General features: G+C 44.6%; 3 protein-coding genes, 1 long non-coding RNA gene and 1 pseudogene across 13 annotated transcripts in view; 2 read left to right on the plus strand and 3 right to left on the minus strand.

Annotated features, from left to right (window-relative positions):
* Positions 1-3,405: 3,405 nt before the first annotated feature.
* Positions 3,406-113,259, plus strand: HERC3 (HECT and RLD domain containing E3 ubiquitin protein ligase 3). Of its 7 annotated transcripts, none has more exons than XM_060187796.1 (26): positions 3,406-3,528; positions 6,473-6,581; positions 15,781-16,035; positions 37,254-37,413; positions 42,113-42,189; positions 42,915-43,136; positions 43,838-43,929; positions 46,034-46,164; positions 46,872-47,032; positions 49,264-49,340; positions 51,996-52,120; positions 54,538-54,597; positions 57,282-57,393; positions 57,940-58,129; positions 60,078-60,241; positions 60,374-60,487; positions 67,585-67,608; positions 67,707-67,796; positions 70,229-70,399; positions 73,552-73,695; positions 75,481-75,647; positions 82,569-82,635; positions 83,127-83,209; positions 99,369-99,552; positions 100,301-100,403; positions 111,524-113,259. In XM_060187796.1, exons 3-26 carry the CDS (start codon positions 15,810-15,812, stop codon positions 111,730-111,732), a joined length of 3,153 nt encoding a protein of 1,050 aa, XP_060043779.1. In that variant the 5' UTR covers positions 3,406-3,528; positions 6,473-6,581; positions 15,781-15,809; the 3' UTR covers positions 111,733-113,259. The 7 variants fall into 7 exon arrangements, with proteins under 7 accessions (XP_060043779.1, XP_060043782.1, XP_060043781.1 ...); XM_060187799.1 differs by having other exon boundaries at positions 6,473-6,533; XM_060187798.1 differs by having other exon boundaries at positions 3,408-3,528; positions 6,470-6,581.
* LOC132537526 (uncharacterized) lies at positions 30,195-57,393 on the minus strand. The gene is made up of 3 exons (XR_009548993.1): positions 57,270-57,393; positions 54,510-54,586; positions 30,195-30,461 (listed from the first exon to the last, which is right to left on the minus strand). It is a non-coding gene; the product is annotated as an uncharacterized LOC132537526 (long non-coding RNA).
* Positions 67,839-69,244, plus strand: LOC132537524 (small ribosomal subunit protein uS8-like; annotated as a pseudogene).
* NAP1L5 (nucleosome assembly protein 1 like 5) lies at positions 91,334-92,786 on the minus strand. 4 transcript variants are annotated; one of them, XM_060187806.1, is made up of 2 exons: positions 92,025-92,786; positions 91,334-91,631 (listed from the first exon to the last, which is right to left on the minus strand). In XM_060187806.1, exons 1-2 carry the CDS (start codon positions 92,594-92,596, stop codon positions 91,577-91,579), a joined length of 627 nt encoding a protein of 208 aa, XP_060043789.1. In that variant the 5' UTR covers positions 92,597-92,786; the 3' UTR covers positions 91,334-91,576. The 4 variants fall into 4 exon arrangements, with proteins under 4 accessions (XP_060043789.1, XP_060043788.1, XP_060043791.1 ...); XM_060187805.1 differs by having other exon boundaries at positions 91,334-91,654; XM_060187808.1 differs by having other exon boundaries at positions 92,020-92,786.
* A 22,556-nt stretch (positions 113,260-135,815) lies between the features above and the next one.
* The window catches only part of FAM13A (family with sequence similarity 13 member A), a 229,145-nt gene continuing 222,007 nt past the window's right edge, over positions 135,816-142,953 (minus strand). Inside the window, exons 22-23 of the mRNA XM_060188451.1 lie at positions 141,032-141,133; positions 135,816-138,089 (exon numbers count right to left, since the gene is read on the minus strand). Coding sequence (XP_060044434.1) covers positions 137,963-138,089; positions 141,032-141,133 — 229 coding nt within the window. The 3' untranslated portion in view covers positions 135,816-137,962. The remainder of the gene's footprint in view (positions 138,090-141,031; positions 141,134-142,953) is intronic.

The following is a 142,953-nucleotide window of genomic DNA, read 5'->3' on the forward strand; positions in this document are numbered from 1 at the left end:
GTAGCTATTGTTGTTATTGATGTCGTCGTTGTTGGATAGGACAGAGAGAAATGGAGAGTGGAGAGGAAGACAGGAGGAGAGAAAGAGAGACACCTGCAGACCTGCTTCACTGCCTGTGAAGTGACTCCCCTGCAGGTGGGGAGCCGGGGGCTCAAACTGGGATCCTTACATGGGTCCTTCTGCCCTTGTTTCTTTCTTTTTATTTATTTTATTTATTTATTCCCTTTTGTTGCCCTTGTTGTTTTATTGTTGTAGTTATTATTGTTGTTGTCGTTGTTGGATAGGACAGAGAGAAATGGAGAGAGGAGGGGAAGACAGAGAGGAGGAGAGAAAGATAGACACCTGCAGACCTGCTTCACTGCCTGTGAAGCGACTCCCCTGCAGGTGGGGAGCCGGGGTTCGAACCGGGATCCTTATGCCGGTCCTTGTGCTTTGCGCCACCTGCGCTTAACCCGCTGCGCTACAGCCCGACTCCCCTGCCCTTGTTTCTTATGTTTATTTTATGCTTTTCTATAGACTTATTGTTAGCAAATCATTATGACATTGTATTAGATACCAATTTCACAGATGAAATCCCCTTGATTGTTTATTTCTTTTTGTGTAAGCTAACAGAGCAGGTAAGGAAGCTTAACAGTACCTTAATTTAGACTTTACTCCTATTCCATCTCCAGGTTGAGCCTTTGTTAATCAATCTTTGCCTCAAGATGAAATCTCATATAAAGAGCATTTGAGTTATGGCCAGGTAGATGGGCCTAAACACTGATGCCTGACAGAACACAGAATCTCAAATATTCTTTCTCAAGGGTCCTGTATACCACCTTCCTATCAATACTCCTCTCTACTCTGTGACAATGTGACAATCTCCTTCAGTTCCTCTTGGTGATAATATCATCTCTGAATTGGGATGTATTGTGGCTAGGGCAGCGGTTCAGTGGTTAGAGCGCATGCACGCATGAGAACCTGGGTTCTGTTCCTAGCACTGCACATGAGCAAGCAAGTGGTGATCTGGTCTGCTGTCACTATCTCACACAATAAACTAATAAACCTTTAAAAAATAATGAAAACATTTAAAAAATAAGTGGTATGAATTTGAAAGGACATATGTTCATAGCTACATTACTCATAATAGCCACAGGGCAGAAGCAGCCTAAATGTCCATCAGCAGATGACTGGCTAAAGAAATTATGGGAGGGACTGGGTGGTGGCACACCTGGTTGAGCACACGTTACAATGCAAAAGGATCTGGGTTCGAGCCCCCCCTTACCTGCAGGGGTAAAGCTTTGCAAGTGGTGAAGTTGTGTTCCAAGTGTCTGTCTCTCTCCCTCTTTATCTCCTTCTGTCCTCGCAATTTCTAGCTGTCTCAATTCACTAAATAAATTAAATAACAAAAATTTTAGACATTATGAGATACATAAAGATCTTTGGTTCATATTCCTAGAGGAATAAAAAACAGGGAAACTTCCAGTGGTAGGGAGGGGATATGAAATTCTGGTATTCTGGTGGTGGGAATTATATGGAATTGTACTCCTTTAATTCCACAATCTTGTCAATCATTATTAAATCACTTGAAAAAAAAGAAAGAATTTATAGGCCTGGGTGGTGCCACACCCAGTTAAATGTTCATGGCAAGGACGCCTGTTCCCCACCTGTAGGTGAAACAGTGAAGCAGCAAGGCAGTTCTGGGGGTGTTTATCTTTTTTCCCTCTCTATCTCCTTTTGCCTCTCAATTTCTGTGTTCTAGCCAATTAAAATAGAAAGGAAATAAAAAAGGTCACTGGGCAGGTGGATTAATAGTCCTGGCATCAAACCCCAGTGATAACCGTGGTGGCAATTAAAAAAAAAAGTTATGGTATACATATTCCATGGAATACTACTCAACAATCAAAGAAGATGATATCGACCTTTTGGGACAAAATAAATAGAACTAGAGGAGATTATGCTTCGTAAAATAAGTAAAGAGATGAAAGACAGATGATTTCACTTACATGTTGAATCTCAAGAACTGATATACATGAACTTGAAAAAAAAAAGAAGTAAGCTATTTCTAAGACTTGTGAGAAATATGGTGGCTATGTTTGGGAGGTGGAAAGGTGGGGACAGAGAACTTTGGTGGTGGGTGTGGTGTGGGACATTACACTGTAAATCATACCATCTTGTAACCTGCTATTAATCACAAATACAAAATGGAAAAAAAAAAAGGTATATCTGCAAAACCGCCAGTCTGCAGCACACTTATTTATCCTTATTTTCATGAGAGATAGATAGATTGATTAAGGCATTGCTCCCCTATCCATTCAACTCTCCATTCATCTTGTCATCTCAGTTCCCTTGCAGAGTCCTCCGGAGGAACCTTCTCTGAGAGACCCACCCTGCCCCCTCCCCTTGTTTGTACCCGCGTCCAGTTTGACTCAACTTCAGAGGCTACGGTTTTTTTGTTTAGGTGACCTGGTCACCTGATAGCTGAGATTCCGTCTTATCTTACTTGTCCCAAGGGCTTCTGACAACTCTTCTTATGCCACTGAGAGTCCACAAGCCATTCACCATGGCCCCATCTCCCGGCGCTCACCCACTCCCCCACCACACCCACCACACCCGCTGCTGGGTCGACCACAGAGCGAGAGCGGAGGGCCAGCGGTTAATGCGAATGTTTCTGAAAAGACACTTTTCTTAAAGGACCTTCCTTTAGGAAGGCTCGGACGCCAGGTCACAGGGATCCCACTCGAAGGGAGTCTTTCATTCCTTTAGATGAAAGCGGTCCTTCCCACCTTTACCCAGCGCTGGAGCTAGGCCACCGGGTAGCTTGCAGACAATGCTGTTTAAGATCTCCTGCCCGGTGACTTTTGTTCTTGTCTCTCTAGGCACCGCCCTCGCGTCTGCCCGGAGCTCCTGCACCGTGGCTCTGCTCCCACCGCCCACTCCCTCCGGCTGCGACGCCCCCCTCCCTCCTTTGCAGCGCAGCTCCGCGGCCCGGGGTCCCCGCACTCCCGGCAGTGCCTCCGAGGAGACCACTGCCGTGCAATCAAACGCGTCAAAACTCCGGCTCAGAGGTCACCCTGCTGTCCCCGCCTGCAAGCCTGGGGGTCACCTCTGCAGAAGTAAGACTCCCAGAGTGTGGACCACCCAGGGCTCGCCAGTCCCGCCCACTTCCCGCCTGGAAGCCGGGAGCCTGGAGCCTGGAGCCGGGAGCAGGAAGGCGCGCCGGTACGAGCGCACCGAGCCTGGCGGGGCCGCCACACCCGCGCAGCTGCCGCCCCGGCCCCGCAGCCCAACCTGTCACCGTACCGCCCCCGCCGGCCTCTCCCCGCCTCCCGCCTGCTGCGAGCCCCCGCCTTCCCCTCGCCGCCATTGGCGCGCGCCGGCGCTGGAGGGCGCCTATTGGCCGGGCGCGCCGTCGCTCACGCGGTGCATTCCGCCGCCCGCAGGCTTGCGGGGAAACTTCCTTATTATTGTGACGCCGAGGACAGAGAGCCCAAGACGGCGGGCGGCTGCGACTGGAGTCCCCGCGGCGCCCCGGGGGCGGCTGTCAAGGTGTGGGGAACGGGCCGGGGTTCGGGGACCGTGTGTGTGTGTGTGGGGGGGGGCATCCACAACCGCGTGGCGCCGCCTTCCCGGGCGCGGCGGGCGGGGGGCTGCGGGTGGCGCGAGGAAGTCGGGGCGCGGCGCGGGGGCTCCGGGGGTGGCCCGCGCCCCACGAGCTTTGCAGAAAGGCGGGCGCCCCTCCCCGCTCCATGTCCTAGGCAGCGTGCTTCCCAGTCCCCGCCGGCTTTGCAGGGACACCTCCGCGCTCAGGGCCGTGGACGCTCCCCTGAGGGGCGGCGGTGACAGTGCGGCCCAGTAGCTTCTCTCGGGGGCCGGGCTCCCGAGTCCGCCTCGGGGCGGGGCCGGTGGGCGCGCGGCGCACGTGCGCGCGTGTGTGCAGGCACGTAGGTTGCAGTCCCGGGCCGACGGCCGCGGGCAGGGGGCGGGAAGGGGTAGGGAAGGGGGCGCGCGCAGCCCGACTCCTCCCGCCCCGCCGCCTGCAGAGACCCCGCGGCTGCCGCTCGGGAGGCGGGGGGGGGGGCGGGGGGGCGGGGAGGACTCCACGGGACCCCCGCGGTCACTGTGACCTAGCAGATGCCGCTGCACCGCTCTTCGGAAGGCACCTTCTGGTCAGAGTTAAGCAGGCGGACCGCTTTAGGAAGGACGATCTGAGACGACTTCTCCTCCTCCTCTTCCTCGTCTCTTCTGGCTTTGTTTTTGTACAATAAGCAGTTTCTAGAACCTTTTGTTGGTGCCTTGACACCAAGTGAGTTGATTTTTAAAAAATGTTTTATTATTACTGTTGGTTTACAACATTATAAAATTTTAGGAGTACAGTTTTTTAAGAAAGTGTGCACAAGTCAGCACCAAAGTTAATGTGCCATCACACCAGATCGAGCCTCCTGCCCCCATTTCCTCTGAAAGCCACTCTGGTTTCCAGAGTCTAAAAGTAAGTTTGGTTATTGTTATTTTCTTTGCAAATTTAATTATCTGTATTTTTTTTTTAAGTACACACTGAAGAGGAGAAAGTGAGATAAGGATGAATAATGGCTTTTTCCTTTTAAGTGGAATGAAGGCGGGGGGAAGATATCTTCTTGTTTCAATAGGCAGGTTACTATCTTTTCGTGCTAACCTTTACCTTGGAGGTACAGAGGGGTTAGCCTTAGAATTCAGGAAAGGGGACCAATATGTGGTACCCCATCTTAAAAGCAAAAGTAGGTCATTGTCTTACCCATGGACATCTGGAATCTTCTGAGCAAAGTATAATACAGGAATCAGGGAGGAAGGCTTGCAGCCTCTTTGGCAAAGCTCCTCTCTTGGCACCGATAAGCAGCCCAGTCAACTAACATGCAGCTTTATTGGTTCAGTATGTCGCTGGGTTTTTGTTTTCAAAACGAAAGAGACAGATAAAATGGCTGGAACGGTGTTGGGGCCCCTGGCTATAGCATTTCATTTTGGGGAGCAAGTTTGAATATCTGAGGATGTGCATAGCAAAACACTTTCTGCACTGCGACTGGAGACACTAGATAGTTTTGCTTTCAGGAATGGAAGTAGCATGCTCCAAATTGAATGAGATTTTCTAGACTCAGATGGGATGATAATATAGGATGATAGATAGGACGATTACATCATGATAGTGCACAGTACTTTTTCTCCCATCCAAGTACTAACCAGGCCCAACCCTGCTTAGCTTCCGAGATCAGACGAGATCGGGCGTGTTCAGGGTGGTATAGCCTTAGACCACAGTACTTTTTCTTTCTTTCTTTTTTTTTTTTCCCTCCAGGGTTATTGCTGGACTCAGTGCCTGCACCATGAATCCACCGCTCCTGGAGGCCATTTTTTTTCCTTTTTGTTGCCCTAGTTGTTGCAGCCTCGTTGCGGTTATTATTGCCATTGTTGACGTTGCTTTGTTGTTGGATAGGACAGAGAGAAATGGAGAGAGGAGGGGAAGACAGAGAGAGAGGGGAGAGAAAGATAGACACCTGCAGACCTGCTTCACCGCCCGTGAAGCGACTCCCCTGCAGGTGGGGAGCCGGGGGCTCGAACCGGCACAGTACTTTTTCTTTTGAGACACTTGGCATGATGCCTCTCTGAGAGTCTTGTTCTTAGTGGAGGAGGATATGAGAAGTAAGAGAAAGTTTTCATGACAGTTGTGGCAAAAGAAGCTCTTTGGTGGTACCGCACGTGGAGAACTGAAGGACAATGGACACTGGATTTCTCTTCAAAAGTCTCTCTTTAACTGAAAACATTAGATTGAAAATACATTTATTTTTGCTTTTATAGCCGCAGATGTCAGGACCTTTTTTTTTTTTTCCCCTTTGAAGACCACGTCTCTAGTTCAGTCTTAAATGTGACTAAGTGAGACTTAAATAGGACCTAATTCATAGTCATTTAGAGTTTATTGTACTGCTATTTAATCAAACTCCTGTCTAGATACAAGGCTTGGGAAATACTCACATTTGTATAATTCAATGGTATCTTTATCCATAGGCACATCACTCTTTCTGTGTCTGTCTTTTTTTGGGACTCTGTGCTTGCATGATTCTAGATTTTACCATCCCTGAGGCTAATATTACTTCTACTTCTTCTTCCTATCCTCTTCCTCTTCCTCCTCTTTATTGAGTGGTTAATGGCTTATCGTGCAGTTGTTGGCACAGGGATACAATCTCTCATCTCCCTGTGATAGGCATCTGTAAAACACTTTCACCCCCAACTTAGTTCCCTTTCCTCCATCATCATCATTAGCAGCTTTTTTCACTCTTTATATTTTAGAAAAGGAGGGAGGGAGAGGGACACCACAGCACTGCTCCATTGTTTCCGGAGCTTTTTTCCTTACTGTGGTTCTCACATGTGGTGTAGAGGTTCAAACCCCGGGCCTCCTTTTTGTTTTCAATAACCTGAAGGTGCATTCTGGAGTCTTGTGCTAATGTCTGTCTTTATCTCTACCCAGCAGATCTCAAGGTGAGGAGGGACCATTCTGCCTTCTGGTCCAGAAGCCGAGTGTGTGGCCTGTTGTAAGTGGCTTCTCTCCCCAGCCTCAGCTTCCCCATCTTGTCCAGGAGGTAATGGCTGACCCCCTGGCCTGGTGATCTGTCTGGGACTCAGGCCTGCTTAAGTGCTGGAGGGCACCTTCACAAATGCCTGAGGGACTCCTTCTGCTGCCTGGAGAGAGGAGAGCCAGGTGTACCCTGGGGTGGGAGACCTCATTTCTGGTCAGCTTCAGCTACTTCTGGGAGGGCCAGCTTCTTGGCCTCGAATGGCTTCTGTTGCCACTGCAATGAGGTGAGGAATGAGAGTCAAACTCTGGCCTTGAGGTTGGAGCAAAAGGCTTTTTAAAGGCCTCTTTAGTAAGATAACCTCCATGCTGGCTGGTGGCAGGGGCCTGCATTTCTCCAGGTGAACTTGCCAGTGAACCCACTTTATAATATGTTCAGGGGAAGAAGGTCTGATTCATTGCTGAGACCACCTCATACTCCCCCCTAGGGCCAGGCAGAGGTGTGCACTGCCTGCCAGTACTCCAGTCTCATTTGGCTGCAAAAGAAACAGCTTTGTGCAACACCTTCTTAAACTTCTGTTTTGAGAAAAATGGAGAAGGGGCGTGGCCTGGCTTCCTTTGTTTGCAAGCTGGTAAAGCGTCATGGTTCTGAGATAGGATCTGAAGTCTACCTGCCTTTGCCACTTAGCTTCCTTTTGTGTTACTTGCCCATCTGTCAGTGAGTGACTTGATCTTGCTAAACTCCAAAGCTACTGGAAAGGATAAATTAAATCACCTATGGAAAGTTTTTAGTCCAGACCCCAAAACAAAGGCAGTTGGCTTGCAGTAATAGTAATGAGGTAGGATAAAAAGGTCTTCTGTAGGGCCAGGGAGATAGTGCCAGGGAGTACAACAGACTTTCATACCTGAGGCTCTTAGGTCCCAGGTTCAGTGCCAGGTACCACTAATAGTAAGCCAGTGCCTGTCACATCAGTCTTTTGCTAGACAGGACTAGCTGCTGAGTCACACAGACTGAGATTGGACCTCTTTCTTTCTTTCTTTCTTGGCTGTTGTGAATAGCACTGCAGTGAACACAAGTATGCGTTGATCTCATTGGATAAGAGTTTTGTGTTCTCTGGATACTTTTTAAAAAAATTTTATTAATATTTTATTTATTAATTGGATGGAGACAAACTGAGATGGAAGGGGGAGATTAGGAGAGAGAATGAGAGACACCTGCAGTACTGCTTCACCACTTATGAAGCTTCACCACTGCAGGTGGGGCTTGAACCTGAGTCCTTGCTCATGGTAACATGTGTACTCAACCAGATACACCACCACTCTACCCCATGGATACTTTTTCTCTGTTCAACAGTTATTTACTGAGCCACTCCTAGTTATTGAGCCTGATAAGATTCTAGTCTCCAGTGTCAGAGAAGGGAACAAATGAAACCCAGGCCTGGGGCCGGGTGGTAGTGCAGCGTGTTAAGCACACATGGTACAAAGTGCAAGGACCAGAGTAAGGATCCTGGTTCGAGGCCCTGGCTCTCCACCTGCAGGGAGGTTGCTTCACAGGTGGTAAAGCAGGTCTGCAGTGTCTATCTTTCCTCCTCTATGTCTTCTCTTCCCCTCTCGATTTCTCTCTGTCCTATGCAGCAGCAACAACAACAGCAATGGCAACAATAAAAATAATAACAAGGGCAACAAAAGGGAAAAAATAGTTTCCAGGAGGAGTGGATTTCTAGTGCAGGCATGGAGACCCAACGAAAGAAAAAGAAACACAAGCCTTCCCTAGTGGTGCCTACACCCCTTGAGTCTAGTGTGCTGATGAGATTGCTGGCAGACTTGAGTACAAAAAGGTTCTCTGTAGTTGGGATATGACAGAAATGATACTACAGCCCTTCACAGACTAGGCAGATAATAAGCCTGAGGCAGCTGGATAAGAGAAATCACTGAAGAGAAATATTTTTCCCCTTCTCATATATATACATATATAATCATATATATATGGATCAAGAGAAATTTATAGGGAAGGTGGAGATAGGGAGCTAGATAGGTACAGAACTTTGGTGATAGGAGTGATGGGAAAATATATAAATACAAATAAAATATAAAAGAGAGGGAGAGAGATAGACACCTGCAGCACTGCCCTGTCACTTGTGAAGCTTCTCCTCTGCAGGTGGGGACTAGGGTCATGACCCCAGGACCTTGAGCATTGTAACACATATACTCTATGAGGTGTGCCACTGCTTGGCTCCATGAGGATTATTTTAATATGCATACCTCCTGTTCACTTGGACAAGACCCTGGAATTCTTAGTAAGTCATCACTTGCTTTTCTTAGACATTTTCGTTACATAGCTTAGCTAATAGGACTTTGGGGAGAAGGAAGGGGAGGGCTGGTTGCCTCTCTTCCTCTCTCACTCTCTCTCCTTCATAATGAATAGTTCTTTGACAAAAGATTGAGCTAGTTTCCATAGTGTAGTGGTTATCACATTTGCCTCACAAAAGATTGAGCTACATTGATTCATGCAGATGGAGTTCATTTACTTTTCCTTGCGCCCACACTTTTCTGTTTTGTGCATGTGCTACAGTTTTTTCTTCTTCTCATTGGCAGAAATTGCATTTTTATTTTATCAATTTTAAGCAGTGCTGCAGTGAACATTCCAGAGCACATCCTGGGAAGACATTCACTCCGAGATTCCTGTTGCACCGTGCAGTGAGACAGTCACTAGCCATATGTGCCTACATGGATTCAAATGAAGACAAATTAGCCTTCAATGAAATGAAGCTGTCACCTCTCCCATAGCATTGCCACCCGGGGCCTGCAGGTTGCACAGTGCAGATACTGGACACTTTGCTTGTGGCTGACGCTGCTTTGTGTCCAGTTGTCACGCAGCTGTGCCTCTTCCGTCCTTAGTATAGTACAGGGGCCCATAGATGCTCAGTGTCCTGAACAGCTGGCCAGAGGCCGGGGAGTGCAGTCTGCTGTGCAGCCTTCATCCTATATGTCTTCATTTTCTCTGGATCTAGTCTACTCACTTTCCCAAGCAGACCCGCCAGTCTGTGCTGCTCTCAGCTGTGTGTACAGCCCTGCTCACTCATGCTAGCCTGTCAGACTCTACAGTCAGCTGCAGTATTTTGTCTTGGGTGGGGAGAAGTCATTCTTCCAGTCATTCTATCAATAGATGCCTAGCAGTGGGTAGGGAAGCAGGCACCACCTGCTGGGCTGCCATGGGGGAGGAATAAGAATGCTTCAAAGGGTCAGAGGACCCAACTCTGGCTGACTGGAAGGAGCCAGTGACTAGAGCCCAGGTGGAGCTGCACTGCCAATAGTTGGCTGCCTTCTGCGCAATTTCTGCCCTCGGGAGTGGGAACTTCGACTGTAGGACACACCAGGCGAGTGAACAGTCTGTCAGCACAGTGAACGCTGCATGTAGAGTTTTGGCTCCAAGTTGATGCCAGGATTTGGGGAGTGCCTGCAGAGCTTGGGGGCAGCCTTTCCCTCCTCCTGTGAAAGAACCCCTGCACCGCCCTGCCCACCATGTAGGTAATGTCTCCTAAGCTGCTTTGAAAGAAAGCTGATTAACTGAGATTATAAGACCTGCTGCCTGGACAGTTAATTTGGGTTTCTGTGACTTTCAAACAAAGGACCAAGAGCCACTTCTTAGTCCACTGTGTGCACTGTCTGAGGATTTGCAGGTTGTCTTTTTAAAATTAACTTTTTTTTTTTTTTTACATCAGTCCTTCCATCTCCAGCTCGCTTCATAGTCCCCATGATGGAATGATAGGATGATAGGCATTCCCCGCCCCCTTTTTTTTTCTCTTTTGCCACCAGGCTTATTGCTGGGTCTGGTGCCACTCCACTGCTCCCAATAGAGGGTGAGAGACAATTTTACTTTAAAAAAAAAAAAGATTTATTTATGGAGCCGGGAGGTAGTGCACCCCTTAGAGTACTCATGCTATAATGCACAGGAACCCAGGTTCAAACCCCCAGCCCCAACCTGTAGGGGAAGTGGTAAAACAGTGCTGCTTCAGGTGTTTCTGTTTCTCCCTCTCCAACTCCCCCTAACTCCCCCCATCCTCTTGATTTGTCTCTTTCTCTATCCAGTTAATAAATACAAATATTTTAACATTTATTGAGAATGAGATTCGAGAGGTAACCAGAGCCACTCTGGCACATGTGATGCCAGGGCTCAAACTCAGACCTCATGCTTAAGAGTCTAAATGCTTTATCCACTGCACCAAGTCCTGGGTTACAATTGCCCTTTTCTCATAGAAGGCCCAAGGTCCCACCAGTATTGCCCTTGGTCAGCACCCAGAGTCCAGCTGACTCACAAGGCCTGACTCACACTGTACCAACTCAGAGGCAGCTGAGTGATCAGGAAGGCAGCTCATCATGAGCAGTGGCTGGGCCACTCTGCTAGACACAGTGTGAGTGATGTTACGGAGTTGATCTGCCTCTCTTTGCTGTCCTAAGCAGCTCACAGTCAGGCCAACTGATGGTGGGGTCTTGTTCTGGTAGCAGCACAGCAGGCGCTAGGCAGGTCTGACTTTGTGGCGGTCCTTTTTTCGGGCCCCTTGGCCACAGTACACTGGTCAGGGACACAGCTCCATCAGGATCCTCTGCCGCCTGGCTGTGGGATGCCGCCAAGCCATTCCACTGGTCTCACCTTCTTTTCCCTGTTCTTCCTCCTTTTGTCCCACTTTCTTCATCTGGGAATTAGAGCTGCTTACAGTGACCTGCCTCTCAGAAGATTAAAGGAGCTAATATCTGAAAAGCACACAGAAAAGCGACAGCCACCATGTCTCACCTGCTCTAGGTCGTCATGAATGATATAATTAGGGATTCTGTCTGTTGGTGTCTTATTTCAGGTGACAAGACTCAGTTCAGACAGTCTTACAGAGGCAAGAAAAATGAAAGTTGCTAGACTGTTCTCACAATTCACAGTAGATATGTTCTATCAAGTCTCTCTGAGTGATCAGTTAATTCTGAGCCACTGCTTCTGGGGAAATACAGGGCTGATTGAGTCTCCACTAAGTCTCTGATCAACCCATTGATGCATCACTTTATTTGGGTGTGTTTCTTTGTTTCTGTTTAAACAACTTGTTTATTTTTCATTAAGCCATTTTTAAATTTGTGATGAATAGTGGTCTACAAGACTGTGAGATGACAGGGTATAGTTCCACACCACAGCCACCACCAAAGTTCTGTCCTCACCCTCAACAATAACTATGATAATGGCTGACAAAGTTGTCAAGACAGTTTTTTTTAAAATTTTTAAAATATTATTTATCTATTTATTTATTCCCTTTTGTTGCCCTTGTTGTTTTATTGTTGTAGTTATTATTGCTGTCATTGTTGTTGGATAGGACAGAGAGAAATGGAGAGGGGAGGAGGGGAAGACAGAGGGGGAGAGAAAGATAGACACCTGCAGACCTGTTTCACCACCTGTGAAGCGACTCCCCTGCAGGTGGGGAGCTGGGGGCTTGAACCGGGATCCTTACACCAGTCGTTGGTGCTTTGCACTTAACCTGCTGCGCTACTGCCTGACTCCCCGAGGCAGTTTGTTTACTTCTGTTAATTAATTTATTTTTTCAAGTTCATGTGTTTCAGTTCTTGAGATTCTATGTATGAGTGAAACTATGCCTTTCACCTCTTATTTCACTAAGCTTAATTACCTCCACTTCCACCCATTTTGTCCCAAAGGACACAGTATCATCTGTTTTGATTGCAGGAGTATTCCAGGGAGTAGAGATCCCATAACTACTTCCTCCTCTTCTTTTTTTTTTTTTGCATCCAGGGTTATTGCTGGGGCTCAGTGCCTGCACCATGAATCCACTGCTCCTAGAGGCCATTTTGCCCATTTTGTTGCCCTTGTTATTATTGTTGCCATTGCTATTGTTGTTGTTGTTGGATAGGGCAGAGAGAAATCAAGAGAGGAGGGGAAGACATAAAGGGGGAGAGAAAGAAAGACAGACACCTGCAGGCCTGCTTCACCGCTTGTGAAGCAACCCCCCTACAGGTGGGGAACCAGGAGTTTGAACAGGGATCCTTACACCAGTCTTTGCACTTAGCACCATTTGTGCTTAACCTGCTGTGCTACCACCCAGCTCCTAAGATCCCATGACTTTTTTATCCAGTTGCCGATGGGCATTTAGACTGCTGCTCTTTGGCAATTATGAATAGCTGCTACGAGCAAAGGTGTGCTTATTAGACAGCTTACTTAATAAGTACTTTTTTTTTTTTTTTGACCACCAGGACTTGTGCTTGGGTGGCTCCAACACTGTTGGTGGTCTGGCTGTCTTTCCTTAGATATCAGATGAGAAATGTCCCATGCCCATCTCCCAAAGATAACTACTATAGTTTTCACAGTTTTAGAGAGTTTACTTGCTTTGAGTCCCCCCCCCCCCCAATGTGTATCAGTTCTCTAGATTCTGCATGAGTAAAACTATCCAGTAGTTGTCTTTCATCTCTTATTTTGCTAAGCACAATCACCTCCAGTTCCATCCACTTTGTCCCAAAGGACACAATATCTTTTTTGATTGCACAGTAGTATTCCATGGGCTCTATGTCCTGTAGCTTCTTTAGTCACTGGCATACTGTTCAGTGCCTTGTCATGAAGAGGGAATAGCAATGGTGTATTTGATGTGTTGCTAGAATGCTTCCTGGCACACTGATTGTGGTGCCATGGGTATCATGGTGCTCCTGTGGTTGTTAGCACGAGAGAAGCTACATGCTGATGCCACATAAAGATGGAGAGAGAACATTTCTATGGGTCTCGCAACTGAGTATGGGGAGAAAGATCAAATTACAAGATGATTCTATATTACTGGTCTTTCTAAATACACGGCCATCTCCCCCTTTGCATTTTCTCTCTCCTCCCACTTCCCAAGGCTGCAGTGAACTGAAAAATAACATGGAAACTTGATTTTTTTTTTTCTTCTTCTTGTTCTAGAGTCCAGACAAAGAGTGGAAATCTTGGGAAGAAGAAGACTTTCTGGTTGAGGCAGTCAATTAAGATTTTTTAAAAAAAAATTTTATTGTGGACCTTCTCATGCCTTTCCCGAAAACCTCAACCTCAAGAGTTCAAAGAGTAAGTCTCTTTATCAGGAATAGTGCGCTGTAAGGACACACCTCCCCCCCTTTGTTCATTCTTTCACCCACCGATGAACATTTGGTTTTTTTCCCACCTGTTGCTATTATGAATAAGAGTGCTCTCAGCATTTGGGTAAAGTCTCATGGGCATATGTTTGCAACTCTCATGAATACAGAGCTGGGAACAGAGCTGCTGGGTCATTACAGTAACATTTGTTCGTGTTCAGCCATCTGAGCAGCTTCCTGACTGTTCCCCCAGACACCTGCACCATTTCCCATTTCCAGTGGCCATGGAAGAGGCTCCAGTTTCTCCTCCTCCTCACCAATGCTTGTCCTTCTTGATTGCTGCCATCCCTCTGGGGTACAACTGGTAGGCAGGAAGATTTAAGTTTTGGGTGAAAGGCGTGTCTTTTTGAAAGGTAGTAAAACTCTGGGCCAAAGAGCCAAAAATTGGTTGATCAGAGAGGCAGAAGTTATGCTGTTGTCTCTATTTAAGCTGACTAAAATCAGACTGGGTGGTTAAAGGAGAGAGAAAGTCCCCAATCTCAGGCCTGTAGTCACTAGGCAGCACAGTGATGAATTACTCTTTGTTTCAAGTGATGAATTACTAACATATGGGCCAGCTGAGGGGGACTGAGAGAAGCTAACAGCTCCACGATTTAAACTTAAGTCAGCTGAAAACTCACTAGGAGGGCGTGGCAATGAAGGGCCCACCAGTGAAGACTTGAGCATAGTTTCTTTTTTTGTTTTGTTTTGTTTTGTTATTTTATTGCTGCTGTTACTGTTTTACTCTACACTTCACAAAGGAAAAGTGTAAATATGGGACTTTAGTGATAGCAAGTTTGTCCTGCTTTTAGAAATCCTGCCAAGATCCTTTATCCTATTTTTTTTTGAAATTATTTCTTTACTTTATTTATTATTTTTATTTATTTATTTTTACCAGAGCACTGCTTAACTCTGGCTAGTGGTAGTGGGGAGCATTGAACCTGGGACTTTAGAGCCTCAGCCATGAATCTTTTTGAGCATAGTTTCAGGTCTTGTTGCTGTTGCGCTTTGCAAGTCTGCACTCGGGCCTCTCATCAGTTGCTGGCAAACCACCTTCTGACTGTTTGCTGCATTTACAGAAATCACCTTTTTGTAGAAATAGTTCTTTAAAGCTCTTCCCAGGGAGTCATACAGTAGTGCAGCGGCTTAAGTGCAGGTGGCGCAAAGCACAAGGACCGGCTCAAGGATACGGTTCGAGCCCCTGGCTCCCCACCTACAGGGGAGTCTCTTCACAGGTAGTGAAGCAGGTCTGCAGGTATCTGTCTTTCCCCCTCTTTCTTCCCTTCCTCTCTCCATTTCTTTCTGTCCTATCCAACAATGACAACATTAATAACAACAATAACTACAACAACAATAAAAAACAAGGGCAACAAAAGGGAAAATAAATATTTTTTTAAAAAGCTCTTCCTGAAACAAATAGCATCATAAATGTAACACAACAGCTTTCAACACTGCTCAATTATATTACAGGTAGTCTTCATCTAGTGACTGGGTTGAGTTCCCGAAACCCAGCTGATAAATAAATTAGTCACCTGGTAGAGCATACACATTATCAAGGACCTGGGTTTGAGACCCTGGTTGCAACACAGGAGCACCTAAAGTGAAGAAGCCATTAATGTGATTGCTGTTCTCTCTCTGTTGCTCCCTTCCTATGCATCACCCTCTACCAGGAAGAAAAGGAAAATGGCCAGAAGAAGTGGTGGAGTCATGCAGGAACTCAACCCCATTGATAGCTCTGGAGGCTAAAATATAAATGAATGAGTTGCCACTCCTTATTCGTATTTTGGGCCAAATTTACTGTACTGGGTGTGGCTTCCCCAGTCATCTTTTGTGAGTTGAATGACACTTTTGCATCATTCTCACATTGATAGTATACCTTTTTAATATTTATTGTTTTGTAATTTGGTAGGACACAGAGAAATTGAGAGAGCAGGGGGGAGGTAGAGAGGGAGCAAAAGAGACACCTGCAGACCTGCCTCACACATGAAGCTTGCCCCCCCCCCCTTGCGGGTGGGGAGCAGAGGCTTGAACCCAGGTCCTCGCTTACTGTAGAGTGTGTGTTCAACTGGGTGTGTCACTGCCTGGCCCACCTTATGATATGCTATTTTGTTTGTTTATTTATTTCACTTTGACCTTTCTTCCAGGCTGCATGACTCCCTGAAGGCTGGGAACAATGCTATGCTGGGGGTATTGGTCCCTGGGCCAGCCTGGCATCAGCTCCAGCCTGCAGGGTGTCGTGGCTGAGCCGCAGGTGTGTGGCTTCATCTCGGACGGCAGCGTGAAGGAGGTGGCCTGCGGTGGCAACCACTCAGTGTTCCTGCTGGAGGGCGGGGAGGTATACACCTGCGGCCTTAACACCCAGGGCCAGCTGGGCCATGAGAGGGAAGGCAACAAACCAGGTGAGGTGGTGGGGGCGGCCGCTGGGGCCTCTGGGATAGGGTAAGGCTGGCCAGCGTCTATGTCCTCAGTCCTCCCTGTCTCTCCAGGGGACCTTTTGGTTGGAACCTTTATGTCTAATCCCAGCCCTTTCATGGAACCAGACTTCTGTTTGTCACCTGAGGTGATAACGTATGTGCCGTGTTTCCTGGGGAGGGACCTGGGCAGTGGGGTTCAGAGCTCAAGAGTGTCATCCATCTGGTCTGTGACTAGGTTATCCACCCTCACACATTTCCCCTGGTGTCCTCTCTGAACTAACCACTGTTTATATGCTTATTTCCAACACACACACACACACACACACACACACACACAGTTTTATTAGGGAGATAATTGTTTACAGGATAGTTGTTGACACATGGGTACAGTTTCTCATGCCATAATAATAGGTGTCTATAGAATACACTCACCCCCAACTTAGGTCCTTTTCTACCATCATGCCCCAGGACCCCAAAGTCGTCCTACCCCCTTTTGTCCCCCCCCCTCATAATCTTTTGCTTTGGTGCAGTATCTACCCCCACCTCCCTGTCCAAGTTTTACTTTGCATTTTCCCTTTCTGTTCTTGTTTCTTAAGTTCCCTCTGTGAGTGGGATAATCCCATATTCACCTTTCTCTTTCTGGCTCATCTCACTAACAGGACTCCTTCAAGTTCCATCCAAGATGAGGTGTAGGAGATGACCTCATCATTTAAAAACAGCTGAGTAGTATGCCACTGTGTGTATAGACCACAACTTCTACAGTATGTATTTGTTCAGGAATTGGGGCTGTGCTTGTCGTATGAGTGGAAAGGGCAGAGATGCTTAGGCTTCAGCTTGAGGGAGCCCTGTGGAAGGAAGTGAGAGGCAAGTTGCAGAGTGGGGTGGGAATCATTCTGCCTGTGGGTGTCGGGGTGTGAGTAAGACTTCAGTGCGTGTGGGCGTGTGTATGCACAAGCATGTGTCATACCAAGCTGATGGCACACCTGTGTGTACACCCAGGGATAATTGAGGGCGTCACATGGAGGTGCAGTACTCGATTTGGCGGGGGGGGGGGTGCAGCCTGGTGGGAGAGGGTCACGAGAAAGGACTGGACAGAAAGCTAGTAGACGAATTTGACTTCCCCAGGTCTACTGTCTTTTACTCATGACAGGTGCTGTGCATATTTAAAGGGTATTGGCTTTGGCCCTGGAGGTGGGCTCAGTGGACAGAGTTCATACCTTCCATTGTGTGGCCTTGGGTTCAACCTTCAGCACCACCTGGGAGCACCAGGTGAGAGCTCCAGGGATGCTGGATCAGAGCTCAGATGTCTCACTTCTCTTTCTTCTCTCTCTAAAAAAAAATTAATGATAGGGCCAGGTGGTGGGGGTGCACTTGGTTGACCACATGTGTTACCGTGCACAAGGACCCAGTTCAAGCCCCGACCCCCCCCACCTACAGGAGGAAGTTTCGTGAGTGATGAAGCAGTGTTGCAGGTGTGAAAGACACATCTCTTTCTCTCTCCTTATCTCTCCCTTCCATCTCAATTTCTGTCTGTACCCAATAAATGAAAAATAAAATAAATACTGACAAATAAATGTTTTAAAAATAAATGATAAAAATTGTACCAGGGACCAGCTCGGTAGGATTGTGCAAGCCCGAGACCCAAGGTTCATTCATGGACATCCCATTAAATAGAGATAGAAAAGTAAAATGCATTGACTTGATTTGCTTTTCTCCTTCCCCCTTATTCTGTCTGAAGAATCTCTGTGTGACCACCAGCATTCATGCTGTTTACATCTCGGTGTTGGTTTCTTAGGCTTGGACTTCAGCTCCATTTGTGGAAGGTAGAGATTAAGTCTTTGGTGAGCAGGGAGAGAAGGTTGGGTTTTCAGTTGTGATTCTGCTGTGTCTGCAGCACTAGTGTGACCGTGCTCTGCTTTTTCTTTCGCTTGGTCTTTTTTCTCTTCAATCCAGGTCACGCCAAGCTCCCACGGCCTCATTAGAGAGTAGCCTCGCTGGTTTTTCTAGACGCTCTTCCTCACTGGCAGCCATTTAGACTAGTCAGCTTGATGGCATGAGCTCCTTATTTTCTGGGACAGCGTCTCCCTCACTGTTTCTGTTTATTCCTCTGCATAGCAAGTGGCTGTGCTCCTTTGTCTGCAGCACTGATTTATAATAATCGATTATGATGTCATCTGTTGACAGAAGGGCTAGTTGTAAGCAGATGTGCGAGTGTGTGCTATGGGGTCCACTAGAGCTTGTCCTAGGGCACACCCCCCACCCCTCACCAGGAGCAGCCCAGTGGTCTAGCCTGGGCTCGCCTGGCCTCTGGGCCCTGAGCTTCTGAGGCCTCAAGGGAGGCTCCACAGAGTGTGTGGGGGAACCTGCATTTTCCAGTGTTAGTAGGTTCTGTTAACGCAAGTAAACGTCCCATTCAAAGTGTCCCTAAATCCTGACTTGTCAGCCACTTCCATTCATAATGCCCTTTACTAGTAATATAGCACAAACGTTTTATATATGACAATTAGAGAAGTAATAAGAAGGTTTTTTTTTTTTGACATATTTTGGGGGGAGGGTGGCATCAGGGCTCCATGTGCATGATTCCGTGGCATTCAGTAAGCTTCTCCTCCCCAGGAGAGAGACAGCACAGCACTGCAACACTGCTTTCCAGTCATGGAGCTTCTCTCCTGGTGCTGTGTATGGTGCTCCTGTGTGGTTCTGGGGGCTTAAACCCAGGGGAAGTGTACATTTTACTGGGTGAGCCATCTTCTAGCCCCAATTTTTGGCTTTTAAAAATAGTTTTTATGGGGAGTTGGGTGGTAGTGCAGCGGGTTAAGCCCGAGCAGCGGGTTAAGCGCACATAGCGTGAAGTGCAACGACCAGAGTAAGGATCCCGGTTAGAACCCCCGGCTCCCCACTTGCAGGGGAGTTGCTTCACAGGTGGTGAAGCAGGTCTGCAGGTATCTGTTTTTCTTTCTTCCTCTGTCTTCTCCTCCTCTCTCCACTTTTCTCTGTCCTATCTAACAATGACGACATCAATTACTACAACAATAATAAAAAACAAGGGCAACAAAAGGGGAAATAAATAAAAATTTAAAAAAATTTTTTAAAAATGGTTTTTATGTTTGAAAAGATTAAAAAAAAAAGACTTCTGTCCCCTGTTGAAACTCACTTGTGTTCTTCCTGAAGCTACTACTTTCGCTGCTTCCCTGGGTGAGAGCCAGTACCAACACCAGCGCCAAGGTCAGGGCAAGCTTCATGGGCAGCGGAGCAGTGTTCCTTTGCTGTGGCTTTCTTTTCTATTTTGCTTCTTTTTACATATATATATTATAATTATAATAATTATTATTATTTCCACCAGGGTTATTATTAGGGCTGAGTGCCTGGATGACAAGCCACTACTCCAGGTGGTTATTAGTATTTTTTCTTTTTGGTAGAGACAGAGATTGAGAGGAACATGGGAAATTGGGAGAAAGATAGAGATAGGGAGATACCTGCAGCACTGCTTTACCACTCATATAGCTTTTCTCCTGTGGGTGGTGACCAGAGGCTTGAACCCGGGTCCTCACACATGGTACTGTGTACTCTCTACCAGGTATACCCCCCCATTTTGTTTCTTCTGCTCATGAAGAATCTCGATGAGGAAGATGGGAAATGGGGTGGCTCCCAAAGTTCCTAAAGAACTGGGTACAGGTCAGCCCATTCTACTTTCTATGTCTGGGGAGGGGTCTCCAAGACACGGGTGCACAGGTGCACCCACAAAATCTGGCCCCTGCTCGCTGTCTACATTTGGAAGAAGACAGACTCTGGTGTACATTACAAGAGCTTCCAGATGGGCTGAGCGGTGACATACTCGATTGAGCATGCACATTACCAAGCTCAAGGACACAGGTTGTACTCCCACTCCCCACATTCAGGGAGGAAGCTTCATGAGCAGTGAAGCAGGTCTACAGGTGTCTCTTTTCTCTCTCTCTCTCTTTCAGCCTCCGCTATCAGTTACTCTTCTTCCTATCAAATTCCGTAGAAAAAATGGTCACTGGGAGCAGTGGATTAATAGTGGAGGCACCAAGTCCCAGTGATAACCCTAATGGCAAAGTACATAAATAAATAAATAAATAAATACATACATACATACATACATACATACATACATACATAAAACAAGAGGTTTCAGAGGCCTGTGTTGTAAGTTCACTTGCCTGTTGATTATAAACTGTAGCTGTTGCTGAACTAACCTCTTGAATGAGAGGCCTGGGGGTGGGCCACGCCCTCTCTCCATTGAACTTTCCCAGTGGCTGTGTTCTAAATCTGGGTGCCATGTGGGCTGGGCTGATTTCTAATGAATGGGCGGAGGAGAAGGAATTTCTTTCCTCTGTGCGTTCATCTAAAGCTGCACACTGGGGAAGCAGCAGGACCTGGAGGGGAGGCTGTTACCGAGAGACCCTGTGCTGTACAGTGGAGCTGACCTGGCCAGAGAGCAGGACCCCTTCCCACAGAGGATGTTCCCACGTCTGGTGGACAGGTTTACAGTGTGGACCCAAGGCCTTTGCTATGGGCAATGGCAGTGTGAGGGAGCAGGATGAGTGAGGGGATGGGAAAGGTGTGAAGGGTGGGCCTCTTTGATAGCCTTGCATCTGATCTGCCAACCACAGATTCCATGGCTTCGCCTTGTCTCTGAAAGGCCTGGCTGCCATGTGAGTTCATTTGGAGCTGCATCCTAGATTTGCCATAAAGCAACTCAGCACTCAGTTCTGGCGTTTAGTGGGCCAGGGACTAGAGCTGGGACTTAGACAATACAAGTCTCATGAGGTACTGCTGTGCTATCTCCCTTCAAGGACACATCAGCTACTGCAATGAAGCTGAGGCCCACAGCTTTTCCTGATGCAGCCGGCAGCCTAGGGTGCTGGCTTCAGTGTGTCTGTTGCAATCAGTTGTGACAAGAGGTCTGTGATTCCTGGAAATATATTTCTGTTCTTTCTTTTTTTGCCACCAGGTTTATTGATGGACCTCGGTGCTGGCACTATGAATCTACCACTCCCAGTGGCCGTTTCCCCCCTTTTCCTTTCCTTTCTTTTTTTATTTGATAGAACAGATATAAATTGAAGGGGTATATTATAGAGAGGGAGAGACAAAGAGAGACACCTGCAGACCTGCTTCACTGCTCGAGAAGCGTCCTTCCTACAGGTGGCGAGTAGAGACTTGAACCTGGGTCCTTGTACATGGTATTGTAAGTGTTCAACTGGGTGTACCACTGCCTGGCCCTCACTCAGAAATATTTTTCTTAGGCAGGTTATTAAAGACCCATCTAAAACCAGCACCTGGTTAACCCCCCCCCCCCCGCCCCACTAGGACTTTACTTCACCAGGCAAACTTACTTACTAGATAGATAGATAGACAGACAGACAGACAGAGAGATCGACTGATCACAGCACTCAAGTTTCCTTTAGTTTGGTGGGGGCCCAGGCTTGAGCCTGGGCCACACACGAGGCAAAGCAGCACACTATCCGAGTAAGCTGTTTTCCAGTCTGTGTTTAGCTTTCTTGATGAAAATGTCGGATTTTGGTGTTCTATACTCTCCTGTGTGATTTCTTTCTTCTTTCCCTCACATTTTAGGGCAACTTCATCTCCTCAAGCCCCAAGTTAGGGCTGTTTCAGCAGTGAGGACAGTACCGGGTTTCTTAATCCCTTCTTTTTGATGTTGCCTGTGATTCATTTCTCAGACGTTCAGTCAGTCAGCTGCGTGACAGGAAAACTCTGTCTCTCCTTTGCAAAAATAAAGCAAGCAAACAGCCAGATAGTTTTTCTAGATGATTTTTTTTAAGGAAGTGATTAACCTAGAACTGAATATTAATCAAATTTGGAAATGTAACAAACTAAAATAGAAATGGGTTCTTCAGGAAAAAGAATCAACATCAAGACTATGCTTATCTTCTCCCACTCAGCCACACTGTCAGCAGCACTCAGCGCTGACTGGTATACACCACTCCACTGCTGCACTGCTGGCGGCCACTGAGCCATCCTGTATGGGGGCGGGATGTCATATATATATATATATATATATGCGCCTCCAGGGTTATTGCTGGGGCTCCAGTGCCTGCATTACAAATTCACTGCTCCTGGAGGCCATTTTTTCCCCATTTTTGTTGCCCTTGTTGCATTGCTGCCATTGTTGTTGGATAGGACAGAGAGAAATTGAGAGAGGAAGACAAAAAAGTCCTAAAGACCTGCTTCAATGCTTGTGAAGCAACCCCCCTACAAATGGGGAGCCGGGGGCTTAAACTGTGATACTTAAGCCAGTTGTTATGCTTTGTGCCATGTGCGCTTAACCCACTGCATTACTGCCTGGCCCCTGGGATGTCTCATATTCTGACCTGGAAACCTGCCTACTATCTTGAGTGGCCAAAAAGTGGGCTTAGAGCATTTATTCAGTTTAATCTAATATGATGGTGTTAAAATTTTAAAATTCTGCTTTAGACATACCAGAGTATACTTTCATAATAGATTCATGGGTAAAAATACCTTTTTAAAATTTATTTTATGGGGGGGCCAGGCCCCAGAGTGCTGCTCAGCTCTGGCTTGTGGTGGTGCTGGAGACTGAACCTGGGATCTCAGAGCTTCACGCATGAAAACCTTTTTCAGAACCTTTATGCTGTCTCCCCAACCCACAGGTAAATATTTCTAAGTTGACAATTTTGAACAACCCTGTTTGATTGCTATGACTGGTTTCTCTCACTCCTTCCTGAGTTAGTTTCTCTTTTTCAGGAGGGTAATCTAATCAAAGTCACTTTACATTTTGTATTCAAACTAAGCATTCCACAGTGCCCATCACCACATGTAACAGCTCTCCTGCTGGCTGATAAATGAGGTCTTTAAGGCAAAGCATCTTCAAGCTCAGTTCCCAGAGACCAGGCAACCCTGGTGGAAGCAGCAATTTCAACTAGCTTATCAGGCTACTCTTGGGCATCTGCAGGACACAGTAACTCTGTCACATTAATCACCTTTTGCCAACAAATGCAAACCCTGGGTCAAAAGGAAACCCATGAATTCCTGTTATGAAGTGCATTTTGCTATGTCTAGACTCTGATGAAAGACAGAAGGTGTCACAGGAAACGTTTAGACCATATTATTGCACTTGTAGGTGCCCTGTCTCTTCCTGATTTGGAAAGGTGGAGCTGGAGGACTCTTTCTGGTAATGAAGGAAGGTTGGAAGTCAAAGCCATAGGACAGAATATAAGGGGACCCATCAGACTTTGGTGGAAGGATATTGTTGTTTTGGTGGGGGCTAGATGTGGTACCACATCTTGAGGAGGTAGAAATTTGTACTTCTGGAACATTGGTAATTTTGTAATCTACGATTACATCAAAAGCAAGTAAACTCATTACAAAAAGTTGTAGTTTTGCTTTCAGGTAATTAACACAGCCATTTCCCTGCAGATAGGGAGACTTGGCTCATTTGTCAGTGTATAATTGGTTAGCGGTACTGTCTAATAAACTCAGCATCTCTGACATGTTTAGTTGACTAGTCCTCATGAAAATCCTATAAAGTATGTTAGTATTATTTTCGTTACTTGTGACAAAGTGTACATGCTACGGGGTGAACTATCTCCCACCCCCTGTTGGCAATACATTTTATTTTATTAATGTTATTATGTTGTATCTGGGACTTCACCGTCCCAAGGCAGCTCTTTTAGATAAGAAAAAAGAGACAGGGAGAGAGAAAGACACCACCTTGCCAAAGCTTCCTCTTCCATGGTGGGGTCCACATATGGCAAAGCAGGAGCATTGTTCTGGTGAGCTATCTTGCCAGCACAGCAAACAGAATTTAAAGAGTCTTATCTGCTACTCACCAGGTACAGGATAACGGAATGTGTGCTGCGGGAGTCTGTATGAGCTGCCACACTCTCTTTGTAAATCAGCTTACTGTAGTGCATTTCAGAGCAGTTATACTTTTTGAATTGGCATTTCCATTCGTACGAAATTTCCTTATGCAAATAAAAGGGTAATAGACAGCATAAGAAAGTATTTCTAAGGATATTTATTGCAGCAGTTTTTTTTTTCCCCCCTAGTAGCAAAATAGCAGAGACTACTTACTCTTCTTTAGGAAGTAGCTTGAATAAATTAAGTGGTTCATCCCAAGATAAAGCTTAAAAGTACCATTTTTGTACTGGTGACACAGCAAATTATTTCCAGTTTCCACTTCACTGGATGCCAAACTTGATGTCCAGTCACAGTCTCCACTCAGTTGTGTAATTGGCATCTTAAATTTAACATATCTTAAGCCTAACTGATTTTCTGCCTAAAACCTCATCCTTTGTTTGAACAAGGTTAAAAAAAAAAATAAAACCTTGACTTTGTCTCTGAGCTTTCTCTTTCTCTTCTCCTCCCTTCACTGGTTTATATATCTTTTCTATTTCCTACCCTGCTTAGTTTTACTTCATATTTGACCCTGACTTGACACCTTTATTCTTTTTTTTTTTTTCCCTCCAGGGTTATTGCTGGGCTCGGTGCCTGCACCATGAATCCACCGCTCCTGGAGGCCATTTTTCCCCCTTTTTGTTGCCCTAGTTGCAGCCTTGGTGCGGTTATTATTGCCATTGTTGACGTTGCTTTGTTGTTGGATAGGACAGAGAGAAATGGAGAGAGGAGGGGAAGACAGAGAGAGAGGGGAGAGAAAGATAGACACCTGCAGACCTACTTCACCGCCTGTGAAGCGACTCCCCTGCAGGTGGGGAGCTGGGGGCTCGAACCGGGATCCTTAGGCCGGTCCCTGCGCTTTGCGCCACGTGCGCTTAACCCACTGCGCCACCGCCCGACTCCCAACACCTTTATTCTTTACCTTCCCTCCTCCCTCTTCTTCTCTCTCCCATGTTAGTTTAAGATCAGTGAGGATCAGGGCTTTGCCTTGTATCCCCAACACCTGGAATAGAGCTTGGCACATGTAAATACAGTCTTTGGTATTATGATTTTTTAAAATATTTTAAAATTTTGCTTTATTGCTTAGAGACAGAGAAATCAAGAAGGAAAGCAGAAATAGAGAGGGAGAGAGAAAGTAAGATACCTGCAGCCCTGCTTCAGCACTTGTGAAGCCTCCCCCCACCCCCAGGTGAGGACTGGAGACTTGACTCCGGATTATTGTACAAGGTACTGTGTGCACTTACTCTGGGGCATCACCGTCCAGCCTCAGTATTATGTGTGTGTGTGTGTTTAATAAATGGAAATTTCTGTTGTAAAAAGAATCAAGAATATTAACTAAAGAAGGAATATGGAGTCTCTCTTATTTTGTACAAAGCAGACACTTTTATTTAAAAAAAAATTCATAGCATGTTTGGTCTTTTTCTGCTTGTGGTGTTTAAGGGGACTCAATCCTTGAGGGGCGTTAGCTGGCAGGACCTTTGGTGACCTGTGATGATCTGCATGGCTTGAGGTGTGAAGCTGCCTGTAAGGCCTGGGTGCTCCTCTTGCAGCAGATTTCCTGGTTTACTTTGGAGAAGCACTTTTCAGTCAGTTGGGACCCATTACACAATTGATGCTTGAACTACATGGGTTGGAACTGTGTGAATCCACTTAGATGTGGATTTTTTTTTTATTTCTTTTTTTTAGCAGATATAGTTGGCTGTCCATACTAATGGAGCCTGTGTTTATTGAATATTCATTCATTCAACTCAGGTGTCATATGTGGAGGGCCCACTCTAGTGGACTTGAGTTTCTGAAGATACTGATATCCACAAGTATGTGATGGTAGGATGTCATGAAATAAATTCTCTGGAGATAGCAAAGGATGGCTTTACATAAGTCTTTGGGAAGAAGAACAGGCAGGAACTTTGTATTCCATCTAGTTGGTGTCTCTAACAAACCCTAATTGTCTGAGGTTCTTTACAATTTTTGGCATTTTTATTTTTGGCTATTCTGCATATTTGGCTTTTACATAACTTTTGCCTAAAATTGAAAGTTCAGGTTTTCAGTTCTTACTCTGTGATTCTCACTAGGATTGCATTGAATCTGCAGGTTAATTTGGGGAGAATGATACTTTAACAACCTTGAATGTTTTGATTCATGAATATGGTATGTGCCTATCCTGGGGATCTTTTAATTTTTTTAAAGCAATATTTTCCCAACTTGGTATGCAGTTTTTACACATATTTTACAAATATTTTGTTATTAAATAAGTGCTATTTTAGGGAGTCGGGCTGTAGCTTAGCGGGTTAAGTGTAGGTGGCGCAAAGCGCAAGGACCACAGAAGGATCCAAGTTGGAGCCCCTGGCTCCCCAGCAAGCTGGGGAGTCGCTTCACAGGCAGTGAAGCAATGACAATATCAATAACAACAACAATAATAACTACAAGGACAACAAAAGAAAAAAAAATATTAAAAAAAATTCAGATCTTAATTGAGGGATTTTAAACAAGCAAAAACTTGAAACAAAACAATGTGAAAATAAAAAATAATAGTAATTGCTATTTAATATTTATTTTCCCTTTTTGTTGTTGTAGTTATTGTTGTTGTTATTGATGTCGTTGTTAGATAGGACAGAGAGAAATGGAGACAGATGGGGAAGACAGAGGGGGAAAGAAAGACAGACACCTGCAGACCTGTTTCACCGCCTGTGAAGCAACTCCCCTGGGGCTCGAACTGGGCATCCTTACGCTGGTCCTTGTGCTTTGTGCCACGTGCGCTTAACCCTCTGGGCTACCGCCCAACTCCCATTAATTACTATTTTAAGGGTACTTTAAGAGCAGTTTAGTTGACTATACAGAAATATGGCTAATATTTTGCATATTGATTTTGAATCCCCTCACTAAATTCTCTTTAATAGTTCTAGCTTTTTTTATAGCCCTCATGGGAAATGATACATAGTCATTGTCTTTTAATCAAGTTGGTTTTAGTTCTTCCTAATCTGTATGCCTTTTTCTTGCTTTATTCCACTGAAGAAACTCCAGTCTGATAATGAATAAACGTGGCCAAATGGACATCATTGCCTTGTTCCTGACCATAGAAAGGAAAAAATCTTCCTTTTCTTTTTTCTTTTCTCGTGTTTTCTCTTTTAGCATGATATTACAGTTTTTCTTGGATTTTCTTTATCAATTTCAGGAATTTTTATAATATTTACTGATTTTATTTTTAAACCATAAGCATTGAATTTTGTTAAATTCTGCTCTGAACCTATTAAAAGGAAATGGCTACTTATCATAATCTGTTGCGGTAGTGAGTTGTGTTGATGGTGATGGTTTTCATTATAGCACTGCTCAGGTCTGGCTCATGCTGGTGGCAGGGATTGAATATATTTACTTACTTTCTTAATTAAACCAGCCTTGCACTCCTGAAATAAATCCCACTTAGTGATTTTTTTATATATTGTTTTTTGAAAAAACTTAAGTAGGGCTTGTTATGAGGGTTATTAGTCTACTTTTCTAGTTTTGTTATATGAGTAATGCTGCCCTCAGGAAATTAGTTGAGTATTATTTTCACAAGGTTTGTTGACATTCTACTAGACTCATTATAGGATTTTATTTCTTCCTTGTATGACTTATAGAATCAACAATAGATTTGAGTCTAACTCTTTCTTAGTGGGTTACATTTAGTTGTCATTTTACTATTTTAAGTAGGTGTAATCATCTGATTAATTTTAGGTGTTTGCATAGCTTGTTTCTTCTAAGTCACCAAATTTATTGATATAAAATTGTTCATGATATTATATTCTTCACATTTGTAAGTTTTTAAAAATATTTATTCTCTTTTGTTGCCCTTGTTGTTTTGTTGTTGTTGTTGGATAGGACAGAGAGAAAAGGAGAGAGGAGGGGGAGAGAAAGATAGACACCTGCAGACCTGCTTCACTGCTTGTGAATTGACTCCCCTGCAGGTGGGGAGCCAGGGGCTCAAACCAGGATTCTTGAGTTGGTCCTTACGCTTTGTGCCACGTGCATTTAACCCACTGCACTACCACCTGACTCCCCCCCCCCCGCCCCTTTTTTTTATCAGAGCACTGCTTAGCTCTGGCTTATGATGGTGCAGGGGACTGATCCTGGGACTTAGGAGCCTCAGGCCTGAGAGTCTCTTGTCATGACCATTATTCTTTCTTTTCTTTTTATTTTTTTTATTATATTTATTTATTTATTTATTGGATAGAGACAGCCAGAAATTGAGATCAGGAAAAGAGATAGAGAGGGAGAAAGACGGAGAGACACCTGCAGACCTGCTTCACCACTTACAAAGCTTTCCCCACTGCAGGTGGGGATCAGGGGCTCTAACCTGGGTCCTTGGGCACTGTAACATGTGAGCTCAACTAGATGCACTACCACTCGGCCCCACCAGTATGCTTTCTACCCCTGCCCAACACTGTTTTTTGTTTTTTGTTTTTTTTTTGTAGGTAATTTGTGCCCCTTTTGTTTCTTGATTAGACTTATTAGAGGTTAATTGGTTTTACCAGTATTTTCAAAGTAGAGGTTTTGGTTTCAGTTATTTTCCTTGCCTTTTTTTTTTTTTTTTTGTCTTTTCTGCTTCATTGATTTGTGCTCTTGTGTCCTTCTGTTTATTCTGTGCTTAGTTTACTGTATTTTTTCAAGTTTCTTAATGTGAAAATTTAAGTCTTCTAACAAGTATTACTTTTTTTTAATTGTTGTAATTATTGTTTTTATTGATGTCGTCATTGTTGGATAGGACAGAGAGAAATGGAGAGAGGAGGGGAAGACAGAGAGGGGGAGAGAAAGATAGACACCTGCAGACCTGCTTCACTGCCTGTGAAGTGACTCCCCTACAGGTGGGGAGCCGGAGGCTCGAACCAGATCTTTACATGGTCCTTGCACTTTGCACCACCTGCACTTAACCCGCTGCACTACCGCCTGACTCCCAACAATTATTTTTTTAACATTTTTTTCCTTTATTGGGGGATTAATGTTTTATGGTCTCCAGTAAATACAATAGTTTGTACATGTATAACATTTCTCAGTTTTCCACATAACAATACAACCCCCACTAGATCCTCTGTCATCCTTTTCCAGGACCTGTACTCTCCCCCCAGACCCCTGAGTCTTTTACTTTGGTGCAATATACCAATTCTAACAAGTTTTTAATGCTAAAGTTTTTCTTTAAGCATCACTTCTACTGTTTTATGACAGTTATAATTGGACATATTTTTGTTATTCAGTTCACAATAATATGTAATAATTTCAATTATAGCTTTTTTTTCACCCATGAATTCCTGGGGGAGTATATAGTTTCAAATCTGAGTACATCAGCAATTTACTGATATTTTTCAGTTAATGATTTCTAGTTGAGTTAATGATTTCTAGTTCTGTTGTCAGAAGACATAGTTTATATGATTTCTGACCTTTTACATTTGTTCATATTTGTTGTATGGCCTTGCATATGCTCTGTTTTGCTGACTAATCCACAAGGAACTGAGAAGAAAGTGTATTTTGTTGGTGGCAGGCTAGGGTGTTTTATAAATATCAGCTAGGTCAGCATTGTTCATACCTTCTGTATACCTTTGATTTCATGTCTACTTGTACTGTAATTACTGAGAGAATAGTTTTGAAGTCTTTGACTACCATTGTTGATTGGCTGCTTTCTTCTCTTGGCTCTATAATTTTTGCTGTGTGCACTTCGAAACTCCTTCATTATACATACACTTACAATTGCTACTTTTAACATCATGAAATGCCATTCTATCCCTAGTAACATTTACTTCTTTGAAAATTACCTTGCCTGATATGAATATAGTAAACTTAGCATCCCTCTGATTAGAGTTAGCATAGCATATACATTTTTGCTACCCATTTCTTCTTCATTTTCAGGTATCTCTACTTTTTTTTTTTAAGGTTGCATATACAACTGGTTGCACATTAGTCCCATCTAACTGGAGTTTTTGTGTGTATGTGCATTTTAGGAGAAAATGGACAGAGAGCTCTAATTCCAAAAGCAAAGCATATGAATTTCAATACAAGGATGTTTTTCCTGAGATGATACAAATTTTATCCAAATCTATGAAATTGAGTGAGGTTAACTACTTGTAGGAGTCATCCCTCTCTAGAAACATCTCATTTTACACTGTGGTCATATAGTGACATTTTATAAAATTTTTATTTATTTATTTATAAAATGGAAACTGACAAGACCATAGGATAAGAGGACTACAATCACACCACCAGAGCTCTGTATCCCATCCCCTCCCCTGATAGCTTTCCTATTCTTTATCCTTCTGGGAGTATGGACCCAGGGTCATTATGGGGTGCAGAAGGTGGAAGGTCTGGCTTCTGTTAATGCTTCCCCGCTGAACATGAGTGTTGACAGGTTGATCCATACTCCCAGCCAGTCTCTCTCTTTCCCTAGTAGGGCAGTGCTCTGAGGAAGCAGAGCTCCAGGACACATTGGTGGACTGGTGGGGTCATCTGCCTAGGGAAGTCTGGTTGGCATCATGGTAGCATCTGGAACCTAGTGGCTGAAAAAGAGTTAACATATAAAGCCATACAGATTGTTGATTAATCATGAACCTAAAGGCTGGAATATTGCAGATGAAGATTTGGGGTCTCTGTTTTGGAAATAGCTAGTAGGTCTATTTTAGGTATATTCCAAAGAGCCCATGACTTTATTAGTTTTTACCTGAGCCTGAAATCTGATATGCAGGTGGACCCAAGTTATTGTCTAGGGAGATGATGTCATGGCTGGAAAGAGGGCTAGAAAGCTGGTACAGGGAAGAGAGTAGCCCCAAATATGGGAAAAGTGTATAAATATTGTTGACCGTAAACCATATCGATTTGATATGGGGGCCATATTCAGCTTAGGAGCCTATGTAACCTCTACATCCCTGTGGGTCCGAACTCACATTCTGTGGTCATGAGTAAGAACATTCTGAGTTGCTCCAATTTCAGGACCCATCTTCTTCAGGTGGTAGATAGAGTATATTATCCAACCCCCCTTCAGAGGATCAAACATTCTCTGCCATTCTTGATCCACACTGAGGGCAAGGTCCTTGGGGGCCCCCAAAGGGGCCCACTGTTTTTAGGGTAACATACTTTCATATATACAACTTATTTATTAGACAGAGAAACTGAGAGTGGAGGGTGAGATAGGGAGAGAGGAGAGACACCTGTAGACCGCTTGTGAAGTTTTTTTTCCTGCAGGTGGGAACTGAGGACTTGAACCTGGGTCCTTGTGCTTTGTAACATGTGCATTCAACCAGGTGCACTACCACCTGGCCCTGGTAGTATACATTCTAAAAGAGTAAAAAACAATGGTCTTCTGTTGTTAAATCACATTGAATGAAAAGGTGTGTGGGTTGTTAAATAATGCGTGTCTGAGACTGGGAAGTTTAAGAGGAGTCCTTTTAGTAAAAATTTGGAGATAATTTAAGATATTACAAAAGTAGTACACTTATATTTTTCACAAATTAAATACTTATAACCAAAAAGAAGAAAATGAAGACAGTGCTCTTGAATGATACTACACTAAGCAAAGGATGTTATGATTTCTAAGAAAAAATATTCTTTACTATGTTTATTTTGTTTTTTGCTATCAGGATTATTGTTGGGGCTCACTGCCTGCATAACTCCACAGTTCCTGGTGGCCTTTTTTTTTTTTTTTTAATCTGGATTAAGGGTGGGAGACAGGGATAGAGAGGGAGAGAGATACAGAGAGAATAGACAAATATAACACTGTTCCACTGCTCCCAAAACTCCGTCTGAACATGTGAATGGGGGCTCAAACCCAGGTCCTCAAGCAAGGTAACATGTGTCCTCTCCCAGATGAGCTGCCACCTGGTGCTCTGTCAGTATTTATAGCATCATGTAATTTTATTTTTTAAAGATTTTTAAATATTTATTTATTTCCTTTTGTTGCCCTTATTGTTTTATTGTTGTAGTTATTATTGTTGTTATTATTGATGTCATTGTTGTTGGATAGGACAGAGAGAAATGGAGAGAGGAAGGGAAGACAGAGAGGAGGTGAGAAACAGAGATACCTGCAGATCAGCTTCACCGCTAGTGAAGCAACTCCCCGGCCGGTCCTTGTGCTTTTCGCCAACCTGCTGTGCTAACATCCTGTAATTTTAGAAGTGAAATCATATAGCACTTCACTGTCACTTTCTTTCCCACTTAATGCCATGAATGCGTTTCCATAGTGGTCGTGTTCATACTAATCTGCATCAACTGCTTTAATTACTGTACTTTAAAATTTATGATGTATGATACCATTTTATCAGTATTTCTGAATTTTATTTTAACAACTGGATACATATTTCTCTATATGGAAATTTTATATTTATTTCTATATAAAATTTCATATATATTTATAGAATACATTTATAGGCATTCAAATGTTAGAGCAAAGAATATACAAAACCCTAGAGCCTGGGGAGTGTTGAGAAATGCCCGCCTGAGTGTCTGAGCTGACAGGTGCAATGTAATATTGGGTGCCTGCATTTTACTTTTTTTTTTTGGGTAGGGGGAAAGAATATTATATTGACTTGTAGCATAGCTTCCACTTATAGATCTTTCCGTTTTTCCCCCTGAAAATGAACATATTTTTGTTTCTGTATCTTTTTATTTAATTAAAGATAACAATTGCATTTGCCACAGTTTTAATGAGAAGTCCAAAATAGAGACTTTTTGCACAACCTCTTTTGAAAAGAACTGGAGTAGCAAGTATCTTGTTGGGATTTCAGAGTTAAAACATGCCAGCTTCTCAGTATATTTTGTGACTCAGGATAGAGGGACTTTTGTTCTTTTTTGGGGTCAGTCCATGGGTTTTTGGCTGCCTCCCAAGGAGGTCAGAGCTAAAATATCTGAGCTCTAAGGAGGTAGGATACTGTTGGTGGGTTAAGTGTAGCATGTGGTGAAAACTGGGGGGGGAGGGGTAGGAGGTGTAGGCTTTTCTTTTGGATGAGAGTAAATGTTCTATTCATGTTAGTAGGTTTAACACAGATTATTTGCTTTCAAAGTGGACTAGTCCTCTTGCTCTGAAAAATACCTCCTTTGAAGAAAATATTTTAGTTTCTCCATTTCAGCCATTCCTATCAAAAAGGATGATGAGACTTTGGAATATCCAGGAGTACCCCACTCCCTCCACATCAGGGATTTTGAGGGAACTAGTTTGCCTTGGTTTTTTGTTTGTTTGTTTAACCAGAGCACTGCTCAGCTCTGGCTTATGGTGGTGTGGGGGATTGAACCTGGGACTTTGGAGCCTCAGCCATGAGAGTCTCTTTGCATAACCATTATGGTGTCTACCCCCACTGCCTTGCTTTTAAGATGAATCGTAGCACTGTCTTTATGGCTTCTTTGACACTCATTTGCAAGGCCTTAAATTCTGACTTTGTCCTTTCATGTTAAGACTTCACAGACTGGCCACAGATGTGGCTTCAGCATGAGCCACTCCCTGTTGCTTGCCCTCCCCTTCTCGAATGTATCCAAGCAGGTGCTGCCTCTAGACCGGCAAAGAAAAGCTCTGTGACAGATCCACAGGAACATGTGAGCTGAACTTAAGGGAATTGTATCTTGCACTTAACAGTGAAGGTCTCAGATTTCTCAGATGGGTCTTGAATCATACCTGGGCCTCTGGTCATCCCAGCTTCTACCCACTCCAGCTTCTACCCACTACTGTGTCAACACCAAAGAAGTCTCTTCTGATCTCTTTTCTCCCAGAACCACAAGGCAGTCTTCTAACTCAGCATTCTTGTTCTATTAAGCCTCTTTAAAAAGTGTCTAACTATCTGACTGGCAATTCCTGAGCTCCTGAAAGTCCCTGAGTTGCTGTGGATGATTTTATTGTGACAGTGGATGCGGATGACACAGACATAGTCATCTCCCCTCCTCTTTCCTTTCATGACCTCTCTCTGTCCTGCTCCATTTAGTGCATCTGGCCTGCTGCATCTGGGAGTAGACTTGCTAACTAAGATCTCTGACTATGCAGGGAGAATACTCTTTTTTTTAAAGATTTGTTTTCTTTCATATGAGATAGATTGGAGAGAGAGAGAGAGAGAGAGAGAGAGAGACTGAGACTACAGCACCAGAACTTCCTTCAGTGTGGGCCAGGCTCAAATGTGGGTTGTGAACATGGTGAAGCAGCACACTATCCACATGAGCTATTTTTTGCCGGCCCCTCTGAGGATTCTGAAAATCAAAGGAAGTTGAACTGGGAATGATGGGCAGGATTCAAAGTCGAACTGGAGTGGCACTAAGCTGGCCACTTTCCCACTCTGGCTCTCTTGTTATTTGGTCCTGAGGAGAGCTTAAAGGAGCCCTGGGAATCTGGACATCTTGGGGGAATTTTCAGCTAAGAGGAAGCTCTGAAAAACATCCCTGTCGACATCTGTGAACTCCTCAGCTATCCCCCTGAGCTGTGTGTGTGTGTGTGTGTATGTGTGGAACTGATTCTGACTAGCACAGACATGACCTTGAGAACTGAATTAATAAACCACCACCCAGCTTCCAGACTGGCCTGTCCACTGGGCATACAGGACCCCTGTCCAGAACAGAATTGCTACCATTCCCCACCTACAGGGGAAGGCCTCACAAGTGGTGGGACAGTGCTGCGGCTATCTGTTTTTCTATCTCCCTATCCCCATTTCTCCTTGTGTCTCGCTGTCTATGACAAAAAAAGGCCACAGGAAACAGCTGAGTTGTGTTGAAGCACTGAGCCTCAACAATAACCCTGGTGACAAAAAGGTTTTTGTCTTTACAGTAATGAAATTGCTAACATTTTTCAGTAGATTCAAATATGAACCATAGTCTTTTAAATTGTTTATTATTTAGTAGAGACAGAAATAGAGCAGGAAGAGGGAGATAAAGAAAAAGAAAGACACCTGCAACACTGTGTCACCACTTGTAAACTTCTTCCCATGCAGGTGGGGACTGGGGACTTGAACTTGGGTCCTTGTGCATTGTTAAGACGTGCACTCAAGTAGGTCCACCACTACCTGGTCCAAAACCCCATAGTCTTATAACTCTTAGTTTGTTGATAGTATGATTCAAGAGCACTCAGTATATGAAAACCTAGAACAGTTTTCCCTAGTGTAAGAAGAAACTGGACAGAAGCCAGTGCTGGAATGGCACAGTGCTTGGGATTATCTGACCCAGCTCAGATAGCAGTGCTATGACAAACTGGTTCAAAGTCAAGCAAAACAAATGAGAAATTTCTGCAAAGAAACAGATGATATAAAGTAATGAAAATTCTCTCTTGTGATCAGGAGGTGGCACAATGGATAAAGCACTGAACTTTCAAGCATGAGGTCCCAAGTTCAACCTCCATTAGCACATGTACTGGTGTGATGTCTGGTTCTCTCTCTCTCCTCCTATCGTTCTCATTAATAAATAAATTTTTTAAATTCTCTCTTGACTAATCTAGCTTGCCATTGAATAAAACTTAAAAGCCTAAAAAAATAAAATTAAAAAACAATAAAATTATCAAAATGGAAGGGGGGGCTGGGTGGTGACACACCTGGTTAAGTGCACATGGTAAAGAGGCACAAGGACTCAAGTTTGAGTCTCTCTCCATTTCTGTTTCCCTCTTCCCTCTCACTTTTTCTCTGTCCTATCAGTAAAGAAAAGGGGGAAAAAATGGCTGCCAGGAACAGTGGATTCATAGTGCCAGCACCAAGCCGCAGAGACAGTCCTGGTGGTGGTGATGATGATATTGATGATGATGATAATAATAATGGAAAAGACATGCTTGGATGGAGATGACAGGAATTAGTAAGTTTGAAGGTAAAAGACTAGAAATTATGTGATATGAGCTAACTGAAATAAAATGATAGAGGCAAAAAAAAGGGGGGGGTGATTTCAGGGACTTTGTAGACAGGAATACAGATTTTATCAGGAGCTAGGAGGCAACAGGCTCCTTCATCAATTTATATTTCCTTTTTCTTTGCAAACTACTGTCCTTTACTAGAGAGGAGTGTAATCTGATGGTGTTGAACCTGTTGGAACTTTCCCCTAATTTCTTATCTCTGCCCGCTCCCCATTTTACTATTTCCTAGATAGTTTCAAATCTAATTTCCAATTATGTTTTTGAAGGTCTTTTTCTTTTTTTTTTCTTTTACAAAATTTATACTGTCATGTTTTCACTTTCCATATTAATTTTTTCCCTGAATATTTCTTCCTTCCTTCCATTACTCCTCCTGTGTGACTTCCTTCTGACACTGTCTGCTCCCTATGATTTCATTTTCTTCTGTTAGTTTTGTACTTCATTTATTCATACATTATGATTCTTGGCCAGCCTTTATATTTAAGACTGAGGTGCCAAGGGGAGAGTGGAACTGTGTGCAGGCAAAAATTTGTTCACCTAACAGGAAGCTGATGTTTCTTTGAGGAACACAGAATACCTGCTGGTCTTTCCTTAGGGGGATCGTTTTCCCAGAGAAAAATACTCCTACCACCTGTTAGATACACGTGAGACTGCATGATGGAATCAAGGAGACAAAGTAGTAGTTGTTGTTTTAGAAGTGTGTTTGTGTCCCCCTCAGCTTATAGTAATGTGCCTCTTTCCTGCTCCTACTTGGACCTCTCTGATTCAACCTATCTGACCAGTGACCCTCTAATTCTTCCCTGGACAGGAGTACTAGAGAAAACACTTGGGGGTGTGTGTTCCCCCATCGATGTGTGTGACCCCAGCATGGATGGGCTCTCAACCTCTAGCTTTCAGAATCTTTATAAAAAGCACATCTCTGCACGGGGTAGATGGCGCCAGTGGACTTTGGGATATGGGCACTGGTGTTTCGGTGGTAGACTTAATGTAGTGACCTACCTCATCAACATGTTTGCAATGTACCCCTAGAGTTTATAGCCTCATACACCAACATTACCTTAATATGATTATTTAAAAAAAATAAAATAAGTAAGCCACTATATTTTTTTCTTTCCATCAGGGTTATTGTTGGGGCTTGGTGCCAGTACTACGGCAACCATTTTTCTCTTTTTTCCCCCCTTTATTTGACAAGATAGAGAGAAATTCAAAGGGGAGGGGAGACAGGGAGAGAGAAAGATACCTGCAGACCTGCTTCACCGCTTGTGAAACTGGCCCCTTGCAGGTGGGGAGCCAGGGGCTCGAACTCAGCTCCTTGTGCATGGTAGTATGTGCACTTAAACAGGTACACACTACTTGGACCCCTAAGCCAAAAGTATTAATAGTATTAATAATAATAATAGTAATACTAATACCCAGTTAGTGGTTGTCTATAAGAAGCGCACCTGCTCGGCAGTGCTTCTGTAACTCCTGTCCCCTCTGGGCGGGTCTCTTTCAGAGCAAATTGGAGCATTGGCAGACCAGCACATTGTCCATGTGGCGTGCGGCGAGTCCCACAGCCTGGCCCTCAGTGACCAGGGCCAGCTCTTCTCCTGGGGCGCGGGGAGCGATGGCCAGCTGGGACTGATGACAACTGAGGACTCGGTGGCGGTGCCCAGGTAAGGATATCCAGGGAAGGCTTTCAGCTCTCTCTGGTCCTCAATATATATATATATATATATATATATATATATATATATATTTCCTGAGGTTGCTTTGCTGTGTGGTTCTGCTTCCTTCATTCAGTTTCTGTTCTCTGTACCATCTTACACTTGTCACAAAGACCGTACCCCGTTACGAGATTTATTTTCCCATTGCTTTTATTGTCACCAGGGTTATCACTGGGGCTCAGTGCTTGCATGACAAATCCACTGCTGGAAGCCATTCTCTCCCTCCCCCCTTTTTCTTGCCTGTATTTGATAGGATAGAGAAATTGAGAAGGGGAGGGGAGATAGAAAGGGGAAGAGAGAGAGACACCTGCAGCACTTGCCTCACCACTTGTGGAGCTCGCCCCCCTGCCAAGTCTTGAATCCAGGCCCTTGTACTTGGTACCTTGTGCACTTAACCAGGTGTGCCACCTCCCAGCCCGTTACTGGGTTTTTAGCCCAAGAGATGGGACACCCCCAGACAGTTATGCAGGAAGCAGTATTTATTCAGTGTTTATTTAATGCCACCATTATTGACTCATTGGACTCATGTCCAAAAAAACTGAGCCCAGAAGAAACTAGGGCTATTGCTTTTATACATTTTTCAACTGCCTGATAGCAACAAATTTAAAAGAATCACAACAAACTTAAAGACCACTTCTCTATGTCAAAAGAGTACATTTTGAGAGGTCTGATAAAAGGCTCCTTGGCGGGAGTACCAGATTCTAAGGCCGCTGACTGAGGCCAGTTTGATGATGGCAGTAGAAAACCCTATTTATGCTGAGAGGAGGAGGAAGATTGTGGCCAGCTGCATTTTTGTTCTTCAACTAAGAAGTTCACCCTTTGATTCTCTACCTCAGACTCTTTGCAGAAGCATTTGTGTCCAGCTCAGAATTCTGAGTTGTTCAGTGGTTATATTTTAGCAGTCTGGTTGCTAGTAGAGTACTTGAAAAAATATTTGAATTCCAAAAAGTTAAAAAAAAAAATCCTTTTCAGATTCTGGATTGATTGCATTTGAACTTGAAATTACAGGGCTAAATCATGCATTCAGTTAAGCACTTTACATTATAATTAGCAGGTTGGCCTGCTACTTACTACACTAGAATGCTACCATATGTATTTTGAAGAGCTAAAATGGAAAAATAAGTACTCATATGTCCCTTTACACAAGAGAAAATGGTTTTGGGTCTCTTGACTACTTAGAAAATTCTTAGATCATTCTTCTGTGACTGAGTTCAATATCTAACAGGTGCTTCACTGCCAAGGAAGCATCTAAATATTGAAGTTGGGTGAGCAAAATAGCTCACTTAGCTCATTTGGATGGTGCGTTATTTTGCCATGTGTACAACCCGGGTTCAAGCCCAGGCCCCACTACATTAAAGTAGCAGTTTCAGAGCTGTGGTGTGTGTATGTCTCTCTCTCCTTCTTTGTTTCTGTTTGAAAAAATAAGACATTGAAGTTCTTTTCAGGTGGACTTCTTTGGGTGAACACCTTAAGGTCAGGAAGCCATCAGTATTTTTCTTTCATTTAATTACTGTTTATTTAATGTCTATTTTCAGTACAGAGCTAGGAAATCTTTTTTTTTTTTTTTTGCCTCCAGGGTTATTGCTGGGGCTCAGTACCTGCACCATGAATCCACTGCTCCCGGAGGCCACTTTTCCCCCCTTTTGTTGCCCTTGTTGTGGTTATTACTGATGTCCTTCGCTGTTGGATAGGACAGAGAGAAATGGCGAGAGGGGGGGGAAGGCAGAGAGGGGGAGAGAAAGATAGACACCTGCAGACCTGCTTCACCGCCCCGTGAAGTGACTCCCCTGCAGGTGGGGAGCCAGGGGCTCGAACCGGGATTCTTAGGCTGGTCCTTGCACTTTGTGCCATGTGCGCTTAACCCGCTGTGCCACCACCCGACCCTCTAGGAGCTCTTTTTAAAAAATATTTTATCTATTTATTTGACAGAGACAGAAATCAAGGAAGGGGAAGATACAGAGGGAGATGCACACCTGCAGCACTGCTTAACTGTTTGCAAAGCTTTCCCCCTGCAGGTGGGAACCGGTGGTTTGAACCTGGTTCCTTACACACTTACCCTGTGTGCTCAAAGAGGTGCAAGGCCACCCAGCCCCATCAGAGCTGGGAGCTCTTGGTGGCAGAGCGGGCTTATTCATTCCAGTATCACCTGTGCCCTGTACAGGTGTGCTGAATAACTACTCTCCTCTCCCCGCCAGCTTTCTTGGACTGACAGGAGTCTAGATGAATAGTTGCCAGGGGCAGGGGCCTGGGCGGAGGCATAGTCCTTCCAGAAGCACATCACCTGGAATCCGTCCCGGAAGTGCCTTGATTGTGGTGGTGGAGTCACAGTCTCCACAGACAAGGGCACACCCACGAGGAGCAACTCAGATGTTACTAGGGCTTTGCCAGATGTTGTCAGTAGGGATGACTAGGTCCAAAGAATTTCTCTGCATTATCCTTAACAATAGCACAGGATCCTGTAGATATCACAATGGGAAGTATTTGGGTGCTCTTTGGTACTGAATTCATCTGCAAATGTTGTTATAACTATTTTCTGTGCAAGAAAAGAAAACATGAACAAAAGCAACGCCTACTTATAACTCTATGCCTACCCATAACCCTGTGAGATGTCTGTTTTCTAAGGTACCCTGGTGAGGGTGCCTGTGTGTGTGACTCATTTGTCCCCAAGGTTCGCACTTAATGAAGAGAATCCTGGCAACCTGTGAGCTGTTAACATAGCAGGAAATACCCCAGGTGACCCAGCTCTGCCGGGCAGTGCTGAACAGTGTGCACACGTTTCTTCATTAAATTCTCATCACAGTGCTAGGAAGGAGGCCCTTACCTCTGACTTGCCCAAGAATACTGTGCTGAGGAGTGTGATCTGTAAAGCTATTCACAGGGACTCTTTTCTTTACCATCCTCAGAGTCTTGGAGCCACTGTCTGTATTATTATTATTATTATTATTATTACTGTGGTTGAGCAGACCTGACATAAAATTTACCATTTGAGCCATTTTAGTGCATGGTACCGTTATGTCAAGTATATTCGCTTTGTTGTGTGATAAAGCTCCATGACATTTTGATCTTGCAGAGAAAAATGTTTCCATTTTCTTCTTTCCCCAATCATTGGCTATTTGCGTGAATTTCGCCACTCTGGATAATTTTGTTTTGTGACTGGAGTGTGACTCTTAACGTAATGTTCTCAAGTTTCACCTATGTTTAAGCATATGCCACAATTCTCTTTTCTCTGCAGTTTTTAATTTATTAATGGGGGATAGAGTAGGGAGAGAACATCTCTTTGGCACATGCGATTCCAGGGACAGAACTCAGAACATTATATTTGAGAAACCACCACTTTACCTACTGTGCCACCTCCTGGGATGCTCTTTAAAATTTTTTTCTTATCTTTATTTATTTACTGGTTAGAGACAGCCAGAAATTGAGAGGGAAGAGGGCGATAGAGAGGGAGAGTGACAGAGACACCTGCAGCTCTGCTTCACCACTCGCAAAGCTTTCCTCCTGCAGGGGGGGTATGGAAAGGGAGCTCGAAACTGGGTCCTAGCTCACTATAATATGTGTGCCCAATCAAGTGCACCACTACCTGGCCCCTGGATGCTCTTATTGTTATTTTTTTAAAAGGATTTATTTTATTTTTGCCACCAGTGTTATCACTGGGGCTCTGTGCCAGCACTACAAAGTCACCATTCCTGGTGGCCATTTTTCTTTTTTTATTTCTTTCTTTCCTACTTTATTTGATAGGACAGAGAGAGATTGAGAAGGAATGGGGAGTTAGGGAAAAAGAAAGGAAGATACCTACAGACCTACTTCTCTGCTCATGAGGTGTCTTCCCTGCCAGTGGGGAAGGGGCTCAAATTTGGGTCCTTGCCCATGGAAATGTGTGCTTAACTGGGTGTACCACCACCTACCCCCCTTTATTTATTTGTATATGAGAGAAAAAGAAGACGAGAGGGAGAAGCAGATCATTACCCTGGCACGTGCAGTACCAAGGACTAGAGTTGGAACTTATGGCCTTGAACCCACAAGTTGTGTGCTTTACCCTGGCACCACCTCCTCCTCTCCTATTGGCTCAACTTCTTACCTTTTTCTGACTGATTAGTCTCCCTCTTCGTGTTTGTATGCATTTTGTTCACCCTTTCACCTGCTGATGGGCACGTGGGCTGCTTCTGCCTCTTGTCCATTGCGGATCAGGTCTCTGAAGACGGCTGTGGGAGCAGCTGCTTTCAGTCCTTGAGGATGTGAAATAAACCCAGGGTGGAGTGGCCGCAGGGTGCCTGCTTTTTGCTGTGACAGCCAGTGAGAGACCAGAGTCCTGCCTGTTCTGCCAGCACCCCTGCTCACCAGCTCCCTCCACTGGTACCAGAATGAGAAATGACAGCTAGAATCAGCAGAGTTTGGTAAAAAGCTCAAGAGGGGTGTGTGTGTGTGTGTGTGTGTGTGTGTGTGTGTGTGTGTGTGTTCTAACAACTGCCATGCCATAGAGTCAGGAGGTTACGGAAGACCTCATAAAGGCCTATCCTATATTATATGTTTGATTTTAAAAATCGATTTAGGGAGCTGGTGGTGTTTATAGCAACTGTTTCTGGTTGAGATCACTTCTTGGTATTATTGGTGAATGTGCTTCTTTATGAGAAAGTCTTCTCTGTTTTAGGTTAATACAGAAGCTGAACCAGCAGACGATATTGCAAGTTTCCTGTGGCAACTGGCACTGCTTGGCTCTCGCAGCTGGTAAGAAATTGCCTTTCGGTGGGAGTCAGCGGTAGCGCAGTGGGTTAAGCGCACATTGTGCAAAGTACAAGGACCAGCAAGGATTCCAGTTTGTGCCCCCAGCTCCCCACCTTCAGGGGAGTTGCTTCAAAGGTGGTGAAGCAGGTCTGCAGGTGTCTGTCTTTCTCTCTCCCTCTCTGTCTTTCCTCCTCTCTTCATTTCTCTGTCCTATCTAACAACATCAATAACAACAATAATAACTTCAACAACAATGAAAAACAACAAGGGCAACAAAAGGGAAAATAAATATAAAAAAATAATAATAATAAAAGAAATTGCCTTTGGGGACTGGGCAGTAGAGCACCTGATTGAGTGCACACATTACAGTGCCCAAAGACCCAGGTTTAAGCCCCTGGTCCCCATCTGCAGGGGAGAAACTTCACCAGTAGTGCAGCAGTGCTGCAGGTTTCTCTCTGTCTCTCTCTCTCTCATATCTCCCCCCTCAATCTATCTCTGTCCAATCAATAAAATAAAATGAAAAAAATCATTTCTTAAAAAAATAAAACAAAAACAAAGTTGCCTCTGAGGGGTCATAAAACGAAGTTGACCTCTCTCCCTGTCAAGAGGGAAGGAGGCGTTGCCCTCTTACAGCAAGAAATGCTCTGGCTGGGTGTCTGCACGGAGGGGTGGGGTGGGGTATATGGGTATTGGGCACTGTAATTTCAGTCACCTTTTTCTTGTTGCAGATGGGCAGTTCTTCACGTGGGGCAAGAACAGCCATGGGCAGCTGGGCTTGGGCAAGGAGTTCCCCTCCCAGGCCAGCCCGCAGAGGGTGCGCTCCCTGGAGGGCATCCCCCTGGCCCAGGTGGCTGCTGGAGGCGCTCACAGCTTTGCCCTGTCCCTCTCAGGAGCTGTGTTTGGCTGGGGAATGAACAACGCAGGGCAGCTGGGGCTCAGTGATGAAGAAGGTGGGTGTCCCCCTCCCACATCTCCTATTCAGAAGGGTACATTGTCCGTACTTCCTGAGCACCTGCTATCTGCCAACCCCATGTTAGGCCCTAAGGGGCCAGCAGTGGCCATAACAGATAGCAAGTTGACTCAGCTCAGTAGAGACTGCTTACCAGTGAGCAGAAACACACCGTGTGTGTGAGGCCGAGACTGGGACAGTGGCAATGCTGAGAGGGGGTGGCCGCCCACTTGTGTGGGGTCCCATGGAGGACTCATCTCCTCTCAGTGACCAGAAGACACTGATGAGCTTTCTGAGGAGAAGAGGGCTCCATGTCCATAGGCGAGCACAGGCCAAGGGGAAGCTGGAAGGCCAATCTGGAGGCAGTCCGACTCTGAATATACTTTTAAGATGGCGTGCATTGCTTTTGCTTCTTGTGTGGTTTGAAACAATAAGAGGAAATGTTGGAAGAATAAAGTTGCTATTTATGGAGTGAGAAAAAGTATGTGTGTGTGTTGTGGGGTGGGTAGATGGGGCTGGGAAAGCTGTGAGTTAGGCATCCAAGAGTGAAATTAAACGTTGAAAATGAGACATCTGAGTGGTAATGCTTGCCGGAAATGGACAGTGTTAGGGGCCCAGAGGCACCCCACATTCACACAGGGGTAGCTGTGTCCATTTAATCTTAGAGGTGAAGAGTGGCACCATGAAGCTCTTTCTTTCTAGATCGAGAGTCTCCTTGCCACGTGAAGCTCCTGCGAACACAAAAAGTCGTCTACATCAGCTGTGGAGAGGAGCACACAGCAGTCCTCACAAAAGTAAGGGGCTTGGAGTATTCTGGTTTGTTCTGGGGCTCCAGTGCTGGGCAAGGCCAAGGCTTGGATGGCTGCTATTGCTTGATTTTATCTATCTATATCTATCTATCTATATCTATCTATCTATCTATCGATATATATATATATATATATATATATATATATATATAATGCTACCAGGATTATTTCTGGGGCATGGTGCCTGCACAGTTCTACCACTATTCCTGTGACTTTTTTAAATGGAGGATGAGAGACAGAGACAGAGAGGGAGAGAAGATTGAAGACAGAGACAGAGAGGAGAGACCCACAGCACTGCTCCACTGCTCTTGAAGCCCCCCTCCCCCGCAGGAACCTCACTCCTTGCATATGATAAACTGTGCACTCCACTGGGTGTACCTCTACCTTGCCCATCGATTATTTTTTAACCAAAGTATTTACTCAGCTCTGACTTATGGGAGTGGTGGGTGTTGAACCTAGTAACTCAGAGTCTCAACGATGGAATTCTTTTTGTATAACCACTATACTATTTCTCCAGTGCTTCCTTGATTTTTTTTTCCTCCTCCAGGGTTATTGCTGGGCTTGGTGCCTGCACCATGAATCCACCGCTCCTGGAGGCCATTTTTCCCCCCTTTTGTTGCCCTTGTTGTAGCTTCGTTGTGGCTATTATTATTGCCCTTGTTGACGCAATTCGTTGTTGGATAGGACAGAGAGAAATGGAGAGAGGAGGGGAAGACAGAGAAGGGGAGAGAAAGATAGACACCTGCAGACCTGCTTCACCGCCTGTGAAGCGACTCCCCTGCAGGTGGGGAGCCGGGGGCTCGAACCGGGATCCTTACGCCTGTCCCTGCGCTTTGCGCCACTTGCGCTTAACCCTCTGCGCCACCACCCGGTCCCCTCCTTGATTATTTTTAATAACATCTTTTAGAGAGATTAGCTCTGGTGTTTAAAAATAGCTGAATATAAATACTCGTAAGTTTTAGTATAGATAGCAGCATTCTGCCTTTAAAGCAAGCCATTTAAATATGTAAGAAGGAAAGTACAGTGTGATTCATGTTTTAAAATTATCAACCCATTTTTTTCTGCTGCTTCTAAAACAGTCACAGAGAAGAGATATGTTTTCATGTTGAGCAAATACTGTTAGAGATTCACTTTGGTAAGTTGCCCCAGCATTTGTTCAAGTACGGCTGTTCAAAAAAGAAATCTAAAAGAGAAAAAAAGAAAATCTTGCCAAAGTTTGTTGAATGTTTAATTTCTTATCTATGAATAGTTATACAGAATCATTTTATTTTGTCTTTCTTTGTCTTTTTTTCCTTTGATGTTGCTTCCTAACATCATTGTAAACTTTTTTTTTCTTTTTTTGCCACCAGGGTTATCACTGGAGTTCAGTGCCTATACAGTTCTACAGTTCCCAGAAGTCTGCCTTTCTTTCTTCCTTTTATTCTTTCTTCCTCCCTCCTTTATTCTTTATTCTTTTTATTTCTTTATTTATTCTTTATTTATTTCTTCCTTCCTCCTTTATTCTTTTCTATCTTCCCTCCATTTTAACCAGAGCCCTGCTTACCTCTGGCTTACGGTGGTGCTGGGTATTGAACCGGGGAGCTCAGAGCTTTAGGCCTGAAAGCCTTTTTTGCATAACCATTATGCTGTCTTCCTTTCCCAGGAAGCCATGTTTTGAAGAGAGAGACAGAGAGGGAGTGAGAGAGAGAGAGAGAAAAGGAGAGACACCTGCAGCACTGCCCATCACTTGTGAAGCTTCCCCTGCATGTGGGGACCACAGACCTATACCTGTGTCCTCGTGCATAGTAATATGTGTTCTCTACTGGAAACTCACCAACCTATCTCCTCCTTATAATTTGAAGCAGTTTCAAACATGTACAAATGGGACCTTTTCCCTTGAGCACTGCTGCAAGTACTCTATAAAGACATAGCCTGGAGTTCCTTGTTTACCATTTTTTCCATCCAAGGACTGTCCCAGAGAAGTGTTCGGCCACACCTCAGCCGAGCCTAGCTCCCTGCCATGCACTGTGTCACTGCTTTTGAACAGTAGTGGGTCTCAGAAGAGGGGGCCTCAGCAGTGCGTTCACACACGTGTGTTGTTCCTTGCCAGAGCGGAGGCGTATTCACCTTTGGTGCTGGCTCCTGTGGGCAGCTTGGGCATGACTCCATGAACGACGAGGTCAACCCAAGGAGAGTGCTCGAACTGATGGGCAGTGAGGTGACTCAGATCGCATGTGGCAGGTGAGTTCTGGGATGAACTTCACAAGTCCCCCGCGTCCCAGGAGCTGTATCTGTACCTGTAGAGAATGCAGCAACACAGGACTACCGCCAGCCTGCTCACCGAGGGAGGGGTGGGAGCAAGTCAGATCTAAGTCCTGTGTGGCAAGGAAGGAAGCCAACCAGTAGGGAGGGGGGGCTGACTTCCTGAGGAGGAAGAGGAGCAGCCTGGTGGAGAGACTTGGAAGTGAGAGAGCCTCAAAGGGCTTGGAATTCTCCCTGGGTCCGGCTGCTCTGCTCTAGTCGCAGGACCCAAACTGCCAGGCCAGTCATCTCTTGCCCTGCTTGGTCACATTCCCCCACAGCCAGGGTGCTGGAGGGGAATCATTTCTGGATTGTAGGAGCTGGGGAGACAACATAATGGTTCTGCAAAAGACTTTCATGCCTGAGGCTCCCAGGTTCAACACCCAGCACCACCATCAGCCAGAGATAAGCAGTGTTCTGGTCTCTCTCTGAGTGTCTCTTTCTTTCTGTATCTCTCATAAAAATAAAACACATTAGGAAGAGGGAGATAAAGCCTGAATTGCCAGCTACTGGGAAAAGAGTGGCATGTAAACACAGAGTGTCTTTCCAGCATTGCCCACAAGGGGTTGCCATGATTGTATGCAGCAGTGAGATTTGAAGAAACCTTGCTGACAAGTTCAAGCCTTTTTTTTTTTTTTTCTCTCCAGACAGCACACCCTAGCCTTTGTGCCTTCTTCTGGACTCATCTATGCATTTGGTTGTGGAGCAAAAGGTCAGTTAGGAACCGGACACACCTGCAACGTGAAGTGCCCGTCTCCTGTGAAAGGGTTCTGGGCCGCCCACAGCGGCCAGCTCTCTGCCCGAGCTGGTAAGAGGGGCTTGCCCAGCACTTGTGACCACGGTTTTCTCCATGAAACCCATGTCAGTCTACCTTGGGGCCTTTTGGGGGAAGATGACTAGATGAGCTCTTGTCCTCTAACATCAGTTAACACACGTTTGAATACTTACTATATAGAAGTCTCTGTGCTTAGACCCCAGAGAAGAAATAAAGCCAAGAACATTGTTTTGGGCCCAAAGAACCTTATGATGGTGTATGAATTCTATTTGCTATCATTGCTAGTGATACACTTTGTGTTCAATGGGTGCTTAACCACGTTCTAGCACTATGCTAAGATTCAGAACAGTCTGAAGAATTAGTGACTTTTCCCTATGTTGGAAATAAGGAAACTGAGTGTTATGGAGGATAAGAAAGTTACCCAGGATGAAAGGGATTCTGGAGGCAGGATTTAAACCCAAGCCCACCTCCCTTTACAAGAAGCCTATGGTCTTAATGCTTGTACTGTGTTACTTTCTGTTACTTTGCTTTTGCTCTTTTGGTCAAACTAAGAGACTATTTGCCTTATGCCTTTTTTTTTTTTAACCTTCTCTTAAAAACTAGTCAAATATAACACTGTCTTTTTCACTGGAAATCGGAACAAGACAGTCATTCACCATGAGTGACTTATAATAAATCCAGGGGCTGATTGGATTTGGAGAGCTACTCAAAAGGAAATGCATTCTAATTTAATTAATTTTTTTCATTTTGAAGACTGTGAAGTGACACATGTAGGGCTTATCAATATTGTTTAAAGCAATAGTTATATAAATTTCCTACTGGATTAAAAGAAACTTAACAACACACTTGTCTTTCTTTATAAACCTAGTGAGTAGCACAGACTTCTTGCTCAATAAATATTTATGGAATGAAAATATGAATTTCCACAAATGTAGTGGAACTGAAAATGCAAACATTTTTTGGCAGTGTTCTCAAAAGTGAAAGAACAGCTTGGCACTTCTTCTCTGTCATCTGTAAGTTCTTTTTCTCCATGGTTCTTGTTCTCATGCTATGGAATTAAGAACGGTACCCATTTGAAAGCTCAAACGTTTTAGAGTTTAAGTTGGAGCCACAGAGTTTTGAAGTTTAACCCAATGGCAGCCTAATTCATGTGATCATAAACTGTGCTTGGATGTTTGCCAAAATGGTTTTAGAATGTAAGTAAGTGTATTTCAGTTCACTCTATAAAAGCTAGTGCTTTAGGAACCTCCATGGTGATGTGAGCTCATAGTGGAAGGCATCCAGGAGTATTCCGGCTTGGGAAAGATTGAGCTGTGTCTTGCAGTTAGCTAGTAGAGTCTGTGAGGAAGTGGACAGAGGCAAGTACTGAGGAATTGGACAGTTCCAGGAGCACTGCTCTGCTGATGCTTTAGGGGGTGCCCAGTCATAGAGAATGCACCGTGCGTTGGGAGATAGGAAGAAAAGGATGGGGATTAGGAAGCAGTGGGTCAGAGATAAAAGCATTGGCATCAGGTGGTGGCTCACCTGGTAGAACACACACTTTACCACGCACAAGGACATGGGTTCAAGCCCAGAGGGAGCAACTTGACAAGAAGTGGAGCAGTGCTGCAAGTGTCTCTCCTCTCTCTGCTCCACTCTTTTCCTCCTATCTCTCACCCCTTATTAAAAAAAAAAAAAAAAAAAAAAGGCCACTGGGCATGGTGGAATCATGCAGACACTGAGCCCCAGCAATAACCCTGGTGGCCAAAATTAGTTAAATTTAACTATTAAAGAAAAATAGTCTGGTAGGTTTAGAATGCCCTCTGGACATAAGATAGGAGGTAAAGCAGAGAGAGGAACTAGAAGTCTTTTGGGGCAGACTTACCCCTAAGGGGCTGGGGATCACCATACTCAGATGTTGAATACTTTTTTAGATGTCTGCTACTGCTTTATAGTAGCTACTCTTTTAAGTTTCAAGTCAGCTGCAGAACAGAATTAGAATGCAAGCTGGAAATGAGGTCAGGATTAGCTGGCACTGGGGGAGGGGGTGGAGGTAGGCTTGGAGCAGAGGGTTCCATTTTTTTACTTATTTTTAGTTGAATAGAAACAGTCCTGGGCAGAGCCTGGAGAGAAGGCTTCTGACTTCTCTGGCATCATTAAAACAGACAGGAAACCACTGTTAGACATATCTTGAGCTATTAGAACAGGAGACTGAGGAAAAACTTTTATTATTGAAAAGTGTGCTACTGAATTTTTTTCTTTTTTCATTTTTTTTTTTTTGACAGATCGTTTTAAGTATCATATTGTGAAGCAGATCTTCTCTGGAGGAGACCAAACTTTTGTACTTTGCTCCAAATTTGAGGTAAGCACTTCTGACTCTGAGATACTGCTGGTATCTCAGTGTTTGCTTTAATATGTAATTAATTGCATATTAAAACATACCAGTGTTTGCTTTAATATGTAATTAATTGCATGTGATCAACATTTCTCTCTGCTTCTACCAATTTGATCTGACTAAAAATCAGCGAGTCAAACCTTGAAGAAGTTATCTTTATCTCCATGTTGAGCCCTTAGAGTGCTAATAATTTTCCTGACATTTTAATTGTAGAATTCTAACTGGCAATTTAAAATGATTTATATTCATCATATTTGTTCCAAAAGCAATTGGAGGGTGTTTATACTGAGTTTTTGGCATTATTTGACTTTCCGGTTCTATCCCTGCCTATGAAGTTGCAATGAATCTTAGGTAATTGAGAACTTTATTATTATTGTTACTGTTACTTTTCCTTATCTGAGCACTGCTCAGGTCTTGCTTATGGTGGTGCTAGGGACTGAACCTGGACACTTTCACCTCAGGTGTGAACATTTTTCTTTTTTAAAAAATCTTTTTGAATTATCTTATTAATTGGATAAAGACAGAAATCCAGAGGGGAAGGGTGGTAGAGGGGGGAAAAAGAAGAGAAAGACACGTGCAGCCCTGCTTTACCATTCATGAAGTTTTTCCCTTGCAGATGGGCACTGGGGGGTTGAACCTGGATCCTTGTGCATTGTTATGTGCATTCAGCCAGGTGTGCCACCACATGGCCCCAGCATGAGTCTTTCTGCATAACCACTGTACTATCTCTCCAGCTCTGCTTGAGAACTTTGAAGGGATGCTTTGGTATGGTTTAGGGTATAATGTATATATAAAAGAGGTTTCTGAGTGTTTTGGTATGCTCGGTCACGTACAGTATGCTCACAGCACACGCTCACCCTCCCTCACATCCCCTGCACCTCTGTGGTGGGAGGATAACACTCCAGTCTTGCTCTGGTAGAGGTGGGGGGTAGATGAGGGGCACAGATATCTATTTATTAGGGCTTTAACTCATTCCCACTTCCGGGACGTAGAGGCTCTATCTGAAGCCAGCACCACAGCTTTGCTCTCTGCCTCCCATACCTGCCTTTGTTCTTGTTCTGTTTCCCCTCTCTTCATTTTAACCCACAATACGCCCCACCCCCTTGCTTCAGCCAGTCCTTAGGCAAGCACAGGCAGTGCACTGGTTCTGGCCTCTCTTAAGGAACCTGGACGGGCCTCAGGTCATAGCAAGGGAAGCAGAATGGGTTGGGAGAGAAGGGAGTAGCCATGGAAGTGGGGTGGGGGGGCTTTTCAGTTCTAGAAACACTCTGCCACTGCCTGGCACTTGACCACTTGGAAACGCACACTGTTCCTGCATGATAGTGCTGTGCTGTGATTTCAGTAGGAACCATTGTGGCTCAGAGCCAGAGGCCGCCAGCTGGATGGCTGAGAGACCAGCTGAGCTGTTTCTAGGTGAGGTACCCAAAAGGAGCCAGTACAGAGGCCTTTCCAAAATGGTGTGAGTACAGAAGCCATAGAAGGAGACCTGGCTATACCCAAACATGCAGTAATCGTGCACATTCTTATAATAATAAAAAGCAAAGTGTGGGGGGCAGATAGCATCATGGTTATGCAAATAAACAAAGTCTCATACTTTGAAGTCCCAGGTTCAATCCCCTGCATTGCCAGAAGTCATAGCATATTAGTGCTCTGGTTAATAAATAAATAAATGCAAAAAAAAAAAAAAAACCAGTGTGTGGAAAATATCTGTAACACTAGCCAAGTCAAAGCTTACCCCTCTACTGATAAATAAGCTCTTCCAGAGAAGAGATTTCACCCCTCACCCCAAAGTTATATAAAAGGGTTAGCAAAAAAGTTATAGATGGTTGAATAACAACAACAACAACAACAACAAAAACATTTGATGGGACCCAGAAGGTGCCTTAGTGGTGGGGCATATACCTGCCACTGTGAGACCCTGGTGCCACATGGGGACACTGGACAGCAACGGGAAGCTCTGTGAGTGGAGAGGCAGTGCTGTGGTCTTTCTCCCAGCTGTCTTTCTCTTTATCTCCAAGAAAATTGGGCCAGATAGGTGGCTCAGTTATCACATGTGCATGGCCCCGGCTTTCATTCCATAGAACCAAATTTAAAAACTAAAAATCCAAAGAGATGTAATATCACATCAGCAAAGAGTTTTAAATATTGAGGGCAGGGCCAGTGGTGCACCTGGTTAAACACACATATCATCATAGGACCTGGGTTTGAGCCCCTGCTCCCCACCTGAAGGGGGGTACTTCCAGGGCAATGAAGCAGGTCTGCAGGTGTTTGTCTTTCTCTCTCTTTCTCTGTCTCCCCCTCTACTCTCAGTTTCTGTCCTGTCAAATAAAAATTTAAAGAATGAAGAAAAAAAAAAAAAAGGCTCCTGGGAGTGGTAGATTTGTAGTGCTGTGATAACCCTGGTGGCAAAAAAATTGAAAATAAAATAACTATTTGTAGAACTCATTAATGATGAGGGAGTGAAGCTGGCAGTCTCATTCATTGCCATTTGAGGAAGAAGTGCTACCCACATAAATCATGCCGTAGTTAAAAAAAAAAATAGAAAAACATTGTGTTCTTAATTCTGGTATTTCAGCTGTTAAGTAATTTTTTTTTCTTTTACTGTTCTACTTAACCCCCCAGAACTCTTCTCCTGCTGTTGACTTCAGAACTGTGAACCAAGCACACTATACCAGTCTAATAAATGACGAAACAATAGCAGTTTGGAGACAGAAACTCTCAGAACACAACAGTGCAAATACGATCAAGTATGTGGTGGTTCCTTGTCAGTCGTTCACAACAAAGCCTTTTGGAACTTTCTGGCTTACTGGTTTTTTTTTTCCTTCCTTTTTTTTTTCCTTTGGCCTCCAGGGTTATTGCTGGGGCTCAGTGCCTGCACCATGAATCCACTGCTCCTGGAAGCCATTTTCCCCCTTTTTGTTGCCCTTGTTGTTGTAGCCTTGTTGTGGTTATTGTTATTGTTGATGTCGTTCATTGTTGGATAGGACAGAGAGAAATGGAGAGAGGAAGGGAAGACAGAGAGGGGGAGAGAAAGACAGACCTGTAGACCTGTAGACCTGCTTCACCGCCTGTGAAGCGACTCCCCTGCAGGTGGGGAGCCGGGGGCTCGAACCGGGATCCTTATGCCAGTCCTTGTGCTTGGTGCCACATGCACTTAACCCGCTGCACTACCGCTCGACCCCCCCCCTTTTTTTAAGATATTTTATTTTAATGTGAGAGAGATACAGAGAGAAAGACATATAGAGAAAGACCAGAGCATTGCTCAGCTCTGGTTTTATGGTGGTGTGGGGAATTGAACCTGGAACCTCAGTGCCTCAGGAATAAAAGTCTTTTGCATAAGTATTATGCAGTCTCCCCAGCCCTCCTTCCTTGTTTATTGAGGCTGTGATTATAAATAGTGTTTTAAGTTTTAGAGAATGTTTATATATTTTTTGCCCCACACATTTACTTATTATTTATTATTTAGTTATTATATCCTTAGCCCCAGTTAGCATAAGACTCTGTTCCTTCTTTCCCTCACAAAATATTTTCTATGTCTGTCTGGTTTCAGAGAAAAATCTTAAAAATTCAGAATGGGAAAGGCCTAAGCTGACTAAGAGAGCTTGGTTTTACTGTTATTTCATCCCAAGAATTCCTTAATGTAGTAGATGCTTCAGAGCATGCCAAATCTAAGGCAGATGATATTTACCTAGTAAGAAATGAATCTCTAGCATTTTACATTCAGAGTGACTAGTTGAGATGGTAGTGCAATAGTCAGTAGAGAGAAGCATCCACTGGGAAGGATTGAGACCTTTCATCAAGCTTCTTAAAGGAGAATTTGTGTGTATCTTTCCGTGTTTTCCTTGGCTGCCCTCAGCATTTCCATTTCATACAGAGTCTAGTTCTTGGGGCTGAACACAGTGGGCCTTGCATACTAAGTGGAGATTGTTCTCAGAAATGTGCATAGGGCATCTTGCTTCGTAGCTTCGACTGTTGGGAGACAGATACCCAAGACCTAAGTTTTGAAGCTCACTGGGGAGTCTTTGGGATGTGCTGGAGTGACTGATGTGACAGAATCCTTCTCATCTACTGTGGCTTTGCCAGAGGATTCAAGCTAGTTACAAAGCAGGGAAAGGACTTTGGGGTGGGGGTAGGGGGCATAGCAGTGTCTTGTCGGGACCATGACACTAGGGTTTCTCTGTCTTCTTATCTATTTGTTGCCCCCAGGGTTAGCAGTGAGCCTTGGTGCCTGCACAGGTCCCCCATTCCTACTGGCCATTTTTTAAATATATGTGAGAAACAGCTAAATAGAGAGGGACAGGTAGGAGAGATAGCCACAGCACTGCTCCGTCAATGTCAGGCTCTCCCCGTGCTGGTGAGGACCAGAGACTTGAACCTAGGTCCTTACACATGGTAGGTACTACACGAAGGTCTCAATAATAGAAGTTCTTTATTAGCCACGTCAAGTCTTGAAAAATACATATTTGCTTTAGAAACATCCTATCTTGTATCAAAATGGACAAGAATGTCGTTGTGTTAAAGTTACAAAGAGAACATCAGAGCTCCTGAATGAATGAACATTTGCCTCTGATAATGATCTGGGACATCATTCCTCAACCGCCAGCATCTTAAGATCCATCCAGCCTGACCTTCAAACACACAAAAAGAAACCCAAAGAGAGACTGAACTGCCATTTCCTAAACACAGAAATCACCTCTGCAAATTAGTAGCAGAACCACTACCTCCACTTTCGTGGAGAAACTAAAAATGTGTGGAGTGAGTGCTAATTCTATACAGCTTCTGGGCAAAGTGATAGTTTTCAAGGTCTCAGTCAGGGACCTGAGCCTTCTGGTTAAGGTGAGAAGTGCATGGTTGGGGAGGGGATTACAGTCACGTCTGGTAAAGTGGTGGAGCGGTGCTGCAGGTATTTCTCTTCTCTCTGTCTCTATTTTTCTTTGTCTTTCACCCTCTATTTAAAACAGAAATAAAAAGGAAAAAATGGTCTCTGGGAACTGTGGAGTTGTGTAAGCACTGAACCCCAGCTATAGTCCTGATAACCACCACCACAACAATAACAAAGACGTTCGGGGTAGATGTGTAATCTGTTTGTTGTAGGTGTCTAGACAATCATTTATTTTGTCATTATTAAAGACTTACCTCATTTTATTTTTTTCTTTCTGGGCAGTGGTGTTGTTCAGATACTATCTTCTGCAGCGTGTTGGAATGGAAGTTTTCTAGAAAAAAAGTAAGTGATTTATAGTCACAACACAAACAAACCCCCACATATGTATCTGTATGGTACATATACATAGTCAGCAAGGGCTGTAAATGGCTTCCATTTTCTTTGGTGGTGACTTGCCTTCATCTAGCCTAGAAGCTGATGATTTGTGAAGAAGTTGGATTGCTTAAAGAGTTGGTGGTTCAGTGAAAGAGTTTCAGGTTATTCGAAAGTGTCATAACCACTATGCAGTATATTACCTGTGTTTAGGCTCTTAATCCTTTAACTTCCTTGGTTCCTTTGGTCTACTCACCCCCCCTTTTTTTTTTTCTTAAAATGAATGACTTTAGGGAAGGTCCTAGTGAAGTTTTGGGTGTTTCTTTGACTCAGGTGCAGCCCTGCTTCCTAGGAAATTACATCTGGACTGACCTCCTGAGCAGTAAATAGAGTTTCTCTGCTTGTCCTTCCTCCTTGAAGGAATATTTCCCTCAGGAACTTGATGGAGGAGGAGGGCTTTGCTGTGGAATTTGATCTCTAGTGACCCCAATTTCTGGCTATCTCTGAGCTCTTTTCTGCCAATGACCAGGTTCTGAGTTCTTAAGGAGACTCAGACTTGAGACCTGTGTGTGAATGAATTCATATCCCCAGTGGGCTGAGAAGTCGTTTCCGAAACTTTCTGCAGTTCCATCTAGAGACTGCAAAGCCATCTACTTTGCACAGGGAAATCTGGAACAAGTCTTTCTAATTAATTTCATACCCCTTACTTAGCCCTTTCCTGGTTGTATATTGAGTGTTCCTAATTGTGCTGATACTGGTATGTTAGAACAGTGGTTCTCAGTGTGGTTTAGCTGCCATGGGGATAGTCCACAATGTGTGGAGGACAATTTTTAGGACTGCTGAGGGTTTGAGTATCCAGCTGGCAGGGGGGTGGGTACAGGATACGGGGGCTACCATGCATCTCAGCCCCAAATGCCCAGCGAAGTGTCCAGCCCCTGAGGCCAGCTGTATAAGGATAAGAAACTGCTATCTTGTCTACAGCTATACCACCCTGAACATGGCCAAGCTCATTTGATCTCAAGAAACTGTGCTCTGGAAGGAGAACACCTATGAAGGTTATGCTAGGTGATGCACCTTTAGTGCCACACATCCCTTAGAGTTGTCAATGAAGACTTTTTTTTTTAAACAGACATCTGTGTGGTTTCAGGAATCCTGCTCCCACACAGGCAGAATGCATCACTGGAAACCAAGTGAGAGGAAAGGAAACCCCGTTTTCCAAAGCAATGATGGCTTCTTTCTGCTCTTAACATAGTAGGAGTCACCTCAAGCATGTAGCTTCCATGTTTGGGGCACATTTATTTTGAGAAGTGTAGCAACAAACAAAGCTCAAGCATCTCCTCTTGGCCTGACCATTTATGTTATTTTTTTTTTAATTTTTTATTTAAGAAAGGATTAATGAACAAAAACATAAGGTAGGAGGGGTACAATTCCACACAATTCCCACCACCCAATCCCCATAACCCACCCCCTCCCATGATAGCTTTCCCATTCTCTAGCCCTCTGGGAGCTGGACCCAGGGTTGTTGAGGGTTGCAGAAGGTAGAAGGTCTGGCTTCTGTAATTGCTTCCCCGCTGAACATGGGCGTTGACTGGTCGGTCCATACTCCCAGTCTGCCTCTCTCTTTCCCTAGTAAGGTGTGTCTCTGGGGAAGCTGAGCTCCAGGACACTTTGGTGGGGTCTTCAATCCAGGGAAGCCTGGCCAGCATCCTGGTGGCATCTGGAACCTGGTGATTGAAAAGAGAGTTAACATATGAAGCCAAACAATTTGTTGAGCAATCATGGATCCCAAGCTTGGAATAGTGGAGAGGAAGTGTTAGGGAGGTACTCACTGCAAACTCTAGTGTACTTCTGCTTTCAGGTATATATTTTGCAGTAGTTTATGGATACATGTGCACATAAGCTCTCTCTCACAGAAACTGGTGTATATCTAGGTTATGGGACTTTGTTAGAAAGTGAACCACCTGAGATGAAATTAGAGTGTACTATAAAAAGAAAGGTCTCACCCGAGTAATGAAGCTGAAGGGTTGTCATTCCACATGTGAAGTCTCTGGATACAGTCTGAGGTGAAGCATGTTGAGGTGGCAATCGTTGTGTTGGTACCATTTATGTTCTTATAAGACCACATAATTAGGATTTTATTTAAAAAGTAGGAAACTCTGTTCATGTTTTCGTAAATCACAACATTTATGTCAGAGGGTATTGAAAGTAGCTGAGATGCCCATTGCTTGCGAACAGAAACCTGTTTTTCAAATAAGTAGTTCTTTTGTTATTAACATATATGGTATGTTCTAGAGTAGGAATTTAAAGAAACATCTTCTAAGTCTAAATGGGGGGAAATTTCGATATATAAGGTTGGGGGGGATCGTTGCTAGAAGTTAAAAACAGCTGTTGTGCAATTAGTTCTTATATGAATATATTGTTTTCCTTATGTTAGTAAGAAAAACGTTAACTTTGCAAGGCTTGAAAACTGAAAGGTGATTTTGAAAAAGGGATTTCAGAGAGCCATATTTTTTGCCAGGCTCCCCACAAAATACAGTATTTGGGGACATTGTCTTCTTTGTCAAATTAAAACATAGTCACTTTGCACAGATTATTCTTATGATTCCTGTCAGAATGTTTACTTCACTTTATTTTGTATACACTTTTCTGTTTAGAATTGATGAGCATTTCAAAACAAGCCCCAAAATACCTGGGATTGACCTGAATTCAACTAGAGTATTATTTGAGAAACTAATGAACTCCCAGCATACCATGATTCTGGAACAGGTATGTTCTTTTTATTTTAAAAACCCATGCTTTTATAAAAATGTATTTTTGCATAGAAGAATTCACTTTTCCAGGCGGAAAAGGAAAAGACAAAAATCTTGTATATGTCTTAACTGTGTGATAATCACTTTTGGAATCTGACCTACCTATAGCTTTCTTTAAAAAAAAAAAAAGATTTATTTGTTAATGATAAAGAGAGAACTAGAACACCACTCTGTGGACATATGTATTGTCAAGGATTGAACTCAGGATCTCATGCCTGAGGGTCCAACACTTTATCCACAGCACCACCTCTCGGGCTTTCTTCTTGACTCCAGCCTTTCTATAAGGCAGTATCCCTCTGGATTGTAAGAACTGCACAGGTGAGGACCTGTGGATTTTTCACCGTTGTGCCCTGAGTACCTCCCCCAGCCCCCTGGCTCATGGTAAGCCCTGGGCATACACTAAGTGAGTGGGTACTAAGGGCCTGTCAGGTTGCCTGTGAGCTTAGAGATAACTTGTCCTTAGCCAGGTTTGCATCACTCACCCTTCTTTCCTCACCTGCAGATCTTGAACAGCTTTGAAAGTTGCCTGATTCCTCAGCTGTCAAGCTCCCCACCTGATGTGGAAGCAATGAGAATCTACTTAATCCTCCCTGAGTTTCCCTTGCTCCAGGATTCCAAGTACTACATCACGCTGACTATTCCCCTGGCAATGGCCATTCTGCGTCTGGACACGAACCCTAGCAAAGTCTTAGGTGAATTTGCTGACCTCAGAACCAGTGATTTTGTGTTTCTGATTTTATTGGTCTGACTTCTGACTGTCAATGGGTTAAATCCTGAGGATGTATTTGTGGCCACTTAACATCCTGAACCTTTCTATGCTATTAATGTCTAACTAGCCATATTTGTAATTTGAGCAAAGTGAGCTATTATTTAGACTAATTGAAAGGAGTCATGCCAGATGACTCTTAGTCTTTTAAGTACTCACATAGTTAGGGTATCTAACTCAGACTCTCTCTCTTCTCTTCTTACCTGGTAGCTCATAATGCCTCAAATGTGACTATCCCTCTTTGGCTCTTCCTCTGATGCTTAGTTAAGGGGGTGGGAGTGAGACTGAACAGTTTTATTGGTGCACAAGTCTCCAGAAACGGAGAGGAAGACATTGACCTCATGGAGACTTACCGAATGTTTGTTCTGTTTTTCTTTTGTAGGGCAGTTGAGTCCACAGTGATTTTTGCAGGCTCCGGACACTTTGCTGAGATACGAACCTTCCGTTCCTCAGTGCATTTGGAGAGTGTCTTACATGGGAGTGGCGCCTGAGATGTTTTTAGTAATCAAGTGCAGAAAGTGTGTCACCTGGCTTTTTCCTTTCATTTTATTTTCCCTGGTAACTTTTCTCAGATGTTCATTACAACTCAGTAATTGCGCTCCATCTGGCCCGGATGTTCCTCGGGCGTGGCCTCCTTAAGAGGCGAGAGACCCATGGTCTGAGGGTAGAATGGCTTTCCCATAATGCATCTGCCTTGACAGAAGATGTAGAAACAGAAACGTGAATGAAAACACTAGTTATGTGTCCTCCCTTAATTTTTTTAAAGATGCAAAGGCCTCAGGAACATATTTTCTCAGGTGTTTTAGTAGGCTGTGGAGTCTTTTGACAGGACTTCACTTTGTGGGTTTTATTTTTATTTATTTATTTTTTTAGCTTAGATAGTGCAAAGAAAGACTAAACGTGTTGAGCTCTACACTTAGTTTTAAACTCCTAATGATGGAGATTCAAATTTAAAAGAATAACCCCTCAAAATAGAAATAACACTGCAGCTGTTAGTCACACAAATCCAAGATGGTCCATAGTTTAGCCTTTTTGTTTGAGTTATACTACTTGTCAACTACCTATTTATTTTTCTGGAGTATTTTCAGAAATCTCAGATGTTTGGGACTAATAGCACATTGCTATTAGTGTGCTATTATATGTGTGTGTCTAATAGCACATATTATATGTGTGTGACTAATAGCACATTGCTATTAGTGTGCTATTATATGTGTGTGTGTCACATGTATGAGGCCTTGAGTTTAACTCTGAAACACCAATTCTTAAAAAAAAAAAAAAAAAGCAATCATGTTTCATCCTGTGACTTTTTTAGTGTGGCTGTATTTTTTCCTGCCTAAGTCGAAGCTATGTTCTAATCTTTTTTTGTATGTATAAGAGGAGGCATTGTTTGGATGAAATGAAAATGTCAGTGTATCAAAGAATGAGCCCATCAGAGGGAAGGAGGGCTACCATACTGGTGCCGCCCTGGGACCCAGTGTCCTTTGCATCCCTGGTACAGAAGTTAGGTGAAAGTTGAGAAGAGAGCTGAAAGGACTAGGATATCTGAATGCTTCTGCCCACAGGATGTATCTTAGCATCTTGTCCACAAATGCCCTTGGAATTGAACTCTAGATTAGTCTTCTGAATGAGTCTTTGAGGGAAAAATGGAATCAGATAAAGCTGATACTAAGAAAAACTCCAGGGATTCATGTACAGCTGCTGCTCTCTTCAAAGATGCTTTTATAGATTCTTTTAAAAAGTCAGTTTGATAAATTGTGCTTTAGACTCATGTTCATCTTCTAGCTGAAGTAGTTTTTAGCCAGTAGGCAGAAGACATAAATACTTGATCAAGGCTGTGTGTTTGAAATATGTTTTTTCTTTTTTTTTTCATAAAGATAATTGGTGGTCTCAGGTATGCCCGAAATATTTCATGAAGCTGGTAAACCTCTATAAAGGTGCAGTCGTTTATCTCCTGAGGGGAAGAAAGACGTTCTTAATCCCTGTACTGTTTAACAATTATATTACAGCAGCTCTCAAGCTTTTGGAGAAGCTATATAAGGTAAACATGGAGAGAAGTCCTGGGGAGAGGGTTGACTGGATGGGGAGTGTAAAAAGTCCTACTGACATGGTTAGAAAGGAAACTGTCTTCTCCTTGTGTGGGTTTAACTGTCTTTGTGTTATCCCTTGTCAGGTAAACCTTAAAGTCAAGCATGTAGACTATGATGCGTTTTACATCCCTGAGATCTCCAGTCTCGTGGACATTCAGGAAGACTACCTCATGTGGTTCTTGCATCAGGCAGGCATGGTAAGGACAGGCGCTGAGAGTTTCTTTCAGTCTCCCTCTCAGAGCTCCGGTAAAGATGAACAAGACCCAGCTGAGCCCTCTGGTTTGTTAACCCTTCTGGTGTGTGTTAGTACTGTCTCTGTTTTGTCAGGCAGGACTTTACATTTGTATGCCTTGGACTTTGAATAATCACAAGTAGTCGTAAGGTGTCAGAAACAGCTACTCACTCAGAAGTTCTGATTCGTTGCTGATATAAGAAAAATCAAAATGGAGTCAGTTGATGGCTTGGCCAGGTGGTGGCTCACCCAGTAGAGTGTACATGTTACCGTGTACTAGGTCCCAGGTTTGAGCCAAACCGGGGGACAGGGGGGGCGGGCTTCATAGGGGCAGCTGGATAGTGGTAGAGCAGTGCTCTAGGTGTCTCCCATTCTCTTTGTCTTTCTAGCTGTCTCTCACCCTCTGTCAAGGTGGGGAGAGGGAAAAGAAAGGAAGGAAGGGGGAAAGGAAATGACCTCTGGCAGCCTAGCACCATCAATAATCCTGGTAGGAAAAGGGGAAAAAAGTCAAAGCCCCGAAAGTAGTCAAACTAGAAACAGTGGAGAATGATGCTTACTAGGGCCTGGGAGGAGGAAGAGTGGAGGTGGTGTTACGGGTGCAGTTTTATTACTGCAAGATGAAACATTTTGCAGACCCATTTTGGAATCCTGTGAGTGTCATTAATACCGATGAGGTGTTGTTTTTTTTTTTTTTCCAAGACAGATAAGGTGAATTTCCTTGCTGAATTTGGAACCTGGAAGATCTGGTAGCATGCTCTGACTTCCTGGGTGGCGCTGCCAGGCTAGGCTGGGGTTTAGGGTGGCTCTGCAAATGAGTCTCAGATGTGCCACAACCCCATGCAGCTTGGTTTTGACATTGAGGAAAGGATCATTTGCTGACTTGTCATATTTTAATAGTGTCCCATCCAAGTAGTAACAAAGCCCGACCCTGCTTAGCTTCTGAGATCAGATAAGACCAGGCGTGTTCTGGGTAGTATGGCCATAGTCTTAATCATTAGTCTACTAAAGTTAGCTCAGGTCTTCTGTTATCTTTGCCAGTTTCCCCACTTCTGACTGCCCACTTCAGTCCTTGTATGTCAGCTGTTGAAGCCCTACTGACTACATCTGGTTCAGGTTCAGTGTATGGAAAGCCCCATGCCCCTGACTTGGCTCTCATGGGTGTTGGATGTGCCATCCAGGGCCTATGAAGTGCCCTCCTGTCTTGCTTGGCTTGGTTCGGTTACAGCGTGGCTCAGTTTGACTGCTGCTGGCTTGGACAGACACAAGGTCCTTTCATAATCCTGTCTATGAGGTGTGTGTTTGCATAGCAGTCTGAAAGCTGGCAGAAAACAGAATGATAATTTGGGCGCTGGCTGTCATGAAGCCACCTGCAGCAGAGACATCTTAAGTGAGCCCAGGCCAGCTTAGCACACTCACCTTCCACATCAGATGGTAGTTTCCTTGTGCTTTTGGAGGCTAGTTGTGGCACTTTTAAGAAATATTTTGCTTATTTATTTATTTATTATTGGATAGAGATAGAGAAATAGAGTGAGGAGAGGGAGATAGAGAGGGAAAAAGACAGAGATAACCTGCAGCCCTGCTTCACCACTTGTGAAGCCTTCCCCTGCAGTGGGGACCAGGGACTTGAACTTGGGTCCTACCCCTGTAATTTGTGCGCTTATCCAGGTGTGATACTGCCTGGCCCTCTGGTCATGGCATTCAAAGAGGTTTGTTTAGGCCTGTCAAGATAATCTCACTTAATAGTGTGCTTTTGCTTTGTCATGGCACAGTCCAGGTTCGAGCACCCACTGCACGGGGAGGAAGCTCCCGTGTCATAGTCTTTGTCTCTATCTCTTTATCTGAAAAAGTCAGCCTGGAGCAGTGAAGTCTCAGCAACACCAGTGACATACACTCAAGTAATGTCTCTCATATTTAAGCAAGATTGTGTCCTTTGTCAAATACCGTGATAAATGACTCCTGTCAAGACTCAATTCTATGGTCGTAGAAGCTCTTATGATTATCCGGAAAAAGCAAAATATGTCCCAATAATGCGTGGTGGGTCTAGTCTTCAGGTAGTGGGTTCATGTAGGCGATTGATCATGGAGGCTGGCAGTGAGCTCTGCTTGCCCCTGTGAATTGGGCACAGGCCCACTATGGCTTTGTTTCTAGGTGAGGAAACAGAGTCTTAAGAAGTGAAACTTGTTTTTTTTTGCCAATTCATTTCACTATAATTTTTTTAACTTTTAATTTATTCATTTATTGGATGGAGACAGAGAGAATTTGAGGTGGAAGGGAAGACTGAGAGGGAGAGAATAAAGTCACCGGTAAAACTGCTTCACCACTCTCAGAGCTTTTCCCTTGCAGGTGGGGACTGAGGGCATGAACTGGGGTCCTTGTGCATGGTAACAATGCCCTGAACCAGGTGTACTACCACCCAGCCCCTGAAAACCACTTTTTCTGATTTCTGGTCTACCTTTTCTATGACTTGGTGTTGTATAAAAATATATTAATAAACCCTAGTTCTTCTTGACACCAAACATTTTACTGACTGTAAAATTCAGACTTTCCCTGATGTCTTTAAATGGAGGTGCTTCTACAGTTTTTTTTTTTCTGTAGGTTCTTTCTCTTAACACTTGATAAGCAAATATAGGTCTTAAATACCAGATGTTCAGCTCCTCTTCACTATTGAAGGTGGATATTATAGAAGGCTGGATAATTAGATCAGATAACTGTGGAACCCTTTGTGCTCTCCATGGAATTTTTTTCTTTCATCCTGAAAGATAAAATACTATTAGAGATGAAGTGTAAATTTCTTGCTATCTTGGATTTTCACTGAAATGCTAAATGTATTACATGCTAAATGTATTACATATATATATATATATATATATATATATATATATATACACACACAGACATATATAAACCACAGTGTGTGTGTGTGTGTGTGTGTGTGTGTGTGTGTGTAAACAGAAATATAAACAACACAGTAAATGGGTTTTTTATATCTTAAAACTTGGGCAGAGACAGCATAGTCTATAGTTCAGAGCACATGCTCTCGCTGAAAAGAACTGGGTTCCCATCTCAACTCTGGCCTCACGATGTGATCTTAGGCAGGGTCATTTATTTATTTATTTATTTATTTATTTATTTGGTAGGTAGAAAGAGAGAGTGGAAGAGACCACAGTTTCGAAGCTTCCTTCAATATAGTAGGAGCCATTCTTGAACCTGGGTAACACACGTGGCAAAGCAGTGCACCATCCAAGTGAGTTATTCCACACTGGCCCCAAGTTACTTAATTTTTACAGACTGACAGGCCTCCTTTGTGAGTGCAGATTCTAATAGTGTTGTGAGATTTAAATGAGAGCAAGCCTAGAAGACCTCGCTTAGCAGAGTGCTGGACACCTGCCATACAGCAAGCCCTCAACAACGACCGTTCTGTAAACCATTCTTGTCCACTTGATGTCCCTGCTGATGGAGACACTGTGGCAGCATCAGTAAAAGGAGCTGAGAGGGGTGTCACACACTTGTGCAGCAGACTCCAGTGTGCACAAAGAATATTCAGAAGTGGCTAAAGGGACAGGTGGTGGCACACTGAGTTGAGTGCTCACATTACTGTGCACAAGGACCCGGGATCAAGCCCCCGGTCTCCACCTGCAAGAGGGGAAGCTTCACGAGTAGTAAAGCAGGTCTCCAGGTGTCTCTCTTTACCTCTCTTTATCTCCCCCTCACCTCTGTCTTATCTAATACAAAAGAAAAATAAGGAAAAGTAGCCTCTGTGGAAAGTGGTGGACTCCTCATGCAGGGACTGAGCCTCAGTGATAACCTGGTGGCGGTAAAATAAAAAAATAAAAGCCCGATTTCTGCTCAGTTTTTAAATTGAAATTTAAAAAAAATTAAAACTTATTTCCTTATATTTGAGAGGACAGAAAGAAATTGAGAGGCAGGGAAGTGATAGAGGGAGAGAGTCACCTGCAGTACTGCTCACCACTCATGATGCTTCCCTCCTGCTGGTAGGGACAAGGGGCTTGAGCCAGCTTCCTTGCGCGTGGTAATGTGAGTTCAAACCAAGTATGCTGCCACCCAGCCCCGAACATTTTACTTCATTTTTTCATGTTCTCTCCCCCCCCCCCAGCACTATTATTGGGATTAGTGCCTACACAACTGCACTTGTTTCTGGCATATCTATCTATCTATCTATTTATCTATCTATCTATCTATCTATCTATCTATCTATCTATCATCTATCTATCTATATGGGGGAGGGAGAGAGAAAGTAAGAGACAGAAAGGAGAGACATCTATAGCACTGCCTCACTTCTCATGAAGCTTCCCCCTGGACATGAGGGCTCAAACCCAAGTCCTTGGGCATCGTAGCATGTGCACTATACTGGGTGAGCCTCCCCCTGGCTCCCAATTTCTGCTTATTTTAAAAAAGAAATGGCCATGACCTGTTTATTCAGACTTGATTAAGCTGTTAACCCTCACACTGGAAAGTCAGGCAGCACACAGCCCAGCAGAGGGCAGCATGAGTGCGGCAGAGCCAGGGAAACATTCTCCAGGGATGAGTCTGTGGATATCTGCTGCGTCACTGAGGCCCAGGGCCCTGCCTGCAGGCCCAATTGTATGTAGGCCTGAGACCCTGGACTCCAGCCTCTGTACCTGCCTTGCAGGGTGCTGGTCAGCCAGGCTTGCCTGGGGTGGGTCCAGGGACACCTGCTGCTGGTATTGCCCAGGCCTGAGGCTACAGGCATTATGCCCCCTCCTCCCTCCATCAGCCAGGTGTGGGAGACATAGGCTGGGAATTACACCCCAGGGTTACCACTCTCCCAGCTCCAGACTACACACTTCTTCACTGCTGCATCATCATTTCTCCTCCTCCTCCTCCTCCTCCTCCTTCTTCCTCTCCTCCACTTCCATGTTTTAATTGTATCTATAAGCTATTTTTAAATTTGTGATTAATAGTGCCCTATAAGATTTAAAAATTTCAGGGCATATATAGTAGTTCTACACCACACTCACCACCCCCAGGAATAATTGCCATAGTTCTCACAAAGCCTTAGAGACAGTTGACTTCTGATTTTTTTTTTCTTTGCAAGTTTATATGTTTGAGTTTTCTCATGAGATTCCACATATGAATGAAACCATCCTGTAGTTGTCTTTCACCTCTGCTTATTTCACTAAATGTAATCACTGTCAGGTCTACTAACTGTGTCCCAGGGGACACAGTCTCATTTCTTACACTTTCAGACATGAGCTAAGGTGACTTCACAGCCTCCTTTCCAGCAGGAACACTGGAATTGTCATCCACCAGCACTCTTAATGGCATTAGGTTGGTTAGACTCATTTTGGGGGACTGAATCAGTCAAGACAGGCCACCTCTTGTGGGGGGACAGTCTCCTGTCCTCCCAGTTCACATGCATCCTTCTAGGCTGGGGAGCAAAGTCAGGACTGCTGTCTTAATATTTATTTCACACAGCATGGAGGTGGCAGTGCTGTTATCACTTCTAAGATATTCAGCATTCACAAGATAAAATTCAAAGATATTAAATTATCATAATTAAAATCCAAACGCTCATAGGCATAATAATTCAGAGGCACAGCAACAGATCTTCATCTGGGTCTGCAGCTGCATTTTGGAAGCAGTCCAGAATCCCCAAAGGACCCGATTTCTAAAGAATAAACAGTGTGGATCATAATTAAAATTGCCTTGAAATGATTGCATGGAAATGCCCACAGATACAAAAGGAGGTGGGCATATACTTCTCACTCACAGCCCTGAGACAGTTACAAAACCAAAGTAGATTTGCAAGTCAAATGCATACAAAACTCTGAAATCAATAAAGCATGGATCCGCTTCACATACTCCATGTGCGTGAGCCAGAATGTCTTGTTGAAATCAAACCCCAAACCAAACACTTGCTCTGAGGCCTACGGGGCTGTGGGCTGCCTGGTGGGGGGCTCTGTGCTGAGGCCTACCAGCCCCAGATGATTCAGCCAGCTCCCACTTCTCCTTTCAGCTGCTATTAAGCCTTCCTTCCAACAGCGAACCAGGCCTCTTCAGGCCTGCCCTGAGTACTGACGCATCACTTAAAAAGGAAGCCAGCATCTCTCCTCTCCTGCCCCCCCTGGACAATAACGCATAATGCGACACTGGCCACGACCTTTAAAATAAAGACAATTTATAGAGGTAGCACTCTGCTAAGGAAGGAGCTCATATAGGTGTTTTTCTACTTTTTGGTTTAGTGTGACCAAAAAAAAGCAGGATTATAAAAAACGATTCACAGAGAACTCTTAAGCTAGAGCCATGTTTTCCTGTCTAAACCCAGCATGGTCTCGATTGCTGATGTCTTTTTTTGAGCTAATGGTGATGTGTGTTATATAACCTAGCAGAAAGTTTTGGAAAAGATAGTCCTCCCCACACACCCACCCACCCCATAAATGAAACTGTCTTACACCTAATTAGGTATATTTCCTTGTGTTTTTTTTTTTTTCTACTCCTGCTATTTCCTCCTGAAAAGCCTTTGTAGATTCTGTTCACACACTGATGGAGTATCTTCTGTTGGCTGCACACTGGCCAAAGTGCTCACCAGGGACAGCTTTCTAAGTATTTGGTTTCTCATTAGAGTAACTGTGTATGTAAGAGGAGATGTATTATGCTCACCAGTATGATACACATCGCATTCCCCTCTTTTCCCAGTAAATAAACTCTGAAAGTCAAGTGTGTAAAGTTCTGTTTGAGAACTGGATTCCCTATGAAAGAGAAGCAAGGTTGTAAATGGTAAAATGAGATTGGGGAGCTAGCATGATGGTTGTTTTAAGTAATAGAGTTAGGGAGTTGCCTTGAAAGAGCCTTTTAAATGGTTTTAAATTTTCTTTCTTTTTTTAAATTCTTACTCTGTATCCATCAAGACATCTGGATGGATTATTCCATCAAAAGTCATCTATTCTAATAGTGTTAGTTCCATCCCAAGTAATCAGATCGGTTGTATGTTTTGTTATTTATTTTTTTTACATGTGTATTGTTGTAAAAAGTCATGGTTATGTAATCCCCGTAAGAGATGTTTATTTTTTCTTTACACAGAAAGTCAGACCTTCTATAATACAGGTAAGTGATCTTTTAAAACTGTCCTTACTTTTTTTTTTTTTTTCCATCAGCACTCTCTGTGGAACACTTTAAGTGGCCAACATTTTGTTTCATTCTAGGACACTGTCACACTTTGTTCCTACCCTTTCATCTTTGATGCTCAAGCCAAGACCAAAATGCTCCAGACAGATGCTGAGCTACAGATGCAGGTAGACTTCGAACATCATTTCCTCTCATGACTGTTGCTTTTCTCCTACACAATTGGGAATGGTTTTAATTTGTCCTAGTAAGAGAACATGTATTTGGACCAGCTTCCATTATAATTTACAGAACTATTGTAAGTTTTTTTTCAGCCATCCCTTGTTGAATATAGTACATGTGTGAGTGCACTTTTGTGTCAGGGGGTTTTGAGCATCATAAAAGGCTACATAATAATTTTCTGTTACCACTTTTCAACTGTGCTGTAGCAGAAGGAATTGGGATGGTCAGTCTGTAAATACAGTGGTATTCCAGTAAGACTTTATACCGAAATTTGGATTTGTTTCACATGTGAAATCTTATTCTTTTAGTTTTTTTCCCAACCATTTAAAAATGTAAGAACCATTCTTAGCTCAAAAGCTTTGCAGAAATAAGGAATAGGTTAGATTTAGTCCATGTACCATCATTTACTGACGCCTGATAGACGAGAATTGAGTAGGCTTCGATGCTGGTTTTTTTTTTTTTTTTTTTTCCCCCTGCCTCCAGGGTTATCGCTGGGGCTCGGTGCCTTCACTACAAATCCACTGCTCCTGGAGGCCATTTTTTCCATTTGTGTTGCCCTTGTTGTTGTTATTGTTACTGCCATTGTTGTTGTTGAACAGGACAGAGAGAAATAGAGAGAGGAGGGGACAGTAGAGGGGAGAGAAAGACAGACACCTGCAGACCTCCTTCACCACTTGTGAAATGACTCCCATGCAGGTGGGGAACTGGAGGCTCGAACTGGGATTCTTACACCAGTCCTTGCGCTTCACACCATGTGTGCTTAACCCACTGCGGTACCACCCAGCCCCTGGAAGTCAGGATTTCTATCTACTCTCTGATATTTTTTCTTGTAAGCTATTAAGAGTTTTTATCACCTGGTCTGAATCATCTTCCTGGAATTGGTCAGTTAGCTCAAAAACCATTTCATTTCATCACTTTGGGCTCTGATAATAAAGACTTTTGTGATAACTCTGTGTGCTTTCCCTTCCCGTCCTCTTTCTGCCATCTTTCCATGCCTCCATAATGGTGAGCATGAACATCCTGGCTGATGCTCTCAAGAGCATCAACAGTGCTGGAAAAAAAGAGGCAAACGCCAGGCTCTTATTAGACCGTGCTCCAGAGCCATTGTCCAGTTTCTGATTGTGATGATGAAGTGTGGCTACATTGCGAATTTGAAATCATTGATGATCACAGAGCTGGGAAAATTGTGATGAACTTCACTGGCAGGTTAAACAAGTGTGGAGTGATTAGCTCTGAATTTGATGTACAGGTCAAAGACCTAGAAAAATGGCAGAATAACCTGCTCCCATCCCATCAGTTTGGTTTCCCTGTACTGACAACCTTAGCTGGCATCATGGACCATGAAGAAGCAAGATGAAAATACACAGAAGGGAAAATTCTGGGGTTCTTTTTCTAGGATATAATACATAAGTGCAAATAAAATGCCTCAATGGGAAAAGGAAGAAGGAAGGAAGGGAGGGAGGCAGGCATGTGTTTTATAAACGTGAATACTTTAGGAAATCTATGTAATTAGGATGAAACTAAGAATGGTTCCCTGAGAGAACCATTCTTTAGGTTGGATGTACGCCTTGCCCTGCTTGTGGCACCAGAGACCAGCTCTGGTGCTGTGGTGTCTCTCCCTTTATCTCTGTCTCTGAATCTCTCTCTCTATGATCTGGGGCCTCTCAATGTGAGATTTTGCCTTTTCCAGACCAACCTTTCATTCAGAGAGAGAGGAGGAGAAAGGTGCCACCAGTGCCACAGACCTCTCCTGGTGTGTAAGGGTCTCGAACCTGGGTTGCATGTGTGTCCAGGCATGTGCCCTCCCCAGTGAGCTATACCTCCACTGCCCTCTACTTGGATGAACAAAACAGTCTAGAGTAGTGAATCTGCACAAGTGTGAGGCCTGAGTGACACCTGAGTGAACAAGGAAGGAAAAAGACAGAAAAGAGGCCAGGTGGTGTCGCTGCACCAGGTTGAGCATACACATTACCTCATACAAGGACCCAGGTTCGAGCCTGCTCTCCTCCTGCAAGGGGATACTTCACAAATTACGAATCAGGTCTGCAGAGAAGGTCTCTCCTTCTCTCTCTAACTCCCCTCCCCTCTCAGTTTCTCTCTGTCCTATCAAATAAAATAGAAAGAAGAAAATAAGCCAAAAAATGTGAACTCATAGTGCCCACACTGAACCCCAGTGATAACCGTGGTGCAATAATAATTATTATTACTGTTATTCTAATAATTATTATTATTTAATTGATTAAAGGGGGGTGGAATAATGGCCTAGCATACTGAGAAGCAGTCAGCATGCTCCCCAGTGCCCTCAGGTACGTGCACACAGATGGCTGCCCTGCGCGTCCCAGTGTGCTCTGAGCTATGTCCTTTGCCTTTGCTATTCCAGGTGGCCGTCAATGGAGCCAACCTGCAGAATGTCTTCATGCTACTCACTCTGGAGCCTCTGCTGGCCAGAAGCCCCTTCCTGGTCCTCCACGTCCGCAGAAACAACCTGGTTGGAGACGCCCTGAGGGAGCTGAGCATTCACTCCGACATTGACCTGAAGAAGCCTCTCAAGGTGAGCCTTCCCCCGAATCTTCTCCTGCCCTTCAGGGTGTTGCTTCCATTTGTGCTGGTGACTGGACACATGCTTGATATTGAACTTGTGAAATGTAGCCTCTCTTTATTTCTCTCATTCATTTCCCAAGACTCTCACCACCTCTATCTGTCCAGTCACTGAAAAGAACAGCTCAACATTATCAGTAAGAAACACAACTGAGGGATTCTAGGGCTTTCTGTGACTGCTTCTGTTCTCTTTGGTGTATTTTTCCCAAACTTCCCCCAGATAAGCAAGCACCAGCAAAAACCTGAAGCTTTCATTAGGGATAATTATCAGTGCAGCCTTGGGAAGTTTTTTGTCAGAGACTTAAGTGAAAGAAGGTTAAAAAAAAAAAAAAAAAGATGGTGATGTAGTGAAATCATCTGAGTAACTATTAGTGGGTTGTGCCAGATACTTTTGGTACTATGAAATTATTCAGTTAAGCCATCGACTTTCTTCTTAGATGGTGTGTCTTTGTATAACCACTATCTGTCTACTCAGGTAGGGTTTGGCACGGTGCTGGGCACACACACAGTGTGTTTACTGTCTTGTGATTGATTTGAAGTTGTCTTAAAACCCTTTCTCTGTCCCTTGGAAGCTTTCTGTATCTCTTTCTCCAACCCTGCTGTTAATCCTCCAGTTTCTGAAACCCAAGAGGCAAGAAACTGATGGGTCCCATGATACTTCTACCCTTTCTAGAATGTCCACTGAGTACCATCAGTTCCACCAATCTGCCAGGGAATTGTCCCTACAAGATCCTAGTTTAAATTTTGATATTGCAAAGCGGGAGGCCTTCTGTCCACCAGTAATTCAGAGGAGACAGGAGCTGCTCTGCAGCACATCTGGTCTGAGTTAAGTCTTGTGCTGGAATTTATAAATGAGAGTTCTAGGGTCTGACCTTCTTTGTTTGTCTTGTTCTAGTCAGCCTTGAACATAGCTAGAAGATATGATCTCTGAGATGCTCTTGATGGCTCTGTGCCTGAGGTCTTAACTGTGCAGTGGACACTAAAATACTAATCCCTGTGTGTAAGACTGAAAGTTAGGTTCTGGCTGTTTGCACCTAGCCACCTCTCAGTGAAGTTTGCTGTAGTCGTGACACAAGGCCCATTGTCTAGCACAACCCTTCCTGCAGTTCAGCTCGCTTAGAACATCTTCCTCTCTGTTACTTCAATAACCCCTTAGAGAAAGTGTTTTTCTTGACCCAAGTTAATCTTTGCTTTCCTCTAGGTGCAGATAACATCTAACTCTCAGTATATTGGTCTCTTTGAAAACAAAATGTATTGTCTTGCTAGTTTTTTTTTCTTATTTTCATGAAACAGACAATACCTAGCCTCAAAAGTGACTTGAGGGGGAAAAAAATCTGAATAATAATTACCATTAGGGAAAATCAGTAATAAAAAGCCTCAGGCTACAAAAAAAATCAGCATCAAGATTCAACTTTTGCTGAGAAAGAAAAAAAGGGGAAAGTTCACCAAATTTAAAATTGGCAAGATAAAATATAAGAGAATATCTTTAGGATGACAATAATATAGGTAACGAGGCTTTTAGTAAACAATTTGACAAAAAATATTGAACCATAAAGAAACCTTCATAATTTAAAACAGAAAGCATAATACTTAGTAAACATGAAAAACAAAGCTGGCAAAACAGCTCCCTAGCTTTGCTACATGTGATCCAAGGTTTGATCAAGCCCAGCCTCCACCACACTGAAGGAAGCTTCAGTGCTATAGTCTCTTTCATTCTCTCATTCTCTCTCTCTTTCTCTACCGCCCTCCCTCCCTTCCTCCTTTTCTCTAAGAAAAAAAAAAAAAAGGAAAACATTGAACCATAGTATTGATAAAGGGAATGTAAAATGCAATCCTATGGGATACCATCTTAACACCCCTTAGACTTGAAAATAACACTTCTGATGGGCAGGGAGGTACAGAAAATGAAATATTCAGAAGCTTGTGATTGAAAACATAACACTGCTACAGCCATTTTGGAAGGTATTTGGGCAGTGTTGGTAAAGCTGGTAATACAGATGTTCTGTGAAAGGGGCCAGGTGGTGGCACACATGGTTGAATGCACATGTTACAGATGTTCTGTGGCCCAGCAGTTTGACTTCTGGGTGTATAAACCAAAGATAAACAAATAAATATATAGACATAAGTAAACAATCATTGACTTTTTATGGGGGTGGCAGGTGGGAATAGTTCACAGTGATAGCTTCTAACTGGAGAGTGGATAGATTTTTGTATTTATTGAAACTATCAGTACAGAAATGAAAACAAGGAAGTAGGACTTTGGGTGTTCATTTTGATGTCCAAAGAATGTTGTACACGCAAGGTACAAAGTGACTATTTATATGTTATGATAGCATTTATTTATAGTTGAAAATACGCAATGAGTTGGTGAGATGTCTCACTAAGTGGGGCACATATGTTGCCATGTATAGTCTAGGTTCAAACCCTGGTACCACCTGGGAGGTACCATGGACACTGGTGGAAATTGGTGCTGTGTGTCTCTGTGTCCCACTTTATCTCTGAATGAAAAGTGGTGCAGGATTACTGAAATTGTACATGCATGAGAACCCCTCCTCTATAACAAAACAAAATAAAACAGATAATGGAAATATATAGTGGAAGCACAAAAGATATATGTAATTGATTCTGATTATTTTATGCTTGCCTCACCACCCCAGAACCATGGTAGATTTTCTGTGGACAGATGCTAAACTACCATGGTGTCTCTCATAATACCTATGAAAATGTAGTTTATCTACAAGTACCTAGTTAGTGGTCAGCAGATAAACCTTACAGTTTCCATCGCATCCCTAAAGTCTCTGGTACATTTTTCTTTCTTCTGTCTTTGGCAAGGGGTTGTCATTAAAAAAAAAAAAAAGAAGAAGAAGAAAAAGAAAAAGAAAAGAAAAAAGATAAAATGGGGCTGGGGAGACAGCATAACGTTTATGCAAATGATTTGCATCACAGAAACGAGTAGGACTGCAGGTCTCCCTCCTTTCCCTGTTCTCTCTCCATTTCTCTCTATATATCCAAAATAAATAGATATAAAAAAAAAGTAACAACAACAAAGCAGATAAAATGCCAAGAATCTCTTTAAAGGATTCATTTGATTTTCATTCTCTTCAGGTGATCTTTGATGGTGAAGAAGCAGTGGATGCAGGGGGAGTCACCAAGGAGTTCTTCCTCTTGCTGCTGAAAGAACTTCTGAATCCCATCTATGGGATGTTTACCTACTATCAGGAGTCTAATCTGCTCTGGTTTTCAGACACGGTAAATCACAGTTAAGCCCCTGGATTGAATTAAATGTTTTTTTGATTTTCCAGCCAGTCCCCTGGCTTTTGGATCTGCAAAGGGGAATATCAGATCGTAATTAAAATATCTAAATAATGTATCTGACCAATTATTTTTTCTTCTTTTTTTCCCTTTTGCTAAGACCTCAGCTCTGTTTTTAGCAGATTAAATCCCAAGTTGTCTTATCCTTAAAGGGAAGAAAGAGCACAGGCTGACAAAGATACTTTCTGACTTCCTGACTTGTGAAAGTAATAATTTTTTTTTTTTGCCTCCAGGGTTATTGCTGAGGCTCAGTGCCTGCACCACGAATCCACTGTTCCTGGAGGCTATTTTATTCCCCTTGTATTGCCCTTGTTGTTTTATTGTTTAAGTTATTATTGTTGTTGTTATTGATGTCGTCATTGTTAGGACAGAGAGAAATGGAGAGAGGAGGGGAAGACAGAAGGGAGGAGAGAAAGACAGACACCTGCAGACCTGCTTCACTGCCTGTGAAGCAACTCCCCTGCAGCTGGGGAGCCGGGGTTTCAAATTGGGATCCTTATGCCAGTCCTTGCACTTAGCGCCATGTGTGCTTAACCCACTGAGCTACCGCCCGACCCCCGAAAGTAATATTTAAATAACTTTTAGTAATAACAGTGACCATATGTGTATGTAGTCTCATACAGACACATACACACATTATTTTGGAGAACTCAATAGGAGGGCCACATTTTAAAAGGCTCTGTGTCTTTAGCCTGACCGTAGTGTGGTTGTCTCCCTAGATCTGCACTGTTCTAAAAGGTAGCCACCAGTAGCTACTTATATGTACATTTTACTTAAGCAAAATGATCATGAAAGACTCATCTCCTCAGTGGGACCAACCAACCCTATTTCAGGTGCTCAGTAGCTACTACAGGGCACCATCCAGAATAGAATGTCTTTGTTATTGAAGGATTTCTGTTGGGCAGTATGATTCTAAATGATATTGGTTGTTCTTTCACTGGGTGGCCTGAGCTGCTTAACTTAGCCTATGCTGTATCTTGGGGGTGGGGTTGGGGGCAGGAATTATGGCGCTCTTATCAGCCGTTTTTCTGTTTCAGAAGATATTGAGGCAAATTGGCATGGTGTCAAGAGGGCTGCTGACATTGCACTTGTTTGGTGTTTTGTTTGTTTTTGGTTTTGCCTCAGGTTATCTCTGGGGCTCAGTACCTACACTACAAATTCACTGCTCCTGGAGGCCTTTTTAAAAATTATTATTATTGGGGGTCGGGCGGTGGCACAGTGGGTTAAGCGCACGTGGCGCAAAGCGCAGGGACCAGCATAAGGATCCCGGTTCGAGCCCCCGGATCCCCACCTGCAGGGGAGTCGCTTCACGGGCGGTGAAGCAGGTATGCAGGTGTCTATCTTTCTCTCCCCCTCTCTCTCTGTCTTCCCCTCCTTTCTGCATTTCTCTCTGTCCTATCCAACAACAAAGCAACGTCAACAATGGCAATAATAACCGCAGCGAGGCTGCAACAACTAGGGCAACAAAAGGGGAAAAATGGCCTCCAGGAGCGGTGGATTCTGCACCGAGCCCAGCAATAACCCTGGAGGGAAAAAAAAAAAAAAATTATTATTTTTTGGGTAGGACAGAGAGGAATTGAGAGGGGAGGAGAAAATAGAGTGGGAGAGAGACACCTGCAGACGGACTTCACCGCTTGTGAGGCAACCCCCCTGCAGGTGGAGAGGCAGGGGTTTGAGCCAGACACTGCACTTGTTTAACATGTCTGCATCCATCTTGTGAAGTGTTTCGTAGAGCACAACTGGTTTCACTTGATTGGCATAACCTGTGGACTCGCTATCTACAACTCTACTGTGGTCGACCTCCACTTCCCACTGGCTCTCTATAAGAAGTTACTAAATGTCAAGCCTGGCTTGGAGGACTTGAAGGAGTTGTCACCAACTGAAGGAAGGTACTAAACTAAGGGGCAGCAGGTGGACACATGTCATTGCCACAGTGACTTCTGGCACAGGGATGAAAGGTGGAAGGTACTAGGTGTACCAGTGTGAGTTCTGGAACCATATGGTTAGACTTTGTTGGACATACTTCATCCTAAGGTGTAGGTGTTCAGAAATATAAGGGGAGAAAGTATTGCAAAAGGAGTCTTTTTTTAAAAAAAAAAAAAAGTTTTACAGACAAGTACCTGATGATCTCACTCATATGTGGAATGTAAGAAACAAAACCAAGGTCACATGAGATGAAACATTAATAAGCCCGTGGTCTCTATCCACAGATCTGAGGTTACAAAAGGGGGGAGGAGGCGAATACTTTGATTAGGAGGAGACGGCACATGGGTGGTGGGTCATTTGTGCTACCACATATTTTGTGATGTGAAGTTCTGCCTCTGACACAACAACAAGCTCATAAACAATATTTAAAAAAATAGTTTGGGCCTAGAAGTTGTCTCAGGTAGAACAAATGCATTTCTTAGTATGTGTGAGGGTGTAGGTTTAATCCCTGGCACCACATGAGGACACTGTGGGTGGTGAAGTAGTGCTTTGCTGTCTCCCTTCTCTGTCTTTCATTCTCTCTTTTTTTTAAAATTATTATCTTTATTTATTGGATAGAGACTGCCAGAAATCAAGAGGAGAGGGGGTAATAGAGGGAGAGAAGTAGAGAGACACCTGCAACACTACTTCACCACTTGCAAAGCTTTCCTCCTGCAGGTGGGGACCTGGGGCTTGAACTGGGTCCTTGTACAATGTAACATGTGTGCTCAACCAGATGCGCCAATACCTGCCCTCCATCTTTCATTCTCTATTCCTACCCTCCCCTTTCAAAATGTACAATAGGAATTAGATCAGGGAGGCTGCTCAGTGGTATTACGTAAGTGGGTGGTCCAGAGACTTTTCGACAGCACTACATAAATTTTTTTTTTATCTCTTTATTGGGGAATTAATGTTTTACATTCAAAAGTAAATACAATAGTTTGTACATGCATAACATTCCCCAGTTTCCCATATAACAATACAACCCCCACTAGGTCACTCTGTCATCTTTCTTGGACCTGTATTCTCCCCACCCACCCACCCCAGAGTCTTTGACTTTGGTGTGATACGCCAATTCCATTTCAGGTTCTACTTGTGTTTTCTTTTCTGATCTTGTTTTTCAATTTCTTCCTGAGAGTGAGATCATCCCATATTCATCCTTCTTTTTCTGACTTATTTCACTTAACATGAATGTTTCAAGGTCCATCCAAGATCGGCTGAAAACAGTGAAGTCACCATTTTTTACAGCTGAGTAGTATTCCATTGTGTATATATACCACAACTTGCTCAGCCACTCATCTGTTGTTGGACACCTGGGTTGCTTCCAGGTTTTGGCTATTACAAATTGTGCTGCCAAGAACATATGTGTCCACAGATCTTTTTGGATGGATGTGTTGGGTTCCTTAGGATATATCCCCAGGAGAGGAATTGCAGGATCATAGGGTAGGTCCTTTTCTAGCCTTCTGAGAGTTCTCCAGACTGTTCTCCACAGAGGTTGGACCAATTGACATTCCCACCAGCAGTGTAGGAGGGTTCCTTTGACCCTACACCCTCTCCAGCATTTGCTGCTGTTACCTTTTCTGATGTATGACATTCTCACAGGAGTGAAGTGATATCTCATTGTTATCTTTACTTGCATTTCTCTGAAAATCAGAGACTTGGAGCATTTTTCATGTGTTTCTTGGCCTTTTGGATCTCTTCTGTGGTGAATATTCTGTCCATGTCCTCCCCCCCATTTTTGGATGGGGTTATTTTTTGTCTTGTTAAGTTTGGCAAGCTCTTTATTTATTCTGGTTATTAGCCTCTTGTCTGATGTATGGCATGTAAAGATCTCCTCCCATTCTGTGAGGGGTCTCTTGATTTGGGTAGTGGTTTCTTTTGCTGTGAAGAAGCTTTTTAATTTGATGTAGTCTCATAGAAACTTATACTTGCCTTAGTCTTCTTTGTAATTGGATTCATTTCATTGAAGATGTCTTTAAAATTTATGTGGAAAAGAGTTCTGCCAATATTTTCCTCTAAGTATCTGATAGTTTGTGGTCTAACATCCAAGTCCTTGATCCACTTGGAATTTACTTTTGTTTTGGTGAAATACAGTGGTTCAGTTTCATTCTTCTGCGTGTTTCAACCCATTGTTTCCAACACCATTTGTTGAAGAGACTCTGCTTTCCCCATTTAATAGTCTGGGCCCCTTTGTCAAAGATTAGATGTCCATAGGTGTGGGGGAAAACTTTTTCTAATTAAAAAATTTTAAGTTTAAAAGGCTGTTCATCTGCTTAAAATATACAATTGACTTGTAGTATATTTAAAGTTAAGCAGCCACCACTACAATAGATTTTTAGAATGCTTTTATTATCTAAAAAACAAACCTGCTTTTTTGTTGTGTATCGCCATCCTCCCATCCTCCACACCTTTCTTTCTCTCTCTTAACAGATCACTGCTCATCTCTGGCTGAAGATAAATGTTGGGGATTAAAACTGGGAGCTCAGAATCTCAGGCATGAAAGTCCTTTGCAGAACCATTATGCTGTTTCCCCAGCTGAAGTCAACAGTCCCAGTTTCTTCTTCCCTAAGCCCTAGGCAACCACTGATCTTCCTGTCTCCCTGTAGGCAAATACTGATCTACTTCCTATCTCCCTGTGGGTAGCCACGGATCTACTTCCTATCTCCCTGTAGACAACTACTGATCTACTTCCTGTCTCCCTGTGGGTAGCTAATGATTTACTTCTTGTCTCCCTGCAGACAACTACTGATCTGTTTCCTGTCTCCCTGTAGGCAACCACTGATCTTCCTGTCTCCCTATAGGTAACCACTGATCTACTTCCTGTCTCTCTAAAGGCAACCAGTGATCTGCTTCCTATCTCCCTGTAGGCAACTACCAATCTGCTTCCTGTCTCCCTGTAGGTAACCACTGATCTACTTCCTATCTCCCTGTAGGTGGCCACTGACCTGCTTTCTGTCTCCCTGAAGGCAACTAATGATCTGCTTCCCATCTCCCTGTAGGCAACCACTGGTCTACTTCCTGTCTCCCTTTAAGCAACTACAGATCTAATTCCATCTCCCAGTAGACAACTACTGATATGATTTTTTTCTTCCTGTAGGCAACCACTGATCTACTTCCTGACTCTTTGTAGGCAGTCATTGATCTATTTCCTGTCTCTTTGCATGCAAGTCATTTATCTGCTTCCTGCTTCCTTGTAGACAACCTATTTCTATAAACTTACCTGTTGTGGACACTTCATATAAACAGAATCATGCACCATATGGTCCTTCATATCTGGCTTCTTTCACATAGCATGTCATCAAGATTCATATATATATATTTGCCTCCAGGGTTATTTCTGGGGCTTAGTACCTGCACTGTGAATCCACTACTCCTGGTGGCCATGTTCTTTCCATTGTTGTTATTGTCATTGCTGTTATTGTTGCTGGTGTTGTCATTGTTAGACAGGACAGAGAGAAATTGAGAGGGGAGGGGAAGACAGAGAGTGGGAGAGAGAGAAAGACACCTGCAGACCACTTGTGAATCGACCCCCCTGCAGGTAGGGAGCCAGGAGCTCAAACTGGGACCCATGCACCAGTCCTTGCACTTCACACTGTGTGTGCTTAACCCAGTGCACCACCACCTGACCTCCCAGCCAATATTTCTGTTTATTGCCAAGCACTATTCTGTTTGTATGGATAAACCACATTTTGCTTATCAGTCAATTGATAGATAATTGACTTCTTTCTGCTTTCCAACTTTTTTGGTTAATGCTGCTGTTGATATTTCTGTCAGTGTTTATGTTTGGATATAGGTTTTCATTCCTCTTGGGTATGTACCTAGCAGTGGAATTGCTCTATGTGTAGCCATTTGAAGAACTTCAGGGTTTTTAAAAGCAGTGTGACTGTGTTTATATCATTCTCTTTCTTACTATTCAAATGCTTTTTATCCTGAGTTTCTCTGTATTAATCATAAGTAGTGTTAAGATCAAGTATCAAAATATACCATGAGCTTGACCCTCTGTGAACAAGAAAGAGACAGAGAGTAATTGAAAGGGAAGGGGGAAGGTATAGAGGGAGAGACGCCTGCAGCACTGCTTCACCACTTGTGAAGCTTCTCCACCTCAGGTAGGGACCGGGGACTTGAACCTGGGTGTTTGAGTACTGTAGCATGAGTTCTCTATCAGGTGCACCACCACTCAGTCCTGCCAGACTGCCAATTTTAAAATAGACTCAGTCCCGCCAGACTGCCAATTTTAAAATAGACTCCAAGGAGCCCACTGGAAATGAGATGGTCAAAGCACATAATTAGGGCACCAGTGCTGAGATACGTATAGAATGGCGTATAGAAGGAGAAAAAGAATGTTTAGGTGGAGTGTTTTCTCCAAGGCCAAAGAGCATCTGGCAAGGTTGCACAGAGAATGGAGTTCATACATGAGGCCCAAGCTTCATCCCTAGCACTATGAGTTAGCAGTATTTTGGTCTTTCTCCCTCATAAAATAACTAGATTAATTTTATTTTTTTAATTATCTTTATTTTTATTGGATAGAGACAGCCAGAAATTGAGAGTAATGGGGAGATAGAGAGGAGAGAGAGAGAGAGAGAGAGAGAGAGAGAGAGAGAGAGAGAGACCTGTAGCCCTGCTTCACCAGTTGTGAAGCTTTGCCTCTGCAAGTGGGGGCCAGGGGCTCAAACCTGGATCCTTGCGCGCTATAACATGTGCACTCAACTAGGTGCACCACCACCCAGCCCCACTAGATTAATTTTATAATGCCATCAGAGATACAGATTAGGCTCATGCTTTTGCTATTTGAAATAGAAGACCAGAGAGGGGCAGAAGTGGGGACTATATACTCTGCCAACCTGACTGAGAATAATATACTAAGTAATGGTTTTTGACTCATTAATCAGTAGTGAATTTAAATTCCATACCAAAAAGGTGAGGAGACAGCTCACCCAGTGGAACATACACTTCCCATACATAGTGATCTGGCTTTGGGCCCCAGGCCAACACATGGGAACACCTGCAAAGGGGAAGCCTCATGAGTAGTGGAACAGTGCTGTGGTGTCTCTCCTCTTTCTACCTCTGTCTCTCACCCTTTATCTAACTTAACTTAGATTAAATAGATTGCCCAGAGCACTGAAATCATGCAGGTGCAAAACACCAACAATAATCCAGTGATAACTAACTAAATTCCACAGCAAGAATTTTCTCCCTGGGCAACTCTTGCTGGACTTGTCAGATTCAAAGATCACAAAGAACTTAAGTGAGGATTAGTTACAAAATTGTTTTTTTCTTAAAAGCTAGGATGTGCTTGTTTTTGGCATAAACATATTCTTTGTTTCATGTAGCACTGGGGAATAAACTGAGGGCCTCACATGGTCATGATGTCACCTACTCACCTCCCCAGCTCATTTTATTTTAATTCTGTATATTTAAGGAGAGTCACCAAAGCACAGCTCCATCAGCCATGGACTTCTCTCTGGAGCTGTCTTTTGGTGCTTCCATGTGGTGCCAGGTAACTGAACCAGAGTTTGAACTCAAGTTTGCCAAGCATGGGCTCTACCAGCTCAGCAACCTCTCAATCTACTGGGTGTTATTATTAACATTTTTATTATTGTATATATGTGCAACCTGTCTGTAGAGCCAGTGCAGTACCATCTCCTACTGTATCATCTCCTGCTGTGTACCAGAGTGACAGGTACACAGGTATATCCAATCTAAGTCTGACTAACTTCATAAATTCAATAGATTTGTAAGCAGGAAGAAAAGGCTAATTGGATTTCTTTCAAGATAGAAGTAACATGATTGGGAGTCGGGTGGTAGCGCGCGGGTTAAGCGCACGTGGCGCAAAGAGCGGCATAAGGATCCCAGTTCGAGCCCCCCGGCTCCCCACCTGCAGGGGAGTCGCTTCACAGGCGGTGAAGCCGGTCTGCAGGTGTCTGTCTTTCTCTCCCCCTCTCTGTCTTCCCCTCCTCTCTCCATTTCTCTCTGTCCTGTCCAACAGTGACCGACAACAATAATAACTACAAGAAGAAGACAACTAGGGCAACAAAAGGGAATAAATAAATAAATAAATAAATAAATATTTTAAAAGGGGAATAAATAAATAAATTTTTTTTTTTATTTAAATTTTTAATTTAAGAAAGGATTAGTGAACAAAAGCATAAGGTAGGAGGGGTACAACTCCACACAATTCCCACCACCCAATCCCCATAACCCACCCTCTCCCATGATAGCCTTCCCATTCTCTAGCCCTCTGGGAGCATGGACCCAGGGTCGTTGAGGGTTGCAGAAGGTAGAGGGTCTGGCTTCTGTAATTGCTTCCCCGCTGAACATGGGCGTTGACTGGTCGGTCCATACTCCCAGTCTGCCTCTCTCTTTCCCTAGTAAGGTGTGTCTCTGGGGAAGCTGAGCTCCAGGACACATTGGTGGGGTCTTCAATCCAGGGAAGCCTAGCCAGCATCCTGGTGGCATCTGGAACCTGGTGATTGAAAAGAGAGTTAACATACAAAGCCAAACAATTTGTTGAGCAAACATGGATCCCAAGATTGGAATAGTGGAGAGGAAGTGTTGGGGAGGTACTCACTGCAAACTCTAGTGTAATCCTGCTTTCAGGTATATATTTTGCAGTAGTTTATGGATACGTGTGCGCATACGCTCTCTCTCACAGAAAAGGGGAATAAATAAATAAATATTTTTTAAAAAGAAGTAACATGATTTTCTCTCAGTCTGGATCTATCTCTATTCATTCTAGAAGTGTTTTTTAGTTTTGCCTATTGACTATCTGGACATGTGAGTAAGGAAGAAACGCTATGGCAGTGTCTGATTTGCCTTTTTCCCTCTCTCTGTTATTCTATCATTAGGAGTCTTCAAGAGCTTTTAGATTACCCCGGCGAAGATATTGAAGAGACTTTCTGCCTCAACTTCACGGTAAGGCTTCCCACGGTGTGTTATGATTGTGACTGTCTCTTTCATCATGCTTCCAAGTGATAATTAACATTCACTTTGCTCCAAATGAAAGCACAGATTCAGGGACCTCTTGCTAAATTATTTTAGTCATCATGTCTTGAGTGTTGCAGGAGTTCATGTGACTGTGCTGAGTGAATGAATGCGTGATGACTCTAGCACCTAAAAACAGTCATGAAGCAGTAATCCTCTTGACTTCTGACACATTTCTTTCCTAGAATTCATTGCATGCTCTCTTTGGTGACATGTGTTGGCACCTCTGTATCTTAAAACAAAAGACATCTTTGAATGTGGTACTTCTCTGACTCAGGTTCCCTCTCTTCCCACAAGAATTTTCTGGAGGCTAATAAGTAGTTACAAAGCAGCATTTGTCCTGAAAGCTCATCCTAGGCCTTTAAGCTTTAGAAAAATGAGCGGTAGAATGCTAATGTCTCCTTTTTACTCTTTGACTATAGATTTGCCGAGAAAGCTACGGAGTGGTTGAACAGAAGAAGCTGATACCTGGGGGAGATGAGGTGACCGTGTGCAAGGACAACAGGTGGGTCCTGGCTGCTGTGCGTCAGATGCTACCTCCTTGTTGCCCTGCACTCTCACATTTAGGAGCAAGAGACAAGGGAGAGAGGGTCCAACTTGAGCCCCTTGTTGGCCTGGCTTTGACTCTTGTATAAATCTTTCTGACTATCCAGAGAGTCTTGTCTTGGCTTTGGGAAAAGTGTGGGCTCCAAGGAGTTCAAGGAAAAGCCTCATAGGTCACCAAGTATTTGACAAAATGGCTTCAGTTGTTGAAACTGACTTGCTACCAATAAGCTCACATGGAGTCTAGACTTGCTTCAAATAGATGTTAAACCAAGACCCTTATTTGATAAACACTAAAAGCTAAAAGCAAGGGCCTTTCTTTACATATTGGGAGTTTTGTTGTTAACAAAGTGTTTTTTGAAATAAGAACAAGTGACTGGTTGCCCACAGTCTGATAATGTGTTAGAATTGGGACATTGGTGGCAGATGATAACGTGAGTTTCTCGGCCTAGATGATTTCTCACTCCTGCGGGTTGGGATGACTTTTTTTTAAAAAAAACATATTTTATCTTTAAAAAAAAAAACAATTGTTATTTGTTATTAGTAGTTTGTTATAAGATTACAATGTATACTTCCATACGACACCCACCACCAAGGTTCTGTATCCCCACACCCTCAGACCTCCCAAAGATAACCAACCATCATAGTTGTCACAAGTCTTATAGACAGTTGGGATGACCACTTTATTAGAGTAGCAAATGTGCATACAGATGTGGAGATGGCACAGCTAGCCTTTTCATTCTTTCTGAAGAGATCTGAGCTCTTGTGTCAGTTCCAGAGAACATAAGATACACAGCATATGCTAGATGATAGCAGTGTCTCAGTCAAAAACCAAAGGAGCCAAGTGAGCTGGTGCCAGTTTGATATAGTTTGCAGTTGAGTTGGGAATCTTAATGTCTTCCTTCCTACTTTATCTTTTTTTTTTTTTTAAGATCCTATTTATCTATCTTTATGGATTGGGACAGATAGACTAGCCAGAGCACTACTCTTTTCATGTTCATGCCAGGGATCTAACCTGGGACCTTCGTCATGCAAGTCCTGTGCTGTGACACTGAGCTGTCTTCTTGTGCCTTGTTTCTTCTAAAATGATTACTGTTGGAGAACTTTTTTTTTTTCTTCCTTGCCTACTTTTGCACTGTGATCTTTCTGGCTCTGTGTTTTATCTGTGGCATCGTTCTTAGCACTCTCGCCCCTTATTCTTCCTATTGAGTTGATCTCTCATCTAATCAGTGGCTACATTGACTCAATAGCTGAGAAATACACTGTGCAGGGAAACTGAAATATAACCAAGCCAGTAACAAAAGGCGATTGTCCATTCTCAGATGTAACCTTTAATGAAAGATGCAGATAAACCTGAGTGGTTGGGTCAGGGTGAATTCAGAACAATCAAAATTGAGAGGTGAAGGTCAAGTGGAGGCTGAATTGTGACGGCTGTTTCAGGCAGAGAAGCAGGAGTGGGGGAGTGCTGGCTCGGGGGCTGGCTCCAGACAGTGAATTTGACTGACTTATGTGCACCTAGCAGCGCAATCAGATGACAGAAGTCTCTGGCAATTAGAGAAGTGTTAACTTCATTCAGCAGGTGATGAGAAGCCCATGTTGGTGTGTGACCAGAAGGAGTATTAACATGGGAAAAGTGAGCCTGTGGTGCCTTTATTTTGTCCATTGTTTTATTTATGTTGCTCTGTAGAGCCAGGACCTCAAACATGCCTGTGTGCTACTTTTGAGTGGCCTCTGGGCCTAGTCTTTCTCAGTTGTTGTCGTTTTTGACGGGTTATGTTGTTTTCGCCGGGCTGGCTTCACAGGCAGGTAACAGAAGACCAGGGACTCATAGTTGAGCTGTAGGCAGTATCTCTTTATTCATGCAGGACGCAGCACAATCTAAGACGAGCTAAGCTAAACTCAAGGTAAAGTACTCTAAAACTCACAATGCTGTCTTTATATATACTTGACAAGTAGGGTGGAAACAGGGTGTGACATAGAGAGGGTGGAGAGAAAAGTGACTGGTGACAATCAGAGTGTGACAAGGAGGGGGGGTGGAGGAAAAACATATCATGAAACAGTGGGGATTGAACCAATGCCCTGGAGGGAGGTGCTTGTTAACAGCGGTTATATAAATAGAATGAAGTGGTTATGTAAATAGAATAGTGTTAAGCAGGGGGGATTTAAACCAAATGAAACAGAAGGGGTCTCATGCATACCAACAAGTTGTCTTTTAAGAGAGAAAGACACCACAGTACTGAGCCACCCGCCTTGGAGCTCCTGGTGCTGCCCAGGGTGTTCTCATATGCTTGGGTTCGTACCCAGGGCCGGACGCAAGGAAAGGCCTACATTCTGCCAGGTGTGCTATCTCTTGGTTCTCTTCTCCACTGTTTCTACACATACACACTCAGGATGTGGCTGAACTGCACAGGGAGGGTCAGAATTGCTGGTGATGAGGGTGTGCATTTGTTTATCAGGCACATGGGTTCTTTTCACCATACTCTATAGTTATAATCTTCTGCCTTTCTTTTAAGTGTTAGTTATTTGTTAATGAGAGAACCAGACCATCACTGGCACAGGTAATGCTAAGGATAGAACTTGGGACCTCATGCTTGAGAGTCTCATGTTTTATCCACTACTCTACCTTCTGGACCACAAATCATTTACTTATTCTTTTTTGAAATTTATTTATTTACTGGAAGGGATGGGGAGAGACAGAGAGAAACTGAGAGAGAGAGAGAGAGAGAGAGAGTTGTGTGGGTATGTGGTGGAACAGAGCATCATTTTGGCACTGGGAATAGCCAGGATCAAATCCAAGACCTCGTATTTGAGAGTCTATTGCTTTATCCACTAGGCCGCTTTCTGAATTGCAAGTTATTTGTTCCTAAAAGGTTTGTGGCTGCTCCTGTATATAAGAAGAATAGCCATAAGGGTGTTCTGACAGCACACAGGTGCTTTTGTTTGCTTGTTTGATTGCTGTTAAAATGCATAAACTGAATGGAGCCAAGCTCATTCATTCCATGAACATGGATTACTTAGCACTAGCTTCAGACTTTTTCAAGTCTTTGTAGAAGGAAGAGCATCACCTGTTTGCACAGCATCAGGCAGAAGGCAGTGTCCTCTTTGAATGGTCAGTTCCTCAGCCCTCCATGTGGGATTAGAATTGGAACTATTTCCCTATGGGTGATGTCCCGGCATGGACTTCTCAGGGTCACAGCACACTGAGAGTGTCCCCCTGCACCCTCTCAGCTCCAGGCTCAACCCTGTCTACTTCTGGTTTGGGGACAAGTAGGCACATAGCCACCCCCAATGGATAGGCATCTGAGGGCCTTTTAGGTCACCCCCACACTGCTTGGTGTGGTTGTCACAATTGGGGACAACCTAAGAAAGACACGAGCAACTTGTTTTAGCATTTCTTTATTTGCTTCAAAAGATAGAAAAGTGACCTGGGATGTGTAACAAGATACCAGGGAGGAGGGTGAAGGAAAGAAGAATCCTTGTACTCATCTCCTTTGCTGGCTTCACTGTTATAATCCCACTGCTGGGGGTTCCTTGGGGAGACAGCTTCTCCTGGTCTGAGGAAATTGAAGCTGTGTAAGGTGACCCCCACTGGACCATTTACCTTGGGCCTGTGTGTGCTCTACAACCAATAGCACTGAAGCCGTGTGTATTGAGTTAGCAGTAAGCTTTGCCGTCACCACCGTCCCAGAGGAGAGGGCCCAATGCATGCTGTCCCAAGCACTGCTGCCCCCTTGGTCTCAAAGTGCTTTCTGTCCGTGGGTGGACCGAGCCTCAGCAGGTCAGCTGAGCTGTAGGCATTTAGGTGAGAGGACAGCCACGGGTGTCCTGCTGCACCGCAGCTGGCGGCCACATCAGTGCAGTGGTCACATGGCTGCTTGTCGCTGGGTGTGCAGCACATGCCACCGCACACTGCTGTCAATGCTAGTGCGGAACTCAGGGTGTTCCCCGTGCCCCCAGCTCTCCATCCATGTAACACTACCAGCTATACTATGGTCCTGTCTCCCTTGATCCCCACTCCCCCATCCCCTTTTTTTTTTTTTTTTTAGAAGAAAAAGAAGAAGGAAAAAAAAAACAGATTTGGGGGAAAGAAAGCAAATGATTAAAAAGACCATGTGGTAAGAAAAGCCATTTTTAAGACAGTCACACCCCAGCTTTCACCAAAGAGACAAGCTGAAACTAAAGCCCACATCTCCAAATCCAGGAGAAACGCTCCTGGCTCCTTAAGATACACTGAAGTTGGGCCTGATGATAAAGCCCCCACAGCCTCTCCAGATAGGATAGTCTGGTAGGTGCCATCTTTAACATCTGTGTTCTACTCTTACCCACTGAGCTAGTGGAGAAGTGAAATAGCAGTTCACATTTGAGCACTTACCATGAGCCAGGTGCTGATGTGACTCCTTTGCCTGTAATTCTCCCCACTCGACAGAAGAAGAAGCTGAGTCACAAAGTCAAAAGTCACTTTGTTGTCTGGGATCCAAAGCCAATCCCAGAGGTTTGAGTGGGACCTTGGGTCCCTTGGGCCTCAGCACACTGCCACCTAGAGGTTCAACCCAGACCTGCAAGGTTCCTACCTGCTCGTTCACCCAGGGAGAAAAGGGTTCAGATTTATCTGTTTTCCTTTCATGCAGAACACACAGATTTTTTTTAAGTGTGTCTGAGTTATAAAGTTAATATTGAGATAGTGTTTGTATTTATCATTTTATAAAACTCTTGGGGATGCACGTGGTAATTTCTACATGGTTGCTTGTGTGAATATATATTTTCTCTTCTTTCACTTTTTGGTGTTTGGCTTCTTTCTGTGTTCTCTTCCTTCCCCTCCACTTCTTATTTATTTCCAATAAGAATGTGTCACACACCCCTTGTGTATAAAGCTTTGCTTGCCTTTCCAATTCTATTTTTTAATGATAAAGCCGTTACTGTGTACATTGTTAGCTTGTTAAAGTTTTTGCTGAATTGATTTACTAGTGGCCTGTACCAATTTTTGTGTTGTCTTCAATGTATGCAAAGACCCATGTCAAATCCAAAAACAGTAAGATATTCACTCTGTTCTGTAAACTATTGTATGTCTTCGGAACATTGGCACCGGGTCATTATTTGGCTTTTTACTTCTAAAATATTTGCTGGTTTGTTTTTTTTTTAAGTGAATTAGAGTGAAATGGCACTTATACAACATCGTGCAAGTGGAATTGCCACTGAATTTGTTCACTGAAATTGTAAACCTCATGTGTATGTGAATTTCCCCTCAATAAAAATATAACACTGTGTACATACGTGTATGCAAATGTTCCTCAGACTGATAGATGTGTGTGTGTGCGTGTGTGTGCTCGAGCAAGGCTTCAGTGTGAACTGCCAAGCCACACTCGGGCAGTGAACACACACACTGCAGTTTACTGCAGGGCTTCCTGGAGCTCAGCTGAATCCATAATGCCTGTTGCCCTCTGTCTGCTGGGATTCTGGGTCCCTTCAGGGCCAGATTACCAATAGAAGCCAGTTTTGAAGGGAAGCATTTGACCTGCCATTCTGGAAGGCCATCCTGTTTAGGGTTCAAATGCAAATTTCTAGGCTGCTTGAAGGAACAGCACATAAAAGCAGTTCTAGAAACACAAGGGAAACTTCAGCCCTGCTAGGAAATGGTGTAGGAAGGGCATTTGACTCTCCCCTGGGGGAGAAACTTGCCCCCAGTGCCATGACTGTTAGCTGGGGACTCTGGCTGGTGTCTTCCTGCTGGCCAGCTTGGGACATATGTGTCCTCCTTCATGCTGCCCTTCAAGGACCTGTTTTTTTGTTGTTTTTTTTTTCTGTGTTCAAAAGGACTGCAGTATTTTTCCTTTTTCAAGTGTTCTGCTCATGCCCATTCTGTCTTTCTCATTTAGCACTAAGTGGCATTCACATGATTTGTATGAGCACTTGATCATGTTAAGATTTTTAACCTTCCACCATCCGTACGGATCATAGATTTTTATCCCCAGTTTGCTAGCTTTTGTAAACATGAGCTGTGTTTAAATGTTTGTGATGTCCTGATTTTTGTGTTGTCTTACCTGTTGATTCCTTTATCACTCTCCTCTTAGCCTTTCCCTGTCCAGTATTTTTTACATGTCTTTTGTCCAGACAGATTTTTTTGAGCCTGTAGTAATCAGTTAAAAAAAAAAAAAAAACCTGACTCATTATCAAATTACTTGTCTTCTTAATTATTTTTACAAACACCAAGGTGGATAACAACTTATGAGCTCCAGTTTGGGTTTTCATTTGAGGTGTGGTCAGCTAAAAGCTAATTTGACAATTGACGTATTTACGACATCTGTTCTTATAAAAGAATGTTAAGGCTTATTTTACTTTATTTTGTGATTTTTTTTTCATGAAGGCTAGATACATTTTTATTGGAGATTTCTTTAGTAGTTTGGGTTATTTCTATAAAAGGCTTTCCTATGTATTTCAGCTATTAGCATCTAAAAAATAGCTTTTGTATACTTATTTGATTATGAAAGGTCTTTAGTTGTTTTTCTCCGTTTTCCTTTATGTAATCTCATCCCTCACATCCCTGCAAAAAAAAAAAAAAAAAGGTGTGTGTGTGTCTGATGATCACACTCCTTTTGCTCCATTTTTTATTTTTTGCAAAACCCAGAGAAATATTAAATTGTTATCTTACTTATAGAGATAAAAAATAGGATTAATCTATTAGGATAATTATATGATTAAGATAATCACTGGCACCTTATGAAATATAGTGTTTTGATTTTTCCTTTTTGGTTGGGAGATTAATAGCTACATTGAGGCTCTGCGCCATTCCTGCCCTAGCAACAGGTCTGCCTGCTTCCCTGTCTGCAATTTAACCCTTAAGGGGGATGCAAGAAAATACCTCTGAGCTTTTGACATTTCTCACAGGCTTTAAATTTCACATTATTTTTATTATTGTTAACTCTGGTTATTGCATTATTTTTATTTATAGTCAGGATGACCCGTATTAACTTTAATAAGCCATATATATGTATATATATATATATATATATATATATATATATATATGTTTCTAGTGTCTCATTAAAATCTCATCCGTTCTGATGGAAAAAAATTGATTTTATGGTAGGCAGATCAAAACAAGATACTGGATCGCCTATTTTTTTTAAATTTCTTTATTGGGAATTAATGTTTTATAGGCATCACCTGTTTTTTAATTAAAGGTCAGAATCTTCACTGACCATATGAAATCAAACTTAAGAATATGTGATGTAGAGGGGAGGAATATTAGGGGGATAAGAATTTTTTTTAATTTTAAATTTTTATCTAGTATTAAAAATATCTTAAGATTTTATGTTAAGATGATATTCACTATATATTTATGTGTTTTCCCTCTCCCCTTTTGTAACTAGGAAGGGCTGAATTTTCAGTAATTGTCTTCATCTTCTTTCATGTGATGATGATAATTCATTGAAATATGTCAACCATTGTATGTCCAGCAGTGTCCTGTGGGCTTCTTGCATGTCCTTCTCCATATTAACCCAGGAGGAAGAGACTGTTTCCTCTTATAGATGAGGAAAAAAATTCAATGCAGATGAAATAATTGAATTCCCCCAAGGTAGTCAGTCACAGTCTGAGTCCTTTTTTATTTTTGAAAATATTTTATTAACACCACAGTGGTAAACAATTTTAAGCTTTTCTTATTGATTGCTGAGTCACACATAGTTTAATTACCCACGCAGAAGCTTAGCTTTTACATTAAATGTACCCTTCCAGAAAATTCTTAACAATATGCCACTGTTTTAAGCAATAAAATTTGAATATGCACCATTTTATATTTAAGATATCACATTGACATAGCAAAATAATGAAGGCACAACTAATACAAGCAAACGTAAACCCTTTCTGCTTCTGAGTGTGGGGGGTAAGGGAGTGGGGACAGTTGGGTTGATTTTGGGGCTTTTCAAGTAAACATTTATTTTTCCACACACATTAACATTACTGTTACCACAATCTAAAGGCTACATGACACAAAGACTTCACGAGGATCAAACACAGAACATTAGAAACACATGCTTTACACAATTTTGCTACATTCTACATCTTTTCAAGTAAATTCACACGTCTAAAGTACTAGATAAAGGGATTTAAATACTCAAACACTTGGAAGGGGAGGGGGTGTTTACACCTTGGGGGCACAGACGGGGGCCAGGGAACAGGGCAAAGGAGATGGGGCTGGGGGTGGGCGTGTGGACACTATGATACAGCTTGTACACCCTCCTGCTCAGGTCCTCTTCCTCTCGCTCCTTGGGACAGTCCGGGGAATGGATGGATGGATGGATAGAGATAGTGGCAGTGGTCCAGGTGTCTTCACTCAGTTCTGTCTCAGTCTTTTTTCTCCACTCCATCGTAGTCTTGGTCGTCGCCTGCTGTGAAATGCAAAGCTTGATGCCTGGATTACAAAAACAAAAGTCTGAAAGATGAGCTGGGGGAGGGGCGGGGGTGCATGGTCCGCTGACACCTGCTGACACGCACAGAAAGGATCAGGAAAGAAAATCAGTCAGTTTAACTCATTTCCCCCCCCCCTTTTAACATCTCTTACTAGATCGCATCCAGTCTCAACATGGAATTTGCAAACGGGCTGGTCGGGGGTCTGAATGCATCATTAATTTTTTTTTTTTTTTTTGGAATGTCAGAATCGACTCATTATATGTGGGTCCCAAACCTGAGCCTTGTCAAGCCGGTTTTTTTTTTTTTCCCTTTCTCTTGTTGACGTGGGGTCGCCCTCCGCGCCCCGGGGGCCTCCCCCCACCCCACCTTACTTCTTGGCGTCGTGGGCGCCCCCGTGGCCGTGGTGGCCGCGCCCTTTGCCCCCTGCGGCCGCCCCCGCAGCCTCGTCGTCATCATCGTCGCCGTCGTTGTCGTCGTCGCCGTCGTTGTTGTCGTCGTCGTAGTCGGTGTCGTCGTCGTCGTCGTCGCCCTCGAGGGTCCAGGCGCAGCCCTCCATCTCGCCCGTCAGCTCCTGGATCTTGGCGAGCAGCGGCTTGTAGATGTCGTTGTACTTCTTCTCCAGCGCCTGGAACTCCTTGTCGAACTTGGCCTCGATCTTGTCGCAGCGCTTCTGCAGCTTCTTGAGCGCCAGCACGCGGCACTTGACCGAGTTGGGCAGGCTCTCGAGGAAGTCGTGCTTGGGCCGCGCGCTCTCGGCCGCGGGCGGCGGGGGTGGCGGCGGGGGCGCGGGCTGCGCGGCCGCCCCGACACAGTCACCTCCCTCGGCACCGCCCTCGCCCATCACCTCCTCCTCCGCCGCCGCCGCTGCCGCCGCCGCCTCCGCCGCCGCCGCCGCCGCCGCCTGGCCGGGCTCCGCGGGCGCCTGGTTGTCCGGGTCCGCCATGCCGGGAGTCGCCGCAGTGGTCCGGTGAGCTAACGAGTCGGGCACCTTGCCGCGCCGAGCAGGTGGCGCCGCTGCAGCCTGAGGAGCTGCCGCTGCTGCTGCTGCTGCTGCTGTTGCCGCGGCGCTGCTGCCGCCGCCGCCGCCGCCGCCGCCGCCGCCGCCGCCGCCGCCGCCGCTGCTGCTGTGCCTCCGCTGGAGCGCGAGAGAGCGAGAGAGCGAGTGACTGTCCGCGGCCGCTGCTGCGTGCTGCTCTGCCCGCTCGGCTCTGCGCTGCGGCACTGACGCACAGGCGGCACCTCTCTCTCCCTCCCGCGAGCGAGGCACTGGCCCCGCGCAGTCAGCTGACCACCCGGCTGCGGCTGGCTGCGGCCGCCTGTTGCTACCCGGGCCCCGCGCCTCTGCAGCCCACGTCAGCGCCCGTCGCCTGGATACCGGCCCCCGCTCCCCACCAGCGGGCTTCCCGGGCCGAGCTGCAGGGGCCCCTCCACCGGCCTCGCTCTGGTCCAGCTCCCCCCTTCACACCCGCCCCCGCTCACCCCCACCCAGGGGAATGGGGGGCTCGGATACACCTGTCATTGCATCTGCGAAAACCCCCCCCCCGCCATGCCCATCTCCATCACCCCCATGGCCTTGGAGCTGGGGACTTGGGGGGCTTGGCGGCCTTGGGGGGCTGGGGCTTGCAGTCGGTTCTGATCAACAACCCCCCCTCCCTTTTTTCCTCCTGATTCCCTTCCCCGTTAGTGGGGGCCCTGCAGAGCCTCCTGGGTTCCGCTCCCCTCCCCTTGTTACTAGGGTGCAGACGTGGAGACCGAGCAGCTCACATGTCCCAACTCGGGCCCAGCTCCCCACTCCCCACCCCCCTCCCCGCCGCTCACACACAAACCAGACCCAGACATCGGCCCTTTTTTTTTAAGCCATTGGAATAAAGAATATCATACCCCCACCCCCACCCCAGGTGTTCTGGAAGGTTCCTCAGAATTCTCAGTTGGGAGGAGGAATTGAAGTGGAGAAGGATTAAAAAAAAAAGAAGAAGAAGAAATATAGCAACAGGCTGTAAGAGCGAAAGCTCCACACACAGCCCTCCAAAGGCACTGTGCAATTTGGAATCTGTCCTCTGGCTCTTGCCTATGACTTATATCAGAGAACATTTAAAAAATAAATATCCTGGGGCTGGCACAACAGCTCACTTGGATAGTACACCGTTTTTGACACGGGTAAATAGCATCCACCACAGTGTAGGAAGCTTTAGTGCCGTGGTCTCTCTCTGTCTCTCTCTCTCTCTGCCTCAGTCTCATCTTGAGCAGAAATGAGCAAAGATTTTTAATAGCTGATTCTTGTTCTTGTCACAGCAGAGTGGACATTTTGAATTATTTATTAAAGCAAAAGGCTAGTTTCTTGAAAGCGGATAAAGGTGTTTCAAGCATTGGCACAACCGTGGGATGTCTAGGGAGTGTTCAGACCCGTAATTACTGATTTAAATATTTTTCTTTCACTATATTGGGACTTGAAGTTTTTCCACAAACGATATTGATAGGAAGTAACTTCCTGGGGTATATTAGGCACCATCTTTTTATTCTGAATATTTAATTAGTTAATACTGTGCAAAGCACTTGTTAAGTACAGTTACTGATGTGCAAAAATAACCTACAATGATAGTCTCCTTTGGATAAAGATCGATATCTTTGTGTCAGTCCTTAAGAAAAATTAACTGTCACAAAGAGCCTGATCACTCCCATTTGTAAACCTCCTATGTTTTGATATATTTGATTCTTGTCAGTTTTCCTTTCCTTTCCTTTTTTTTTTTTTTGCCTCCAGGGTTATCACTGGGGCTCAGTGCCTGCACTACAAATCCACTGCTTCTGGGGGCCATTTTTTTTCCATTTTAGTGAATAGGACAGAAATTGAGAAAGGAAGGGGAGAGAGAGGGAGAGAACAGGGTAGACACTTGCAAACCTGCCTTGCCCGCCAGGTGGGGAGTGGGGGCTTGAACCTGGATCCATCTTTGCACTGGACCTTGTGCTTAACTAGGTGAGCCACCACCACCCCCCCTTTCCCAATTCTTTTTTGAGCAATATGCTTCTGCATGTCACCACTGTAATGGCTGACGTTCATTGGCTTTTGTTTCAGTTTTTTATTCTGGGGTTTTTGCCATTCTGGTCTGACTTTATCAAAGAGAGGAGAGAGACTCCAGCATAGAAACTTCTCCTGGTGCCAGGGTACGTTCCCATGTGCTCTCCTGGGGCTCGATCCTGGGCCACTCAGATGGTAAATTAGGCCCCTGGATGTCACTGATAAAGCTGAATATTCAGTGACTGTGATGTAGCAGTAGCTTGGATTTAACTGCCTACCTCTCTCCACCCTCCCTCCATACATTGTCATGTATGGCTCCAACCACCTTAGGTTTAGGAATGTTTTCTCTTTGTGAAGCTAAGGAATTGGAAAGGAGGAGAATAAAGTCATTTTTCCCCCATTACACTGTGCATCACCTGTTTGGTGGAATCAAGCCAGAAAAGAGTCTTCTGGTCTTACGTTGTAGACATTGTGACAGACTTCCACAGGCAGTAACAACAGCCTGTGCACGTCTTCTGTTTCTGTGACTAACTTGACTTGCTTGAGACAATGAAAATGGGCTCGTGGGTTAGGGATTTTAGGTTCCCCATCTTGAAAAACCTTGAAACTTCATGTTAAGTGTTTTATGTCTATGGATTGTTGGAAAAGTCATGACGCAATTTGCATAGAAAAACATGTCATGACTTCTTAGAGAACTCAGTATTTTATTGAGATTGCACTTATATATAAAAGTCAGCATTCAGGGAGTCAGGAGGTAGCGCAGCGGATTAAGCGCACGTGGTGCAAAGCTCAAGGACCGGTGTAAGGATCCCAGTTCCAGCCCCCCCACCACCTGCAGGGGAGTCCCTTCACAGGCGGTGAAGCAGGTCTGCAGGTGTCTTTCTCTCCCCCCTCTGTCTTCCCCTCCTCTCTCCATTTCTCTCTGTCCTATCCAACAACGACGACAACAAGGGCAACAAAAGGGTATAAATAAATAAAGTCACCATTCAAAAGGCACCTGGACAAACAAATTCAGTTGTGTAAACACAGTGATCCAGATGTAAATCATTTACATAATTCATTCCTCACCACCAGACTTGCTAACTGCAGGCTGCTTTTTTTTTTTTTTTGTCTTTGTGACCCTGTATTTTCCCAGAATGTCATAGAAATGGACTCATCCCTCTGTTGCCTTGTAAGTCTTTTTTACTCTACATAATGCATTTTAGACTCTTCCTTTTTGTGTGTTAATAGTTTATTCCTTTTGACTATGGAGTTATAGTGTCATTTGAATTGTGTCATCTTTGGTTTTGAATACAGCCGTGGTGAATAGTCATTTGAATACAGCCATGGTGAATCTGGTAGAATATTCATTCCTGTGTGAACGCAAGTCTTTATTATTATTATTGCTCTTGGGTCAGTGCCTAGAAGTGAAATTGTTGGGCCACATGGTAAATGGATGCTTGACTTTTTTTTTTTTTTTTTTTTCAAAGCAAAGAGGACTAGCCATACTTTATTTTCAACTGTGTCTAACTTTTTTTTTTTTTTACATTTTTTTTTTTTTATTTAAGAAAGGATTAATTAACAAAACCATAGGGTAGAAGGGGTACAACTCCACACAATTCCCACCGCCCAATCTCCATATCCCACCCCCTCCCCCGATAGCTTTCCCATTCTCTATCCCTCTGGGAGCATGGACCCAGGGTCATTGTGGGTTGCAGAAGGTAGAAGGTCTGGCTTCTGTAATTGCTTCCTCGCTGAACATGGGCGTTGACTGGTCGGTCCATACTCCCAGTCTGCCTCTCTCTTTCCCTAGTAGGATGGGTCTCTGGGGAAGCTGAGCTCCAGGACACATTGGTGGTGTCTTCAATCCAGGGAAGTCTGGCCGGCATCCTGATGACACCTGGAACCTGGTGACTGAAAAGAGAGTTAACATACAAAGCCAAACAAATTGTTGAGCAATCATGGACCCAAAGCTTGGAAAAGTGGAGAGGAAGTATTAGGGAGGTACTCACTGCAAACTCTAGTATACTTCTGCTTTCTTACTTTGGTGCCATACTCCAAACTCAGTCAATTTCTGCTTTGCGTTTCTACTTCTTTTTTTTTTTTTTTTTTACATGCATAACATTCCCCAGATTCCCATTTAGCAATACAACCCCCACTATTTCATTCATCATTTTTCATGGACCTGTATTCTCCCCACCCACCCACCCACCCCAGAGTTGTGGTATATATACACAATGGAATACTACTCAGCTGTAAAAAATGGTGACTTCACCGTTTTCAGCCGATCTTGGATGGACCTTGAAAAAATCATGTTGAGTGAAATAAGTCAGTAACAGAAGGATGAATATGGGATGATCTCACTCTCAGACCGAAGTTGAAAAACAAGATTAGAAAAGAAAACACAAGTCGAACCTGAAATGGAATTGGAGTATTACACCAAAGTAAAAGATGCTTGACTTTTTAAGAAACTTCCACCGTCTTTTTCCCGAGTGACTATACTGTTCTGTTTTCACACTGGCAAGGTGTGAATTTCAATTGTTCTTCACAATGTCAGCAGCACTTGGTGCTGTCAGTTTTTGTGTCTCTTTACCCATTTTAATAACTCTTTTGACTTTATGTGTATAGATCTGTTTCCAGATTTTCTGTCTTGTTGCTTCAATATATATACATATTACTGGCCTTTTCGCCAATACTCCTTTTGGTAACTGTAAATTTACTAAGTCATGGAATTATAGAATGGGGACTGAGGACATAGTGGAGTTCTGCAAAAGACTTTCATGCCTGGAGCCAAGGACCCAGGTTCAGTCCCTGGCACCACCATGAACCAGAGCTGAGCAGAACTGTGATAAGAAATACATTCACTAATGTGAGTCTTCCTCATTTTCAAAACTTGTTTTGGCTCTTTCTATCTTCTGTGCCTTTATGTGAATTTTAGTATCAGCTGGATAGTTTTTTTTTTAATAGTCCTACTTCAGTTTGGACCAGGCTGCAAAAAATGATTGGCAGTGCATATAATACTCGCTCATTTAAACTTACATTTAAGTGAGAGTTGTGTTGTTCTGTGGGTTTTATGGAGGCTGGTGTATAATGGGGGCTGCGGTCTCACTCAAGACGTCAGTAGTGCCAATGAACCATCATGCAGTGGTCTTCTATCTCTGTATATTGTAATTTCTCATGCTTCAGTCACACTGGAAATGAAAAGAATATAAATCACCCCATTCCTCCTCCTCTACCTCCACTTCCTCTCCTTCTTCCTCCTCCTCTTAGTCCTTCTCCTCTACCACCCTCACCCCCCCCATCTTAACCAACACAAACATCAACTGTAGGTCCAAATTCTTATCTGTGATATTTTATGTGTCAACTTCACTGAGCCTTGGGACACCCAGCTGTTTGGTCAGATGTTCTTCTGGGTGTGTCTGAAGGTGATTCTAAATTAGGTTGACATTTGAATCTGAAAACTGAGTAAGACAGATTGCCCTCTGTAATATGGGTGATCTAAGGATTACCAGTAGAGTGCCTGAAGAGAGAGATGCCTTTGCTTGACTTGCCTATAAAGCTCTTTATATTTTCTTCAACTGCAGGAGATAGCTTTGCTGGGTAGAGTATTCTTGATTAGAGATCTTTTACATTCAAGACTTTGCTTATATATCATGCCATTCCCTTCTGGACTACAGATTTTCTGCTTTCAGAGAATTATGCAGATATTCTTATGGAGTTGCTAGATATGTGACTCTGTACTTTTCCCTTGTGACCTTTAGGATTCTTTGATTGTTTTTGTTTGTTTCATTTTAATAGCTTTAATAGCATTTTTTCCAATTGCACTATCACCTTATTGAGAAATGTTGATCTGTAGGATTGTTGCTGTCATTGCGGTCCATTTCTACTTGTTCCCAAGTGAGGTGTCAGTATGTCTCAGTTTCAACTCCACTGTCATCCTGATCCATCACAGGAACTTAGGCCCCCAAGACCCCCTTAGTGCTGCCCATTCTGCATACCTGTAGCTTCTGCAATAGATGAAAGTCAATTGAGATTTCACTCTGTACTGTTTAAACATTTATAGAAAGGTGTTATGAAAATATAGGCAAGGCTGTGAATACCAGATGGCTAGCTGTACTCATTTCTGAAGAGAGAAGTCAGCTTCTAATGCTTAGACTCTTTCATCCTTTTTTTTTTTTTTTTCTATTTCTGTCTCAGTGATTTCACTATTCTGGGTCAGCCTTTTCAGACTGAGAGCCAGAGGGAGAGAGGGAAAGACACCACAGCACCGAAGCTTCCTCCAGTGTGGTGGGGTCAGGTTGTCATCTAGGTTCATGCAAAATAAAGCAGGTGTACTATCCAGCTGAGCTGTCTTGGTAGCTCTGAATTTTGTCTTTAAACAATCCCCCCCCCCCCCAAAATATCCTCAGTATATTTTTTTCCCTCACATGGAAGTTTAAGCAGGACCAGAACCTACATGAAAACTAGAGCACCTCCAGTAAAATTCAGCCAGTACTATATCCCCCTGGATCTGCCTGACCTCTACTCTCTAATCACCTAAGATCCTCTGGTGGAGTCCCCGAGATGCATGGGAACAGGCCTCTGTGATGCCCAGGGTCCCTGTGGGTGTGAGAACTTGATGAACGTCCTCCTTTCCTTGGCTCAGCCTCAGTATGGGTGAGTCTCTCGGCAGACTGTGTGTGCCTTGGGCTCAGTGTGTCCTATTTCTTTGGTCTCCCGGCAGGCAGGACTTCGTGGATGCTTATGTGAACTATGTCTTCCAACTCTCCGTTCACGAATGGTACTCAGCCTTCTCCAGTGGCTTCCTCAAGGTGTGCGGCGGCAAGGTGCTGGAGCTCTTCCAGCCGTCAGAGCTGAGGGCCATGATGGTGGGGAACAGCAACTACAACTGGGAGGAGCTGGAACAGGTAAGCACTCCTCAGCTTGGAAACAAACTTGTCCCATTCAGTGTTTGAGCCATTTCCATGCTCTGACACTTGTCCCAGGAGAAGTGGGGTGGAGGGAATCTCAAGAGAGCGAAGGCAGGGGCAGTGGCAAGGCACTTCTAAGCCACAGAGGGTCAACAAAGAGCTGTGCCCCAGCCACCGTTGGGGTTGCCACTGGCAGGCAGGAATCACTTCTGCACGCAGCACCCCCTGCAGACCCTCTTGCACATTACAGCCAGGTTGGGGGAGACTGCCATGCCAGTCATTGGGTACTTGTCATTTCAACACTTGTGTCTTCTGTAACCGATTAAAGACGAGTCCAGAGACCACTGTGAGGAAGCAGCAGTAGCCTAAGTGGCTGTGCCCAGTCCCTGGTCTCCTTCCAAGCAGACTGTGATTGAGCCCTAGGATTTGGAAACCTCTAGCATTTCTGTAGCTTGCTTGCTCCCTCATTTCTGCTGCTTGCTCCCTCCCTCAATCCTTTTTCTTCCCTTCTTTTTCATTCTTTCCTTCCTTCCTAAACAGGTACTTGTTTTTAATTTTCATGACAAACAGCAGAGAGTGACCCTGTTAACAAGTGAAAGAGCATCTTAGGAAGCTTACTGTTTCACACACCTGCACATTTAGTAGTTATTTCCAGTCTCAGGTGTAGAAGGCCTGTTGGTGCCCACTCTCCTACTCCTCTGTATTGATAAACTGTATTTTCCTCTTTTTGACCTTTTTTGGACAGACTGCAGTCTACAAGGGTGACTACTCAGCCACCCATCCCACTGTGAAACTATTTTGGGAAACATTTCATGAATTTCCACTGGAAAAGAAGAAGAAATTTCTCTGTGAGTATCAGTGTTCTTGAATTGTCTGCATTTGAGTCTCTCTCATCCGACGTAGGGAGATAAGCAGCTCAAATAAAGTTCCGATCTTTGAAAGGAGATCATAATAAAGACTTAACATTACACTCCTTGCCATCATATCTTAAGCACAACACAGGCTATTTATTTCTTTTATTTTTGCCTAACAAAAGAAAAAAGAGAGAAAAAAGCACAAGAAAGAAAGAAAGGGAATGAATTGCTGAGTTTCAATTGCTATAAAAATTTCAGTTAAGGGGGTCGGGCGGTAGCACAGCGGGTTAAGTGCACATGGCGCGAAGTGCAGTGACTGGCATAAGGATCCCAGTTCGAGCCCCGAGCCCTCCACCTGTAGGGAGGTCACTTCACAGGTGGTGAAGCAGGTCTGTAGGTGTCTGTCTTTCTCTCCCCCTCTCTGTCTTCCCCTCCTCTCTGGATTTCTCTCTGTCCTATCCAACAACAACGACATCAATAACAATAATAATAACTACAACAATGTTGTTTTCGCCAGGCTGGCTTCACGGGCGGGTAACAGACGACCAGGGACTCATGGTTGAGCTGTAGGCAGTATCTCTTTATTCATGCAGGACGCAGCACAATCTAAGCCGAGCTAAGCTAAACTAACAACTACAAACAATCTTGTCCTTATAAATATACTAGCCCAGTAGGGTGGAACAAGATGCAACGCAGAGAGGGTGGAGAGAAAAGTGACTGGTGAAAATCAGGGTATGACAAGGAGAGGGGGCGGAGCAGGTGAGAATTCTACCACTAAACCACCAATGCCCTGGAGGGAAGGTGGTGCTTGTTAACAGAGGTTATGTAAATAGAATACAGTGTTATGTAAATAGAATGCAGGGGGGATTAAACCAAATGAAACAGAAGGGGTTTTTAAAGCATACCAACACAACAACAATTTTTTTATATTAAAAAACAAGGGCAACAAAAGGGAGGAAAAAGCAAAAAAAAAAAAAATTCAAGTTATTTTCTATGTAAATGTATGTAATTTGAGCATTACCTTGGTTGAACCAGTCTTTTGGTTTAAACTTCTTTATCTTTTTGGCCTTTTGAAAAATATTCCAAAATGTTCACTACAAATGGAATTGTTGAGATGTGGCTTAGATTGATTTTATTGAGATATAATTCAGATTCTATGCAATTCACCCACTAGAAGCATATAAGTTATTGGCTTTTAGTATATTCAGAGTTGCAAAATTCAATTTCAGAATATGTTTGTTGCCTCAAGAAGAAATGCTAATATTTATTACCATTCTCTATTTCCACCCAACCCCATTTTCTATGTCTCTAAAGTTGTGGATTACAGACATTTCTTTGAATGGAGTCATACAGTGTAAAGTCCTTTTTGACACTAGAGAAGAGTGATGATGTCTTGTTTACATGTGCAAATACAGCCTTTTAAAAATAATTGGAGTCTTTACTTATTAAAGATTGCATACAAAGTATAATCAGGTTAAGAAATTATGAGCAAAAAGCATGTATAAAACTGAATAGTAGGGGTTTAGGCGGTTGTGCAGCAGGTTCAGTGCAAGGACTGGCATAAGGATTCCGGTTGGAGCCCCTGACTCCCCACTTCCAGGGGGGTAGCTTCACAAATGGTGAAGCAGGTCTGCAGGTGTCTATCTTTCTCTCCCCCTCTCTCTTCCCCATCTCTCTCCATTTCTCTCTGTCCTATTCAACAACAGATGCATCGATAACAACAACAATAATAACCACAACGATAAAAATAACAAGGTCAACAAAAGGGAAAAAAAATAGCCTCCAGGAGCAGTGGATTCGTAGTGCGGGCACCAAGCCCCAGCAATAACCCTGGTGACAAGAAAAACAAAACAAAACTGAATAGTAGGGCCAGAGAGATAACTCTGAGGACATAGCAGTGGTTTTGCAGTGCCTGCAGTGCTGTGCACATGCTCCAGGTTCCAGCCAGACACCACATGATAATTGGCAACTGGAAATTTTCATTGCTGTGGTGTCTCCTTCACTCTATTCAAATATTTCTATAAATGAACAAAAATGACCCTAAGCAGTGACATTGTCCATATTCCAGTTACATACACACACACACACACACACACACACACACACACACACACACAAAACTGTCAAAGGTAGAATTTGAAAGGTAATCATTTCTCTCTTAATTTATAAGGAACATATATTAATACTAATGCAGACTTATTTCTGATTCTATCTTTGCATCCCTGATGTGAATCCCATTTGGTTATGCTGCTTTAAAAATGGGGGTGGGGCAGGCGGTAGGTAGCACAGCAGATTAAGCACACATGGCACAAAGTGCAAGGACCAATGTAAGGATCCTGGTTCTAGCTCCCAGCTCCCCACCTGCAGAGGGGTCACTTGATGGGTGGTGAAGCAGGTCTACAGGTGTCTGTCTTTCTCTCCCCCTCTGTCTTCCCCTCTTCTCTTAATTTCTCTTTGTCTTATCCAACAACAACAACAGCAATAACAATAACAAGGACAACAAAATGGGAAAAATAGCCTCTAGTGGATTCGTAGTGCAGGCACTGAGCCCCAGCAATAACCCTGGAGGCAAAAACAAACAACAACAACAAAAACCCTCCAGGTGGATTGCAGACGAGCATAAGCCCTGGAGATGTAAAACTCCTTGAATATATAGACAGTAAACTGCTTGACTTTTGGCTAGCAACCTTTTTGTTTAGATCTGATCCCAAAGGCAAGACAGACAGAAACAAAAATGTTTGATCTTACATCAAATGGCAGAGTTACTGCAACAAAATGGAAAGGCAGTCTATGGACTAGGAGAACACAGCGGCAAATACCCAAAATATATAATGGACTCAACTAAATAGCAAAACAACCAGCATTTCAAAAAGAAAAAGAAATCAGAAGATCCAAAGAGACATTTTTCACAAAGAAAAGACCTCCAGATGACCAACAGATACATGAAAAGATGCTGCAGTGACCCCCAAACATCATGGGAAATTGAGAGAAATACTAACCCATACCATGTGAGATGTCACGCAGACCTCCCAGAATGACTGTCATCAAACAAATAATAACAAGAGTTGAGGATGGAGAGGAAAGGGAGCCCTTTTGGACTGTTTTTGGCAATGTAAATCTCTTTTAGCTACTTAAAAAAACGGGCTCCTCAGACAACTAGAAATAGAGCTGCAGTTCCTCCCACTGATTCAGCAAGTCCAGAGGGGTGGTATCTTTTTGAGGAAAATGAAAATCCAAAAAGATCAGTGCCATCCATCCATTCTTCACAACACTATTCAAAATTGCCGAGATAAGGCAACAACCTCCACACCCATTGATGGATAAAATGATAAGCACTACATGGTGTGGATGCACAGGGCAGAACTGTGCAGCCAGGAAATGAAATGAGCTTTTGCCATTTGTGAAAATAAAGATGAACATTGAGAGTATTGAGTTAAACGACTCAGAGAGGAAAGATAAGTACTGTATGATTTGACTTCTGTCTGGTGTCTGAAAAGCAAAGCCAAACTCATTGACACAGAAAACAGGCTTGTGGTTATCAGAGAGGGTGGAGGGAAAGGAGGAACAGGGTGAAGTGAACAGTTATAAATTTGTAGTTATAAATGTTGGTTTGGCAAGATAACTCACCTGGATAACACACCTGCTTAGTTCCAGGCATAACCCATGTTTGAGCCCAGCTCCCATGACTTTGGGGGCAACATTGGTGTGCTATCTTTCTCACTTCTAGTCAGAAGACCTCTAACACTAGAAAGAAAGACAATAGATAGGAGTCAGGGTGAGCCTTTCCACATTCTAGAAAAATGCTGAGTCACTATGTCATGCTGCAGAAATGACCTTTTTTTTTCTTTCTAATTTTTTAGTAGTGATTTAATAATTTTTTTAAATTTATTTTTTATTTAAGAAAGGATAAATTAACAAAACCATAGGATAGGAGGGGTACAACTCCACACAATTCCCACCACCCAATCTCCATATCCCATCCCCTCCCCTGATAGCTTTCTCATTCTCTATCCCTCTGGGAGCATGGACCCAGGGTCATTGTGGGTTGCAGAAGGTGGAAGGTCTGGCTTCTGTAATTGCTTCCTCGCTGAACATGGACGTTGACTGGTCAGTCCATACTTCCAGTCTGCCTCTCTCTTTCCCTAGTAGGGTGGGTCTCTGGGGAAGTGGAGCTCCAGGACACATTGGTGGGGTCTTCAGTCCAGGGAAGCCTGGCTGGCATCCTGATGGCATCTGGAACCTGGTGACTGAAAAGAGAGTTAAAAACATACAAAGCCAAACAAATTGTTGAGCAATCATGGACCCAAAGCTTGGAATAGTGGAGAGGAAGTGTTAGGGGGTACTCACTGCAAACTCTAGTGTACTTCTGCTTTCAGGTATATATTTTGCACTAGTTTATGGATACGTGTGAACATAGGCTCTCTCTCACAGACCCTGGTGTATATCTAGGTTTTGGGACTTTGTTAGAAAGTGAACCTCCTGGGATGGAATTAGAGAATACTATGAAAGGAAAGGTCTCGCCCGAGTAATGCAACTGAAGGGTTGTCATTCTACACCTGAAGTCTCTGGACACAGTCTGAGCTGAAGCATGTTGAGGTGGCAATCGTTGCGTTGATTAGATTGCAATCGGCAGATGTAATATTATTTGATATGGATTGGGAGAGGCATGTGGGAAAGTGGGCCCTATCCTAAGGTTCCAGGACTGGGGCAAATATAGGCTCTATAGTGGAGATGTGAGGTTCCTGCTGGATTTAATAATTATTAACAAGGCTGTAAGATAACAAGTTTACAATTCCATACAGTTCCCACCACCAGAGTTCCATATCCCATTCCCTCCATTGGGAGATTCCCTATTCTTTATTCCTCTGAGTTTGAACCAAAATTCCTTTATTTATTTATTTATTTATTTATTTATTTATTTATTTATTTTTACCAGAGCACTGCTGAGCTCTGGTTTATGGTGGTGCAGGGTATTGAACCTGGGACTTAAGAGCCTCAAGCATAAGAATCTATTTGTGCTATGTGGATTTGAAAAGAATGTGTATTCCAGTTTTTTGGGGTGAAGAACTCTAAAAATGTCCAGGAGGTCTAGTCTGTCCATCTCTTCATTTAATTCTCTTGTTTCTTTGTTGATTCTCTGCTTCGTTGATCTGTCTAAGTGTGAGAGTGGGGTGTTAAAATCTCCCACTATTACTGTATTACTATTAATGTACTTTTGTAGTTCTTTCAGTAGGTGTTTGATGTATTTCGATGGGCCCTCATTGGGTGCATAGATATTAATAATTGTTAAATATTCTTGGTTGATTGATCCTATAATCATTATGTAATAGCCTTGCTTATCTTTTATTACTTTATTTGATTTAAAGTCTGTTGCGTCAGAGATGAGAATGGCTGTTCCTGCCCTTTTTTTGCGCTTCATTAGCCTGTAGGATAGTTTTCCATCCCTTCACTTTAAGCCTGTGTTTGTCTTTTGGGGTCATATGGGATTCTTGCAAGCAGCATGTGGTTGGGTTGTGGTTTCTTATCCATCCTCCCACTCTGTGCCTTTTAATGGGTGAATTTAAGCCATAGACATTTATTGATATTATGGATTTAATGTATTGTAGTGCCATTATTCTACAGTTTTTTATTTGCTCTGATATATGGCAAGTATTATGGTGATGTTTTTTGTTTATAAGAGATCTTTGGCCAGGGATAGGTAGCATAGTGGTTATGCAAAGAGACTCTCATGCTTGAGGATCCAAAGTTCCAGGTTCAATCCCCTGCACCAATATAAGCCAGAGCTGAGCAGTGCTCTGTTAAAAAAAGAGAGAGAGAGAGAGAAAAGAAAAACAAAAACAATTTTGTGGTCCAGGAGGTGGCACAGTGGATAAAGCGCTTGACTCTCAAGCATGAGGTCCTGAGTTCAAGCCCTGGCAGCACATGTACCAGAGTGATGTCTGGTTCTTTCTCTCTCTCCTCCTATCTTCCTCGTCAATAAATAAATAAAATCTAAAAAAAAAAAAAAGATTTTTCAGAACCTCTTTCAGGGCAGGCTTTGTGATGGTTGCCTTCTTTAACTGTTGTCTGTCTGAGAAGGTTTTGATCCCTCCATCTAGTTCTAATGAAAGTCTAGCAGGATATATTATCCTTGGTTGAAACCCTTTTTCCTTCAGGTCTTGATAGATATCTTGCCATTCTCTTCTGGCTTTTAGAGTTTGAGTGGAGAAGTATGCTGATAATCTTATGGGTTTTTCCCCTATATGTGACTTTTTGTTTTTGTCTTGAAGCCTTTAGGATCCTTTCTTTATCCTTACTTTTTTTCATTGTAACTATGATGTGTCTTGGTGTCTTCAGGTCTGGGTTGATTCTGTTTGGGACTCTCTGAGCCTCTTGAATCTTAATGTTCTTTCTGTTGTTTAGGTCTGGAAAGTTTCTTCTATAATTTCCTGTTGTATGCTTTACATTGGTTTGTTCTAGCCCTCCCCCGCCAAGAGAATTGGATCAGTCCAGTTAATTTCGCGGGCCCGCTTGGCCCCGCCCCAAGGAACCCGGAGAGAGGGTTCCTGAGTTCGAGAGTGCCAGAGTTTTCAGGGGGTTCCCGAGTACGAGAGTTCCAGAGTGCCAGAGTTGGAGAGTTCCTGAGTTCCAGAGTAAGAGAAAGAGTGCTTGTGCCGCCGCAAAGAGACAGCAGAGTTCTGTTTGGTGATTAGTTTGTCTTAGTTTATGAATCGTTGTTCCTGAATAAAGAAATACAGCTTCCCTGCCCAGCTGTTGTCTCCACGTCTCTGTTACCCACCCGTGAAGCTAGACCCGCCCGGCCAGAGCCTCTGAAATTTTAACAACAAATGGCGCCCACATGGACCTGACCTGCGCATCTCTCAGATAAGTAAAGACAATTTGGCTACCTATGCACTATGGCCTTCTCTTCTGCTTGTGAAGAGATCTCCAAAGGCCTCTGCTCTTTCTTCACGAGACTGTTTTGCTGTTTCTGGAACATTTATCTCTGGACCACTCTGTGGTTTCCACTCGCTCGGGCGAACTCAGAACAGCCAGTGGGAAGAGCCAGTGGGCGGGAGGCGAGGCGCGGAGCTGCTGTTTCCACCTGGTTAAACAGCCAGCCAGCCGGCTGCGCCCAGACAACCCCACACACCGCGCCCGCAGCCCCGCAGCCCGCAGGAGGCTGTCGCCAGCACACAAGAGCCCCTGGAGCCCGAGGCCAACACGCAAGAGCCCAAGGCCAGCCCACAGGAGCCGCCTCTCCACCAAGTGGCGCAGGGCACTGGACGCGGGATCCCTCCACGCTGCTCGGCCACTGTGAGCAGGGCAGCAGACATGTCAGGGCCATGGGGCAGGGCCGCGGCGGCCTATCATGGCCGCCACCCCTGGGCACCTAGGCCCACGCCTTCTACAAAACTGGCCTGCCTGCCCTCTTTCTATGAATTCTGGAACCATCCCGGACCCCCGGGCTCCCTGCCAAAACTGGGCACACGAGATCTCCAGCCACCGGTCCGGTCTGAAGGCAGACAAGCTGGAGTACGCAGAGATTTGTGCAGAGATCGCAACCTGCAATTCCTAGAAGTGGAGCTGCGCGGGAAGCCACCTCCAGATGGTGAAAACCCCCCCCAACCACTAAGACAGTACAGATTTAAATTCGTGTTTAAAATGACATGTCTTCGTAACAAAGGTTTCTCTCCTCGTGTATTAATGACCATGTTTATGTGTGTGTTTAAAGTTTGGTAAACAGTAACTTTAAGGCAAAATTCTTACTAGTCAAAGTTAAATGAAAAAGGTTTTCAACGTAATTCTCATAAAGATAAAAATTAACTTACATTTAAAGTCTGAGGTAAAATTTAGTTAACAATCAATATATTTTAACTAAGTTGGTCTAAACAAAAGGTTAAATAGACTTGTTGATGTGTAAAACTCTCCACTACCTTCTCTATTAGAAATGGTAGATCGCACAATGGCTATGCTAATTATTCTCATGCCTGAGGTTTCCTCTCCGGCCCACACCTAGGGTGTGTCTCCATCTTGAATGGGTGTAACAAAAGGTTAAAAGACGTTGTTGATATGTAAAAGTCTCAAATTCCTTCTCTATTAGAAACATTGGATCGTGCAGTAGATATGCTAATAACAAGTTTTGTTTCATAGTAAGTAAATTGCAGCCAGCTGCCTTTGGGACTCTAGGCCGTTCCCCGCCCCCATGCAAATGCCCGTCGAGGCAAGTAGCTCCCCAGAGGCAGATATGGTCCCCTCAGGCCTTCCCTTGGCAAAACGCTGGTTCTTGTTGTATATGTTTCTGTTCACCCCACACCCTTGATACTATAGTCATTTAGTTAAAAAGAAAAGGGGGAATTGTTGTATGCTTTACATTGGTTTGTTCTAGCCCTCCCCCGCCAAGAGAATTGGATCAGTCCAGTTAATTTCGCGGGCCCGCTTGGCCCCGCCCCAAGGAACCCGGAGAGAGGGTTCCTGAGTTCGAGAGTGCCAGAGTTTTCAGGGGGTTCCCGAGTACGAGAGTTCCAGAGTGCCAGAGTTGGAGAGTTCCTGAGTTCCAGAGTAAGAGAAAGAGTGCTTGTGCCGCCGCAAAGAGACAGCAGAGTTCTGTTTGGTGATTAGTTTGTCTTAGTTTATGAATCGTTGTTCCTGAATAAAGAAATACAGCTTCCCTGCCCAGCCGTTGTCTCCGCATCTCTGTTCACCACCGCGAAGCTAGACCCACCCGGCAAGAGCCTTCTGAAATTTTAACAACAATTTCCTCTAAAATGTTTAATTCCCCTTCCTCTCTTTCTTCCTCTGGCAGGCCAGTTATATAAATGTTACTCCTTTTGAGATCATCCCATATGTCTCTGTTGTTTTCAGTGTCTCTCAATCTCGTTTTGAGCTCTTTTACTTCTTTCTTTGTTTTCTCTAGCTCATCCTCTGTCTGGCTACTTCTGTTTTCTGCTTCTGTTAGCCTGCTTTCCCTTCCCTCAGCTTCTTTCTTCAGTTCAGTTATAGTATTAGCTTGTTCTGACCTTTAGTTCAGCTATTTCAGCTTTCAGTTCTCTAATTACTTCGAGGTAGCTTGTGTTTTCCCTGAGGGTCTCATCTGTTGTTTCCCAAATTCTGATAGCCCTTTCCTCCATAGTTGTCTTCATTTCTGTGATTATTAAGTTTATTATTGCTTGCATACTTTTCTTATCTATGGTTACTTCTAACTGATTTGGAGTTTCTTCTGGGCTCCTGTCTTGATTCCTTGTGGTAGCAGTTTTATTTACTCTTGGTTTAACCTTTTTTTTTTTAATTGGTGTGTTTTTTATTTTTCTGTTGTTCTTCAGTTGTTGTGTTTTGAGTACAAGTCACGCTATATTAAATACTTTTATGACAAATGTCACCCAACCTCAGAAATTACAATAATAGTAACTTAAGCAAGGATTGATGCAGTTCAGCCAATGCCAGTAGCCAAACAACACCTCCAGTCCAAGAAAAAATAGCAACCAAATCCAAAGGAAAAAGAAAGAGAAAGTAAAAAGGGAAAGCAAGAATAGACAATTATGTAAATCTGCTGTCCACTGTAAATTCTAGGGATAGCGAGAGGAGAAAGGGAAGTGGAAAAGAGAGACACAGAGAGATCCTGGTATCCTACCCTATCCAGAGAATCCCCGGGCACTGCTTGTTGGATCTCATGCCAGCCGCTGTTTGCTGAGAGTCTATTTGCATAATAATCATGCTATCTCCCCCTGCCCCTGGACCAAAATTCTTTATGGGGTACAGAAGGTGGAAGGTCTGGCTTCTGTAATTGCTTCTCCAATGGACATGGGCATTGGCAAGTGGATCCATACCCCCAGCCTGTTTCTATCTTTCCCTAGTGGGGCAGTGTCTGGCAGTGTCAGGCTAGCGTTGAGAGAGAGAGATGACCTAGGGACTAAGCTCGTGGCAGCAAAGCAATACAAATGTTTATTCATGTGAGTGCCCCAGAGTCAAGTGTTAGCACACCTGGTTAAGCCACGTGCCAACAACCGCATTGGCCGGTGTCAGCCTTTCGGTCCTCACACCCTCCCTCCTCCAGCTCGGGACACGGAAGAGACAAGACAGAAATGGAAGTGGCTTGACAATACCATACATGATTAGGAGAGGGGTGAAGAAAGGGGCCAGGAATGGTATGACCTCCCCAGCAATTGTTGCTAGGGGTTCAACTCCTAGTATTAGCAATACCCTGCGGGGATTTAGGAAGGAGACCTTTAGTCATTTGTAAGACAAAGCTGAAGAGTGATATGTAGATAATAAAGGGACGGCCCATGGAACATAGGGTGGAGTAGGCTTAACAAGGCTATTGGGCCGGCAGGAAGATGCATTTTGTGGGAGAGGGAAGACTTATATGGCTGCCAATCTTTTGAGGTTTATGTGTTGTCCCCACTTTTTCCTCAACCCCTCCGTAGAGAGAGAGAGAGACCAGGTGAACTCACCTCTCAGGTTAAGCTCTGCCAGGCTCCACCACCTCCCCACAACCTCTCTGCAGGGCAGGGCTCTGGAGAGGTGGGGTTCTAGGACACATTGGTGAGGGCTTTTGCCCAAGGACATCAGGATGGCATCATGGTAACATCTGAGAAATGACCATTTTTAATTTATTTTTTATGTATTGGATAGAGACAGAAATAAAGAGGAAAGAGGGAAATAAAAAGGGAAGGAGACAGAGAGATACCTGCAGCACTGCTTCACCGCTTCCCCTCCCAGCTTCCATTCATTTTGTTATCCTTGCACATTGTAACATATACACTCAACTGGGTGCACCACCACACAGCTCCCTAACCTCATATTTTTAAATTAAGTGTTTTATGTTTATTATTTTTATCTTACAGTGATTTATAAGTTTATAAGATAATAGGGGTATAATTCCATACCTTTCCCACCCCTTAAATTGTTTTTAGTGGTACTTCAGTTCTTACTGTTATAAGTCAAAATGCACTATTTAAAAAAAAAAATGAAGATTTCTTTGGGTTTTCAAGATGGAACCCAAATCCATTGCAGTGCTTCCCTTGTCAATCCTTGTATTTCTCCTGCCAGCCACACAGGGGGCTCCCCTGGTTCTTTGGAGGGACCCCCTGCTCTATGGAGGGCTGACTGTTGATGCTGGGCCATTCTTTCCACAGTGTTCCTGACAGGCAGCGACCGGATCCCCATCTACGGCATGGCGAGCCTGCAGATAGTCATCCAGTCCACAGCCAGCGGGGAAGACTACCTGCCTGTGGCCCACACCTGCTACAACCTTCTGGACCTCCCCAAGTACAGCAGCAAAGAGGTCCTGAGCGCACGGCTGACACAAGCCCTAGACAACTACGAGGGCTTCAGCCTGGCCTGAGCCCCAGCACCTCAGCCCAGGTGTCCCGGCCTTCCCCAGTGCCCACATTGCAGGTGATACAGAAAATCCTGGGGAGTGAGTTCTATTTTTTTATTGGGTGAGTAGGGTGGGACTTTGGAACCCTGAGCCCTGTTGTATTTCTGAAGCAGTGAGCAGCCTTTTTAGAGAAGCAATCGAGGGCTTGGTAACGGAGTGAAAAATCAGCATGCGGCAGGGAGGGGTGTGTTTTTGTTTCTAGACCCCATTCCCTGGTGTCCCCTGCTTCGGTGGGTATGTTGCTCTCTGCTGGGTGACCTGTTTTTAAACTCTCATCTCTCAGCTGTCTCTCTCAGCCCCAGCCTCTCCTCACAGTGCTTCCTGGTCCTCCTCTGACTTCTCATTCCTCTGCAAGAATGACTACCCACCCCCTTCTTCCCTGGCCTTGTGGAAGGAATGTCTCCTTCTTCCTCAGCCTTGAACATGCTTCTGGCTTCCAGTAGCCTCCCCTGGAGAAGGCCCAAGGGGGAAAGGACTACTTCAGAAATTTCCGTTTCCAACCAGCTGAATCTGGGTCCATGCCTTTGACTGAACTCTTAAGGATTTAGGGGACCCTTCATGAATGCAGCTTCAAGAAACAAACAAACAGGAAGCTCTTCAGGAAGAGTGATCTTCCCAGAAGTCCTCACAGACCAGCATGGCCAGCAAGCCTGTCCTCGGAGCCTGGCTTTGTCTCCTGGCTCATCCCTGTCCTTTGAACAGTAAGGTGGGGTGACAGGCCCCCAGCCCTTCCATTACGTCACTACTTTTGGAGCAAGTTGTGTTGATTTCCTAAAGAGTATTTTCTTCAAGGAAAGTAGGAATAATACATGTTTGTTCTTTCCCTTGCCATTTTTGGTCCTCTGCTGCTTTATCGTTTCTTCCCTTTCCAATTTTATTTCCCACTCTCCCTGTCTCTTTCTGATTAAATGTTTCATTCCTCTCGTCTCTAGTGGATGCATGCTCTCTTCCCCCCCCCCCTCTTGTTTTTTAAATTTCTATTTAAATTGCAGAATTTCTACTCACATTTTGTTTCTTCTCTTCCCTAATTGCTAAGACTTGAGGACTATTCTTTATCCTGGAGCTTTTCTTTAATTGCATTGGGAATGTTTGTTTACAATGTGGTCTTTTTTGGGGGGAGGGGAGGTTTGTGTTAAAAGTAAATACATGTATCTCAACAATGACATGCCTTCTTCATCTTGGGATAGGCAAATGCAATACAATCAAAGAATCTGTGACAGCCTGATTTTAAATTCCTAATCACTAGAGAAAAGACTTATTTATATCAAATGAAGTATTTATGAAAAATGTGAGACAGCATCAGATCTCAACGAAGAATTGTAGATTTTTGCTTTTTGTTTTTAAGACGTATTCCAATTGCTAAATTGGTAGTTTTTCAGTCTTTATAAAATGAGATTAAAGAAAAAAGATATACAGTTATATGAGATGTTTATTTTCTATGTGTGTGCAGATAGTTCAAGATTATGCAATAAATCTGGTGTTTAACTTAAAGCTGTCACTTGTACTTGTCAAATGTACTTGCTTTCAGTAGGAGAGTGAATTTGTCTTCTCAGATAAGCCAATAGAAGTGCAAGCTTGGTTCCTGTTCTAAGAAAAGGAGAAACAAAATGCCCAGGTGGTGGCTCACTCAGTAGACTGTCACCATGTGTGAGGGCCTGGGGCCAAGGGGTATACTTTCATGAGTTGGGGAGCAGTGCTGTAGCTGCCTCTCCTCTCTGTTTCTCTTCCCCCTCACTCCTTCTCTCCCTTTATATCTTTCTCTTTCAACCTCTATTAAAAACAAAAAGAAAAAAGTGGAGGGCAATTGACCACTGGGAACAGTGGAGCTGTGCAGGCACTGAGCACCAATGATAATCCTACAGGCAAAAGAAGAAGGAAGGAGGCAGGAATGGGGGAAGGAAGGATAAGTGCTGAGGGTGTGCAAGAGCAGGAGGCACTGGAGGAGATGGGGTTTCTGATGAAAAGTGTGTCCCATGGTGCAGAAAGTTTGAGCACAGCCTTGATGTGGGGGCATATTCTGGAAAGGGCCAGGAGCAATTTGAAAAGAACATCAGAGGAAACAGGACTAGGGTAATAAGACTGGGAAGGAAGAAGGGGAAGAAGTGTTTTGGGTTTTGTTTGTTTTTTACAATATTCAGAACCATTCCATTGAATTGTTTCACCAGGCTTCATGGAGAAATTAAAGGTGGACAAGAGAATACCAGCTCTTCATTAATAGGCACCAGTCATATTTACTAACATCCCTAAGCACCAAGGTTAGGAGACATACAAGTCGACACATTAAATCCTGAATAGTAATAGCCAAGTTATTTAAAAAGCTTGGGCCTCAGAACCCTCATCCATGAAATCGAGAGATTGCACCAGACGATTTCTACACTCCCTTTGAGCTCTGAATTTCCATCACTGAGAATAATTCCTGCCTGCAGACAACCAATACATATCTCTAAATATTTGCTATATGAATGAAATTTCTGTGCTACTTCAAAAACCTTACTGTCTTTTTCTAGGTGGTTTCCTCTTTCTCCTTCATTACTGCTTTAGAGGACTTCTCTGGATTGGCATTACGGGATTTTCCTACCTGTCTTCCTTCCCTCCCTTGCAACCCTTTGGAAGATTCTTCACTGTTTAAGTCTTCTACCAATTTAATGAAACACCCAGAAACTTCTGGAAAGTACAACCTGGCAGCTGAACAGATTCTGATAGCTCTGTCTACTCCATGTCCAGGCCTTTCAGTGATTTGAAGAGTTCTTTGTTAATAGTTCTGGAGACAGGGCCAGTGAAACAGCTCACTTAGTGCATTGCTTTGCTAGGTGTATGGCCCAGGTTCAAGGCAGGCCCTCACTGCACTGAAGGGAGCTTTGGTGTCTCTTACTCTCCCTGCCCCTCCTCTCTCTCTCTCTCTCTCTCTCTCTCTCGCTCTACCTCTCTTCCTTCACTGACTTTATCAGAATTATCATCATCATCCTGGGGGTTGGCAAAATGCAGCCCATAAACTTGCCTTGATTTTTTAAGATACAGCAGTGGGACCCATACATGCATCACTCAGTAGCCTTCACCAGGCCAATTTTATCATCCTTCTATGAGACAGAGAGAGAGATGAGATACTGAACACTGTACCACTGTCTGTGGAGCTCACCCAGTGCCATTCCTGGTGCTCCCATATGGTGAGAGGGCTTGAGCCCAGGTCATGCACTGGTCAGGCATGCACTCTAGTGAGTAAGCTATCTCCTGGTCCCTGGCATGACCTTTATTTCCAGTGTTACAAATAGTCTGCATGATCAGTGTTATGGCTCCCAAATCCTAATAGAAAAAGGTTTGCCAACCCCTGTGCCCATGTGAGCAGATTGGCAAGAGTCACAGCGACAAAGTGGGTGGCCTTGGCCAGTGGCCTGCAGGAATGTGGGTCATTATTGACGTTGACCCAGTGAGAGCAGTGTCTAGACCTTCCTGACAAAAAGTAGTGAGAGAAGCCAATTTGGTCCAGGTTGGGCACAGACTCAAGCAGATGCTAAGGCCCAGGCTGTAGCCACTTGGGGTGAGTGTGGGCTCTGTCACCCTGTGTTGGCCGTGCATCATCTTCTCTGACCCTCAGTACTGCCCTCCTGGCTCTACCATTTACTGGCTGAGGGCCTGGGCAAATTTCTTAACCTCTCTCATCTATTTCCTGTTTAAAATGAGAGTAGAGAAACCCAGCAGGTGGCTCGCTTAGTAGAATGCACATGTTCCCGTGTGCCTGGACCCAGGTTTGAACTCTGCTGGGAGGAAAACTTCAGGAGTGAAGTTGCTGCAGCGTCTCTGTCCTCTCTCTGGTCCTGTCTTTCCTCTTTCACTCTCTGCCTCTCACCCTCTATCTGGAGGAAGGGAAAAAAATGGCCATAGGAGTGGTGGAGCTGTGCAGGCACTGACCCCCACCCCCACCCCCCTGAAGCAACTCTGGTGGCTAAATAAACAAGTGAACAAGTGGGAGTGGGATTAGTGTGAACCTTCTGGAGCCGGGAGAATTACATGAGAATTACGTGAATACACGCATGAAAAGCAGGCAGGGGCACACAGCACACAGCAAGCCCTCCCTCACATTCATCACCACTGTCAGCCCACTTTCCACAGGAGGAGTTGAGAGAACAATGCCTCCCTCCCTCACTCCCTCGTTGTCACAGAACAATGGAACCTGAACTTGACCTGTAGCCTCTGTTCTTTCAGACTGCCAGAGATGGGCACCAAGCGGGGGCTGGAGTGGGGGCAGGAGCTAGAGAGGAGGCCCTCCTGGTCCTCCTCTCTCCCACTCTCAGAGCGGAGGGGAGGGAAGGGCCTCTGTAGGAGGGAGGCCCTTACACAGGGAGGCCTCGCCTCAGCCAGTGGCCCCGTGTTCTCAGAAACAGCGACAAGGGGGCCCTGGGGCCTCAGGCTACAAGAGGCAGGATTTCCATGGAAACGAGCTAGAGGACAAAGAGGCCTGAGCTTGTGATTCGCTGCTCCTGAGTCTAGCTTAGCACTAAGCTGCCTGGCAACATGGCTGGGGAGCCATGGCTCTGAGGGGCTGAGGCACAGCTTTCCCCAGGGAGGGAAGTGATGTGGGGCTTTGTGTCTGTGCACGTCTCCCATAGTTTAGGGTGTATGGTCCAAAACTGACTTCTGTGCTGCACTGAAGTGACTGGCATGTCCAAAGAGAGTCTGTGTCCCTGCCCACATGCCCCATCCTGGCATCTCTTCCGTCGGCTGCTCCTGAGTTACAAGACCTAAGGTGACATTACCAAGAGACAGTCAGGCCCTAGCCCCAAAAAGACCAGCCCTGAGTTCAGGGAGATCCCTTGTGGGCATGTAAGAATGTCAGCTGTCTGGCCTGAGATGGCTTCTCCTAACAGGGTAGAACTCAAACCTCACCATGCATAAGGCCCTCGGTTCAAGCCCTAGCACCACCTAGGGTAGGTACTATGAATGCCACTAGCCTCTCCCCTTCCCTCTGACTCCTCCTTTCTCTCTCCTCTCAAAGGGAGGAAAAGCAAATTGGACTGGGGAGGTCAATTCAGTGGCGTTGTGCATGCAACTCATCCCCTGGAAAAACATTTTATTATTAAAATCTTTTTTTTTTAAAGATAGAGACAAAGAGGTAGAGAAAGAGTGAAAGAGACCACAGCACCAGAGCTTCAGGCTGGACTTAAAAACCTGGGCTGTGCAACATAGCAAAGCAAGTCACTATCCTGTGAGCTATTTCACTGGTCCAGTGTATTTTAAAGGAAATTCAGCAGCACAGTGGAGCCAGATGCCTGCAGCAAAAGGGAAGGAAGGCAAGTCCATCTTGCCTATGTTGTTCCATCAGTTCCATCCGCAGAGCTGTGCTGCTCAGAGCAGTGAGCTAGCTGCTCAGCTAGAAAAAGATCCCCTGGGGCTGCTGAGCTAGTTCCCCAGGAAGGTGCCTGCTTTGCCATGTGCATGACTTGGATTCAAGCCCCTGGTGCTCTCCATGGAAGCACCCAACACTGAAGGTAGCTTTGGAACTGTAGTCTTGGTGTCTCTCTCTCTCTCATAAATCTTTAAAAAAGAAAAAAAGAGAAAACTAAATAAATAGGATCAGAGACAAAAAAAAAAAAAAAGGAAAACATTATTCCAGATACCACAGAAATACAGAGGACCCCAAGGGACTGTTAGGAACAATTTGATACTATGGAGTTGGAGAACTTAAGATGAAATGGACAGATTCTTAGAATTATAAAGCCTCCAAGACTGAGTCAGGAGGAAATGAGAAGCCAGGATATACCAATTACAGACACAGAAATTGAGAAAGAAATCAAAAGTTTTCCCTGAATCAAAAACCCAAGACTTTGGTTTATTGCACCAAAGTAAAAGACTCGGACTGGGGCAGGGGGGGTATTCAGGTCCTGGAACATGATGGCAGAGGAGGACCTAGGTGGGAGGTTATAGTGTTATGTGGAAAACTGAGAAATTTTACACATGTACCAACTACTGTATTTTACTGTTAACTGTTAACCATTAATCCACTCAATGAAGGAGAAGAGGAAGAAGAAAAGGAATGGGGGGGGGGAATGCCAGGGTCAGGTGGATTTATATCAGAGACAATGGATGACAATGCCCTTCTCTAGTTCCTGAAAAAAAAAAAGTGAAGAGAAGGGAGTTCTCCCAGATCCATCCTCCATTCCTTCCTTCCTTCCTTTACCAGAGGACTGTTCAGCTCCGGTTTATGCTGGTGCATGTGGATTAAACCAGGGAGGTTGGAGCCTCAGGCACTAAATTTTCTACATAACCGTTATACTGTATCCCCAACCTCCCACTCTTTCTGAGGGCGACATAGTCTTGTTAGCAAAAACGGGGACGGAGCACAAAGGGAAAGAAGGAAGGAGGGATAGCAAAATCACAAAGCAATATCCCCAAGAAACACAGTTGCAAAGGTTCTCAACCAATCATTAATAAACCAAATCCAACACCACCTTCAAGGAGCATGCATCGTGATGCTCATGGATCTAGGAAATAGAATCAACAGCCCAGAGACAAATCCTTCTCCATGGGGGCTAGGCAATGGCACACCTGGGTCGAATGCACACATTATAATGCACAAGGACCTGGGCTCAAGTCCCCGGTCCCCATCTGCAGGGGGAAAGCTTCACAAGTGGTGAAGCAGTGCTGCAGGTGTCTTTGTCTCTCTCTCCTTATCTCCCCCTTCCTCTCAATTTCTGGCTGTCTCTATCCAATAAATAAAGATAATAAAAATTTTGTCTAAATCCTTCTACATGTGGACAGTTGAATTTGGGCTTAGAGGATCCAAGAACACATGGAGAAAGGAGGGTCTCCAATGAACAGTCTGGGAAAGCTGGAGGCCACGTGTGAAAGACTGAACTTGGATCTCTAGGTGTCACCAAGCACAAAATCTCATTCAGAACAGACTGATAAAGACTTGGAGATGAGACTACACACCATCAAATGCTTCCAAGAAAACAGAACCAGAACACTTCCTCATACTGACTTCAGGGATATTTCAGAGATTCCACAATAATGGAATTTTTCAAAGAGGAAAAATTAAACAAGAGGACATCAAGATCAAAAGCTTCTGCACAACAGACACTATCATCTTAAATCCTGCTGAACGGAACAATACATATGGATAACATTCGTTTAACACAGAGCCAATGGCTCAGGAAAGTTGATATTAAGATGTTCATGTTAGACCCAAGGTCTTCTCTAGATTCGGTGCAACTCCTGTGGAAACGCCCATGATGCTTTTCACAGAAATAGAATAGACAGTCCTACTGATGGTGTGGTAGCACAGAACCTCCAGAGCAATCCTGAGAAAGAAGAGGAAGGTGACTGGAGAGCTGTCTCAGCAACCACATGCATTGGGCACCAGTTGCTGAGAGAGGAGTGCTCAATGAAATTGGAAAAAAAAAAAAAAAAGAGTCAAATCCTGATTGATGAGACAGTAGAGACAAAGTTTGAGTGAAGGAGGTCACATAATAAACTACTAAAATAGATTGAAGGTAAAACACAATGAGTAAAATATGTATTTTGTGTTGGATCCGCAGAATAGCTCACTTGAGTAGTGTGTACCTTTGCCATGTGTGTGATCCAGGTTCAAATCTGGCCTCCCTCACGTTGAAAGAAGCATCAGTGCATAGTTTCTTTCCATCTCACTCTCTTGTCCACTCCGTACCCCTCTCTGTCTGAAAAAGTCAGTCCAGAGCAGTGAAGCCCCAGAGATAACCAAAACAGAACAGAAATTGTGAAGTGGCTCTTTGAGGTCTCTTCTACACTCTCTCTCCCTTTCTATCTATCAGTCTCTTTCACCCTCTGCCTAGAAGTAAAAAAGAAAAATGGCCATAGGGAGAGGTAGAGTCATGCAGACACTGAACCTCATTGATAAACCTGGTGAGAACACAACATGAGTTTCCATTTGGAAAGTTCTTTCTCTTGTACGTTGAGAAAGCAGGACAAGGAGCTGAATTGGTGCTAGACGAGGTAACCTAAGCCATTCTGGGCGCCACTGTGCTAAGAGTGAGTAGCCTTTCCCACGGACTAGCTCACTCAGCCTGGACATATGGCATCTTTCCCAAAGTTATGGGCAGTATGCTCAGAGTTATGTGCAGCACAGAGAAATCTAGTCCAAATGTCAACTTTCTTCTTTTCTTCCAAGCACAGCTGGACACTTGGCAAGGTACAAAATCACACAGCCTGTGGATCTCTTAAAAATTGATTTCCCCTGGGTCTGATCCCAGGGGCGTGGAATAGAATCTTGGCAATTAATTATTTGGCTCTCACTGCTGTTGAACTTCCTGAGAAACTGAAATAAGAAGGAAAGTACACAAGATACATACAGAGACTCTAATGAAGGCAAGCTCTAAAGCAGAGTGTCCATGGTCCACTTACCTTTAGGGCTAAGAAAAAAAAAAAGAAAAAGTCAAAAGGCACGTTTGGAAATCACCCCCCTCTCCAACCCTTCACTGTCTAAAGAGGCTGCAGTTCTTGAGGGGGAAGGTCACCAGCAAAAGCCAACTAGACTCAGGCTCATGGTCCTGCCAATGCAAAGGCAATGTTGTTGTTGTTGTTGTATTTTAAGAGAATCCACTGACCTTTCTTGTGCCTGGCAATCTCAGGAGCTCAGACATTTGTGAGCTGGGTTGAAGAACTCTCAAGTTCAAGTGGGAGGGTGGACTGTTTGGAAAGGAGACCTAGAGCTCTTCACTGAGATGAGATGGGGACCAGAGGAGCTTATTCAATGAGACAAAGCAATCTACCCTTAGCTCTAGCCCCAGCCCAGCCCCAGCCCTCATCCTAAAAAAACCATAACTAGGGGGCCAGGGGTTAGGGGGCACAGCGGGTTAAGCGCACGTAGTGCAAAGCTCAAGGACCAGCGTAAGGACCCCGGTTCGAGCCCCCGGCTTCCCACCTGCAAGGGAGTCGCTTCACAGGCGGTGAAGCAGGTCTGCAGGTGTCTATCTTTCTCTTCCCCCTGTCTGTCTCCCCTCCTCTCTCCATTTCTCTCTGTCCTATCCAACAACAATGACAACAATAATACTAACAAGAACGATAGACAACAAGGGCAACAAAAAGAAAAAAATGGCCTCCAGGAGCAATGGATTCGTAATGCAGGCACCGAGCCCCAGTAATAACCCTGGAGGCAAAAAAAAAAAAAAAAAAAAACATAACTAACCAGAACTCTAGCCCTAAACGTAACCGTAACGAGAAAGGGCTGCACTTTGCTCTCTAGCTGGCTTGGGCAGCACCTTGGATTCACACCCTGTGTCAGGGAGGGTGGAGGAAGACCCCAGGCCCTTCTCCAGTCCTGGCCTGGTGTACCCTGCTAACTAGGAGCTTGCCAAGGCTGGAGCAGCTCTCCTCCCTAGAGTATGTCTAGTTTGAGTCTTGAAAAATAACACTCCAAGCCAGAGATTTCAGAATACCCAGTGGCCTGGAATCAGTTCAGAGGTTATTGCAGTGGTCACCGTCCTGGCCACTGAGGTTGTGGTGGTCTTGGTAGATCAGAACTATGAACTGTTGGCATTGTAGTGACGCCAGCTGAGGAAAAGGTGGGGACCGGGGTCGCCAGATGACTCACCCAGTAGAAGGCACGTTTTACCATGCACGGGGACCTGGGTTCAAGCCTCTGGCCACCGCATAGAGGCACAACACAAAAGGGAAGGTTCATGAACAGTGAAGCAGTGCTGTGGTGTCTCCTCATTTGCCTTTCATGAAAAAACAAAACAACAGTCCACTGGGAGCTGTGGAATCATGCAGTCAAGTCCTGGGGGCCAGAAGAAAATACAGGGCCCACTGAGATGTAGCAGCACTTCTTTGCTGCCAAGAAGAGACACTTGTGAGTTGTGTTAACAATTTGAAGAGACACGGGCAAGGTAAGAGCAGTCCCTGTCCCACTCCCCAATAACTAGTGGATGGTCCTGATAACAGGTCCGGGGGTGGGATTACATTTGGAGATCACGTTGGATGAGATTTGAGGTGTCTTCTGGACTTGACACCCATGGCCAGAAGCCACCTCCACTGAGGAGCCCTGGGGGCTGAGAGTCCTCACTCAGGACCAGGGGTCCTGCCTGCCCTTGCTCCCTGCATAGGGGCAGCTGGGAAGCAGTATCCCAGTCTCCAGGTCCATTTATCAGCAAAGCTGTCTCCCAGACCTCCATCTAAGTGGTTATTCTCCTCCTTCCACCCTTGATGGCTGAGTTGTCTGCTTATGTGTTATGAAGTGGACTTTCCCCAAGAAAATAATGTAATTAGTTTCAGTTGGCTTGAACCATAGGGTGAAGCCTAAACAGAGTAAAGGGCCAATTTGCACTTAGGGGAATCTAACCAGATGGAGAGCATTCAGTGCACAGGACGCAGGCTGCCCTTGTGGGTGGCAAGTGCATTCTCAGATAACTAATGCTTGCTTTTTCTCTCTTTTAAAATTTTTTATTATTGTCTTTATTTATTGGATAGAGATAGCCAGAAATCAAGAGGGTAGGGAAGACTGAGAGGGGGAGAGAAAGAGAGACACCTACAGCCCTGCTTCACCACTTGCAAAGCTTTCCCTCTGCAGGTGGGGACTAGGGGCTCGAACCCAGATCCTTGAGCCCTGTAACATGTGCATTCAACCAGGTGCGCCACCACCAGGTCCATCTTTTTCTTCTTTTATTTTTTATTTTCCCTTCTCTTCTTCCTCTCTCTCTCTCTCTCTCTCTCTCCCTCCCTCCCCCTACTACCCCTCTCTTCCAGAGCACAGCTCAGTTCTGGTTGGGGACTGAACCTGAGACCTCAAAACCTCAGGCATAAGTACCCTGTATATAACCACTGTACCATCTCCTTGGAGGACAGTTAATTCTTTTCGATGTGTTGAGCACATGTGGAATGTTCAGGGAGAAGCAAATTTAGCAGAACTCTGGGAGGAAACAACCGCAGTAAACAGAGAGCTTTGAGAGCACTGCACATATCTGGATGCAGTCTGCTGGAGAAAGTCACCATCTTCTCTTCCCTGAGAGAGAGAATGGGCCAGCGTCCCCCTGAAGTCTGGTTTACCCTTTCAGCACAAGTTTGTGCTGTGAGAGCTGGGGATGCTTCCTGACTCTGACTTACACAAACGAATCATGGTGAGGAGGAGGCTGGAGAGGAGATGCAAGACCCTTTTTTTGTAGTCATTCCCAATGTCTCCTTGGCTGTTGGCACAGAAAGAATCTTTGCCTCCTTGCTGATGGCAGTGTGCCACACCACCGTTTCCTTATGGGGCCCATAAGTTGTCATTGTAACCCAGAGAACAGGTAGTGTGATTTAGCCCCATTGTTCAGCTCAAGAAATGAGATTTGGGGAGGGAGAGTGACACCGGTGGCAGCTATTAGCCATCACTCTCTGGGCCTTCAGCACCCAGCAGCTCTGGACCTGCGCCCGAGTTGCCAGGTCTCTGTGGGCTCAGGTGGCTGAGGGCTGCATCATCACAGCTAGCTGGGTGCCACACTCTGCCTGAGGGCCCTCAGTCAGCCCCCTGGCCCCCAGGACTGCCTCTGAGGGACCCCCATATGGTTATATATAGCCCAAGACTCAGACCCCAAAAGGCTGGTTTAATTCTTGGGAAAAAAATATATGTATATATATTTTGGCTGGGGAGAAAGCATATGGTTATACAACAAGACGTTTAGTGGTGGTGCAGCAGGTTAAGCGCACATGGCACAAAGTGCAAGGACTGGCATAAGGATCCTGGTTCGAACCCCCCACTCCCCACCTACAGGGGTGTCACTTCACAGGCGGTGAAGCAGGTCTGCAGGTGTCTATCTTTCTCTCCCCCTCTCTGTCTTCCCCTCCTCTCTCCATTTCTCTCTGTCCTATCCAACAACAACATCAATAACAATAATAATAAGCACAACAACAATAAAACAAGGGCAACAAAAGGGAAAAAAATGCTTCCAGGAGTAGTGGATTCGTGGTGCACGCACTGAGCCCCAGTAATAATCCTGGAGCCCCCCCCCAAAAAAAAGGAGAAGAAGGGAACTTTTATGCCTGAGGCTCTAAAGTTCCAGTTTCAATCCTCAGCCCCACTTTAAGCCAGCACTGAGCTATGTTCTGGTAAACACACACACACACACGCTTAAATAAAATTATGAGCTGGGGAGACAGCATAAAGGTTATGCAGAGACTTTATTGCCTGAGGTTCCAAGGTCCCAGGTTTAATCCTCAATACCACCATAAGCTAAAGCTGAACAGTGCTCTGGTCTCTCTCTTTCTGTATCTCTCACTAAAATAAATAAAATATTTTTAAAATCGTATGTATACATCCATACATATATACACACATACACATAGGAGCCCAGATTCAAGCCCAGCCCCCACTGCATTGAAGGAAACTTTGGTGCTGTGGTCTGTTTCACTCTCTCTTTATATAGCTGCTTCTCTGTTTCTAAAAAAAAATATATGAGTAAATAATTAATTATAAATTGAAAAAAGAATTATAAGACGCAAACTCTACCAGTTTAAAAGCAGTTCATTGAGAAGACCCAGGAGGGGAAAGAGGGCATTAAGAGCAAAGCTGAGAAAGTGACACCCCAGGGCCAGGTGGTGACACGCCTGGTTGAGCACACGTTATAATACACAAGCACCCAGGTTCGAGCCCCCAACCCCCACCTGCAGAGGGAAAGTATTGCTAGTAGTGAAGTATTGCTAGTAGTGAAGCAGGGCTGTAGGTGTTTTTTTCTCTCTCTCTCTTTCCCTCTATCTCCCTCCCTCCCTCCCTCCCTATCTCCCCTCCGCCTCTTAATTTCTGACAGTCTCTACCCAATAAATACATAAAGATAATTTAAAAAAAGAAAAACTGACGGGAGTTGGGTGGTAGCACAACGGGTTAAAGGCACGTGATGCAGAGCGCAAGGGCCGGCATAAGGAGCCCCCAGCCCCCCACCTGCAAGGGAGTCGCTACACAGGCGGTGAAGCAGGTCTGCAGGTGTCTATCTTTCTCTCCTCCTCTCTGGCTTCCCCTCCTCTCTCCATTTCTCTCTGTCCTATCTAACAACGACGACAACAAGAATAACTACAACAATGAAACAACAACTCCTGTGCTTGTAAGTGAGGAGCACTGTCTCTGCCACCAGAGGGGGACGTACCTTCCTTCTTTCCCTCCTTCCTGCCCTCCATCCAATCATGTCCAGTTAGTTCACTTCTCCTCTTCCTCCTGCTCCTCCTTCCTCTGCTTTTCTTTTCTTTCCTTTTTTTTTTTTTAGAGACACCTGCAGCACTGTTTTCACCACTTGTGAAGCTTCCTCACAAGCTTCCTTCAAGCTTCCTCTCTGCAGCACACATTTTCATTTGAGAGGGGAGGGGAAGATAGAGAAGGGTAGAGAAAGACAGACACCTGCAGACCTGCTTCACTGTTTGTGAAGTGTCCACCCCTGCAGGTGGGGAGCAGGGACTTGAACATATGTCCCTACACTTCTTAGTATGTGCGCTTAACCCAGTGTGCCACCGTCGGACCCCTCAATTTTCTGTTCTTTTTTTTTTTTCTTTCCTTTTGTCACTAGGGCTATTACTGGGGCTCAGTGCCTGGATTCCAGAAGAATTTAAAGACGGGTGCTGTCTTTGTTGATCTCACAGCAGCCTATGACACAGTCTGGCACCGTGGTCTCCTAGTCAAGATCTCAAGATGCCTGCCTCCATGGGTGGCCAACACTATATCGTTTCTTCTCCAAAACAGAAGATTCCGGGTACATCTGGGTGACAAGTCTAGCAGATGGAGACTTGTCTCAAGTGGCCTCCCCCAGGGCTCTGTTCTGGCTCCTACGCTATTTAATATTTACATCAATGACCTTCCAGAAACTTCTTCAAGGAAGTTCATCTACGCCGATGACATCTGCTGTGCAACTCAGGCATCCAAGTTTGACATCCTCGAGGAAACACTCACGAAAGACATGTCTCTGATATCTGATTACTGTAAAAAATGGCGACTAATCCCTAGCACTGCAAAAACGGTATCATCTGTTTTCCATCTACACCATGCCTCGGCCTCGAATGAGCTTAATGTGCAGCTTGACGGTACGAGAATCTGGCATGAAGCCCAGCCAGTCTATCTTGGCGTTACTCTCGATCGCACTCTGTCATTTCACAAACATCTCATAAAAACTGCAGCAAAGGTGGGCGCAAGGAATAACATCATTGCAAGACTGGCCAGCTCCTCATGGGGCGCGAGCGCTTCCACACTACGATCATCATCTCTGGCATTATGCTATTCCACTGCAGAATACTGTGCCCCAGTATGGTTCCATAGCCCCCATGTCCACTTGGTCGATTCCAAATTATATTCCTCCATGAGGATAATTTCTGGAACCATCCGTTCCACCCCGGTTCCATGGCTGCCAGTTCTTAGCAACATCGCCCCGCCAGATATTCGTCGGGATGCGGCATCATCTAAGCTCATTTCCCACGTCTACGCTCGACCGGACCTGCCAATATACGCGGATATCTTCGCCCACCCTGTCCAACGCTTGACGTCTTGTCACCCAATCTGGTCCCCTACGCCTACACTGAACTTCTCTGTTCCAGACTCTTGGAAACAGAGTTGGCAGTCAGCTGAGGTAAAGAACAAACACCTCATCACAGACCCCTGCAAGCGTAAACCCGGCTTTGACCTAGCACGTTATGACTGAGCCTTCCTCAATCGCTATCGAACAGGCCATGGCCCGTGCGCCGCTATGTTCCATCGCTGGGGAGCCAGAGACGACCCGAACTGCCCCTGCGGCTCCAGACAGACTATGACCCACATAGTCAACGACTGCCACCTCTCCAGATTCAAAGGAGGTCTCGAAACTTTACATCAGGCTCAACCTGACACTGTTGACTGGCTACGGAAGAAGGGCAAACGCTAGAAGAAGAAGTGCCTGGACAACAAATATACCACTCTTAACAACCTTTTTTTTCTTTTTTTAAAGAGAGATGTAGAGAAATTGAGAAGGGAGATAGATGATAGACAAACTGATAGATAAACCAATCTGCAGCACTGCTTTAGCACTTGTGAAGCTTCCTCCCTTTCTCCCAAAAGGTGGGTTTGAACCCTGGTCTTAGCACATGGTAACGTGTACTCTACCCAGTGCACCAGTACAGGCCCATTCATTTTCGCTCCTATAAATATAACATCTCCCCCCAAATCCCAGCATCTCAAAGCATCTTCTCAAGGAGGACTCACACCCCTGGAACAGAAGCATGACAAAGGTTTATTTCTGAGTTGTGCTGAATAGCCTTGGAGCAATGTGAGACAAGAATGAGTGGCTGAGTCCTCGGCCACATGCTGGCAACAGACCCACGGGCCAGTGGCTCCCCTAGGCCTCCGTCCCCCCGCACAAGCTTCAAGAGCCACAGAACCTCTGTGGCAGGAGGCCCATTGCTAGCCAGGAAAAATGAGAAGCAAGCTGCCCAGCTCCTGCCAATTCCCGTCTGTCCACCGGCCAAAAGGAATTCTGAGAACGCATTTGGAAATTCGCTTTCTAGTTCCTGCACAGTACTGCTTCTTCTGAAGCTGTGCCACCTCAGCCAGCAACCCCAGCTGAGAGAGGACTGGTAGCTTGCGTCTTTTTAGGTTCAGATTCTTTATATTTTATCTTGTTTATTTATTGGATGAAGACAGAGAGAAATTGAAATGGAAGAGGGAACTAGAGAGGAAGAAAGAGAGACACCTGTAGCACTGCTTCACCATTTGTGAAGCTTCCCCCCTGCAGGGGAAGACTAGGGACTTGAACCCGGGTCCTCGTGCATTGTAACATATGCTCTTTATCACTGGGCCCCTCAGGATCCCTTCTGGGGAGATGCTATAACAGTGATGTTGAAAGGGACACCTCTGCCCTTCAATACACCCCCCAACTGTGTGCAGGTTCTCATTCTGAACCCACTGCCCACCACCAAACTGGCTCATAGTTCTACCCTCTGTGACTGACATGTGGAGACATTTTAGGGTTGGGGAGGGCTTCAGCAGTCCAGCAGACTTCGTGAAAGCCTACTTAAAGTATCGGAGTAGCATAACTTCTGGGCAACCTCACAACAGGATTTCAGGAGATGTAATGCAGTCTGCTATTTCTGTCTTAACAGTGTCATCTATCTATCTATCTATCTATCCATCTATCTATCTATCTATCTATCTATCTATCTATCTATTTTCTGCACCAAAGCTCCATTCAATGTAGTGGGGGCCGAGTTTGAACCTGGGTCATGGCATATGGTAAACCAGCACACTATCCAAGTCAGCTATTTTGCCAGCCCTTGGGCTGCCTTTTCATTTGGGTAGATGATAGACAGACAGACAGATAGACAGAGGACCAGGTGGTGGTGCACATAGCACTAAGAGCAAGCGTCTGGGTTCAAACTCCTGCTCCCCACCAGTAGGGAGTCTGCTCCACAAGCGGTAAAACAGGCCTCCAGGTGTCTGTCTGTGGGTCTAATGTGTGTTTGAGCATGGATGGTTGACCCCCCAGAAACTTGTCTATCAGACTACCCTTGGCATGCCAGCCTTATGCTCGAGTGAGATGTGGCCAGAGTAGGCGGGGGAATTCCAACCTTCCTGTCAGTCTTGCCGCATCACCTCACTCCCCATCTCATGGGCTTCGCCTTCTTTAAATTTCTATTTCTCCATTCCTGCATCACCATCCACACCTTCCCATTGCCTTGCTCTTTTTTCCCTTATAAGGAAATATTGGTCTCATTGGACAGCTTGCCTACTTCCCCTGCACAGCTACCCCTTTATAAACTTGTAACTCAGACAATAAAGTGTTCCATCCTCCACCACGGTGCCCTGAAGTTTGTTGTATCGTCCGCAGCCACAGTGAGCTGGGAAGACCCCTCAGTGAGCTCACCTCTGCCGCTACTGGCCGGAGGTACCTCGCTCTCCATCTAAGCTCTGGTGGCCAACAGACCAGGCAGTGATGTCTGAGCTGGGCTGGCTCGTTCCCACGAGGAACTCAACATCTCTCTCTCTCTATCTCCCCATCCTCTCTCAATTTCTCTCTGTCCTAGCCAAGAAAGTGGAAAAAAAATAGCTACCAGGAGTAGTGGATTCATAGTGTTGGCACCAAGCCCCAGTGATAACCCTGGAGGCAAAAGGGAAAAAAAGATATTTAGATAGATAGATAGACAGACAGACAGACAGACAAATGATGGGTGGATAATGGATGGATGATAGACAGACAGGTAGTATACAGGCACAGCAGTACAAGCCATGTGCATGTGACTCATTGACTGGCAAGAGAAAGAGAGGAACAGAGAAAGCAAATCAGATCATTACTCTGGCATGTGAACCGCTGGGAATCAAACCCAGGACTTAGTACTTGTAAGTCAGTTTCTCTACTCACTGTGCCACCTCCTGGGCTGCAAGTTTGATACTCTATCAGGCTCAGATACTTCCCGGATCCCTTATCTTACTATTATTTTTTAAAGGTTTGTGAAATTGTTTTTATGATGGACAGACCAGAGCCCTGCTCAGCTGTGACATGTGTGATGCTGGGAATTGAACCTGGGACCTCATGCCTGAAAGTTCTGTGCTCTACATCTAAGCTATTTTTTCCAGCCCATCTTCATTCCTTCTCTTTCTCTCTCCTTCTCTAATTATTTTTATTTATTTATTTTTGATAGAGACAGAAAGAAATTGAGAGGGAAGGAAGCTATAGAGAGAAAGAGAGACACAGAGATACTTGAGTACTACTTTACTGCTTGTGGAACTTCCTCCTGCAGGAGGGGATCAGAGGCCTGAACTGGGTTCTTGTGCACTGTAATGTATGTGCTTAACTGGGTTCTCTCTCTCTGTCTCTCTCTCTGTGTCTTCATCTCTCTCTCTCTCTCCATCTCTCTTTCTCCATCCCCCACCCCCCTTAACTCCAGGATTATTACTGGGGCTTGGTGGCTGTACTACAAATCGAGGGCTCCCAGCAGCCATTTTTTTCTGTTTTTATTGGACAGGACAGAGAGAAATTGAGAGGGGAGTGGGAGATAAAAAGATAGACACCTACGGACCTACCCTGGTGCTTGTGAAGCCTCCCCCTGTGTCGGGCTGAGCTTCACTGACGGGAGACAGACGACCAGGGACTCATGGCTGGGTTGTACGCAGTATCTCTTTATTCATGCAGGACGCAGTGCAATCTATACCAAGCTAAGCTAAAACTAACAACTCACTAAAACGAATGTTGTCTTTATATATACTTCCCAAGTAGGGTGTGAACAGGATGTGATGCAGAGAGGGTGGAGAGAAAAGTGACTGGTGAAAATCAGGGTGTGACAAGGAGAGGATCAGGGTGTGACAAGGAGAGGGGATGGAGCAGTTGAGAATTCTACCACTAAACCACCAATGCCCTGGAGGGAAGGTGGTGCTTTATGTAAATGTAAAAGTGATTTATGTAAATAGATGGCAGTGGTTATGTAAATAGAATACAGTGGTTATGTAAATAGAATGCAGTGTTAAGCAGGGGGGATTTAAACCAAATGAAACAGAAGGGGTTTTTAAAAGCAGAATTAGAAGATACCAACACCCCTGCAGGTGGGGATCCAGGACTTAACTAGGTGTGCCATGCCTGGCCCCCTACCAGGTTCCATTTCCTCCCTCCCTTCCTCCTTCCTAACAGGGTTACTGCTGGGGCTTGGTGCCAGCAGTTTGAGTCCACTGCTCCTGGAAGCCATTTTTTCCTCTTTTTTTTTTGATAGGACAGAGAGAAATTGAGTGAGGAAGAGGAGATAAAGAGGAGAAGAGGTGGGGGTGGGGGAGAGAGAGAGAGACCTGCAGTACTACTTCACTGCTTATGAAGCAGGACCGGGGACTCTAATCCGGGTCCTTTTGCATGGTAACATGTGAACTCAACCTAGTTCACCACCTCCTGGCGCCCTTTATCCTGTCATTTAAAAATGTTAATTTTAGGAGAGAGAAAACCAGAGCATTACTCCAGCACATGCAATGCTGAGGATAGAAGTTGGGGCCAACATGTCCGAGTCTGATTCTTTATCCACTGCACTACTTCCTGGAACATACTTCAGCACGTTAAAAAAAAAGAAGAAGAGGGGGTCGGGCGGTGGCGCAGTGGGTTAAGCGCATCGCAGGGACCGGTGTAAGGATCCCGGTTCGAGCCCCCGGCTCCCCACCTGCAGGGGAGTCGCTTCACAGGCGGTGAAGCAGGTCTGCAGGTGTCTATCTTTCTCTCCCCTTCTCTGTCTTCCCCTCCTCTCTCCATTTCTCTCTGTCCTATCCAACAACGAATTGCGTCAACAAGGGCAATAATAATAACCACAACGAAGCTACAACAAGGGCAACAAAAGGGGGGAAAATGGCCTCCAGGAGCGGTGGATTCATGGTGCAGGCACCGAGCCCAGCAATAACCCTGGAGGAGGAAAAAAAAAAAAGAAGAAGAAAGCCATATGCTGTTTTGTGTATTTTCAATGCTGTTTTGCCATAGAGCACCTGCATTCACACCCATTATGGGAGGGGAAGATGGAGTGCTCTCAACTGTGAGGGGTGAGTGGCAGCTCCCCCAAACCTACCACTGGAGTCCTGGCAAGGCCTAAGGTAGGAGGCTGGAGGGATGTCATATGGCTGAAATTTGCCCTTTATCCTGAGTTGGTGTTTTGGGGGCTGTTTTCAGTTTCAGAATTGCAAATGGCTACTGCATTTAGCTATTCTAGCCTCAGAGACTTTGTATTATTTTCTTTCCTTTTTTTTTTCTTTTTCTTTTTCCTCCAGGGTTATTCCTGGGCTCTGTGCCTGCACCATGAATCCACTGTTCCTGGAAGCCATTTTTTTCCCCTTTTGTTGCGCTTGTTTTATCCTTGTTGTGGTTATTATTATTGTTGTTGTTGTTATTGATGCCATCGTTGTTGGATAGGACAGAGAGAAATGCAGAGAAGAGGGGAAAACAGAGTGGGAGAGAAAGATAGACAGCTGTAGACCTGCTTCACCGCTTGTGAAGCGACCCCCTGAAGGTGGGGAGCTGGGGACTCGAACCCAGATCCTTACGCTGGCCTTGTGCTTTGTGCCACAAGCACTTAACCCATTGTGCTTCCTCCCGGCCCCCTATTTTATTTTCATTGAGTAGATGTTTATTTATTTATTTTAAAATTTATTTATTTTCCCTTTTGTTGCCCTTGTTTTTTATTGTTGTTGTAGTTATCATTGTTGTTGTTACTGATGTTGTTGTTGTTAGGTAAGACAGACAGAAATGGAGAGAGAGGGGAAGACAGAGAGGAGGAGAGAAAGTCTAACTCTGACTCAGGGCATCACACTCGTAATACTAAGCAATCCTGGGCAGCACCAGGAATCGCTTTTGTGTGATTTTTAGTTATTTTCTTTGCTGTTGCCAGGGCTTCACTACTATGGGCTGATTTTTTTTTTTTCAGAAAGAGAGAAAAACATCCCAGCACTGAAAATTCTCCTCATGTAGTGTTGGCCAGATTCAAACCTGGACGGTGTCCACAACAGACCCGTCACCTTCCTAGGTGAGCTATCTTGCTGGCCAGGCCATCAACAGTCTTAATGGAAGGAAGCTGAGCATGGAGCCTCAGTCCACTTTATTATTATGACTATAATATTGTTATCATTATTATTATTTTTTTTGCCTCCAGGGTTATTGTCGGGGCTCGGTGCCACGAATCCACTGCTCCTGGAGGCTATTTTTTTCCCTTTTGTTACCCTGGTTGTTTTACCATTGTTGTTATTGATGTCATTGTTGTTGGACAGGACAGAGAGAAATGGAGAGAGGAAGAGAAGACACAGAGGGGAGAGAAAGATAGACACTCGCAGACCTGCTTCACCGCCTGTGAAGCAACTCCCCTGCAAGTGGGGAGCCGGGGGCTTGAACCGAGATCCTTATGCCAGTCCTTGTGCTTTGCGCCACGTGCGCATTATTATTTTTGATTATCATTATTATTATTATGGTTATCACTGGGGTTTGGTGCCTACACGACTTCACTGAACAGTGGTTTTTCTTTTTCTTTCTTTTTGATAGAGGGTGAAAGACAGACGGGGAAGAGAGAGAGAGAAAGAGAGCGAGAGAGCACAAGAGAAACACACCTGCAGCACTGCTCCGCCATTTGTGAGCTTCTCCCTGCAGGTGGGGACCAGGGATTCGAGCCAAGGTCCTTGCACATTATGATGTATCCACTCAACCAGGTGTGCCACTGCCTGGCCCCTCCAGTGCAATGTTCTACCTACAGCCAATAGTATGTCTAACTCGAACCCAGTTTGCTTCACCTGCCAGTGCCTTCCTGGAAGACAGAACAAAGGGTTCACACCTGAGAAGCCTCTTAAAGAGCTCTGGAGAGAATGGTCCCTCTCCAGGGTGAGACTCCCCCTCCGCACCCCTTCTACCCCCATGCTCTGTCTTCCGGGGCTGTACATAGTTGAAAATATTTTTTCAGTTCATACAAAAAAAAAACCCGTCATGTACAAAAACTCAGTCATGTACCAAAAAAAAAAAAAAAAAAAAAAAAATGTCCGTAACAGCTTCCATTTGTCTTATAAGATTATTTTCTTAAAAAAAAAAGAGGACAGTGGTGCTTCCAAAAACGTAACTCTTCCGTGCTGTGTAAACATTGCTGTGGGCCCCTATTTGTTGGTTAAAAGGACTTCTACTGTTAGAGACCTTTCATGACTGTGCAGGTGCCTCTAGGTTGAGCAGTGGACCTGCTAAAGGCCATTCTGGAGCCATGCCCCTGAGCACAAGTGGCTGGGCTCCAGGCAAAATGCGATTCTCCTCTTTCTTTTCTTTCTCTCTTTCACCAGAGCACTGCTCAGCTGATTTAAAATTTAAAAAAATTTTTTTCTCTGCCCTAATAAAAAAAAAGAACCTCACCGACTTTGGTTCAGAAATGTGCTAGGAATTGAAGCTGGGGCCTTGGAGCCTCAAGCATGAAAGTCTGTTGCTATATTACTTGATTCCTTAGTGCTGTCTTGCAGCGTCAGAGCAAGGGGAGGCTAGAGAGGAGCAGGTTTATTAGGTGCCAGTGACAGATACCCTTGGGGACATACCCATGCCCTGCACCTGCAGGATGGCTGGTGGAGAAGGAGCTGGCTGCTGCGCCTTGTAGGGCTGGGCACACAGGCTTGCTCACTAGGGCTGAGGAAGGGGGCCTGGGTGTGCTCTCTGCCTGTAGGGACATGGTGAGATGGTTAGTCTCTGGATGAAATGTCATGGTCAAGAGGGGCAGGGGAAAGTGGGGGGGGGGGTCACACACAGACACAAAGACAAAAACAAACAAACAAACAAGCAAAAAACCTCCACATGTGTTCTGGATTGTGCCTGAAAGGTCTGAAGACATTCTCAGTTTTGTGCTCCCTGTTGGTTTAACTGAGTGAGGACTGAAAAGACCCTCAAGGGGCTGGGTGGTGGCATACCTTGTTGAGTGCACACATTACCATGCTCAAACCCCCCAGTCCCCACCTGCAGGGGGGAAGCATCAAGTGGTGAGGCAGGTCTACAGGTCTCTTTCTCTATCTCCCCCTTTGCTCTCAATTTTTTTTTTCTATCCTATCTAATAAAAAAAACATATTAACAATAAAAAGATTACCTCACAGACTTTGGTTCAGAAATGGGCTCTCTCCACCTTGGTGAGGTGGGGGGCATCCAGGAAGAAGCATGAAAGAGTCACCCCCCTCAGGCCCCAAGCAGCTTCCCTGTTGAGGACAGTGGCAACAATGGCACCTGGTGATGTGCTGCTGCTCTTAATGGAAAAAATATTTATCTTTCAAGATCAGGCTGAAAATTCTCTTTCTGCGGCTCAGGAGCCAGCTTATCCAGTACTGGGTACAGGGCCACACAGGAGCACTGTGCAAAGGGTAAGCTTCACGAGAGGTGGGGTCTCTCTTCTCTCATCTTTCACCCTTTATCTGGGGAAAAAAAGTTGGCTAAGAGAAGTTTAATGAGTCAGGTACCAAGCCCCCAGTCCAGGCCCTGGCAGCTGAAAGAAAAAGCCATTTTTATCAAATTGATAAGAGAGGATTAAAGCTTCACGTCTGTTTGAAAATCAGTTATTTGTGGATCTGTCAACAGATTCTATCTGAGAATGAGGCAGCCCCAAAGAGAAAGCCCTTCACTGGCACTGAGGTGACCCCAAACTCTGAGAACAAATCTAAACATTGACCTTGTAAGGAAGTCTGAGCTCAGCTCCTGTTGAACTAATGCTCAGCCTTCAGACTGCTGCCTGAGGATATTTTGGTGTGGCTCTTGAGACAAATACAGCCCAGACATTGTGGTGGTGGGAGGCTCTTCTGTACCCCCACAAGCATGGCACAGGGTTGACACAAAATATAGACTGCCCTGGTGTTCTGGTATGGGTCAGATGCTGTTCAGTCCTGCCTCTTTCACTACCACCAAAGAAATGGAATTATTAGTTTCCACTGCACTGCAGTGAGCAGCTCAAAGAGATTTGTACTCAGCCGAAGTATGATTGGGTCTTTCCTGAAAGTTTTCCCTGAGTCAGTCAGTGATCACCTAACATGATCTGAGTGGGCCTACTCCAACTAGCAAAAGATGGGCTTCAGATCCTTCTCAGAAACCTCACACACTCTATGTCCACACAGTGAAATGCCAGTGACAAGAATGCAAAGAGGAAATGCTGTAATTAATACAAGAGTTCACAGAGATACCTAAGTCCATCTGTGCTCCAGGCCCGAGGAAAACCCCATGCTGCTGAAAATGGCAAGTTTCTGCTCTCTCTGCTTCTCACAGAGCACCTTTAAGCTTCACACACACACACACACACACACACACACACACACACACACACACACACACACACACACACACTCCTCCTCCTCCTCCTCCTCCTCCTCCTCCTCAGAGGAAAAAAATAAAGATAAAAAAACCCATCCAGAATATTCTGTGCGGAAGGCAATTAAGATACAGCCTTTTGGGCCTCAGAAGCAGGGGCGGGCTGCGGAAACGGTTGCTGTGGAAACGCATTTGCCGCAGTCTTGTGACACAGCCAGGAGTCACTACCACCGCTTCAAACCGGATCACCAGTAAACAGCCCACCCCAGCCTCCCCCCTCTATCTGGGCTCCATCCTGCGCAATGCAGAGTGATAGATATTACAAAAGAGAACACGACACTATATACATATATATATATATATATATTTTTTTTACCATAACGTGTTTTATTTAATCATAAAAATCTGAGGGGTCCTGAATAAGTCTGTTTGCTTTAATTTACCTTTGGCAGCACAAGAGATTTCCAACATTTAGTAGCTTCTCATTTGTATAGCTTTTTTCTTTTGTTCTTTAATTCCATAGCATATGAGCATTTTCAAAACAATACTCTTAGACCGGTGTGCTTTTAAAGTTCACTAGTAATGATCCGATTTACGCTCTAGCTTATTTAAAGAGAATTACTTAAAAGGACAGACGACACATGTATTTTGTTTAGAAAATACATTTTTTTTGGTCATGTGGGTGATTCCTGCTCAGATTTCAAAAAGAGAAAATGGTCCTAAAGTGCATCATTTTATTTATAATATTACTCCTCGAGATTAGAACGATATGCAATGTAAACAGGTGAGCAAGGAAGACCAAGCCAGGTTTTTCACAGACACTGACGTGTGCAGGATTATGTACTGCCTTGAGGTGTGCGGATTAGACCAGCGCACCTCCCACTAACAGCTCACACTTCTGTACCATTACCCGGATGATTAAACTGAAAGGTTATTATTTCTTCTCCCCTACCCCAACACACGTGGGTGATGTCAACTGACAGAGAGCTGTCGTGTCCTATCCGTGATGGGTGGGTGACCTGGCTGTATGTGTAGGCCGACTAGTTCCTCAAGGCTTGTTTCTGAAACTGACAGCTGGTCATCAGGGCGTAAGCTTCCTAGGCTCTCTGTTCTCCTGGGAGGCAGCCCAACACATGGATACCTGCCTATAGGTAGGGAACTCTCGGGCATTCTACTCAGTGTCCCATGATTCTGCTCATCCTGCCCTCTTTCCAAGGCATCTGGTGGACAGGCTCAACAGCCCCTGAGTGTAGATGCAGAAGAGCCATTAGGGACAAGACAGCTTAGCTGGGAGAGTGCCTACTTTGCCACCTGTGAGCCAGGCTCAAGTCTAGCCCCCCACCACCCTGGAGGAAGCTTTGGTGATGTGGTGTCTTTTCCTCTCTCCCTCTTGCTCTGAAAAAAATAAAATGGCAGCCCGAAGCAGTGGAAGTGTCGAAGAAAAATAAGAAGTAAAAGCTGATTGCAAAGCAATGTCACCACACTGAAGAGATGGCTGATCAGTGTCCTCACTTCCCTGGTCCATCCCGAATGTCTAATATAGACAGCTTTGAGATAGTCTCTGAAATAATCATGACCTTGATTACCCACACACCGGGCCTTTTTGTTCCATCCTTATGCATGATTTTGAAAATAGTGTGATTTAGATTCTGTCCTGGGCTGAGCTCCAAGGGCTCTGTTTACCCTTTGATTAGAGGATTTTAGTGCAGGTTCAGTTAAAAAAAAATTAACAACTTAAACTCTGGGAAGCACTGAGGAGGCTGGGAACACAGGCTCTCTGTTTCTCCCATGATCCTCTGCACTTAAGAAAGAAGGAAGACCCTGTAAAGTCAGTCCCAGACATCTCCCCCCAGGCTGGTGGCCTTGCTTAGTGTCTGAGGCAGGCTCTGAGGCCAACATTCAGGAGAGAATTCTCCAGGCTCTTTACCTGGCTGGTACCTGATTAAGACATCATAAATCAACAGTCAAAGAGTTCCTGCTACATTCCCTCTGTCCACTGTGGATGGCCCAGCCCTATAGTGTCAGAGAAAAAAGTCCCCAAGAAACTCTGATAATCAGATGTCTGTGTCGCCACTCAGGGGGGGAGTGTGGCATTCATCTACCTGAGAGCAGATGGGGGAAGGGGTTCACATGTGTCGGGAAGGAAGGGTACAGCTCTGTGGAGGGACAGTCAGGGGAATGAATGGTCAAGGCAGCCACGAGGGCCCTGATGCATGTCCCGCCAGGCTGGGTGCAAAGCAGAGCGGAGTCCTGAGCTGGGTTTTATCAAGGTTGGCCGGCTGGAGCGAGGCCTCAGATAGCCAGTCCCGGGGATGGACCGGTATCGGCAGGTGCTCAGGGCCTCCTCATGGTGAACGTAGGTGTACGCCTGCACCTTGGGTGGGTCGAGGTCCCTGCATCGGCCATGCGGCCTTCTTCCATGTGGGTGCAAGAAAGGCCAGAAGGGAAACTGAGGTCAGTCCCTAAGGCCTGGAGGTCCAGCAGGAGTGGTGGCTTCACATGGCCTTGGAATCAGCATCCCTCTTGCTGATAAGCACCTCCAGGAGCCTCAACTTCGCCTTGATGTGCTTGTACTCGGTGTATTCCTCGGCCATGGGGGTGCGCTCCTCCTTCTGGACGTTTCTAACAGAGACAGAAGGAAGTGGGGCTAAGGAGGAGGCCCTCAGAAGGAGCATGCTGAGGGCCCCTGCCAGTCTGTCACCCTCAGGGGACAGCGAGAAGATGAGTGTAGGAGAGAAAAAAATGGATAGACCAAAACTATGCTCGGAAAGGAGGCGAGGCTGGAAAATAACTGCCCAAAGGTTGCATTCTGGCTAGACTTCAGGATTAGCCATGAATTGGGGCATTATTTGCTTTATCTGTTTTTCTTTTCTTAATTTTATTTACTTATTGGAGACAGTCAGAAATTGAGAGGAAGGGAAGGTAGAAAGGGAGGAGGACAAAGAGACATCTACAGCCCTACTTCACCATTCCTGAAGCTTTTCCTTTACAAGTGGGGACCTGGGCCTTGAACCTGGGTCCTTGTGCATTGTAACATGTGCACTCAACCAGGTGCACCACCACCCGGCCCCTTTATCTGCTTTTCTACATTTTCATTTTCTTTTTTCTTATTTTATTTTATATAAAGACAGAGAACGCAGAGGAAAGAGTGAAAGAAACCATAGCACCAAAGCTTCCTTCAATGTGGTAGGGACCCAGCTTGAACATGGGTCATGCACAGGGCAAAGAAGCAGCAATCCAAATAAGCTGTGGTGCCAGGGAAAGAACCCAGGGCCTCTTGAGATACTGCTGAGTCACTCCCTTAGCCATAGACAGAAACAGAAGAGGGAGGAGAGAGGGAGAGGGAGAGGGAGAGGGAGAGGGAGAGAGAGAAAGATATTAAAGCACTGTTCCACCATCCAGAGATATCACAGTGCCCACACAATGAATCCACCAGTCCCAGTGGCTATTTTTTCTTTTTCCTTTTTTCCTTTCCTTTCCTTTCCTTTCTTTCTTTTTCTTTCTTAGGACAGAGAAATTGAGAGGGGAAGAAGAGATAAGAGACAGAAAAACATCTGTAGACTTGCTTAACCATTCTTAAAGTATACCCCTTGCAGGTAGGGAGCAGGGGTGGAGAGGTAGGGGCTCAAACCAGGGTTCTTGCTCATGGAAACGTGTGCACTTAACTGGGTGTGCCACTGCCCAGGCCAGGGAGTCCTATCTCTGGTACTCCTATGTGGTGCCAGGACCTCGCAGTGTGCTCTACTCATTGAGCCGCCTCCATGGGCCCCACCTACTCTGAAAATCTTATTTATTAGAAGGGGGGATAGAGAAGGCCACAGCATCACTCTGACACACAATGCCAGAGGTCAAAAGTGGGACCTCATGGGTCAAACATCCTCAATGTCTCACCACGTCCGTGTGTGTGTGTGTGTGTGTGTGTGTGTGTGTGTGTGTGTGTTTTGTTTTGGTAGTTCTGGGGCCTCAAATATGCAAACACCTTCAATGTCTCACCACCTCCTGTGTGTGTGTTTGTGTGTGTGTGTGTTTGTGTTTTGTTTGGACAGTTCTGGCACCTCAAATATGCAAACATCCTCAATGTCTCACCACTTCCCGTGTGTGTGTGTGTGTTTTGTTTAGGTAGTTCTGGCGCCTCAAATATGCATGATTTCATTAATCCCATGCTTTCATCTTTTAATTTCACACATATGTATATAGATGCATGTATATATATATATATAGAGAGAGAGAGAGACAGACAGACAGACAGACAGACACCACAGCATCAATAGCATCAGAGCTTCTCTGGTGCTGGAGCTAGCTAGAACCTGGGCCTCCGCATGGCATGGTGCACACCCTACCAGCCAAGCTATCTCTTGGCACACCTTTGCTTTTCTTTTTTCACCTTTGCTTTTCAAATAAGCTTGAGAACCCAGAGATGTCTCCATGTACCCTGCAGTGTCTTAGGCCTTATGTTCCCTCCTGGCCACCACTTGGGAATACCATGGATGGTACCAGTGAGCTCCAGGCATGGCATAGCAGTGTTCTGGTGTCACTGTCCTGCCTCTCAAACAGGCTAGAATAAAAATGGCGCCAGGGGGAGTCGGGCAGTAGCATAGCAGGTGGTGCAGAGCACAAGGACCGGCATAAGGATCCTGGTTTGAGTTCCTGGCTCCCCACCTGCAGGGGAGTCGCTTCATAAGCGGTGAAGCAGGTCTGCAGATGTCTAGCTTTCTCTCTTCCCCTTCTGTCTTCCCTTCCTCTCTCCATTTCTCTCTGTCCTATCCAACAATGATGATTTAAAAAAAACAACAACAATTGAACAACAACAATTTAAAAAAAAATGGTGCCAGGGAAGCAGTTCAGTGCTCTGCTGCATGTGCAAGGCCCTAGGTTCACTCTTTTTAAAATATTTATTTATTTATTCCCTTTTGTTGCCCTTGTTGTTTTATTATTTTAATTATTATTGTTGTTGGATAGGACAGAGAGAAATGGAGAGAGAAGGGGAAGACAGAGAGGGGGAGAGAAGTGACACCCTTGCAAGTGGGGAGCCAGGGGTTCAAACGGGTCCTTGCGCTTTGCGCCACGTGCACTTAACCCACTGCTCTACTGCCCGACTCCCCCTAGGTTCACTCTTCAGCACACTAAAGACAGAAGCCTGAAACCCAGCAAGATTCAAGAGCCCCCCCCCGCCCGTTGTTCATTTCTCCTTTACACACACACATACACACACACACACACAGACACACACACACACACAGACACACACACACAGACACACACCAGTGCTGCCAGCTGGAGACTTGGCTTCAAGCTGCTTCTCTCCAAGGAGAATATGTGGTACTGTGGGGTAGCTCGAGGCATGGGAACTGCACTGCCTCTGGCACCCTCTGAAAAGCACAAGTCTCAGCACCTCACAGTAAAGGTCAAGCATCCTGGTGCCCAAATAGGACCCACCCACTGAAAAGGGGGGGGGGCATGTGTGTGTGTGTGTGTGTGTGTGTGTGGCATGGGGGCGAACACACACACACACACACACACACACACAGAGAAGGGCAGGAAAGGGAGGAGCAGGAGGGCACTACCTTCCATGCTGTCGGAAGAAACTGTCTTCAAAGTCACGCAGCTTCTTGCGAATCCTTTTCTTCTCTTCTCTCATTTCCTGAAGGTGCTCCAAGAGTTCTGGGCTAAGAGGTGGAGAGAGTTTGAGAAGTTGGAGTTAGATGTGCCGTGCTGTGGATACGGCGAGTGGGCAACTTGAGGTGGGTTACGGAAAAAGGGGGAAGCAGATCAGCAAGACGCCAGAAGGGGCTGAGTCAGCTGAGAGGGGCAACTGATTTTTCTTTTTACTTTTTTTTTGTTGTTATGACTGGGATTTCACTGCTCCAGCCCGACTTTTTCAGACAGAGCTGCAGGAAAGACACCACAGCACTGAAGCCACCTGCGGAGCAGTGGGGGCTAAGCTCAAACCTGTGCCCTGTGTCGTGCACATGACACAAACAGGGCACTAAGTGAGTGGTCTTGCCAGCCTGAGGCAAGTTCCCACAGTCCAGGGGACACTCCTCACTCAGGGATGCCACTACCTGTGGATTCTGAGGAGGTCCTAGAATTCCGTGGAGCTCTGCTGTATTTTGCTTTGAAGTGAAGAGACGGCGTCAGTTTTAAGCGTGTGTGACCTGATGACCCCCACAGTACCACTTACAGACCCTCTTTTTTATCATTTCAGAGGTAGGCTAGCCATATGCAAGATGAGGCAGGGGCCTGATGGTGCTACAATGCTAGAGCACATACATTACCATATACCAGGACCTGGGTTCAAGCCCCTGGTCCCCACTCATAAGGAGGAAGCTTCATGAGTGATGAAGCAGGTCTGCTGCTTCTGTCTCTACCTCCCTCAAAAAAAAAAAAAAAAGGGAAGGAAGGAAGGAAAAAATGGTCACTAGGAATGGTATAGTTGTCATGCAGACAACAAGCTCCAGTAATAACACTGGTAGCAATTAAAAAAACGAAACAGAACAAAAATCAACTGAGGCTTATGTTAGAGAAAAAACAAAACAAAAATGATTTATTCCATCCAAAACAATCTGTGTATAACTATGTTCATAGCAGCAGAATTTGTAATAGCTAAAACCTGATACAACCTAGGTGTCCAACAACAGATGAGTGGCTGAGAAAGTTGTGGTATATATATATGTGTGTGTGTGTGTGTGTGTGTGTACACACCATGGAATACTACTCAGCTATTATTATGATAATGATGATGATGATGATGATGTTTACTTTATTTCATTTGATAGGACAGAGAGTAATTGAGAAGGAAGGGGATAGGGAGAGAAAGAGACCTGCAACACTGTTTCACCACTTGTGAAGCTTTCCCCCTGCAGGTGGGGACTGGAGCTTGAACCTGGGTCCTTGAATATAGTAATATTACATTTTACCTGTGTGTCTCACCACTCAGTTCCCCTAAATTCACCTTCTTCACCCCATCTTGGATGGTGCTTGAAGGAATCATGTTAAGTGAGATAAGCCAAAAAGAGAAGGATGAATATGGGATGATCCCACTCATAGACAGAAGTTGAAAATAAGAACAGAAAGGGGAAACACAAAGCAGAAATTGGACTGGGTTTGGTGTACTACACCAAAGTAAAGGACTCGGGGTGGGGGGTGGTTTGGAGGGGGGTTTTCAGGTCCTGGTGCATGATGGGGTGGAGGAGGGTTAGGGTTAGGGTTAGGGTTAGGGTTAGGGTTAGGGTTTCTCAGTTAGGGTTAGGGTTTCTCAGTTTTTTACAGAAAACTGAGAAAATTTACATGTCCTGTATTTTCTGTAACCATTAAACTCCCCGATAAAAGTGATTTATTATTATTGTAATTATTGCCTCCACAGTTATCCCTGGGTCTCAGTGCCTGTACAACTGCACTGTTCCCACTTCTAACCTTTTAATTTTTACTTCTTTTTGATAGCAGTTAAAGCAGAGAGAAATAGAGAGGGAGAAAGACAGAGAGAAAA

The sequence above is a fragment of the Erinaceus europaeus genome, chromosome 3, assembly GCF_950295315.1.
Source record: "Erinaceus europaeus chromosome 3, mEriEur2.1, whole genome shotgun sequence".
NCBI classification, from domain to species: domain Eukaryota; kingdom Metazoa; phylum Chordata; class Mammalia; order Eulipotyphla; family Erinaceidae; genus Erinaceus; species Erinaceus europaeus.

Bases quoted from the DNA above. Each gene is read 5' to 3' on its own strand.
- HERC3 (XM_060187796.1), top strand. From the start codon at position 15,810: ATGCTATGCTGGGGGTATTGGTCCCTGGGCCAGCCTGGCATCAGCTCC. The intron at 60,242-60,373 runs GTAAACATGGAG...ATCCCTTGTCAG, and splicing joins TTTTGGAGAAGCTATATAAG to GTAAACCTTAAAGTCAAGCA. The intron at 73,696-75,480 runs GTAAATCACAGT...CATCTTGTGAAG, and splicing joins TGCTCTGGTTTTCAGACACG to TGTTTCGTAGAGCACAACTG.
- NAP1L5 (XM_060187805.1), bottom strand. From the start codon at position 92,596: ATGGCGGACCCGGACAACCAGGCGCCCGCGGAGCCCGGCCAGGCGGCG. The intron at 91,655-92,024 runs GTAAGGTGGGGT...TTTGTAATCCAG, and splicing joins GGCGCCCACGACGCCAAGAA to GCATCAAGCTTTGCATTTCA.